The sequence below is a fragment of the Melospiza georgiana genome, chromosome Z, assembly GCF_028018845.1.
Source record: "Melospiza georgiana isolate bMelGeo1 chromosome Z, bMelGeo1.pri, whole genome shotgun sequence".
NCBI lineage: Eukaryota > Metazoa > Chordata > Aves > Passeriformes > Passerellidae > Melospiza > Melospiza georgiana.
The window spans coordinates 19,309,102-19,425,788 of record NC_080465.1 but is presented as its reverse complement, the minus strand read 5'-3'; the positions used below and the strand labels follow the sequence as shown (position 1 = coordinate 19,425,788).

General features: G+C 41.6%; 3 protein-coding genes across 3 annotated transcripts; 1 reads left to right on the top strand and 2 right to left on the bottom strand.

The window, feature by feature from the left end:
• Positions 1–21,159: 21,159 nt before the first annotated feature.
• On the top strand, positions 21,160–53,295 carry MTAP (methylthioadenosine phosphorylase). The gene is made up of 8 exons (XM_058044432.1): positions 21,160–21,212; positions 26,149–26,235; positions 33,650–33,708; positions 35,970–36,137; positions 41,242–41,344; positions 46,011–46,250; positions 46,785–46,907; positions 52,385–53,295. The coding sequence occupies exons 1-8, from the start codon at positions 21,174–21,176 to the stop codon at positions 52,421–52,423; spliced, it is 858 nt and encodes a 285-aa protein (XP_057900415.1). The 5' UTR covers positions 21,160–21,173; the 3' UTR covers positions 52,424–53,295.
• A 9,304-nt stretch (positions 53,296–62,599) lies between these two features.
• On the bottom strand, positions 62,600–65,298 carry LOC131096069 (cyclin-dependent kinase 4 inhibitor B-like). The gene is made up of 2 exons (XM_058044305.1): positions 65,131–65,298; positions 62,600–62,887 (listed from the first exon to the last, which is right to left on the bottom strand). The coding sequence occupies exons 1-2, from the start codon at positions 65,272–65,274 to the stop codon at positions 62,600–62,602; spliced, it is 432 nt and encodes a 143-aa protein (XP_057900288.1). The 5' UTR covers positions 65,275–65,298.
• Positions 65,299–74,927: 9,629 nt separating this feature from the next.
• LOC131096215 (cyclin-dependent kinase 4 inhibitor B-like) lies at positions 74,928–76,899 on the bottom strand. The gene is made up of 2 exons (XM_058044530.1): positions 76,684–76,899; positions 74,928–75,191 (listed from the first exon to the last, which is right to left on the bottom strand). The coding sequence occupies exons 1-2, from the start codon at positions 76,897–76,899 to the stop codon at positions 74,928–74,930; spliced, it is 480 nt and encodes a 159-aa protein (XP_057900513.1).
• Between the last annotated feature and the right edge of the window lie 39,788 nt (positions 76,900–116,687).

The following is a 116,687-nucleotide window of genomic DNA, read 5'->3' as shown; positions in this document are numbered from 1 at the left end:
TGCAATATGAGAACATAATATTTTGCAGCATCAAAGCCAGAATGGAAAAGGCTGGTCTAAACTCCTGCTTACCAGTCACAGATAAAAATGACATGATGAATGTGTGGCATTTTAAGAGTTGAAGAAATCAAATGTGTTGTTTGGAATAGCCACATCTCTGAGAAAGAGAAAACTGACAATGAGATGATCAATTCAAAATTACAGATCAAGTGTCTGTGAGGCATGTAAGCATAAAGAAAGGAAAGTAAGGAAAGTCTGCCAAAACAAAGGCTCAAAACCTCCTGAAGAAATATAAGAGAGATGGGACAAGACTTTTTTTTGAGAATAAAATTGGCCTAGAACAGTCTGTGGTTGCCTTGTTTCTCTCATGTGGCCTTATCTTTTTGTAACTTTGAGTATTAAATAGGAATATCTCAGATAACATTAAAAAAAAATCACAGACCTCTATCAGGTCAAGTGAATTTATATTCCTCTATCAGCTAATCAGACAGAGTCATTTTTTTTACTCATTTGAAGAATGTGTGAAGTAACCCAGTTCAAGAACCCAGTGATCACAAGTGTCAAGTGCTCAGTGATATTTTAACCAGGGGAAAATTAACCTGAATGTTACTGGAAGTAAAACCACTTAACAAAAGACATGGTCAAAATGGTAGTGGGAACGGAGAATTGCATTCTGTCCTGGTCCCAGGAGGCCATGCCTGCACAGCAGTGGAGAGCCTCACAGGGATATGAGGGCTCTCTGACCTCTCCTTGCACAGCCTTTTAGCTACACGGGCACCGCTTCTGTATACGTAGCCTCGTTTCCCTTGGGAAACTGAACTGAAACCATATTGTTTCAACTGTAACAATGGTGTTAGTTCCTCTCTTTTCCCATTCCTTAATAACCCACTATGAAATCTGAGTTAGTAGGGCCAAGTTCAGAGATGTGTTTCATGCAGGCAGAGGAAGGAGGCTGACAGTGATGCTGCAGAGACGGGCACCAGCCATCACTCCCAGTTGTGAACATAATGCTCACGGGACCTCCTGGCCATGCACTGTCCTCTGCCCAAGCTGAGAGCAGTGCTTCCATCAGGGCCAGGGGTTTCCCCTCCTAGAAGAGGATGTGATGTGATGGGAAGGGGCAAAGGGACATAGCACATTGCACCAGGTAAAACTGGCTTTTATCAGTTGTGCTCCTCACACAACAGCAACTGCTCCACAGCTGCAGTTTTGCAGCTCAGGCTGAGGATTTCCAGGGGCTCTGCTTCAGGGCTATAAACAGCTCAGTGTCCGTCTGTGGGGTCTTCAGTTAGCTGTCAGAAAAAATAAATAGCCACGCAGTATCCAGTGCTTCCGGAAGAGGGGGAACCGTTTTCTTACAGTCTTCTCATCTTTCACCCTCTCGCTTTGCACACCTTTATGTTCTGCCAAGTGTTCCCTCTTAAACAGATACACACCTTTGTCCCAGACTTAATTCCTGTCATCAGCTTCGCTTTGTCTGCAATCATCATGATGTTGAAATCACTAGTGAAATGTACAAAAAATGTTTGCAGACACGCATCAGCTTGGCTTACAAACACACGCTTGGAAAGTGGACATTTTCAGCTCTTTAGCGCCTCCCATTTTAGCTCTATGTAGCGGCTGTGCTCATGTCATGGCTGCTTGTGGCTTTGGAAGATGGAGTATTTTTAGATTATTGGCACCAGAAACACAGGAGAGACTGGCTCAAAAGTCTAAGCCAAACTCCATGCTGAGCAAAACCTTTGGTTAAGAAAGTGGTGTTTTCTTCTGGCTCCTTCTCTCCCCTCCACCCTCCATCTGGATAATTCAGGTGTTTTTACCTCAGGCAAAAAGCCATGGGGAACCCGATACTTTTTTTATTTTATTATTTAAACATAACTATTTGACAAACTATCAAATTTCATAGCTTTTAAAGGTCAGCCCTGTGTCCAGTGTCCCTCCTCAAAGCCATGCCCCCTTCACACTCCCTAAACTACATCTTGTACCTGTTTTTTAATGGACACATACCAATACACAGCTGGTGATGAGAAAGGTAAACAAAGAAAGGCAGAAGCAATATGAGCCCATGCAAGAGCTCGTAGTAGTTGTTCTTCAGAACAGAAAATCTAATACTTTTCTTTCTTCTTCAGGAAGGACCTTCTCTCAAGAGAGTCCATAAACACAGGCAAGCAAAAAGGCAGGGAAGGAGTAAGTCACAAGCTGGAGAAGTCAGATGATATCAGTAGAGTTTTTAGTAGACAGTAAAACACAGCACAAGCTGCACACCTGTAGCATGTGCAGCTTTGAGAAGGGTGTCTAGCCCTTTCTCTCTGATAAGATAGCGTTAAGAAGGTCTAGTATTAGAGAACAAGGAAAGGAAAGCAATATACTTCAATTCCTGGCTCATGCCCTAGGCTATGCCATAGGTGAGGCATGGGTTACTGGGGAATATGTCATTTACAGGGAAAAATACCTGAAGATGTGTGTTGTGGTTTAATATTGGTCAAACACCAGGCATCCATGAAAACCATTCCCTCACCCTCTTCTGCTATAGTTGTACAGAGGAGAGGCAAAAAAACAACGAAGGGTTCATGAGTTAAGTACTGTGAGAAAAACACTCGAAGGGCAAATAAAGGTTCAGATTTAAAGGTATAAGGTAAATATATTACTAACAGAGTCAGATGAGAATAATGAGAAGTAAAAGAGGCCTTTAAAACACCTTTTTTTCCCCCCAACTCCTCCCTCCTTCCCACCAAGAGTGCAGGGAGACAGGGCATGGGGGTTTTGGTCAGTTCGTTATTCAAGATCTTTTTGTATTCGCTCAGGAGAGGATCCTTTCCTCTGCTATGCCATGGCGTCCCTTCCACAGGAACAGGACCAAACAGTCATGCACAACTGTTGGGCCATGAGTCACTTGTCCACTGGGTTCAGTCTTTCAAGAATAGGCTGCTCTAGTTTGGAAGCAAGGGCCCTGCCGATATTTCTTGAAGCAGGGGCCCTTCTCTCTCTATTCAGGTCTCCTACTGGATCACAGCTTTCTTGAGCATCAACCTGCTCCAGCGTGAGCACTCTTCCTATGGACTGCGAGTGGATCTTCGCATGAACTGAATTTATTACAGAGGGACAATTTGTTTCGTCATAGTCCTCACTACAGCTTGCAGAGGTATCTTGACTCTGATGCTTGGAGCACCTTCTCCTTCTCTTTTTTTTTCCCTCTGACCGTGGTGTCACCATGTTTTCTCTCACATGTCTTAACTTCCTCCTCTTCTCTGACCAGTCTGCTGCTCATAGGTACCATTGCCAACAAGTTTCACCAATTCAAAGTATTCTGCAGAATCCCGAGCCAAGAGGTCCATCTCATCTAGGCTCCGCCCTGGGGATGTGCCTGCCACCTTTACACTATCAGCCATGTGTCCCTGCTGCCTGCGTGGAGTGGCAGCCAGCATGGCACTGGCGCGATGTAATGCCTCTCTTCATGCGGGGCGTCGGGAAGGAGAAGCCACTGCTGCCACACCTGCCCTTCCAGCTGTGGCACTGCTGGCCAGGAGTGGCTAGGCAGGCCAGGCCTGCCCCAGGCTGTGCTGAGACAGTGGCAGCCACCGTGGCACATCACTGCAGGCTGCGCCACAATGGTGCTGGCAGTGGCGCCTCACCATCCCTGGAAAAAACTGTGCTTGCCGTGTTATAATTTTCTCCTTAAATACATCAAAACAGAGGTGCTACCAACCTCTTTATTTGGCTCAGAAACATGTCCATGTTCAGAGCCATCAGGGATTTATTTGCTCTGTCGGACATGGTGGAAGCTTTCCAGCAGCTTCTCACAGAGAGCCTTCTCACAGGCCCTCCCTGGCAATGGAAAACCAGGCTGTGCCAAGTCAAGACAATGTGACAAGTATGATAATGCAAACCAACAGACCATGACATGATATTTTTGAACCCATGTGTACAAAGATAATCTCCGAGCTACAGATGATCCTTTTGGTCAGTATGCATTGACACAAACACATACGCTGTTGTGTGCTTCCATGTGGCCATCAGGTACTCTTACAAGGGCCGTGGGGAAAACTTCCCAAACTGAGGTGTATATTTTTGGGTTTGCTGCAGTTACCAACTCTACTTATGTGTAGTCATCATGCTATTAACTCACTCCAATACAGCCCAAATGCTTCCTCTGAAATGGAAACACGGTATCTCCAGGGTTAGCAGGATAGAGAATTTTGGTTTATTCCACTAACTACATCTGATCCAGTTGATAATTACAACTAGAGGTGCTTTTTATTTATGATATACAATTGTGTTCAACACAATGTATATCATAAAAATTATATACAAAAATAAAAGATCTACAAAAATAAAGATCACAAAAATTCAGATATAAATTGAACACTTGCCAAATGTGAGGTCGTGTATTGCATTTTATGTGATGTATGTTTTGTGAAGAGTAGACTGTCTAATAGTTTGAACACTGAAGAGATAAACTCAATATCAATGACTTGTGGTGTTCTCTGACACAGTGGAGAGACTACTTAACTGTTGATAGTACACCTTATATATCCAGGAGAATTGCAAATGAACATTGTCTACATCAAGGCTTTTACATGTTTGCCATGAGGTGAACTTTCACAAGCATCCAAAACTGTCAGGAAATTTTGTTCCCCTTTTTTTTATCATTGAAGAGGAGAGAGAATCCCCAAACATCCCCTCTTGTCTATGAAAGGTAGAGAATGTGGGGTTTCTCATATTTTCAGCACCTTACTCCTTCATTATCATGATGTTGCCAAAATTTCATGCCAAGGGTCAGAGATTTGGTTGTGGAACAACTCAAACATTTGTCTTACCCCATGAAACAGTCTGTGGTTAGCTTTCCTCATCCTTTCCATCTGATCTGTGTCAGTACTAGAATAGGAATTTCATCCACAGGTCCTTGGGTTTTGTTGTCTCTCAGTCAACAGAAAACTCAGTGAAGACCACTTTGTTCCTTGACTAAGAACTGTATATTTGTATTAAAAAGTCTCAGTTTGCCACTCAGTGAGCTGTGCTACAAGACCAATGTATTTTCCCCCAGACTGCTATGCCACAAAATAGCTGGGCTAAGAGTCATTTAGTCCATCTGCTGGGGCTGTTGAAACTTCTGCTTGACAAGGAGAAAATTTTCCATGTTATCGCAAATTTTTATTGTCTTTGTGCATCAAGTCCTTCTTTATAGACTAGAGAAAATAACACACTAGTCCAGAGACGAAGCATTTGAATATTGTGTTCATGCCAGTATTTGCAATTCCTCCATCAGAACAGATTTCTTGAGTTACTTATAAATAGTTGCTAAATTTATTATGCCACAAAACAGAGCGGTAGAACCATCACTAGTAATCACAGCACATGTTCTATTACCCTTTTTGCTTCATAATTAAAAAAATTAATTCTATTCATTTACATCTCCATTTTTAGGCCACCTGGAGCATTTTAGAGAGGCAGACCTTGCTATGGACTGTTTGACCATTCTAGCATGTTGAATGTCACTGTGTGTGCTGACACAGTATTAGAGCAATAATTGACGAGTGCCTCTGGGGATGTGTGGAGGGAGCACAGGCAGAAAGTTTTAGAGAACTCATGCAGAGGTAGCAAGATAAGCTCTGGAGGTGGGGAGGCATGAGCATGAAGAGTATTATTGCCCAGAAAAGGAAAAAGGAGCTATTTAATATGCCAGATCTATACAATGATGTTTAAGAACATATGCAATGTGACAGTTTATGCAACTGCAATATATGAATATAATGCAAGCATGACAACAGTGTTTAAAGTTATGGTGTAGCCCTGTTCAATCCTAAGATAACTAAGAGATTACTTTGATGATGGCAGTGGGTGTCTACAACAGCCTTCACGGCATGCAGTCATGGAAGAGTTAGCAGTACCCTGCTATGGTTATGATTGCTGCACCCAAATTCCTGGATTTTTTTTGTGCTGAAAGACCTGCTTTTGTTCCTGAGCATCCCTGTGGATGGCTTAAGGCCTCAGGATGTTGCATGTGGCCAGGGTAATCTGCTAAAAGAACAGCCACCATAGCAGCTGATGCTTACGACCTGGTGGTAACAATGCTGGCCCTCTTCTGCTGACCCCACCCTTGTCATCCTTGATTTTTCCATTAACTGCTTAGACAACATGACCTATGGCTCTCTGGCCTTCATTCACTCCATTTTCTGGACAGATTCATCATTACTGAGTCACTTGCTGAGCTGATCCAAAAGTGACAAATCATAACATCTTCCTATTATCCTGTTTTCATCTTGCAGCTCTTCTCCAGGGGACATCATTCCCTGAAACCACTCAGAGGTCAGATGTGATCTCTGCTTTCATTGGTCTACACACCCTAAACATGCCATTTTTGCACTTTCTGTCCTAAGTTCTTCAAATCATATTAAATAAGCAAGAGAATAAATCTTTTCATGACAATATCAGCAGTTTAATTGTTGTCTTACACATACAGTGATAAGGACAGTAGAACAGTAAAAAATTTTACTCTGACAAGGATTAAACAAAATAGCACAGCTTTGGAGAAACAAAGCATGTAATTTAAGCAAACAGAAGTCGTGCAAAACATAACAGGATGCCAGCTTAGCTTTGCAAGGCCGACAAAGGAGAAGTTATGCAAAGTGACCGTGTTGCTTTGGTTGCTCAAAATGATAGCTGAGGAACAGGCACCTAAAAAGGACACTGGACATTGAAGACAAACCCCAAAGAACCATATAAGGACTTCCAAAAAGAGGGTGAGACTACGTAAAATAAAGTAATTCATGTACATCCCAGTAATCAGAGATAGCCAATGAGTATGCCATCAGTGTGTATGATTAAACTCCCAGTTTTGAGCTTTTACCAACGTTCAGGGCACTCAGTTAAAGGAAGGATTCTGTGAGTGACCAGCACACTACAGTAAAGAATGCAGCTTTCTAATACCCAAACCTGTGTTAGAAAGATTTTTTCTGGCCAATTTCTGTATCAATGTTAAGGCTTTATGGTTAGGCTGGGACAATGATACATTAGTACACTAGTCTTTCACCACAGGCAATTATAAATCTGTTTCTTATGTTAACGTAAGTGAAGTTATATTAAGGTTTTATTGTGTGCCAGTGGTATATATCTTTATATAAAGATTTTTTCTTTCTGATATCATTTGCAATTTACAAAGTATGTCACCTTATGAGCTATGTGACATAGCATGGACCATTTAAAGTGGGAGATGTTTGGTTTTTTTTGACTAAGTACTGATAGCAAATCTGATCCTATATAAGTGGTTGCAGAGTTGGGGCTGAGCACGGCAAAACACCTACAACAGAGTGTATAACTCGTCAGGTTGGTTTTGCTAGGACAGGAGATGGTTATTGTGGAAGGTTCTGAGAAGGAGGACTAGGGATGCAGGACCTGCATCCCTGTCACTCCTACAGGATGCAGCTGACTGAGTGTACTAGTGCTTTTCCTCTCACCCAACCAGAACCCAATGAGGCCAAGAGCACCTTAAGCCTGATTTCACCTACTTTTAGGTTGTGCTTTGTATGCACTTACTGATATTTTCCAACAAAACCCTCACCCTTATTTGAATGGAAAATATCTTCCAGATGATCTTACTAGGAGACAATACTTGAGCAACTGTTTCCCTGTGTATGACCTTTCAGCATTCACATATTCATTTTCTTTTTCTTCCAAATGGCTCTGGGAATGAGTAACATTCCAAGCTGTAATTAGTAATGATCCCTCTGTGAAGCTAAATAGAATTTCTAGAAGAACAGTTGCGTATCTACTGCCTTGTAAAATATATGCCATATATTACAGCTAACACATTTCATTATATAATACAATCTAATGCACTATATTGTACCATATAATATATTGTACTTACTACAATATTTTGTACAATACAATACAATATATTGTACAATATATTGTATTGTACAATATATCGCACTTAATACAATACATGGTATCTTTTTCCAGGTGTGTGTTTATAAAGACATTTGGAATTTTTCTTGCTAGTATGTTTAACAAAACTATAAAATAAAGAATGGTAAATTTTCCCCAAACCTTTTTTTTCCTTCACATTTCTGTAAAAATTGAATGTTTAGTCCAGGCAGAACCTGTAATTTAGCTGTTCCATGGCTCCCATCACCTTTGAGTCACATTCCCAGAGGGTACTACAGCTTGCATGATTGACTCCCACTATTGCCTAGCTGTCTTTTAAGTAATGTTATGTCTCATATCCCATATTACAAAAAATTCTTCTTTCCCTGGGAAGCTCCAAAAATTTTGGCCAAAAAACCATCAAATTAAACTTAAAATTGGTGAAAAGGGTAAGTTATGTTATCATACAGAGTGGAAAGTTAGGCCTATCCTGAAATATATTCTTTTTTAGATTTTAAACTACACATATGCTTCAAACACTTTTTGGCTTAATAAGGTATGTTTGATGGAAGTAGCCATTTTTTCAGTATGAAGATTTTGAACTTACTTTTTTCCACTTTTCAGTTACAGAGTATTGAGGCCTTACTGTGTTTTAATTACACTTGTGTAGAAATATCTCCCTACAACGATAATTTCATCTTGGGAACACTGGCATTTCCATACTGTTGAGTACATTCATTAAGGTATGTATGTGCCCAATTTTCAGAGAAGACACTAGCAGATCATTAATCATTTGCGTACATTGACTGCTAGTTTGGTGATTGAATTTATGCCAACCTTACGAGAATGAGCTGTCACACAGCATTAGTCACTTTTTTGCTTTACATTGGTGACAGAGGAAGTAGAACTTCTGGGAACTATCCAAAGCTCTATTAGTGGTGGTGGCAGGCCTGCACCTCTTTGAAATACCTCAAGAGATGGTGACTCAACCACTTTCCCTGTTCTAGCCTGTTCAAGTGCCTGACCACCCCTAAGCAGAGAGATTTTTCCTAATATCCAATCTAAACATCCCCAGGTAAAACTTGAGGCCATTTCCTCTCATCCTTCACTTGTTACTTGCAAGAATAGACCAACCCTCATCTCCCTACAAAGCTCCTTTCTTGTCATTGTAGAGAGGGATAAGCTGTCCCCTGAGCCTCTTTTTCTCCATGCTAAACAACTTCAGCTCAGTCAGCTGTTCCTTATAACCCTTGTGCTCTAGACCCTTCAATTCACTGGCTCTTAATCTGAATTTACAGTTTTGTTTTGTTTTCTTTTGTTTTTAATTATATCCAATAATTTATCATTTACAGGACTCAGTAACCTCAATAACTAAGCTGTCAATAAACTGGTTAAAATCAGCATTATACCACTACTGATCCTCTTTTACCGGTTTGTAAATAGGTCTCCACAAAGAATTTCAACCCTTAATCATTGAAGTCTTGCTAACAAATCTTGGTAGTAACAACCATATATCCGCATCATGTAGGAAGACTTCCAGATCCTCCACATTTTCTTGAGCTTTATGCATTAATATGGAGGTAACTTATTTTAATTTAACATTTTGCTTGTAATAGTCTTACTATTCAATTATGATTATATTCTTCCTTCACAGTTCTCAAGCTCCATTAATGCAATGAAATATTTTCTGCCTGGAAAAGTCATTCCAGATTTGTATACAAAAGTAATTAGAGTATCAACTGGTAATTATGAGGTGAATGTTTTAAGTAAATTTATAGGGTTGCATGGTCTGGTTTTGGTAGCAGTGGGGCTACAGAGATGTCTTCTATGAGAAACTGTGGGAAGTTCTTTCATGTACCTGGTGTCTCCAAAGATGGACATGCTGCTAGGCTAATTAGAAATGATGGTAACACTTCTCTGATAATGTATTTAAGAAGACTTCAAAACCAAAAGGGGTTGCAGAGTTGTAATTTTGACTAGAGAAGAGCAGAGAGAGAACATGTGAGAAGAACAACTCTGCAGACACCAGGGTCAGTGGAGAAGGAGGGGCAGGAGCTGCTCCAGGCACTGGAGCTGAGATTCCCCTGCAGGCCGTGGTGCAGCCCATGGTGAAGCAGCTGTGCCCCTGCAGCCCATGGGGATTCACAGGGATGCAGAGATCCACACACAGCCCATGGAGGTGCCCATGCTGGAGCAGGTGATGCCTGGAGGGGGCTGTGATCCTGTGGGAGACCCGTGGAGAGAGGAGTCCTGGCCCCAGGCTGGAGCAGCCTGTCCCTGGAGGGCTGCACCCCGTGGGAAGAGAGCCACACTGCAGCAGTTTGAGGGGGACTGGTGCCCATGGGATGGACCCACATTACAGCAGTCCACAGAGAGTTGTTGCTCCTGAGATGGAGCCATGTTGGAGAAGTTGATGGAAAACTGTCTCCTATGGGAAAGTGCCCATTGTGCAGCAGGGGAACAACTCCTCTCCCTGAGCAGTGGGAGAATGATGAACTGACGAAAATCAAAATATTTGAGTAAATTTCCTTTTTTGGAACAGTTTTCCTTAAAAAAGTTTTCCTTAAGAATTGTTTTTCTCCTCATGCACAAAGTGACATTACACACATTTATGAATAATAATAATGTCTTACATTTTAAAATCTTTTGTCAGGAAGTACTAATTAATCAACCAACAGCAACTACTCATTCTGTTTTGCATTATTATGATGTTGTCATGCAGCTGACAGCTAATTGGAGAGATAGAGAGAATATTTAAATATCAAATACATTTCTTCAGCCTAGTCAGAAAAGTTGCTCTGCAATAAGAAGCATTTCCCATGCTGAAGTGATTGCCAGGTAAATTTGCTGAAAACTTGTCAGGCAGCAAGCAGTTTATTTGGAGTCAGTATGATCAAATACCTACACAATATTAACACAGAATAATGAAGTCACAGAAACTATACAAATTAAAATTTATTCCAGTGCATAATTTCTTGGAAAAAGCTTGTTGCACAAATGTATTTGCCACAATACTGGAAATAGAGTAAGGCATTGTGCATCAAATTGTTATCAGGAAATCAGGGGGGTTTCCAGTTTTCTTTGGAGTTTACTTTATTGTTGTTGTTATTTTTGTTGTTGTTTTTCCAGAAACCTCAGAATGAATGTGGAAGAATTGATAAGGCAAACTGGAAAGATAAAATGAGATGAGCAAAACAGAAGACTAAAATAAAGGAAAATGGGAAGTATGGCTTAATGGTGGTAATGTTTGATGGTCATCATAGCATGGTGATGCTATTGTGCATGGTGATGTTGTTGGTTGCACTTGATGATCTCAAAGGTCTTTTTCAATCCTAATGATTATATGATTTTGTAAAATAGAAATATATGATCTGAGATTTACAATGAAAGTGAAGGGGAAAAGTACAAAAAGTAATGAAATGTGCTAATGGAAAATAAAATGTAGTGTGGTAAGTCTATACTCCTACTGCCCAAGGATACATTTTTCCTCCTTTTAGCTTGTAGGTTAAATCAATAAGAAATTTTTTCCTGACTTTGCATTTTATTTTGTCTTGTCCAGTCATTACATCCTGCAGAGATCAAAATTATTATCACTGTTCAGAAAAGGTACCAGTTGCTGCCTTGGTCAGAATATAACTAACTAAAAGAATCCTGAAGACTGGTTTTCAGTACATTTTTTTTTTCTTTAACAATAAAATGACAGTGCTTTATTCTTCTCCTTTGGAAGAAGTTGTTGGAAAGTATTGTTTATTAACTGTCTCTCCCTATTCTACCCAGCCACATATTTTCACAGATCTCAAGGGAACCAGTATCTTTGAGACTTCTGTCCACTTGGATTGGAATGGCATTGGACAGTAAAATAGGCGGAGGTGAGAAAGACAGGTGCAGATAAACAAAGAGGTATAATGGTCCAATATGTCCAGTTGTCTCCAGAAAAATCCCCTAAAATAACTATGTGAAGCAATACTTAAATTTTTTCTATCCCCATATGCCTCCTTGCTCTACTTTGTAGAGAAATGTAGAGACCAAAAACTATTAAATAGCTACATTTGTCTGTAAGGATCACAAGACCCTTTTCTCTCTCTGTACAAAGTGGAAAGATCCTTTCACATGAAATGAGCACATGCTCTGTTTGCATATGTCTTGTCATCTTCCTTTATGGTCCAGGACATCAGAGCACATGCAATGCAGAGCATGAATTCATAGCAAGAATACTTTGCTTCCCTTTCAATTTCTTACTGGCCTAGAGAGATAACTAAACAGAAGTTTCCCCTAACAAGAATATCAGCTGAAAAAATAAATTAGATAATTAGCTCAAAGTAACTCATCGTATTTGCTGTGTATTCTAGTCTGTTGCTTGTTTTTCTTCTCTTCTGTAGCCAATACCTTTTGTCTTATATAACAAGCTATTATTATTAGGCTAACGTCACTCAAAAGTCTGACTCAGCTATTCATAATACTAAAGATAAAGGAGCACTTACTGTTGGCTTTCAGATGGGTTTTAAGTTATTCTGTTCCCACTGAGTCAGGAGCTCTTTGCCAAGAGCTTTTGAAATCTTCCACTTCTGCCATTTGAACTTGTGCCTTTTTCACAATAGTAAGCAGCACATTCAGACCCTCAGTATGTACACCCACACACCATGTCCTGCTCATACATCAATTTACATTTACTTTGTTATTCTGCCAACCTTTCTTAATTCTACCAGTCATCCTTCCTTTCTGCAATTCAAATGAGTCATGGAATGCTTCGACCTGTTGTAGCACAAGAAGTTTTCCTACATTCTCATTGAAAATTGTTTCCTGAGAGCTTCACTACAAGCAGTGACTTTTAAGTACTTTCTAAATAAGGTCTTGAGAATTATTTCTGTAAGTATGTATTCATTTAGCAGCTGAAGTACCCTAGCTCCATAATGCATTCCCCAGCAATATTTTTGGGGAATTTTAGCTCCTACCTTAATCAATAAAATTGATAAAATCCCTGTTTCAGGACTAGGAGAAATGCTCTTCAACTGTGGTCCCTTAGATTGTAAAGCCCTGTATTTGGTCTGGCTGAGATGGAGCTACTTTTCCCACAGCAGTCCTCACACTGCTGTGCTTTGCATTAGTAGCTGGAAAGGTGTTGATAGCACAGCAGTGCCTTGGCTGCTGCTGAGCAGTGCTGGCACAGCACCAGCTTCTCCTTTCACCATTAGGCTGGGAGCAAGATCTTGGGAGGGGACAGAGCCAGGACAGCTGACCCAAAGTAGCTGAAAGAGTATTTCATATCATGTTATGTCTGATCAGCAATACAGCAATACAAGCTACAACACAGCAATACAAGCAAAGGGAAAGGAGGAGGAAGTGGGGGAGGGGGGGAGAATGTTTGTTCTTATGATGTTTATCTTCCAGAGCAATTGCACATACAGAAGCTTTACCTCCCAAGAGGTGGCTGGACATTACCCGCTGATGGGAAGTAGAGAATAAATCTATTGTTTTCCTCTGCTTCCACATGCAGCCATTGTTTTTACTTTATTAAACTGCCTCGTTCTTTACTATGTGTTTTTTCCATCTTTCTCCCCTCCTCCAGTCCTCCTATGGAAGGAAGTAACTAAGTGGCTTGGTAGGCACCTAGCATCCAGCCAGGGTCAACCCACCACAAACTCTTAATTTTGCACAAATTCTAATCACAGGCCTTCTGTGAGCATACCTAAAGGGGTCTGCAACATGTTTCTACTTTGTTTCCTTCTAGAACTCTGCTTTCTCCTCATGACCAGACTAAACACACAAATCTTCTTATCAGCTGCCGAGTTGTACACAGGTAACTGCTATTCAGTTTGCTAAAGCTTGTTAAACTCAAATGGTCATTCATTACAGTAACAAGACACATCAATCACCACAGCACAACTCTGCCCCTTTCTATACCTAAAGATTTCAATTAAGTGCTTAGAAAAGAAAGTTAAATAAATCTACTCCTATTAAATGGGAAAACAGGAAAAAAGACATTTTTAGAAGCATGGTGGTGGTTCCACAGGGCACAGAAACCTGTTAAACAATTCATCATGGGGCTTTTTAGGCTCCTGTTTCATTCAAGCAGATCGATTCTAGAGACAATCAGTCTCCTGCTGCTTCCTTTCTGCTTTCCAGAGTTGAGAATTCTCTGAAGTAATTGAAATGTAAATCTCTCTTATACATTGTCCCAGGGACAGTTAGGGAAGTTTTGGCAAAGTTCTTTAAAGAAGGGAGGGGTGCAGATGGTTGAGCTGATTGGGGGTGGGGGGGGGGTGTAATTAGTGCACAGCAGCATCGGGGTGAATCCTAAATTTAAAATTAGTTCAAAACTAGGATTTGGATGACTACTACTTGTCATTGCTTGAAGAATCTCAGAGTCCATAACTTAGTCTGTCTCAGTGGAAGTGTGCGATTAGGAGAACTGAGACATTGGGTTCTGTTTCCACATTTTCATTGCTCAAGTATCTTCAATTCCTTCTGTCTCTCCTCCCTGCCCATTTGGATCACCATAAACAGTAAGCTCTTTGAAGCAGAGACCATCTCAACACATTCTGTGCAGTTGCAAATCATTATCTTAACACTTTTGCTCATCTACACTAAAGATTTTCCCTTTCAAAGATACACTGGTGGCTACAGCAGAAGAGAAACATCCTGCACATCAATACTCTTGTTAATCATGTTCAACTCATTTAGCAGCTAAAAAAAAAAACAGAAAAGGATGTTGATCCCAAGAACCTTGATTTTTACCTTATAGCTGTCTCTTATATCTTGCTCAAAGACAAATAGTGAAAATTAGATAGATAGACAAAATTTCATCTGCTGAAAACTATTTATGTCACATGAGCATCTGATGGATGTTAAATGTACTCAGTGCAGACAGCTCAGTGTGCAAGCTGTAGTGCAGGCTGCAGACTGAGCTCTGCCAGGACATGAGCCTGAGCCTAAACAAGAAGCAAGAGGCCATGGACTGCTGACCCTTTGCATATCAGAGGGCACGAGGACATGTGGCTGGCCAGGTGATGGGACACCAAGACACAGTAGGAGCCGAGGGTTCTGGATAAAAATGTAGAGTTTGGTGTGCTTAGACTGTGAAGGTATAAAAGCCCAGGGATTCCTTTGTTCAGGGTCCCTCCTCAGAGGCACCAGCTCAAGCTATTATCTTGTTATTTAGTTATCACACCAAGATTAAACTATTTTAAAGATCTTGACATGTGAGACTTTGTTTTAGGAAACTTGGGGTTGAGCCAGTGAGGAATGCTGGTCTGACTGTGAGCGGGGAGATGTAGCTGCAAAGGGATTCCAGCTCAGGTGGTGGAAATGTGACTGCCAGAGTGGCTCCTGGGTTGTTGGACAGGGAAGCTTCCTTAGCATGGAGATTTCCTGTTACAGTCAAAGAGTTTTTCCCTTGTGCCCTGAAACTGAATGAGACTCATGCCTGGGCAGTGATGTCTCAGGATGCGCCTTAGTGATTGATTGAGAAACAGAGAATTCTCCTGAAAAATGATCTTGGGAAATTCTTTCCCTTCTGTTTGGAGATGTGCAGACCATGGCAGAACTACTGGGTGTGATACCACAGCTCTCCTGCTCAGGTCTGCCAAATGACTCATGCTGTAACAGGGACAGCATGAAAGTTACTCCTGATGTCTGTCTTGACATTTGGGGCACTTTGATCTCACTACAAAGTGTGCAGCTTTCTCCATTAACTGATCACCTATTCAGAGATATGAGGCTGAGATCTTCAGTATTTTGACACAGTGACCTATTTTTTTATCAACCCTTTAGCCTATCATTCATAAGTAGTTTTACCATCTCATTTGGGTGTTGTTAGGAGATGATTTTTTATAATATTGCATATTTCTAAACTTCAATAAGATGAATGCCATAGACAATAGATATCAGCAGACATCATCTCATTATTCAAAGCATTACCCCTTTACTCAGCTAGAAAGTATATATTCTCTGATCAGAGGATTTATGTTACTCCTCTTATGACACTAGATCAACTTAGATCAGCTAAATTATTAGGTATAAAATTTTAAATACCTTTTTAGCTTCCCTCCAAATATTTTACAGTAGTTAATGAATTAAATTGTATTTTAAGCTGACACCTTCTCATCCCAAAATTCCTTTATCATTTTGGAGGATGGCAATATAAAGAAGACATTTTAAAAGCCTCTTTTTTCATTTTACATGCACAAAACTAATATTTAATTGCTATTTAAACCTGAATTATGAGCCAGAAGTTGGCATATACCACAGTTTAGCTAACATTGCTAGACAGGCTATATTAGCAAAGAAGCCAACCACACAATAAAAAGGAGCTATTCTGCTGCTAGACATAAATCACGTTGCTGAAGGACATAATCTGTACCTACAATGGATACACGTGTAAGAGTTTTGTGGGTTTTATTTGGCACAGAACCACTACATTGGTTAGAAGCACTGGCAAACCTCAGATCTAAGCATTAAATGCTCAGACTCTATTCACCTCCACAAAGGACCTGCTGGACTGGGGAGCTAACCACAGGGAAATGGTACTGCAAGCCCACTAAATGGAAGCAGGCAGAGCCATCAAAAAGGTGAAGATCTGGTCCCATCCAGAGCACAGCTGTGTGGGATGGGCATGTAATAACTGAAGGATTTATTAGGTCTGCAGTGAGTACCCACACGCCCATGGCCAGGAGGAGGTAGGGAAGCAGCTTCTGAGTCACTGTGCCTCCTGGGCCAGGACCTAACTTTTAATCAAGACCATTCAGAAGTGATGCCTGAGCAGAGCCAAGGAAGGCACCTGAAGTCAAGATGCAGTCAAAGAGGGATATGGGAAAACAAAATCCAGCTGGGGTTTGAATAATCATACCTCAGCATAAACCAATTAAATACTTAGGCCACTCTTTTTCACTCTTCTCCTTTTAATACCTGTGTGGTGGGAGCTAAGCTGATATGTAGATTAGAAAAAATGCTGGAAGTAGAAGCATGTACTAGAGGAACAAGTTCCAGCCAAGACACATGGGAAGGCAGCTTTTACTTCAGCTACCTACATTAGTTTTATGAGCACTTCTATGCACAGGTGATATGGATGCACTCATGTATTTCATGAACAATAACTAATTAACTGGTATGTGGGCCAAATTAGAGAGAATCACTCACATCTTAACACTAGCAGATCAATGCAGCTGTTGATTAAAATAATGCTTATATTCTGTAACCATTTCCTACATGATCTGAGGTTCCATTTTCTCTGTAGCATCACTGAAGATAATGGGGACTTTGAGTCCTCACATTGCAATCAGGAAGAAAAGTATAACCACATAATTGCAGTTTGCATTTTATCTTCTGAACTGGCTTATGTCAGTAATGTCAAAAGTCAAGTTTCTGAACTCCACTATCTTATCTTGCACATTTGACATACCTGAGCTCACAGTGTGTGTTTCTTTGCATGTACACTTTCAGAGTTATTATATCAGTAAATTATCTGTAAGACGAAAAATTCTCTTTTGTAAATGCCAGAGTTGCTCTGTCTGTGGACTCTGCAATCTTCATTAAATTAAGGTTATTTAGTGCACAAGAAGCACATCTCAGCTTTGAAGATGATGAGGTCATCTTCTTCATGGTTCCTCCTTGTGAAAAAGACCATGCTACAGAGGGAAATTTCTGGTGTTTGTTTTGCTAAAATGGTCCCTTCAAGACACTTCCACTTGTTTCAAATTAGGGAAAACCCAGCTGCTCATTTTACAAATGTATGGACCAATGTAAAGTGTTACAATCCCACAGCAGAGTCAGTGTAGAAAGACAGATGTTTTCAGCTCCTGCTAAAGGTCTTTTTCTCTTCCTCAGTTAGCCTTTTGCTGGCATGCTTTTAGGGTTCACAGACCCCCTCTGCTCCACACGACATCTGCAGAATCAATAAACTAGCAGTTTCGGTACTAGATCCCAATAAAGATTTTGAAACTTTAATTTTCAAATATTCCTGAACCTGACTCAGATGCTTATGTACACTAGTCCTTAAACTTATTTATTCTTTAAAAGTTATTTTTCCTAACACCAAACACAGAAATTAATTTTTTCTTTGAAGTCAGTTGAAATCATAAATCATTATTTTGAGGACAGGGGCCAGAAAATTGTTTCCAGTATACAGGAGCAAAGATGAAAGCAACATGGAATGTGAAAGAGAAAGCCAGTCTCCCAGTATGAGCAAATGGCAAATATGGGCTTCCTTTTTGGGTCAAATTTTGTCTGACACAGAATACTCGTCTTTTAATGTGTGCAATATTCCATCGCTATTTAAAACATTCTGTGAACTTTCAGGGCAGAAACAACAAAGTCAACAAGCAATACAGCATAATGGGAACTCTTGACAGCGAAATCGGCAAGAATGAATGGAGAAGGTAAACTGGACTTGACTGAGGCTTTATTTTCCCTTTTTCCATGCAAATACTCTTTCTTTGAAGTAACATTAGCAAAAGCAATTCAAAGCTCAGCTATGTGTACACAGCACTGTTATTTCTTTACAGAAACTTTTGTTGTAATAAAAAAAGTAAGACCTTTTACCTTGATACAGAGCTTTTCATCTTCAAAGCATTCTCACAGATACATTCTAGCTAATCTGAACACAGTTTAACACAGTTGATGTGGATTACTATCACAATTCTGATTCAGAAGGGACAGAGTTTAGATTACGTATATGGACGAAAGTATTTGATGTCTGAAGAGGGATTAAAACTCAAGGGTCACTACATCCTAATTGCCCGCAACAGACCTTTCCTCAGCTTTGGTTTGTACTGTGAAGAATTATCTTCCTATACACAAACCGTTTTCTGTATTTACCTAAATAATATAGTATTTTTGTAATTAAAGTGTTTCTTACACTAACATGTTTCTGTCCATGTGATCAAGGTTTCCAAACTCTGTCAGCCCTGTGACCAAAACTGTTAGAATAGTTGTGGAGGACTTAAATTGTCAGGTCTTCCCAGACTTCTAAGGACTTTCAGAGTTTTCGGGAATTGGCTACATGTAGAGCTCCACAAAAATTCCCTTGAGACATAGAAAAATTACTTTACATTTAAGTTTGAAAGGCATTCATCTGATACATTAACTATCTATTTTCATCTAAAGGTTCTTTTGTATTTTTTGAATGGTGTAATGGTTAAATTATTTTTATGCATTATTTTAACTTCAGCTAAGGAAACACTGCCCATGAGACAGCCAACAAAAACACTGCAAAATCAAAGCAGAGAAATTCCAAATAATTGTGCATTTATTTTATTTTTGAAAAAATGAAACATCATATAACTGTTCCTCTTTATTCAGATAAATGGATTTACAGTTTGTCATTTAGAATATGAAGTACAAAATGCAATCTCTGCGAAAATACAAAGCTATCACTTTATTTTATGGCGCTCTTTTCTGCAATGCCATAAATGGAATTGTGAACTGAAATTGCAACATCTCTAGTAATCCTGTAACAAGCTTTTTATAAGCAATTCAGCAGAGGAGAATTGTAGGATTAAACAGAAAGACTTGCCAAGAATTATTCATTAAAAGATTCTGTACATTAAAAGCAGAATACATGCCTTCAACAGAACAAGAAATACATGGCAAATTTCAGTCTTATTGTGGTATTATGGCTACACACTGAAGCCATAAAAGAAGTTAGCTGTAACTTCAACTGAAGAAGTTAATATGTGGCATCACTCATGTCCTTCTTTCTCTTTGATTTTCCAAAGTATGCTCTACATTTTGACCTGCAGTAAGAAAGTTTCAGCCTTTGTAACAAACATCCCAGCAGCATACCGAGATTGCCAGCACACACCGAAGACAGTGTTTAAAAAAAAAAGTGTTTAAAAAAATAGTGTTAAAAAAAAAAAAAAAGTGTTCAAAAGTGTTGAAAGCTGCACAGAGAGCACATTCCAGCTGAAGTGTGAGTTCAGCACTAGCTCCTACTACCTTATTTGGAATATCCATTTCTTTCAGTATACTTTCAGTATACGATCTATTCAAGATCATAGCAGTTAAAATGTAGGACATATGTCCAGTGACGAATCTGAGCCTGCATTTACTAGCAGACATGTGACAGTTTTTTAACAGGCAGGTTAAGTGGCATGTGAGAATAGCATGCCTGGTGGCCAAGGTGTCTCCAGTCGATAAAGTTCCTTCAAAGAAAATATATCAAACCCTTTTACAAGCAAGTACTCCCAATTAACAAGATAGTGGCTCTTTTTGAAAGCTATACATTTTATTAAAAATATATATAAATTTGTAATGCCTATAGAAATAAAATGCACAAATATATAAAAACTATTGATGTGTCTGAAAATGTAGGATTATGGTACAGTAAAACAAGTGTTCCTCCTAAATGTATGGACTGGTAGCAACAAGAAAAATACCACAGATAGGAAAATCTTAATTATTAATACACAATAAAATGTCTATCTTTTTCTATCACTTGAAGCTCTGTTTAGCTTGGAGAGCTAAATATCCGTGTTTAGAATGTCCATCGTTTAGCTTGTGTTTAGCTTGGAGAGCTAAACATGTGTAAACTTTCTATGTGTCTGTACTTCAAAAAGAACTATTTTTCTTTTTTGCAAAATGTGCTCCAGTTTGTTCTCAGACATCTTTTTGGATACTGAAAAGACAACTCTTAATTCAGAGTACATTAGAACTCTAAATTAATTAGATTTTTTTTATTTAAAACAAACCTCTTTTACTTAGTTAAAAACATTCTAAATTAGGAATTTTCATATAGGTTAGATTTAGAATTTAGATCTCATTTTGCCGTTCTGGTACTCCAAGGCTAATTAGCACTTTTTCGCTTCATGTTGCTGGGGTTTTTTTGCTTCAGGCATGTGTGGCTCAGTTTAGCTCCACCTCTGTTGGCAAATCCAAGGATTTGAATGGGGAGGGGGGCGAAGTCAAATAAACCGCTGTTTCCGGGAATATGGAAAGGTGATCCGACTGAAATCCGACTGAAATATAACCCTCTGACAATTACGATTTCAGAGAGACCGAGCCAGGGCTCGGCAATCTGAGCACACAGTTGCACCTTCCGGTAGACAAACTATTTCCATCACACCTCCCGTAGCACCACTCCGGCTCCACGCAGCAGGGGCTCCCAGAGTCGCCGCGGAGCCTGCAGGTGGGAAGGATTAAGGAGCAAGCGCGACGGGCTTGCGGCGTTGGGCACGGCAGGGCGCCCGCTCCCCTCACGGCCCGGCGCTGCCGGGCCCGCGGCGCGGGCGGGTGCTGCCCCCTAGCGGCGGGCAGCGCCCTTCCCCGGCGGGCTGAGCGCGGCCCCCGCGGCACCGCCCCGCCCTCCCGCCAGCATGGCCGCCGCCGCCGCTGCCGCCTCCGTGCCTGTGAAGGTAAGCGTGCTTCCGCCCAGCGGCGCCTCAGGAGGGAGGGGGTGGCGTCCATCGTCGCCCGCAAACCCTCCCCGCCGCCGTCTCGGGGCGGGTGCGGGAGCCAGATGGCGGGAGCCGTGCCGCTGCCCTTCCGGCGCTGCCGACCGCGTGCCGAGAGGCGCTGCCTTCTCTGCTTGCTTCCTTCCTTCCTCCTTCTCTCCCTCCTGCCCGCTGCATTTTTCCCCCCTTCCTGCCGGCTTCCCGCCCTCCTGCTGCGCCGCCTGTCGGGAGCGGGCCCGGGAGCGCGGTGGCGCCGCTGCTCTGGGGGGCGCCGCTCCCTCGCCAAGGCCCGTGCAGGGGCGCCCGCAGCCGTCCCGGAAGGGACTTTTTTTTTTTCTTTTTCTTTTTTTTCTTTTCTTTTTTTTTTTTTAATTCGGAGAAATCGCCTTTTCCGGTTATCTGACCCACGTGCGGTGTGTTGGGTTTGTCAGTGAGAGGAATCGTGGCGGGTCTGTAGCTCTGGGCTCTGTTTTTATACGTGCACGGAACTCTAAGCTTTGGTAGAAGTAAGCAATGCAAAACTTCCTCTCTTAAGACTAATTTCTTGTGGGCTTGAAGAGCTGCTTAGAGCGATGATGGCACCAGGGGTGAGCAGGCCGGTACTCAGGCTGAAATTTGAGTTTTCACATACTGTGCGTTATTTTTCTGCCATGAAGTAAAAAATCCCAGTCCTTTTGGATGTAGAAAACAGTTAGAACCCGTCTTCAGTGTACAGATTTTTTCTCTAAAGTACAACTTATACTTAGCTTGATGTTTGTCTTCTTTAAGCAAAATTATTTGTAATGCTATCCTCGTCCCTTTCTCAGTATCCCCAAAACGGAAGAGAAGAATACAGAAGGATTTGTGTGTGGTTAGTTGTCAAAAAGACCCATAGATGATCATGATATGTACTAGTTTAAGACCCGCAGGTGAACAAGTGTAGGCAGTCACTACAGAGATACCACCATGCCTTTCACTTAAACCTTTGAGAAGTTCATCAAACACCCCATGAAGAAAGGCATACACACTTTAGTGTGATTGTTTCTTGGACTTTGATGAGAAATGGGTTTGATTTTTGTAGTTACTGTTGTGATAACTTTTTGTTAGGTTTCACTTCTGTTGCTCTTCACCCCACTGTTTGAGATTCGCTCTATTGTAATGCCATTTTGCTTGAGATTTAATTCCAGATTGCCTTTGATACAGGCTCCGTAAAATTTTACAAGTTATATCCTTTGTGTCCCCTTGTAGGATGCAAAGTCTGGAATGGAGAATACAGTCCTACATCTTTCCATTCTTGAAGTCATTTCTAGGTGTGCGGTCAGTTCTCTGGCTTTTGAAGAAAGGTGAAACTCTTCTTCCTTGGTCACATCCTCTCTGCCTTCCCATGTGTTCAGCTCCTGGGCTGCCAGCTGGGAATAGAAGTCAGCACCCCTCACCAGGGTGTTGTGGTTTAGACATGATGCTCCCCAATCCAGTGTTCCCACTGAAGCCACTCCAAACTACACATCATCCCATCCCCTGCAGCAGAACGAGAGGAGGGTTGGAGGCACAAAAGGTGCAGATCATGGGTTGAGATAAGAACAATTTACTAGAAACAACAATAAGATAAGAAAAACAGTAATAACAGCTATATAATTGAGAGAGGTGAGCAGCTAATATGCAACTGCTCACCACTATGCACAGCCCAAAAATACTCAATTGTCATGCTACCCTGACCCCAGGCCCCTTCCCCTGTTTTTGGAAAATGTTACTAGGTCATGTAGAATAACATCCAGGTCCTAGTCACGGCCCTCCCAGACTACTGCAAAAATTAATCCTATCCTGGCCGGAGCCAGGATGTAGGGTATTTCTCCCACTGACCCTAGAGCATTTGCATTTGTTTTGATAATTCACTAGGAGATTTGGAAAGCAGACTTTAGTATGGAATCAGATTTTTCTGTCTAGTTCCCAGATACAAATAGTATTTCTGGAGATCATGTAAACTAGAGGAAAAATAATTGTCAGGTAAAATTAATTTTAGGATTAGAGCTGCTAGCTCCAAGTTGACCTTACATGGCTGGAGAAGCAGCTACTTCAGAAATCTCTGCTGCCTAACTTTCCTTCCACTGAAGTAGCTCTCCAGTGAATTATAAGTGAGCCCAGCATTTCTCTAGCCAGGGTTGCCTCAGGTAGCCTGACTGCCATTGCGACAAGTTTGCAGTGGGTAAGAAAGCGCAACAAGCTCAACATAGTCTGGGTCATCTGTGCTTTGGGCTCTGCACCGTGGGAGCTGTGAATGTTTTGCAAGCTCGTTACAGCCTGCAATTTCTGACAGCAGGGCTATTGGTGTAGAATCCTGGGCAGGAACCGAACAGTGCAGCCAAAGTACATATTGATGCTGCTGCAGCCCCTGAGTTATGGAGCCTGAGAGCAAATGTGAGAGCAACCACACCAGGCCTGTGCTGCCACAGGCCAGGCATGCTGCTTTCTGTACACTCATGGATCTGTGTGTTTATAATAACCTTAAAGCACTGCATTTCCAAAGTAACTTTCATGTTGTGCATCTGTAGCTACTCTCTCCCGCATTGCACATTTTTCCTCAATCCCAACAACTTTCACTTTGCTAGAGGTAAAAGTTCAGTTCCCTTTTGTATCCTAAGTCATAGGCCGCTAGTGTTATACCCGGCTAAAACCAGTAAAGTGACTGAAGGAACCTTTTCCCCTCCCCCCTAGATTGAAAAAAAATGAGAAAGGCGCTATTTTGGTCCTGTCCTCTGGCAATGTAGCAATCATCAGTGTTTACTGAATATATGCATGAACATTGTTAAGGACAGTCTTTTCTGGATTTTGAGTTTTGTGGTTGTTCCTGTTGCAGACCTTTCGCAATTCTTAAGGCAATTTGTTATTCATCCTAAACTGTGCGTAGTTTTCAGGATTTTCATGAGCAATCCACGTCAGAACCTTTGTGTTAGCTAAGCAGCACGAGTAACACGGGAACAGACCCATCAATATTCCTGTGTCTTCCCTTGAGCTCGTGTGTGTATTCCGGGTCGGAGTGTGTGGGTCGGCGCTGCTGTTTCCCTTTGCGCTTCTCCCCGTGCTCCACAGGGGGGTAGCAGAAGGAAGGGGGAGGCCGCTTGAAACCATTTCACGGATCCGCGTTTGCCCCACCGGCTGTGGAAAGCTTTGTTAAAGAGGTGTTCGTAACCAAGACCACAGAGCCTCTCATTGTTGAAAAGAAGTGCTTAATGAGCCAGCTAATACGTTGGTTGAACAGATGGGATCTCTACGAATGTGAAAGTAAGAAAAAACTGGAGTAAGAAACAGCTCTCTGCGTGTTGTGGAAGGAGGGGTTGTATGTTGGAGTCTGGAAGTTTTACTTGGGAAGTTTTCAGTCAGGATAATAAGTTACATCACAAAGGTTCAGATTTTGAAGCAAATCAGTCATGGTTTCAGATTTTGAAGCAAATCAGTCATGATATGTATTCAACTTGAAAGTGATACAAACTTTGCAACAACTGATCACACTGAAGAAAAAAAAGGAGGCACTCTTTTTCTCTATGTGTGATACACGGTGACATAACTTTTAAGTACCATTGCTAAGCTTTCTGTTGCGAAAAGCTTGACAATAACAATTCCGTCTGAAGAGTTACAAGTGTTCTGAATTCCAGAAAAATCTTCACTTGATTGAAAATCTAATTATCCCTTGAGAGACAAAAAACAAGTTACTTTTCAATGATGAACTAGAAACAAGAAAAATCAGGTGCATTTTTCTTAGCTGGAATTTGAAATCACAGGCAAATAAAAACACAAATGGGATTTTAAATGGGAAAACTTAGATTTTGTTGAGTCAGCTCAAAAAACTAATTTTTTTTTCCCCACAAAGTTTTCTTTCTTTTGGAGGTGTAATACCATAGAGAAATGCCTGTGTCCTGGTTATGGCTATAGTAAAAATTTCCCCTCAGTCACTGTTCCAGTGCTCTGTTTTGGATTCTGAATGAGATTGGTGTTGATAACACACTGATATTTTGGGTTTTGCTGAGTCATGTTAATCCTAAATCAAGGACTTCTTTTTTCCCTGTCCTATGCTGTGCCAGGGAGGGAATGGAGGGGGTACGCAAACAAAACTGGGAAGGAGCATAGCTGGGGCAGGTGACCTAAACTGATTGAAGGGATATTCTACACCATGGAATGTCATGCCCACTGTATTAACTGAGGGAGTTATCCAGAGGGTGAGCATTCCGGATTTGGGAATAGGATCTGGCATTAGTCAGTGGGTGCAGAGCAATTGTATTGTGCATCGCTAGTTTTTCCCTTTTTTACTATTGTTACATAATTTACCCTTGTTATAATGTTTTACTTTATTTTCAGTTATTAAGCTTTTCTTATATCAACATACAAGTTTTACTTTGATTCCACTCCCTGTTCCACCAGAGTGCAGGAGGAAAGAAGGGGGGTTTGAGCAAGTGGCTGTGTGGTGCTTAACTTCCAGCTGGGCTTAAAACTATGAGAGCTTGATATTCAGTATGGTGGTTATATGTAAGACTTTTTGTCTATATAAACAAAAACCCTTTGTTTTAATGGGCTTTCTACGTGCATTTCTCACTCATTACAGGCATTCCCAAATAGTCTTAATTTTATATATTGGAAATAAATGTTTAATGGCATATCTTTGTGCATTTTTTTCATAGCTTTTTCTAATTTGGTACTTAAAGAGGAGAATCATGGGGTAAGAAATTGGCAAGCTAAATACAGTTGTTTAAAATCAGGTATTTGAGATTTGCATTCTGGAAAAGTGTGATGAGCATATTATGATTTGTTGATCTGTTGTCTATCCTCCTCCTGCGAAGAAGATACATTTTGTAGCTTCCTGGTTAGTTTTTCAAGCATGTACTTAAATGTGAATTGCAAGAAGACTAATATGTACTTTCTGTGTAAGATTGGAATTATTGGTGGAACTGGCCTGGATGATCCGGATATCTTAGAAGGAAGAACAGAAAAATATGTTGACACTCCTTATGGCAAGGTCTGTATAATCTTTTTATTTATTACTGAAGGTTTTTGCCAATTCTCAAATGTTTGCATGCTTTAAGAATTTTCAGAGTGGTAAATGAATGTATAAAGGAGGTGGCACAACTATTTTTAGTTGCTATGTATTGTGGGATTCTTAGTTTGCAAAAACAATGTATTATTGCAAAGATTATGTGCAAAGGAGACTGTACCTCTTCTCATTGGTAGATTGGATTAATTTAGAAACTCACTGCTGAATTTGCAATCAAGGGATAAACCCTCTCTTTCAATTTTGTACTGGTGCATGACCTGTATTATCTATCAGATTGGTCCAGGAGCCTTTCTGAATTGCAGAAGACTCTCCTTTGAGGTATATGAGATACCATTTTCCCTGTAACTAATGAATTACGTCTTACATGCCAATGTAAGATCATGCTTATACCCACATCATTTGAAAATTAAGCTCTGAAACGGTGTTTGTGAGGCTGGTACACTTAAACAATTCTCCTTTACATTGCTTCTGCCCTTTTCCTCAGCAGAAGGGAGTGGTGGCTGGGGCTGTTGCTCTGTACACAGTGCTGGGTACATTTTGAAGGACAATTCCTGGCACAAGGCATTTATAGTACAAGCAGGCAAGACAAAGGATGAGGGAGTTTTATAGGCAGGAAGTCAAGGGGTAGGGATGTTCTAGTTGTCACATGAAGCTCATGGAAGAATTCAATCTTAGGTAATCATGTCATAGGACATGGAGAGTCTGGGTACTTTATAATTGTCATTGGAATTATATCTTATGCAGTCTATCATTGTATGCTGGTATACATACAAAAAAAATCTGGTATCTGATAGCAAGTGCTATTTTGTGACTGGAAGCTTACCAGAAAACTCAGTGGTATGGTGTGTGATTGAAAACCAAATCCATGCCTCCACTCAAAAATGGTTTAAAATGGAGTATAAAGAGCAAGAGGAGTTTGTATCCACACCATTAGGAAGGGGAGTATATTAAAGGAAGTGAAAACATAATCACAAGAATGCATTTGACTTTTCTATCCTCTTTCAGAATTAGTTAACAAATTGTAGTAGAATGAAGGGAACTTACCTCCTCTGTTTTCTTTACTCTGGCTTCCAAAAATAGCCAGCTTTGGTCTGAAGGAGAATCCACTGGCTAAACCAAACCAGTTGCCATTGCATTTCCTGTTTCTTGAGAATCATGGATGTTCATGACAGCATGGATGTGTTTGGAGACTGCTGACAAAGCAGAAGTAATACTATGCTTGTGGCAGATATAAACTGAACCTCTCCTATCTAGGACAGATGGAACGCTTCTCCCTCACAGGGTTCTGTTCAGATCAGAGTTAAGAGTACAGTGGCAGCACGGAATTTGAAGATCTGTTCTGTCACAGCATTGGGGTGTCACAGGATTTGGGGAATGCAAATTCTGCAGTGCAGTAAGTGGCCTACAGTAGGGTTCAGTGTTCCTGAGAAGAGTAGGAATACTTGCAGGATGGCTCCTGCACAAAGGAGTGAAATAATCTTCATTGGCCGTGCAGCTTTGGTCAGTACAGAGGGCTTTTTTACTATTTTTTTTCTAACTAATAAGTAGCTTATCTAGTGATTTGGGGTTTTTTTTCTGTGTTCTTCACAGAATGTAAGATAAATAGCAAAAAAACAATGTTGATGCCTATTGTGGATTGTGAGAGACCTTGATCAATTGACTGCCTGTGTCTGAGCCTGCATGTTACATATTTAGCATAAATATGTAACTTAAAAAATAAGAGCTCGTGAATATTTTTTGTTTTTGTGAGGGGGATGAGAATAGAACTGAGATACCATAGTATGAATCCAAGCCTGAATTTGAGGTAATGTCCTGAGTTGAACTGGGACTGTTAAACTGACCTAAATGGAGTCAGGACACAGTCGAAGAAGGACAGCACAGCCAAACAGGGAGCTTTTATCTTTTTACCTGTAATGGCCTGTCTTCCTTCTTTCTATAGATCTGAACTTCTGATAATCAGGCCATTGACCTGATAGTTGTTTAATGTAGATTTCCTCCTCTATAGAATCACATTAACTTCAGCGACTAAATGCAGTTTGCAGTTCAGCAGCTGATGGATCAGCCTTCATGTAAGATGTGCAAAGCTTAGTCCACAAGTTACAGTTGCACAAAGTGCAATGGATTTTGATTGAAATCCAATTAGTATTATTAATTATAAGTAGGTGGATCAATATTCACTTACTTTGCTGCTGAGACTATTTAGTATTCAGGAAGGAGGTGTTACACAACCTACCACTCATTTTAGAGCTACATAGTTGAGGGGAATAGCTATTGCTGAATGCTAGAAGGCAGTTTTATTTTTTTCCAAGTGTGCCTGGAAAAGTTTAGAAGTTTGTAGTTTGTTACTATTTTTTTCCTAAAGGTTTGTTTTGTTCTTGATTGTTACTGGAGTAAAACCAAATTGGGGCTTTTCTGCCATCAAGATACTTTTTCATAGAGCTGTGAAATCAGTGGAGACATAATCTACCTGAAATTTTAAGATGTAAAGGGCTTAATTTAAATAAACTTCAGAACTTTGTGGCCTTTGATTTCCTGAGAAATCGACACGAAACATCAACCTATTTAGTTCGAGCAAAGCTAGGAAGAATGAGAATGAATGAATGTCAAGAGGAAATTGCAAGGCATAGTTACTAGAATGTATGTCTGTTTCCTTCTGTCATGTAAAAATGCAAAGTGTATAATTCCACCTCACTTAAATCTTTAATTCTTAAGTTTCTAGGCAAGGAAACTTGTGGCAAAAGATTTTTGACTGAAAAGCTTTCTGGGTAGATGTTCCTTGGCACCTTTGACATTTGACAGCAGCAAAATACATTTTTGTGTAATGAAAAAATGCTATTTTCTTTTCTTTTAAAACATGAATAACAGCTTACTTTTTCTTTATAGAGAGTCCTTGAATTGTCTTCTGCTTTGGCCTTCTTGAATCCTAAGAATCATTTAACTACAAAATTTAGCATTAGGGAATGTGGGAAATATGGAAAGGTTTAAAATAAGCTATTATGGCAATTTTTTGCTGTTCTGTATGTTGACATTGGTCGTCTGTGATCTATCAAGTTACATTAGTAATAATGAAAATGCAGAACAAGAGATTTTTAAAAAAACTAAGTATACTTACAGCTCTTAATATTCCAACTGTCTTTTCTCCTTGGCTTCCACCATTTTCAGTGCATCAAAAATTTAGTATTCTATGGAAAATATCCCAAAACTTTTTGAGATTCTATCTCCAGATATGGAAAATATTATTCTCCTACAGGATAATAGATGCTGTTCCAAGCAATTTTATCTTCGTCATTGAATTTTGAAGCTCCTAAAAGCTTTGTTCAGAATATATTTTCAGTTAGATTCTCTTCCTTTCTGGCTGATGGATCTTTATTCTGAATCACCTTCCCTGGCGGGCAAGAGATCTTCCCACTCTAGAAAATTATTCTAGGGGCTCTGTGGTTTTTTTCTGGTCAGAAATATATCTGGCAAACAAAGCAGGGGGTCATTCCACCTTTCAATTGGGTGATTTTTGCTTGTATCAGGAAAACCTGATGCATCAGGAAAACCTGACCATGTAACATAATACTTAATCTCTTGTTCTACCTCCCCAAAACAATGTACATTGTGTGGTACCTAAACTAGCTCACAGGTTGAATGGAGGCTTGCAGAACCTCTGAAATAATTTTTCATCATGAGTGTTCCGTATTCAGTTTTCTGTTCCAACTAGCCTCTGAGAAGGGAGACCAAGGGAAAAATTAATTCTGTAGACAACACATGAACAGTACTTTATGCATATTTACACTATAGACAAAGGGGATTTATTACGATTATTTGTTATTGTAGTAATTTGAGGTTAATTGCCCAGGGTTTTATTCTTCCTTTTCTGTTTTGGAACAAAGGGTATATCATACTTATATTTTGTGAAAAGAGGGAAGTAGTTAAAGACATTTATGAATTTTTAATGTTTGAGAACTTTTTATTGGACCTTTTATTAAATCATCCTTTAAAAATACAGTATTAGAGCTTTGATTTCAAATTGTACCATTGAAACTTTTTACTATTTTATCATCACTCCTGGCTGTGACCATGATAGTAGAAGAGAGGTACAGCACTTGGAAAGAAGTAGTGGGAGAAAGAAAGCAGAATGGAAGTATACATTAGCTATGTTACATGGTTAACACGTGGTTTGAAATGTCTGTTTCTGTAACTTTATGCGCGTATGGATAGTTGGTCCAGCTATTCAATCTCTTTACAAACAACATGGATGAAGGGATAGAATGAACCCTAAGCCAGTTTGCAGATGTTACAAAATGGGGGGAATGGCTGACACACCCGAAGACTTTTCTGCCACTCAGAGTGACCTTAGTCTGGAGAAGTGGGCATAGAGATACCTAATGGAATTTAACAAGAACAAGTTTAGAATCCTGAATCTGGGGTTGAATTCCCACCTGGGGTGGGAATAACCCCAAGTACCAGCACAGTTGAGGGCTGACCTGCTGGAAAGCAGCTCTTGGGGAAGAACCTGGGGTGGTGGATGACAAGTTCACCCTTGCAGTCAGGAGGGCCAATGCTGTCTTGGGGTTCAGCAGCTAGAGTATGGCCAGCAGGTCAAGGGCTGTGATTCCCCTTCTACCTGGCCCTGGTGAGGCTACATCTGGAGTGCTGGGTTGAGTTCTGGGCTCCTCGGTGCAAGAAATACCAGGAGCTATTGGAAAGGGTCTGGCAGAGCCATAGAAGTGATTCAGGGTCTGGAATGTGTCTCTTACAGGGAGAGACTGCAGAAGCTGGGCCCTCTTAGTCCAGGGAAGAGAAGGCTGAGGGGATCTTGTCAGCACATATAAATATTTTAAAGGTCAGTGCCCAGCAGATGATACCAGACTCTTTTCAGTGGTGCTCAGTGACAGGATAAGCAGTAATGGCCATAAACTAAAACACAATATGAGTAAGAATTTCTTTACATTGAGGGTGGCAGAGCACTGGAACAGGCTGGCCAATGAGGTCATGGAGCCTTCCTTGCTGGAGACACTCAAAGCATCTGGATATATCCCTGTGTAACCTGCTCTAGGCGAGGCTGCCTTGGCAGGAAGGCTGGACTAGCAGACCTCCATGGGTCTTTTCCAACCCTAACAATTCTGTGATTCTGTGATCTTTTTTTAATGTCTTTTAATGAAGCATGATGCAGTATCTGCAGTTCTTTTCTTAAAGTGTTCATCCATCATTTAGCAGTGCTCTCTTTGTTCCAAGTGTTTCTTTTTCTCTTCCATTTTTTTAGAAATGCTGTGCCAGAAAGATACTCAGTAAATCATGTGGAAAATGTGCAGAATGCATTTTGTGGAAATCCATGCAAACATGTCAGTCAGACTGTTACACAACCATCCTGAAGCCTTTTGAAGTGCTAGGATATGAGCAGATAAGGAAGGAAACGCTGGCTACAGCAACTAGATTTTGAAGCCTGTGAATTTCAAAGCTGTTATGTTCTTTTTGCATCATCAATGTATGCCAGAATTCAAGGGAGTTCTGTAATGGGAATGAATATCAAACTACCCTAAGTGTTTTGAAAGTGGGTATAAATTTAAATCTACCTCTTGGAATAAATTTTAATCTGTTACTTATAACAAAGAGCCCAGTGTTTAGTTTGCTGACCTTTTTAATGGGAGGCAAGAACTGTTGCTGGAAATCCTCTTTAGTTTTTAAGAGTATTTTTGTAGTCTTTTGGGGACTTAAGTTCCCAATTTTAATAAATGCTTATTACTTAACACAGCAAATGTGTGTAAATGAAACAAAATCTCAAGTGCTAATTTTTGTGGATCTTCCTTGTTATGGAATGTTGCAATGCAAGTTGCTGTGGCCAGTAGACAGCAAGGCTTTTGCCCTGTGTGAAATTTCGCTCTTAAAGCCATGTTTGTTTGAGAAGACTGTATGTGAGGTAAAGATTAAGCACTTAAATATCAATAGTTTAATATTAAATGGATACGTGGAAAAAAAAAAAAGAAGAAGAAGTCAGAATAACTACTGTTCTAAGCATAAATTTTCTGGAATATTCAGTTTTTTAAAAAAGAAGTAATAAGTGTCTGCCAGAATTTCAACCTTGGTGATTGAGTAAGTTATGGTGCTTTAGAGAGCTTTCAAATTAATAATTACCAAAAAGAGCAGTGCAATAGGAAGTAGAAGATTATGGGTTTTTTAGAAATGGGTATCTTTAACGTGGGACTCCTATATCACTTCACTGTCAACCTCTGCAAATTTTCAAGTGTATAATAAAATCAACAGCTGTAAAATAAATGCTAATTGAAATCTTGCATCTAGCATTATAATTTTATTTCTTTTCTATCAAATACCTGGCAGCAGAACATTTGTAAATGCAAATGTGTGAGTCAAGACACTTGCAAACTTGTGATCAGTAAGTAAACCATGGTATTGTTAGTAGCTGTTTTAACAAAAAGGAAAGCTGTGGCATAGCATATTTCAGATCCCTGAAGGCCAGGAGCAGAATGCAGCCCATAGAGCAGTTAATTGTAATTATTTATTGTAATGGTGATTGATGACTTGGAGGATGCCTCTCGTGGGCACGATGACCCGTCTCTGTTGCAAGGTACACGTTCCAGCTGGACAGCTAAAATCAAAATGTTCAATTGTTCTGGCTGGTTGGTAGTCAGGAAGATTGTATTTTCTTGTTGGGTAGCAGTAAGAGAAATCCCTAGGATGAGAAAATACAACACTGCTTCTGCCACTTATGTACCAGAATTTCTCTGTTGTATCACCTTTCATTTCCCAAAAGCAAGACTCCCAGCAGCAGGGAGGAGCAAGTTTTTCAGGAAGGTGGAGTTGAGTGAGGGATGGGTTGGAGGAATCCAGAACTCTTCACACCCTACTGCAAGCCCAAGTTAGAAAGGAGACAGAGAAGAGAATGGTGAGTGTTATGGAAAAGCACAGATTAAATGGTTTTTATGTTGGAAGAGGGCTTTAGTAGAGAATGGCACCTATTTAGCAAAAAGAAACTGAAGTTTACAGGAAAGAGAGAGTCATGCTAACCAATTTGATGGTAACCTGTGCATGCTACTATTTTTGTGTTTGAAATACTCTTTTGATATGTTAGAAAGTATTACAGTTTCAAGCCCTAAAGAGTTACAATGTTAATTTTTGTCTGAATACAGAAAATTTGTGTAATTTTTGTGTAATTGTGTGACAGTAATCCTTCCTGTTTCAAGTTTGATCTTCTTGTTCCAGGCTGTTTTACTAACCAGTCATATCAAAATACAGGGCTGAGCTCAAGAAAATGTGAGAGTACAATGGTAACCAGTATTTTCTTCTGTAACTATTGTGGTTATTTTTAGGTGGTAGTAAAGGTTTGTAATGTGATTGTCAGACAGTAACTCATTCTTATGTGTTTGTCTTGCAGCCATCAGATGCTCTGATTTTGGGAAAGATCAAAAATGTGGACTGTGTGCTCTTGGCAAGGTAAATGAGCATTTTAAGTGTGTTTGTATTAAACATCTTAAAGTCTTCTCAGAATTTTTTCTTTTCATTAGGTGAACTGAATTTCTATGCTGACATGATCTTAACTCTGTATTGTTGCTGGCAAAGTCCAGCACAAGTTTGGGTTTTTTCATAAGCAAGTTTGATGCTACAAGGACTGAGAGTATTAAAAATGCTGTCTAGGTTAGGTAAAAAAATCTAGTGGGAGGTATTATCCCCGTAAGAATGGCAGCCTCAGGGCCACCTGCTCTGATGGGGGATAGGTGATGCTGATAACCTTACTAATTAGTTCATCTGCTCACTATGTTTGCAGATTTCCTTTGTGAAATAGAGAAAATGTTAGCTTCCAGATTAACTATGTCTCTGGTACCACAGGTTATTGAGTCCTCCTGCTGTTACTATTATTGCTTAGGAGACAGCATCCCCTGCAGTTCTCCCTCCCTATATAATTTTTATTCAGACATTTTTACTATACTTGAAGAGACTCTGGAAGCAGAATCTGCAGATGAGTGAGTAGAAATTTCCCACTGGTTTAACTTTGGATGTCTGGGACCAACATGCTATTGGATTAAATGTAAGAATACTAACACACCTGGTCAGAATGGTCAGAGCAGGTGCTGATGACAGTGTCTCTCAGCAGGCCAAGTCAAGTTTATTAGTCAAGCACAGGATCCATCCAGGGAATCCAGGCAGGAACCTTAGGAGGTAAGAGACAAGGCTGTAGTGTGTGTCTAAAGCCCATCCTGCTCTGGAGACAAAGTACAGATAGGTCTGAAGGCTGTGGGGCAGACTGAGCTGGGGACTGGCACACTGTGACATAGCTGAGGGCAGGGGTGAGGTCTGGGGCCTGAGCTTGGAGGCAGGAGCAGCCAGGCTCACAGGCATCAGCAGTTTCTGTGGAGGCCCAGGCTGAGACTGGCCGGGGCACTTAGGACCCAGTGGTGCACTCAGGGCCTGATTCTTTTCATTCCAGTGTTTTTCCATTAAAGCTGCTGACTGCTAACCATCTCTGTGACACTTCTGTCTGTGGTTTTACTTTTCTTATCTTTCACGGACTTTGCTCATGTATTTGATTACACCTGGACAACATTTTTCTCATTTTCTCAAATAAACTGCAAAGTCAAGTTCTTGTTGCTGTACTGTTGCAAGCTAGACCTTGGATGACAGATGTCTGAACAACTTGGCTGTGGTTACCTTCTCCCTGGGATTTCTGACCATTCATATAGAAAACTCCTGAGTTTACTTTAGGGCTAAGGTACCTGCAACTTTTTTTTTTTTTTTTGTGTTTTGGCTTCTGAACCAGATTGGAAAAGAAAAGGCATGTATATTCCATAAGAAGATTATGACATCAACTGCAATAAAGCAATAGATCTGTGTGCCATTGGCCTCAGGAAGGCTAATGACAACACGGGAATCCTGACTGACAGTGCTTGATCATGTTGTGTGTAGTTCCTGAATGATCAAATTCTTAGGGCTTTTTAGCCTTTGAAAAAAATCAGTTGAGAAATTAAGTTCCTTCTTTTCTCTTACATGGTTGAAAATAATTTTCTAATGTGTTTAATCATGTAAATGATGTGCTTCTGTAGCAAAGACAGTGATAGCACAAAAGCTTGTGCTCATAAGACCAAGTATTTCCTGTCTTGGTGAAAAAGAATACTGCAGCGGTATGAAGTCATACTTTTATTTATGAAAGCTGTCAGATCACTTAAAGATCAAAGAGAAAAATGTGATGATTCTACTGTTTTCTTTGGAAAGATGACAGATTAGAACACAATGTTCTGTGATGTGCTGCTCTTTGTGTAGGAGAATACAAGCAATGCTTACAGGCAGAATATTCGTGAAGGTGCGTATAAATCTTCCCTGTAGTGTTTGGAAAAGGGGTTTCAGAATCTATGGAACTGAAGAGAAAATTCAGAGAAAAGAAGATTCAGAGAATAATGCTCATTTTATTCTTGAGGCTGCTGAAATATATTTGAATTATATTTTTAAGGTTATTTTCATTACAATCTTGAACTTAAAGTTTTGCATATAAAAAGAAAATTATATCACTGCTTCTTAAATTGAATTCCAGGAGAAGCTCAATACATTTAGGAAAGCAAAATATAGCAGAAGTAGCAGAAATGGTCAGTTCCGCTTCCAATATTGTTAGGGGAAATATGTTTCCTGAAATTCTCCTTACTTGGAAGAAGGAAGGCAATTTGAGTCTGATTTATTTTACTGTCTTACTTCATGTATCTTTGCAGACATGGAAGGCATCATACAATTATGCCATCAAACGTCAATTACCGTGCCAATATCTGGGCATTGAAAGAAGAAAATTGTTCCCATGTATTAGTGACTACTGCCTGTGGCTCATTACGAGAGGAAATACTACCTGGTGATCTTGTCATAATTGACCAGTTCATTGACAGGTGAGTAAGAAGGAGGAAAAAGAGGAGAAATGGGGTTACTCCATATAATAACATGTTCATCTTAAATTAGGTTTTTTGAAAAATAAGATGATAGCTCCAGTTGTTCTGTCAAAAAGCAAGATTCATTCAAGAAAATATGATAGGAAATGGGAATGTGATTATAAGAAGTTCTGTTCTAACAGACGCAGAAGTACTAGGCTTTGAAGAATGGCCATAAATGAGCTAAAGTGTAGCTCTGTGGGAAGACTGTTCAAAAGTAAAAGATGTCTTCCGTTGTCAGATGTGGGAGAGAAACATGAATAAAAGCACAGGCCATTCCAAGCTTTATGAAGAATCTGAAAAGAGATGGAGTAGTACAAGAAAGCATAGTAGGAGTCAGCTAGGTAAATATATGTCATAATAGTGAGGTCCTGCAGAAGAGAGATAAATGCAGCACAACAGCGAGAACGAGGAGGTTGTTTTAAAACAAGAATAGATGCTTACATATCTTATTTGTTAAGAAACATAAGGAAGTAAATTTGTTTCCAAAAGTCTCCGTACACCAGCTGGTCTATCCTTCTTGATCACTGACTAGAAAAATTCAAGCAAAGCTAGGGGCAAAATAAAATTACATTTAAAGATCACTAGCAACACCAATAATTCAAAGATCTGGTTGCACATTTTAAAGGTAAATTTACTTTTAATACTTGGAGGAGTATTATATCTTGAAGTCTTATTTTGTAATTCCACATGGTTTGAAGTATTTAAAATGGCTTATGCAGCTTCATTGGGCATTTGTGGTGCTGTATTTAATTGCCAACTGAACATGTAAACCTAGATTGTTCCCCACTGCAGTGGGGATAGCACTGCAGTGCTATTCAAATTTTCACTTACCTACTTTTTTTTTGCATGCGTAACTGAAATGCTTTTTTTCTTGTAAGAGTAGGTTTTAGGTACAGCGTATCTAAATTACTAAGTAGCCTGCAGGGGCAAGCCCCACATAAAATGCTTCCTGTTATACTAGAGTGAATTTTGGGGTGAATATGAGATATATAGCTGACAATACTATTTTTTTTTTTTTTTTAGTATTGGTACTGATTTATGTAGGAAAGATGTTAAACAGACTTGGGGACATGGTTTGAATGATTGTGAGTCAAGCACCAGTTATTTTGCATTATCACCTGGCAGACTCCTGCGTAAGTGACAGGAGCCTCTATTTGCCATTGGTGAACCACACCTAGAGTACTGTATCCAGTTATGAGCTCTACATTGCAATTTGGACATGGACATTGTAGAGAGAGCCCAACAGCGGACTATGAAGATGCTAAAGGACTGGAGCATCTCTCCTAAGAGGAGAGTGAAGTGAGGAAGTGGAACTTCCCACTGAGGAAGTGGGACTGTTCAGCCTGGAGAAGACTAGACTCAAGGTGAATATCATTGATGTGTAGAAATACCTGAAGGGAGGGTGCATAGAAGAAGCCAAGCTCTGTCCAGCAGCACCCAGGATCAGAGGCAGTAGGAACAGACTGAAACACAGGAGATTCCCTCTGAGCCTCAGTGAACACTTTTTACTGAAGGTGACTGAGTACTGGCATAGGTTGCCCAGAGAGGTGGCAGTCTCTGTCCTTGGAGATACTCAAAGCCATCTGGATATGGACCAGGACAACCCATTCTATGTGGACCTCCAGAGGCTACTTATGCCCTCAGCTGTTCTGTTTTCTTTTAGAGTTTATTCAGATAGTCACCAGTCGTAATGGTGTAGCCTATTTACGAGCAGTGTTTTGTCTGGGCAAGTAAGTTCCTGTTTTGATGTGGGCAAGTGGAAACTTGTTCCAACTTGTTTAATGGTATCAGGAAACCAGAAAGCTTCTCAGAAAAGCATGTGAAAATGTTTCTATGTGGAAAATTATATGTAATACAAATATTTCAATCATCCCCAAATGCAGTTTAATTCAGAAAACTGATACATTGTATTAATGTGTCTTTTTTGACAGCTGAATTTCTGTGTCAAGTCTTTTTCTCATAATGTTCTCTGCCAGGGAGTGTTAGACTGCCAGGTCTTTGCAGATCGGGTCTGCATTTAGCCCTTCACAGAAGTCCAAGAGTGATTGCATTATATAAGTCACTATGCCAACAGTCCTACTGATTGGAAGATATTTTCATGGAACAGAATATTTTAGTTGTCCACCAAAGTCTGAAAATACTGAATTTTTCTGAAATACTTTCTAATGGAAGATCAGGGTCATGCAAACAATGTTAAAAGTCTTGGAAAGATGGTACTGGTTAAATTTGCAGAAACAGTTATTTCTCTTAAAAGTTTCTCTGGCTTCTATATAGTGTTTAACCCATGCCAGGCAGTACATAGGAAGTCATGGTCTAGGTGGCAAGGCTTTACTCAGGCCACCATTAAAACAGTGCCTTCTGGTGTCCAGGTACCTTTTAGTGTCTGTCTCTATATATATATTCTCAATAGGGAGAATTCCTATTCTCAATTCTCCTTATAGGTGTGAAGCAAAAAGAAGGAATAGTGAATAGAAATTGAAGAAGAGCTAGAACTCAGCAAAAAACTGTTGGCAGCTACTGTAATTTGCTCTCCTTGGGCATGTGCACCGTGAAATTAATGACAGGATTGCAATATAAGAGGTTGTGTAGAACTTCTGCCTAGCACAGATTTGATTTTCAGTGTGAAACACTGGATAGGTGTAATTAGAACTGTGTAAGATTTCCAAACTTTTGAGAGCCTAATTCTGCAGGCCATTACCTCACCTAGTGTTTGATTCTATATATAGTCTCTGCTTCCTTGATACTTATTATATTTTGTGTATTTAAACAATAAAATATACATTTTATTAAATAAATACAAAAATACATCTTGCTTCCAAATCCAAAAATAACCACTTGCTACTATAGGCTGCAAAAGTTGTTCTCTTCTCTAAAAAGGTACTTTAAAAATATAGGATAATTTTTTTTCCACCTTTGACTCCTGTTAGTTAATTGCAGTGCTGTTAGTCAGCTGATGACATCAGGCTAATTTAGGGCTTTAGAATACTTTCTGTTTGGTTCTGATATTTGCTAGGAAGAGAAGAGCAAGACAGGAACTGCTTACTTGAATGACTGAACTCAGTTGGGGAGATGCAGAAAATAGCTTCCTGTAACAGCTGCCAGTTTTATTGTTTCAGTTCTCTGTGACACAAACACAACTACAATTACTGCAACATTGTCACACCTTTAAATTTTTTTGTAAAATTTTCTTTCAGCGTCCTTGAAGATGCAGAGCATACTGAGATTGCTTTTTATGCGCTTATGCCAGTCCGAATTTACATTTTGTTTTTTAATTACCAGTAGTTTGATAATTCAACCCTACTGGAAGAAGAATGAAGTTGATGATGGAAATGATAGAGGGCTCTTTGTCACAGATGGAAATGACTGGTTTGTTCATTTGTTTGGGTTGTATTTTGCTTCCTAGAATCAGTCACAGTCAGAATTGCCAGAAAATCCTGTGTTACTGTGATAAAACCAAAATGAAGGAGCAGAAGCCACCTTATTGTCAGATTAAAAGTGTAACTGTTGCTGCAGGTACAGGGGCTAAATGGGGTTTAATTTCCAGGTGGGTTTAAACTACAACAGATGGAGAAGAGAAATTATCTAAGTGGAACACATGTGGTCTATTGCTCAAAGCATTTATAGGTCTTATTGTTGTTGCTTAGTCCCGTGCAGCTTGTATGAACGATGCTAAACATAGTTGGATTTCTTTATGAAACCATGTAATGATGTTGCTGTTCTCTTCAAAGAACACAGAGTATCTGAAAGTCAGATATTACTATTTCTGCATATGAAATCTTTCCTTGGGCTTTTCTGATTGAAAGTGCCTGGCTAACAGCATCTGCAATACCATAATGCAGGAAATGGATTGTGGCTTTTACCATTTCCTCCAACTCTGAATAATTAATTAGCAGACAAAATAGAAAAATGGGGAAAATTGCATATATTCTATTTGCAGTGTTTCAGAATCCCATAAAGGAAGAATTAATTTTAGTGTTTCAACTGATTTTAACAGCTGTACGTTTTCCAGATGTTTTTAATTTGTCTGTTTCTTGTTTTATAATCTCATTCTTAAGAACTGGTGATTGGCAGTACTTTGCATTCTTAATGCATCCTATTGATGCATTTTTGATGGATTTTTTTTGTCCAAACCTACTCTTAACATATAAATTGTATTTAAAACCTTCTTTTAAATATTTCCTAGTGAATTTACTGGGGACCTGTTATAAAAAGTATTACCAGCAGATACTTTGTATTTCAACTGCAGATTGAATTTGGCTATTGTCTTTATTTTCTGCTGTAAAGCACAGTAGGGAAGAAGGGAGTGTCTGAGAAAATTATTCCAGATGGTTTGCACCATCCAGTTGGGTGGATTAGCTTGAGGCAGTGCTTTTGAGGTTAAAGTGGTAATGGGTAGCAGTTCCATGTGTTCCAAAATGGCATGCTGAATGGTAATTTTAATTTCTGACCATTTCAATCCATTGAAAGAAGAGAAAAAAAGGATTCTTGTACTTGGAAGCTGGCACTGCAGGTGTGTGTGATCTGAGAATATGAGGTTTTCAGAACATCCTGTTCCAAGGTTTTTTGTAGTTGAATTCATACTTCCTTCATACTAGAAGCTGTTTCTGTAAATTCCTGTCCTTTGGGACGTAGGAATGCAATGATACAAAAAAGTTCTATTTTGACTGGCCTTGTGGTAGTTGAGATTTTATTCCTTCCCTTTCTTAAAGATTACTAATATGTTTTTCCAGAGGTTGCATGCCTGACTAATAAATTAGCTGGTTGTTTTGCAGTAGAATCGCATCACAATAGGGGTGTTTGTGTCATTTAGGAACAAATCAGAGTTTCACTGTCTTGGTTAACAAAAGATTTTCATAATGAATTGACAATGGACTAGTGGAGTAACAGTTTTTTAGTCTCCAGCTCGATTCTCAAAGGTCTGTACAGAGGCAGAGCAGGATTACAGGTGGTCATAATATCATCCTGTTTTTTCCTTCCACTCCCAGGGATGCTGTTTTTTGGTTTGTATCAATTTGTTGCTTTCTTTTTTTGTTTTCTCTAAGCAAGTTTTCTGCTTTTCTAGGACAACTAAAAGACATTGTACTCTATATGATGGGCAGCATTCCACTCTCCCAGGAGTATGTCATATTCCAATGGCTGAGCCTTTCTGCACCAAAACCAGAGAGGTTAGTGAATTCTGTAATAGTGTTAAGAAATGTTATTTTATGGCACTTATTTGTGATATATTAGTCTAATTGTGCATTTTTAGAAGACAGAGGCAATATGCACCTCTTTATCCTGTTTCTCAGATACATCATGGTATTAAGGATGAATGTAACATTTAGAAAGTATGGGAAGTAAAAGATCTTGTGTCTGTCTTCCTAAGTCAGTTGGCAACATATATTCCTACAATCTTAATAACAGGACAAAAGATCTTTATTTTAATCAAGTAACCAGCCAAGAAAGCAATGAAGTGAACAAAGCAGTTAGAATTAGAAATTAGTTCCATTTTTTTCTGAATAAAGATGAACCTATGGTAATGACACTCTACATACTCAGATATTTAAACAAGTAGTGCTTTCACATTCACAAAAATAGCAGTATTAGCATTTGAGCTTTTGTGTATTGTAGAGGTGGGTGGTGGTGGAGAGTCAAGGCTTAGGATGTTAAGCATTGAAACAAGCCAAATTGTATTTGCCATTTATTCTTAGTTGTTGCTCTCAGTTGCGTCACTTTTCAGGCTTCTCAGACTACAGAGTGTGAAACACTTCTCTGTTTTTCAGCACCTTTATAAACTTCTGGGAGGAGTGTGTCTGATTAAATATGTCACCTTAGTGTATTCCTAGAGTTGAGGAAAAAGGAAGGTGAAGATTGAACTGCGTATTTTGTGGTGTTGTGGAATGCTCTGATCAGTAGCTGCAAGGAGGTACATTCTTCAGGGGAACGGGAGTACTTACAGAGTCAGTCATGGTCATCTAAGAGACCTGCTGTCTGCAATCAAGACAAAGTTAATTGTGAAGCAGGTGGCACAAATAACCAGAGCATGTACAAACATTTGGACTACTGAGCTATTCTGCTTTTGTCACCAATTCTCTTCAGTGTCATGTGCTTTTTTTGTTAATTGACCATGCTGGTTTAGACATATCCACTTTGGGAATCAAGGTGTTTTACAATGACCTAAAGATATTCTAAGTCTCATGAAGAAACAAAGCACTGCATATTATACATGTGCATGTTTTTGCCCTTCTTTCAATGAGCAGCAAATTATGCAAAATACTTTGCATTTTTCTTGCAAAAAGAGCCTAGCTACATGCTCTTAGCAAAGATTAGTTGGTATTTAGTTGCTTTCTACTGCAAGCATGATGTCATGTCACAGCAGATGCAAGGAGTTTATTAAGAAATGGATTAAAAAGTGTTATTACTTTGGTGATTGGTAGTACTTCACATTGTCCTTTTTTTAAAAAAGCAAGCACTCATACTTAAGACATTTCCTGAGACTGCAGGAAGCAGTTTTCTTTCAGTTGTTAACTAGCTAGAGATGTTATTTGGGTTTTTCATTTTTTGAAAAGCCAGCAAAGAAATGTGCCTTTTCAAACTGAGAAAAAACATTTAGGTACTTCCCAGTCTCACATGTGATCATTATCTCGTTAGTTTGTACATTCTAATCAGCCTGAGAGGTGCTTTAAAGAACATGTGGGTTTGAGCTCTTTGTGAGACTGAGAAGGAGTATTTTCACTTCATTAGAAAATATCAGATAAAAGTGATGTAAATTTTTTCCTGAAACTATGTCTGCAAATTATTGAGATAATTTCAGCCCAGTTTATCCCAGTTCAAAGGAATTTCATAGGTAAGTGCAGTAATAATAAAAAAGCCAAAATAGTGAATGTAATGTGTTTAAGGAATTTTGCAGCAAAATATCTGAAACCTTCATATGTTGCATTTATGCAAGTACATTAAAATTATCTGGTTTAGTTGGTTTATGCACTGTAAGTTAAATGAGAATCTAAATGGAGTTTTACCTTTTTCTCTCAGAAGTTTTGAATAATATAGGGTATTTTGGGTATTGCTGCTTTTAGAAACTGAGGCTCAGCACAACATCCTATAGGCAGTAAAGTTGGAACTTCGTAAAGAGTTTCAGAAAGATACTGTGGCTCACCTGTGGTTATGTCATGTCAGTTGGTCGGTTGGTTTATTAACAATGTAATTAACTAGCATTCTTGTAATATATTCAGAATTCATATATTCAGAATTAATAGCATCAATAAACCTAAATATTAGGTATGATTATTACTAGATCAACTTACAGCACATAATGATTCACAGACTATTAAGGGGTTGTAAAGGACCTTGAAGATTATGTAGCCCCAGCTGCCACTGTCTTGTGCAGGGGTACCTTCAACTAGAACAAGTTTCTCAAGGCCTTATCCAACCATGCCTTGAACATTCCCAGTGTTGCGGCATCCACAGCCTCCTTGGGCAGCCTGTCCCAGTGTCTCACCACTCTCACATTAAAAAATGTCTTCCTGAAATCTAATCTGAATTTCCCCTCTTTCAACTTGTAGGTGTTATCCTTGTCTTATCACTACAGTTCCTGACAAGGAGTCCCTCTCCACCTCCCTGTAGAACCCTTCAGATACTGGAAGGTTGCTATGAGGTTTCCCCGCAGCCTTCTCTTCTCCAGGCCCAAATTTCTCAGCCTGTCTTCATAGGGGAGGTGTTCCACTGCTCTTAGCAATTTCGAGACCCTCCTCTGAATTTGTTCAAACAGTTCCAAGTCTTTCTTACAGTAAGGACCCCAGAGCTGGATGCAGTGTTCCAGCAGGATCACCTACTGGAGCAGAGCAGAGGAGCAGAATCCTCTCCATCACCCTGCTGCCCACACTGCTCTGGATGCAACCCAGGATTTATTGCCTTTCTGGTCTCTAGAGTGCTCATGGCTGGGTCGTGTTGAGTTTTTCATCAGCCATCACCCTCAAGTCCTTCTCAGCAGAACTGCTCTCAATCACTTCATCCAACTTGCACGTGTGTCAGGTGTTGCCACCCAGGTACAGTGCAGACTTGCCTGTTACACACATCTGCAGTGGCAGATGCAGGTGGTCCAGCTTTATTTTGTTGTGCTGCTCCATAAAATCACTGCTCTACGCAGTCTACTGATCCACTTGCCAGGGACGAGGCACCCCACAGGGTCATGTAACACACTTGAGCTCTTGTTGCTTGTTGCATCTGTTTGTTTTGAATGAAGGTTCTCACAATGTTTTGTGGGGAAGCTGCTCCACAGTCATGATGCTAAGTTGCATCTAGTGGTGTCAGACTAGCTTTTTCACTGCTGCTGTGTTATGAAGGTCTCTCCTGGCCTACCACAATTTTTGGAAGTGCTTTTGCTTTCTTTTCTATCTTTTACTTTTTTTGTTGATGGCAATTTTAAATAGATGGCATCATAGTTCCTCTCACTTTCCTGCTCAGACAGTGATTGGCGTCCTAGTCCCATGTATCTAGGCCAGTATCCTCTTATTCTAACTGTATCAACTGGCATTATCCAGGCTGATTACCAAGAGAGAAAGTCATGATTATTCTGCCATATATGAGGGCCTTGTTAGAACTAAAATAGCTGACGGGAGGTTGTCTTGTTTTGAAAGGCAGATGTCTACTAGGGAAGGCAGGAGCCTCCCTTGGAATGGAGAATGTAAACCCTTTCCCTCTGAATTATTGTAGTTTTGAGAATAAGGGGCTCTCAGACAAAAAGAAATGGGAATAGGAATAACAGTTCATTACTGGTGTGTAATAAAGCGAACAAACAACAATGACTACAGCATTAACACAAACAGGGCCCAGTCCCGGCCTGCTCGGCCGCGGCGCTTTCCCTCTGCTGCAGTTGCGGGCTCGGCCGGCAGGGGCGCTGCTGCTCCCGGGGGCGGGGCGGGGGCGGTGCCTCCCCCCGCCTGCAGGGGGCGCTGTGGCGATGGCGGCTCGGCCCACACGGGCAGGGGTGGGGGAGAGGCCTTGGTCCACAAACCCCGTGGCACCGATCCCGGGGCCCGGCGGGACTCTCTGGAGCATCGAGCCCACAGCAGAAGAAGCAGGACCGAGCTGGGCTCTGGCAGCGAATTGCCTTCCCGAAGCAGCAGTTCGGACCATCCTGCTCTGAAACTACAGAGTAAAGTCGCAGAGCAGGAGAGCTAGCAGCTACCCCAGCCCTGCTTTACCTGCCCCACTCCCCTGAGCCTGTTCTTTTGTTTTTCTTCAGCACCCTGTTTTTTCCTTAAGTACTCAGTCGTTACAGTTTCTTAGCAACTTGTGGGGAAAATTGTGTAAGTAAAAAGGAGGAAAAGGAAGGAAACCTAACCCCCAACAGACTACATGCTATATGTCCAGTATGCAGCTCTGCCACTGGAGGGGGAAAACGTGGTAATAATTTCTGTACAAATTCCCCGGGTACTCTTTGAATTATGTGCTTGTAAAGTCTTACTTTCAACATATAAATTTCTTACTACTGTTTTCACTGTCTCCACCATGTGATAACATAGATCTCAGTGGAATGCTTTTACCTGCGGTTCTGTCTGCAATGTAGGCACAATCTAAATGTGCAAAAAATTCTGTTTCCCAGTCTTCTTGGTCTGCATTGAAAGCAGTAATCCAATTGATACTAATAAAATCAGATGAGTTCAAGTTAATCCCTGTTGGTAGGACTATTAATTTTTCTTGTTGGGTGAGGAAAAAAAACCTCATCTTTGGTTTTGGACAGCTGTGACTCTGTATAAAGTTAACTTATTTTCTGTGCAAGTTTGTGACGGAATGCAAAGGCAGTGCATGAATGGAGTTATTTCCTTTCTTCAACATTGGCATGTTTTGCAGGTTCTTATTGAGACTGCCAAGAAGCTGGGCCTCCAGTGTCACTCCAAGGGGACAATGATCACAATTGAAGGCCCACGTTTCAGCTCTCGAGCAGAAAGCTGTGTTTTTCGCAGTTGGGGAGCTGATGTTATCAACATGACTACAGTGCCTGAAGTGATTCTTGCAAAGGAAGCTGGAATGAGTTATGCTAGTATTGCCATGGCAACAGATTATGACTGCTGGAAGGAGCATGAAGAAGCTGTGAGTGAACTTTTTTCCTCTGGTGTTGATCTGAGGAATTTGAATGAGAATGTGTAGGTTTTGATCAGAGATTATATACTATACTAAATCTGTTCTTAATTATGTTAGAATCCCTGAGTTATTCTTGATGAATTATTGTGAAAGTAAAAATAGAGTCAGTTGTTGCTATTACATTCATTTTCATGAACCTGCCTCACTACTAGCAAACCTTTTGTTTCCTATTGTCTGAATCAGGGGGTCTGTAAGTATGAAGCTCATGAATTCTGTGTGACTTGTCTTCTTTGTGGCTGTGATTGGTCTGGTGATTTTACCTTTGCAGCTCGGTACAAAACAATGTATATGCTTTAGTTTTCCTACTTGTTTACAATACACAAGTATAAACCATAAACATACAGAGGAAAAAACATTTGTACTATCTAAAAATACTGATATTCTAAGGCTTCACTTTTACATTTCTGAGTTAAATTTATTTGTGTATTTATAATGTGTGCCATGAAAATGGAGAGACACCACTCAGTTGTATTGTATTTCTAGGTTTCAGTGGATAAAGTTTTAAAGACACTGAAAGGGAATGCAAATAAGGCTACAAGCATACTCCTTTCTGCCATACCTCAGATAGGCTCCATGGAATGGACCAGCACCCTGCACACTCTGAAAGTAAGTACACGATCAAGGCTGATAAGTACCAGGGACAGTGTATGTGTGTGCACAGATGTATGTTACAGGATGGTTTTGCTTAAATCAAAATGTTTCAGAATAAAAGCTTCAAGAAACCAAATTCATTCAAGAAGGGTGGACAGATTCTACACAATTCTTGCAAGTTTTGTTGTCAAGATCTAGCTTCAGTTTTACAAGAAGTTTTGGAAAAGGTTAAAAAAAACAGATAGCTATATATGGTTGATTAAGTGAGGCATCAACCATAAGATACAAATAAATGAGATACACAGGAAGATACAAATATATGTGAGTATCCAAATGAAACCCTGATCTTGGATCTTAGCACAAGGAAGAATCAACTGGAAGAGACTGAACCAAACCAAAAATATTATGCACACTTTAATATGTCGAACAGGAAGAGTCTTAAAACATATGGGTAATAATGAATTTGGAATTACTAGAATTGCGTTCTCTGTAGGTTTTAAGTCCAAGCTACATGAAAAAAATATGGAAAAGAAAAACATTTCAAAATATATTGACAAGGGGGTTCTTAAGGAGAATTTTTCTTAGACAAGGTTTACTTGTGTTTTTTATCATCGGTATTTCACAGGCATACTCGAGATTCATTTGTGGATATAACAAAGAGGGGGGGAAACAATGTGAAGACAGTTGGGGTGTCTATTCAGCTTCTTGGTGAGCTTTATTTGGCTGGGTTGATATAAGGACCAGGAGGGATCATTCATCAAATACTGTCATGAACAAAACAGGCTCAGCTTAGACATATTAATTGAATTTATTACTAACAAAATCAGAGCAGGATAATTCCACCCCTGGCTTCTATGAATATTTAAGAATTATTATCAAAATTACACTCAACATGTAACACTTAGCTAGAACAACAAAAAACTACTAAACTAAACAGAAGAAAAAAATTGGTACACTTAATCTAAGGTACAGTCATACACAGAACCAAAAAGACAAATTGCACAAAAAATCTACCCCTAGATTTTCACTACAATTACAATACAAATTTCCTACTATAATTCTACTTAATTTTGTGATTTAATACTTGTTTTGTCTGTTATTTCTCCCAATTAGTATCCTTATCTCAAAGTCCTTATGTTTGCCTGCATTCTCCACCAAAAATACTGCAATTTTGACACTGGCCAAATGCCAGTGCACCCATGAAAAATCATTCACTCATGCTTCTCTGCTATAGTTGAACAGAGGAGAGGGAAAGAAAAAGAAGTTAAAAGGCTTGTGGAGTGAGATAAGGATTAGGAATAAACACTAAGGGCGAAACAGAGTCAAAACTTCAAAAGGTATAAAGAAAAAATTATTAACAGAATTAAAAGAGGTTAATGATAACTAAAACCTTTAGAATCCTTTTCCTCCCCTCCCCCAGCCCTTCTTTCATTCCCACCAACAGCAAAGAGAGACCAAACATGGGGTCTTAGTTTTAAAGTTTGTCACCTCTAAAAATCTTCAGTTTGCTTAGGGAGGGGTCTCTTTTGCCATGCCACCCTGTAGACCCTTGCTACCAAAACCAGGCCAATATGTGAAACCCAGTATGACATATCAGTGATTCTCATCTCTAGTTTAGTCAATGTCATGAAGGGAAGGCATATTCAGTAAAATGCACCTCAGCCACTTCTTAAACATATAATAACCAGGTCAGGTTTGTAGAATTCTAACCCAAATTCTTGAAATTACTCTTTTGCCAATTCTTTACTGAAAAACATAGTTTTCTTTAGGAGTCCTCTGAATTATCTTTATGAATCTTCCTCACCTGGTTATCTGAAACAGTTATTTTAATGTTCCCTCTGTACATATGAGAGAGGTAACTGACATTTTCCTTTCCCTTTTGCGTTCATTAGGAAGTTGTATCATTGGATGGATAAGGGAGGCACCAAAATCGCTATTGCTTCTTCCCTCTAATCCACTGAAAACATTTTCAGAGAATAGGACTGCATTTTTTAATACAGATGCCTAGCTATACAACAAACTCAAGAGCTTGAACAAATAATATAAAATGCGCTAGATATTCCTCAGGCACATTTTTTTTCATACTGGCATGAAAGGAAATGGTTTCCAAGTATATTATGCTGCTTAAGTGCTGATGAATCTGCCTTGATTTCTGGCAGGCATACTTCAGTGAGCAGTGTCCTCCTGTGTTCCTTTTCATAATTGTCTTGAATCTTCATTGGGAGTGAAAGAGAGCTGGCACTACCTTTGCAATACCTTTATTGAATGCCAGCTGTTCTTTCAGTTCATTGTCAAGTACTTCTTCCAGCTCAGTCCCCTAAGTACTGGAAGAGGAAAATGTGATGCACCAGAGGAAGGGTCACTTGGGTCCTAGTGTTGCTTCTTAATTTTTTTCTCTTAAATATCAACTGCCTCATATCAATGATGAATAATGAAATAGTTTCACTTACAATTCTTAGGTGTTTATGTTCTTTGCAGACAGGTTTGAGTGATAGTGTACTGAGAAAGAGAGCTGATCTGAAGGCTCTGGAAGAGCTGGAAAAAGGCAGTGGGGATTGAAATTTTATATCAAGAAAGTAGGAGCCACAAGGATTAATGACTTGAAAGAACAAGAACTGTGGAATAGTGAGAAGTTCTGAAGCTCCAAAGGCTTTGGAGGCTTCCTTTAATTTTACATGGGAACATCAGGAAAGGCTACAAACGTTCCTGTTTGGGGAATTCAGCGGTGATAAAGCAGAGGAAGGATTGGTGTTAACAAATGAGAGAGGCAATTTTGCAGGGAAGCAAAGAGAAAGATACATGTATGTGCCTCTGTACAAGTATGTAATTGAACCATAAAGAGTTTTTAAAATCTATTGTCTTGTATTGTACTTCAGTATATTTTTTAGTGTGAGTTTTGAAGGCCAGACTATTTAAACTGTTTTGGAGCTGTTTTCCTAGACCTTGAAGGCAGCTACTCTTGCAGCACTGTGGAAATGTGTTAAAGAACACAGACAAGGAGCCAGCTGAGTAAGACTGCAGCTGGTACACTCCTTTCAGTGACAGAATATAGCCAAGCCATAGCTGTGCGTATGAAATGGGCAAATGTCTGGTTTAGTGTTGGGGCAGCTTGTGAAACAGTAAAGCTCTATATAGACACAGCTTTTCTTCAAGATCTGTAATCTCTGCTTTGACAGGAGGAACTTCACCTGGGAGGAGAAAATGTGCTGTCAGTCTCTGCCTACCTTTATTTCTCTGTCTCCTTGTGTGGAAGCATTAATCCCAGATCAACACACACGCCAGTGGTGTCACCTCTGAATCTCACTGTAATTTCAGGAGAGACTTTGGTGTTGAAACAAAATGTCCAAGGGCTGTTTTTTGAATAAAGGATAGGCTGCTTGCCATCACTTCTCTTTACTGTATCATTTAATCTTTGATATGTCAGTGAGTGTAAGTGTATTTTGAAAGTCTAAGATGAATTTAGGCCAGTGTTTCGTGGCTTTCTTGCTGTAAAGAGATATATTTCCAGTGTCAATTTAAAGCCCTCACTCTTTCAGAACAGGTTATGATCACCTGCTGTTTATGTCAAGTGTCAGGAAACACAGATGATGCTTTTGATGACAGTGGTCCAAGTGATTTCTGGTTGGTGTCAAGAAAATTTCTGTATAGGCTGGTCAGTCATGGGTGATATACAGCTGGATATGCTGTTAACTGAGAAGAGTTGTTTAGTGAGGTGATAATTACTGACAGTTGTTGCTGTAATCTTCATGAAATTGTGGCATTTGACATCTTATGAGGAGCAAGTAACGCAATTAACAGTACAGGTTCAGGTGAGCAGGGCTGGAGTTCAGGTGAGCATACTTGTTTTCTGAAGAGTCAGGGAGCTCCAGAATGTTGGCAGGTCTCCAAGGGCAGCATTCTGATCCACAGAAAGATTTTGACTGAACAGGAAACAGCTCTAGTGCAAAAATGCAGCAATCAAGGATTGGCAGCAGAAACAAGCTGCAAAGAGAGAACCCAGATGGAAGTGCAGGTATGTTAGGGAGGCTTTCAGGACAATGGAAGCTTGTCTGTAGTTGACAATTGGAAGAGATGTCAAAGGCAGCAAGGACTGCAGCCAAAGCATTGATAACAAAAACTTATCATGTAAAACATGGGCTCATTGTCCATAAAGTAAGTGAATTGGTGGCAGCAAACAATTTCATATGTTTCAAGACTTTTTTTTAATCTTTGCTAAGAAAAGTATGAGTTAAAAAAACTGTCCCGTTGAGAAGAATTTTAACTCATCATAACTGGGAATTGAGCTCTATACCTTTATTACATTACAATAATGGTTAACCCCATGAGTATCAGGAGAGAATCTGTACTATAATGGTAAAAGGAATTTCCTGTTAGAACTGATTTTTTTTTTACAGTGTGTCTGTAGGAAGATCAGCTTGTGGTAAGGTGTCAGAGCTTTTGTGAGTGCTCCTTAGGTAAATTTCATTACTCTCTGGGGAAACCTGCTTGTACTACCTGCCTTTTTCGTGAACTTCTGTACTAGCCTGTGAGAAATGTATTTGTCAGATCTCTGATACAAGGAATAATGCTCTATTTTGAGAGTTGTGGTGAGTGAATACTCCAGGATAGTTTAGTCTGGGTAAGCTAACTGCAGATGTATTTCAGTACACTTCATTAGGGAGTCACTTGGGCATTTATGTGATTTGACAGGTAACAAGTTGAAGGGCATAAAGCTTAATATTTTTTTCAGTAATTTTTTCTAATCTATCTCAAACTGAAACTTATATTCCTAAATTCTGTATTTAGAACTCTAATCTTGTAAATATCTTTGAGTAATTCTCTTCCTCAAAAAATATCTCATCTGTGATACTGGTCAGTGAATGTACATGTGTGATCACAGTATATTGGCACAGGTGAGTAAAGTGGAGGAGGAAAATTCATCAAGGCTTCACTTCAACTGTAGTTGCATTGGTCTACATGCAGGGGTACTTGCAGGCCAAGAACTTCTCACAAAAGCTGAGATTAAAATGTTTCTTAGACCCTGCCCTTGAATGTGGCTAATGTCAAAGTTGCCTGTCCCTACATCACTTGAGTATTTCATTCACCCACATTCAATGCCATCTGGCTGGTTTCTGTTCTTGATAGCTGTACTTCAGAATTTATAAAAGTCCTGTAAAAGTCACAGAAAGCATGCTGCACAATTTTTCATTTGCAGTCTGTAAGCCCAAAGTTCATAAATTAGTGGTTTTGCAAAATGGTTGTTCTTCTCCATACCAATAATCCTATTACATAGCTTTGCAAAAGTTGTAATGAAAACCCATTTTGTGTGTATGCCCTCCTTGTAATAATACTGACTTCTGTGGTGTTGGAAAAAGTTGGAGATACTATGCGCATGAAAGGATTTATACATATTTGTACCCAAATGGAAGCTACATAATCTACCTTTACAATGAAAAGTAATTCTCTCTACATTGTAAAAAGAAGTACTTATCTCCTGTGACTTTGTATTTCAGACAATGGTGCAGTGTTCGGTTATCCTGCCAAAGCAGTAACAACCTGGATGAACCTTGAAGTTTCAGTGCTCTCAAGGAAGAGTGGATCACTTTCGAGCTTTCAGAGGTCATAATATCTTCAAAAATTGCTACAAGCTTAAAATAATGGACTAAACATTGACCAATGATCATGTGTAAGGCTGCTGTTAAAATCTTTGTCGGTTTGATCACATATAAGATGGTTAAAATTAGATTTTGAGTACATTTTCAACTATAAGTAGCCCTATTGACAAACTGTATCTGACAGAGAAAAAAAGTTAGTATCCTCTATTCAGTGGTACCTTTTAACTGGTGATAGAAAGCAAAGTCCAAGTTATATTGTTGTTGCAGTTTCATAAAATAAGGTCTATGAAAGCAGATTCACAGGCTATTTGTGTTGCTGTTTCTACCTCCATCTTTTCCTTCAACAAGGCACATGATTACAATTCACTTCAGAAACATAACAGAAAAACTGAACAATTTCAAATTAAAATTATACTATTTTTATACATTATCCTTATTTTTTATTCCAGTGATTTTTTTTAAGCAGCGTATTTGTTTTGTGTGCTAGAAGACCTGGTTTAATAATTATGGTGGTTCTGTCACAGCAGCAGGTGTGTTAGTATTGGAGACCGGAGTAATGCCTAAACCAAATTTGTGCCTGAAGATGTACTTACATGACTTACAGAACTGTACAGAAAAAGTATTTTGCTGACAATATCCCAAACACACCCATTTTCTGCTTTATTGAACAGCTCCAATTTTAGTTCCTGTATTAAGTGATGAATGTGCTCGAGTGGTTTGAATGTATACATTTCAATTTTTTAATACAGTTTTATTTTAATAAAACAACCTGCTACTTCTTGTCTAGTAAATAAAACAAATGAAACATATACTTCTCTAAGATGTGTGGAAATCGGGAGGGGGGTATTTACTTCTAGTCATTATGTATCACAATTATTTTTGCCATTCATTAAACAGGTTGGTGATGATATCTTGTAAACAACACTTTCAGAAAGACACTTTTTAGAAAGTACTCTGCTGCTCAGAACTTTAGGTTCTAAGTCCCTGAACGGGGATTGCTGAGGCAGAAGTGAATCAGAGTGCAAGGAAAAGGTCAGAAACATGAATGGTAAGGATCCTCATAGTACTGTAAAAAAAAATACTAATCCAGAGGAAAATAGAGGAAAGCTGGTACACAAGCATTTTAGCTTCCTTGTCTTTTTCTATTAGACACCCAGTCTCCTGCTGTGAAATCCTTTATATCTGGATGTATTGTTTCTAGCAAAACCAGTAGAGGTGCTTTTCAGGTACTGGGGAAAATAGTTTAACCAATTTTCTATATTCATGGTGTTCTTTTAAAAATTTGGATTGCAGGAGCCGGAGCTGGAACATACATTTCATTACCTTCCATTAAGCCAAATCATATATGTGGTCTAAGAATGGTTTCCATTTTTATCTTCCTTCCATTGGCACTGCTGGTGAAATGGATCAGATCTATGTGTTCTAAAGAGAAAGCTTTTTGCTGGGTGTTAATTTTCAATCCCCTTGGGTTTCTCTTTTTGCACTTGGTAGTGACATATAATGGTAATTGTTATGCTACTTTTTTTTTTTATATATACTGGATACTTAGTGTCACAGGAGAGTGGCGAGAGTAGATCCATAGGTAGTGGCTTCTGTTACACATTTCTGTTACATATTCTTCATATGTGAGGCTAGGTGAGAACATAGATAAGAATAGCTGCGTCCAAAGAGTTACAGTCAAGTAGCTCAGTGTCCAGGTGGAAACCAGGAACAGATGGTTTCCCTTGGAGGTCTGGGACCTGTGTAGTATTTTCATCAATTAAGTAAGAGAGTGAGACTGAGTTTGTGGAAGAAAAAAGCACCAAGCTGGGTAGTGAGTGAAGGTAGGAATGTCATCCAGTGGAACATTGACAGCTCAAGGAGTGGGGCCCAAGTTCAACAAGACCAAGCAGAAGGTGCTGCATTTGAATTGAGGTGAAGGTGGTTGAGATCAGCCTAGTGGAGATGGACTTTGGTGTATGAATGGATGAAAAATTGAACATGGGCCAGCAATGTGCACTCACAGTTCAGAAGTCCAGCTGCATCCTGGGCTGCATCAAAAGCAGGTTGAGGGATGTGATTTTGCCCTTTGCTCTCATGAGACCCTACCTGGAGTATTGCATCCAGTTTTGGGGTACTTTGTAAGAAAGATGTGTTGGAGCAAGTCCAGCAGAGCGCCACAAAGATGACCAGAGGGATGAAGCACCTCTCCAAAGAGGACAGGCTGGGAGAGTTGGGGTTTTTCAGACTGGAGAGGAAAACGCTCTAGGGACATCTTAGAGTGGCCTTTCAGAACATAGTGGGGGCTTATGAGGAAGAGGGAGAGAGATATTTCACTGCAGCCTGTGGTGACAGGACAAAGGGCAGCAATTTTAAGTGGGTATTTTTAGATTGGATGTAAAAATAGTTTTTATGATGAGGCTGCTGAGACAATGAAACAACTTGCTCAAAGAAGTTGTGGATGTCTTTAGAAGTATTCAGAATCAGATAGACAGAGTTCGGGCAAGACTGGTGGAAGGTGTCCCTGCCCATGGTGGGAGGCAACCACATTTGGGCAATATGTGGTTTGGGCTGGAAGAGACCTTTCCATCATATTTACTTCCTCTGTCAACATAGGCTTGGTACCTAACTCCATCATATTTACTTGCTCTGTCAACATAGGCTTGGTACCTAACAGTCTCTCATGCAGAATTTGTATATAAAGTCTATAAAACTCTTGTAGTGTATAGTATGTTTTTTGCAAAGTTCAGTGTACCTTTTACAGTCTGAAATGTGCTGCAAGTAATTTATCCATAGGACTACAGACAGAGATGGTAATTGGCAAGAAAAGCATAGGAAAATGCTTAATTATGTAAAGAAAGGACCAAATATAAGTGATTTTAATGGTCTTTCTAAAGAGTCTTAAGAAATGTATTTATTGTAGGCAGAACTGCAGGTGTAATAGAACAAAGATACAAATTGTATGTATTGCATTACTAAAACCAAGTAAACATTCTAACAAAGAATCATGGCCCTTTCTTGGACTCAGAGTGTGTCTGGTTTCACAAGAATGAGATAGGGATGGGCAGAGGGCTTCACTGATAAAAGTTGCCGCACTTCAGTTTGTGTCTCTCCATTACTTTTTTCTTTTTTTTTTTCTTTTTTTCCCTTTTTTTTTTTTTTTTTTGCCACCATTTTTCAGTCCATTTAATGTGAAGGATTTTGAGTACTAACTTCTGGTGCAGAGTATTAATGTTGATCCTATATCATAATATCAGAATCAGTGTTAGCAAGTATCATTTTGAGGCTTTTAGGAAATTGCATCTTGGCTGGTAAATAGCTTATCAGGATATAGGGTGGTAAACTGGGTAAACTGTGGCTATTGCCTAGTTTTCAAACATTCTAGGTTCCAAAGGGTGGCCTCCAAGCTTGACTGATATTGCTCATCTTACAGAGACTTCATGGTTTTGGGTTGTTAAGTAAGACATTTCTGGTTTTACACTAACATGTCTTACAACAAATGCTGTCTCCTAGAAAAATTAACAAAGCTTTTGGCAGGAAACCTTTCTACTTTCTATGTGTATGTTTCACAGACCACTTTAAAACCTCCTCTAAATATCATTCACTTCAAGACAGGTACATAAATAGTGAGCACTGAAGCAAATGAAGCAGCTTCTCTGTGCATAAATTACATGGATTAGAACCATGGAAAGCCTAATAAAGTATTAGCTAGTGGAATTTTACTGTAAATTTTCCAGGTCTGCTTCTCCTTCTCCAGCAGAATTGTCCTAAACTTACTGATTTGTATGGCCTGAATGCGTCTCGACTTTGAGTGGAAGAGAACACCCCTAGACCTTGCAGGAACTGCCGAAGAGCAGATCAGTCTCACATGCTTCTATGCAGGATATGCTTTGGGGGAATAGAGAAATGCAGCTGGCAAGCAGTGGGTATGTTAGAAATAAATGCTCAAAGCCTAATTTTCTTTCCCACATACATAGAGGGGAGACTGAGTGGACCTGAGTGCTTGCAAATAGCACAGATACACAAAGCAAGAGGAATGCCAATATTAAGCAAGGACCAGGTAACACCATAAATCGCCAACTGATTTCTTACTGGATTTTCAGCTGGCATCCAAAGACAGAGACTGGAACTTTATTAAGCATCCTGACCACAGGCAGAAATGTCAGGGTAAGTTCAACACACAAATGACATGCACGAGAAGACATACACCCACTCACAGGAGCTTTTGTCCAACTGTCTCTTGAGTGGACAAGTGATGTTCTTTGGGAGTTCTGCTTCATCTTGGCACAGGTGTCCCAGGCAGCAGAACTCCTTCTGCTTTGAGTGAAGATACTTCTCTATTTGGACTCAGTAGGATTCAGCTCCCTATCTATATTCCAAGCCCACACTTACTTGTATCATGAGCACTTCCTCTCTGAGTGTGGACTTGCTATTATCTCCTACTCTACTCTTCACTGATTGTTTGGGTGTTGTATTTTGCTTAGCAAAGCTATCCATGGCTTTTGAAGTCCTTTTATCTTGGATAAGATCTCCCTTTGTTTTGTTCAGAGCATCCTCCAGTGTGCATATTAGCAGTATAATGTACTGATGGCAATGCAATACTTTGGATTCAAATATGGCACAAACTAGACAAGGAGACGGGCCATTAGATTTACTCATTTTCTCATTTTTTGTTTTCTCTAAAGCATTCTTTGTGGCCTAACACTGATCTATCTTGCTAACATGAGATTGCCCACTCATATCTCATTTTCACTTACCTAAAACTTAAAACTCTTTCATGCTAATATCCAAAGCATTTGGAGAATTTGCATAGGTGGCATATGACATCAGAATTAAGTTTTTGTATTAGTATTCAAAACAGATCTGAGAGCAGTTGGTGTTCCCAGAATGAACCAGCAAGAGTGTTTTGTCTATTGAAACCAGCTGAGTATCAGTAAGAGGAGAAATTAATTCAGGAGGTGCTCAGTACTGGGTGGGATCAGCCTTCTAAGACGGAAATTCTGGCTTAACTGTTTTAACAACAGCTTCTTCTCCCCACTGTCATTGCAGTGTTGTCTGAAGCAGGACAGTGCAAAAGAATTGAAATTAACACTTGATCGCACTTTTGCAGAAGTTTGCCATTGTTTATTTAGATGATTGTCAATTTCTCCACCACCTTTGCTTTGACTTGGCTCAGACAATTTGTGGGTGCTAAGGCCTGTGTTTAAGCATACTTGAAAGTATGTTTTCAATCTGAACATCAGGATGTCATAGATTAGACCCAGCTGGAACTAAGAATAGTGCTTCTTGTAAGTGAAACATATTTTAGAGGACACATGCTGTCCTGTTGTTTGGTTTCCTACAATGTGATTCCTCCAGCACAAGAAAGAAGACAATTAATCTGAAATCTTTTAATTTGACCTTAGAATCTTAATACTTAGTGCTTTATAGGAAGCAACTTTTGTATGGGCTTTTATCAACTGTATAAGAAGGTTCTGAAATACATTTTTTGTGTTTTCATAACATAGTCAAACATTAAAATCATTCTTCTGCATCTGCCTCAAGGGTAAACCAGTAAGATAAGCTGATAGGAGAATGGTGGTGGTAGGAGTTTCTTTCCCCTTAATTGCATGTGAGGACAGTGAAATAATCTCTGTCCTTGGATCAGTTTAGTACAAGTTCTCCACTCCATGTTGTTACTGGTACCTTGGGTTCACTCTCATTTTCTTCTCTGGCCCTTAGGCTGCTCACCATCTAAAGTGAAAACCGATGTAAAAAAAAACAAAACAAAACAAAACAAACAAACAAACAAAAAACACACAAAAACCCCACAAACAAACAAAAAAACCCAACAAACAAACAACAAAAAACACCAAAAAAATCGCAAAAAAAACCCATAAAGCCAGCAATGTTGTTCAAGCGCTTGTTGTGTATAGGCAAGGAATGCCCTCTCACCCACACCACCAAGCAGGGTCTGCCGTCTGATTTTTAGTGCCGCTGCTCATCAGCCACGTGCACTGGATTTCTGCAAGGATGAGTGTTAATAAGCCAGTCAAAACCATTGGCCTAGGCTGACAGGGAGTGGGATAGGGATATATGTCCCTGGTGCATCCTTTCAGGCACAGGCAGCCATGTTTTCCCTCTGCTTTCCCCAGGCACCTCTTTCTTGAGCTGGACCTGTGTCTCCTCTCCCCTGTTCTGGATCCCCTTCTCCCGGGTCTCAGCATGCCTTTTTTCTTACCTGTCAACAACCAGCCCCATGGAGAGAAAAAGTTGCTGATGCTGACACTTTCCCCACCTCGGAGGTCAAAGTCTCATAGTCTAGATTGCCACGCAACGCCTCGAGTAATAATGTTTCTGTTTAGAAATCGTGAGGGAGGCTGCTTCCTGAAAGGAGTGACTGCTTCTTGTCAGCCACCCAGGCTCGGGGCGGGTTTTTTTTTCCTCCGGCGAGCGGCGGGGTGATAAAAGGAGGGCAGCAGGGGAGCGGCGGCCCGGAGCGGGCGAACGGGCACGGCGCGGTAGCTCGCACGGCAGTTCGCGCAGGCAGGGTAAGCAGGCGGGGTTGCAGGTTTCCTCCTGCTGGAGAGGTTTGTCGTTTGTTGTTTGTGGTGATTGGTTCGTTTATTTTTGTTCTTTTTGTTGTTGTTTTGAGGTTTTTGTTTGTTTGGTTGGTTGATTTGGTTTTTTTGTTACATCAATGGCAGCAAAAGCTACCTCGTTCGGTTGTAGGAAGGAGGGTATATCTAATATCATGACCTCTGCTGATGGTCTCGCTAAACCCTAGGTGTTTTGTCCCCTTGGTCCTTATTTGCCTGAAGCTATAGGTGTAAATAGGGCTTCTCAGAGCCCACTCTCAATCCTGAACTAACACTCAATAACAAGAGTAATGCCAGATGCAGTGGCAGTCATCTGGGAGGCAGCCTGACGCCTTTAGTTACAAGATTTTTAGTTTTCAGCTCCTAAGGACTGCCTCTCCTTTCGCTACACCTTCTTGGACTTTTTCCAGAAAGTCCAGTTTCACATTTTGTTTGCAAGTGTTTCTACCAAAAGCATAAAGATGCTTACAAATACCTAGTAAGAGATAGGAATGTGGAGATATTGGTCCTCTGGGGACATTTCCGCAAAGAAAAAGACTTTTCTGTCCTCTTTTTTAAACTTTTAAACCACTTCTGCCTCTTGTGAGTTTGAGTGAGTTTGTGAGTTTGAGCCTGTGAGTTTGAGGGGAAAAAAAAAAAAAAAAACAAGAAGAAATGTTTAATTGCTTCGGTGAGTGTTGGTTAAGGATTAGTTGAAATCTGATTTAAAAATAATAAAAACTAGGTGTATCATCTCTTCCCTGGGAGTGATTGCCCCATCAGGGCACTTAAAAGACACAAATGTCTTTAGAGGTTCCCTCTCCAGCACTTGGTACTTTGGCTTGCCTTTTCCATCTTCAAATACTCACTTTCTTCTGTCGGGGCTCTGAGCATTTCTATTTTCTTCCTGAGATTTAAAGTACATGAGGCTTAATTTCTGTGTAAGTAGGCAATGAAATTAATGTTATTTCCACACCTTTGTTCCAGGCGAGGTGGAATGATGACTTCCCTTTCTAAAATAGTTTTTATTTTTCCTGTTTTCCCTAAAGCTTTCAAAGACTTTGAACATGGGATTTAAAGCCTGTGAACCCTAAGACACAAAAACATGGGTGAATCTGGAGGGGAAGTTTCCTGCTTTAAAGCTTGGGAGTCATGTTCCAAAAGGGTAAATTTTTGTAGTGTGTAATAGCAAACTCTGTATTTCTAAGTGCCATTACACCTGAAGGTATTTTATTAAAGTTTGACAGATGACAGTACAATTTAAAAATATCTTGTCAAATTATTCAGATGCTGGCATTTGCATGCAATTGAGGTGTGGTTTTTTGAAAGCTCACAGCACTGCTGGCTCCTTGTCCAAAGAATGAACAACATTTTCACCACCTGTGAAATCACCATACATAACTCCATGCCTTGAACTTTCCATCTTCAGGAAGTTTTGGGCTTTAGCAGCTCTGAGGCCAAAGCCTCTGGGCAGGTTACACTCTTTTGACACAGCCTTCCCGAGTGGGGAGAGGCTGGTGAAAACCCCGTGGGCATCGCGGTATGAATGCCACTGCCCCTGCCGTGTTTCGGAGGGCACTGCCCGGAGCTCTGGCCCTCGCTCCCGCGGGATTGGCAGCCTGCAGGCGAGAGGGCCGGCGGCAGGGAGCGGGACAGCGAGCCCAGCGGCTGGGATGGATGGATGGATGGATGGATGGATGGATGGATGGATGGATGGATGGATGGATGGATGGATGGATGCTGTGTGAGTGGGTGCGCTGCCGCCGCGCCAGCCGAGCTCTGCCAAACGCTGTCCTCAGGCTCCAGCTCGAGAGCTGAACTGGGCTCCCGCCCGCCTGGAGGGTCGGGAGAGAAAACGAAAAACTCCTGCTCAGAATTACAGGCTGCTCTGAGTCGGAAAGGGAGGCACCAGCACCATTGGGTCCGACTTGTCCCACCCGCCCTGCCTCAGAAGAGTTTGCTCCCAGACGCCAAACATGCTCTGTGAGGGGGTGTTGCTCTCCGTTTTCCATTTGTCCCCCAAAGGGCTAAGAACTACTTTTTTTTTTTCTTTTTTTCCTTTTTTTTCTTTTTCTTTTTTTTTTTTTTTTTTGAGAGGAAAATTATTCCCCATCCCTGCTAAGCTCCCACTTCTAAAATCAGATAATAAATTATGCAAGAAGGTACAAACTACAGAGGAGCTTTTTTTTTTTTTTTTTTTTTTGTACTTTGAGTGTTGTTATCAAGAATGAAATAAACAATTTGGCTATTTTTAACTCTGTGTATATGTGCTTAAATAACGCATATCTACAAAAAGTCCTGGTATCTGACCTGCATGATTGTGCTGTGTATATCTACATTTATTTATGCAGACACACGCACAAAAATTGAAAGCAACGAATAAAGTTGAAATAAATAGCACCATTCAACTAAGTAGAGCAGCATGCAGAGCCATTAAATACTCTAAGATGAGAAGTAATTATTTTTAAGATTGGCTTATTCATGTTTTATTACTGAATAATAGCAGGTATTTAATCACACATAAGTGGTATGAACATAGGGTAGATGATAGAAATTACACAGGAAAAACAGAAAACAGAAACCAAAAGGAGTGCAAAAATCCAGATTTATTAGCAAAATCGGGCATTTGTTGTTAATTCCAAATATCTGGCTTAGAGAGCCAGAAAGCTGTCTTAAAAATAAGAAGCTCATTGACTATATCTTCTGAGCAAATGGGATCTCTACATGCAAAAAGCTACACAGTAACTAATTGATTGCCAATTGTTTTCTCACACGATTTTCCATAAATACAGCCACACAAAATGTTTGTAGTTCCCAAACTGTAATGCTCATCAGCGTTAAAATTTTTACCATTCAATTACTGTTACACCTTGGTGTTAAAACTGTATGTTGAGTGGGTCGGTGAGGGGAGAAGCTCTGGGGATTAATTAACTTTATAAACGATATGGCTAAAGTGTTCAGTTTTTTGGAATGCAACAACATAAAAGGATCACAAGGAATAACTAAAATACAAAGATTTGCAAGGCATTGAGCAAGCTAGTAAGGGAAACAGCCTTCACTATTTTGGAGTGCATAGGACACTCCAGCATAAAAGGACCTCAAGGAATAACTAAAATACAAAGATTTGCAGGGCAGTGAGCAAACCAGTAAGGGAAACATAGCGTTCTCACTTCTCTAAGCAGTTTTATTGTAAAAAAAAAAAAATAGGAAACGGTGAACATTTACTTTCCCCCCCCCCCCCCCCCCCACTTGAGCACAAAAGGACCGTCTGGTGCTTGTGCTCTGACCGCTGAAGAGTATGAGAGGGAGAAGCAGGAGAGCTAGTCTTGATTGTGTTTTGGATATTTTTCCTCTTTTTCTCAGGAAACAGAGAAAATCTCGGCGCGTGTCTTCTCGCAGAAGCGGGAGCCGGAATGGCACAGGAGGAGCCGTGGAGGTAAGGGGACAAGGGAACACTCTTGCCAGCAGCAGACGGGCATCGGGAGCGCCGCCATCCGCGGCGGGGCTGCTGACGGGCGGCGGGGCTGCTGGCGGGGGAGCGGGGCTGCGGGGCGCGCTGCGGGACGGCCGGGCGGGCTCAGCGCGCGGCCTTCTCGGGGGCCCCGGGCAGGGCCGGAGGGTCGCGCAGGTACCGCCCCACGGCTCCGTGCGGGCCCCCCGCCGCCACGTCGAGGGGCAGGCGGCCGCCGCCGTCGGGGAGGTCGAGGCGCGCCCCGGCCCGGTGCAGCGCCGCCAGCGTGCCCAGAAAGCCGGCGCGGGCCGCGTCGTGCACCGGGAGGCAGCCGGAGCGCGGGTCGGGGCGGTTGGGGTCGGCTCCGTGCCGCAGCAGCAGCTCGGCCATCCGCGGGCTGCCCAGCATCATCACCTGCGGGGAGAGACAGCGTCAGCGCCCGCCACAGAGCCCCCAGCACCGCCGCGACCGGCTTCTCTCTTGGGCAGTGATTCTGCTGGGTCGGCTCCTTGTATTCGCATACAGTGACAGCCGTTTGTGACTATCCGTGCGGATCCCTTCCAACTCGAGATAGTCTATGATTGGATGATAAATTAAAAATATTAGCTAGTGGTTTCAATACTAGGTATAACACATGTGCGTGTCCTGCTTCACATTTATATAATTTATATAATTTATATAATTTATATAATTTATATAATTTATATACATAATGGTACAAATGGTCCTTGTGGTGTGTGTATAAGCACATATATGTACGCACATGTTATACGCAGATACAGACCAGCTCTGTGTGCGTATAGATATATGCACACAATACAGACCCCGTTTATGTAATTGTATAATAAATAGTGCATGTATCTGTATTATAAATATATTTAGACATACACATATATAAAAATATATTAAATTTATTTATACACATGAAGAGTTTGTAAATATTTGTATGCTATATACACACACCGTGTATTTTAGGGCAGTAAAGGACCTGAGGGGTCTTGCATTAAGGCTGCCGTCACTTAGAATGCATTATTAATTAATCAACAGTTAACACAGCAATGGAAAATTCAGCTGGGTGTGGCTCCTTTCGGCATTCGGTGTGGATGTAAAACTTTCCCTTCCTGAGTTTCGGACGAAGAAGTTTTTTCTTTCTTATTTTTTTCTCTCTCATGTCTGTCTTCTTCTCAGAGTTGTGAGAGCAGCTGCTGAGCACTCACAAGCAGTGCACAAAACTTAACTGATGGAAAATTCCGAATGATAATGTCTAAATGGCAAATTCCTAATGACAGTCTGCTTTTCTGCCAGTAGCAGAAAATAACTTCTGGCAATATTTGATCATACACAACTGAACAAAACCCACAAAAAAACCCCAATCAACCAAAAACCAAAATAAATTTGTACATGGGGTTTTACTTCCCTTACTGTCCTGGTGATTTTCAGTGGAATTTTACCCACCATAAATTGTGACTTAATGCTATGAAAAATATCTTAAGACAATAGGGTTTTCTCTCAATTTCTATCTCCAGACTTTGGTTTGTCCACTTCAAATAATTTGGTTTATTTATAGTACAAGTGTGAAATACTTATGAATGTCATAATATATAAATTCCCGATATTAATCTTTCCCAGAAAGAAGAAGAGAGTCCACATAGTCGAGTGTCAGCCATTTTGCAAGTTGCTGACAAGAGAAAGAGAACTTAGTCTGAAATGGAGAAAGGAAAGGGATCATTTATAAGAGTTTGGAGATTCTTTTAATCTGCAATTTGAACGTAAAATGGAAGTAACATGGATAACTTTCTGAGAGCTTTTCTCGGTAATACAGTTCAGAAAAATATTTCAGAATATTTAATGTAAAGTGCAAGGACCAAAATAGCTGTTCAGCTTAGCTGAGCATTAGATTAATCATCAAAGATATCTCTTTAAATAACAACTCGAAAAATCTTCCTGAGATACACAGCTCTTATTTAAATCACAGAATATTAATCGTTCAATGAACATTTTAAAAGTGTCTACTTAAGTAGGTCGATAAATGTAACACATTTTAAACTCTCAAACTGCCTGGAAAGCAGCTCTACATACTGGTACTTCTAGCACCTACTGCCACTATCGATTGATAGAGAATGTTAAAATCGCTACGACTAAAAGAAAGAAAAGAGGTGACTGCTAATATATACCCAGTTTCAAGTAACAATTTTTATCAGCATAGTTTCTAGGTTCTTTGCTCATGAATATGCTAGAAAAGGACCCCACTTCGATTTCCTTGGGGAAAAAAAAGACCTGTTCGGTCTTTTTTTTAAAGAACTCGGTTCGGGTTACATTTAAAAAATCAAGAAATTTGCTCGAAGTGCAGATCATTCCCCCAGCCTATCTGGATAGGTTATCTGGAAGCGGATTTTTCAGTCCAACTTCTCCTTTAGACTACCCCCTGGAAAAATTCGTTTGCTGCCAGCGGTTCCCCACTTATCTCCATCTTGCGCTTATAGGACGGCTGGACTTAGTAAAAAATAAAGGTCACGTTTGAATTCAGACAGCTGCGGCTGGAGTACGGTTCCGATCATAGCAACAAGAGTTCATTCTAAACACGAAATGCCCACCCTTCCCCGCCGACGTGGCAGAGCACGGCTTCCCCCCTGCCCCCCAGCCAGGGTACGCCGTACCTGGAGCGGGGTTCTCCCAAAGCGGTTGGTCCCGTTGGGATCCACGCCTGCTTGCAGCAGCCTCCTCACCTCCTCGTGGTCCCCGCGGGCGGCGGCGCTGCACAGGCGGTCGCCGTCGCTCCGGGGAGAGCGGGACCCCTCCATCGCCCCCCGCAGACCCGAGCCGCCGCTGGCTTTCCCTCTCCCCGGGCCGCGATCTCGCCCGTCTCTGCCACCCAGCTCCTGACTGCCGCCCAGCTCCTCCTTTCCGGGGGGCAGCGGGCCCCCCTCGCACCCGCTCCCCCTCCTGCCCGTCCCGTCCCCTCCCACCTCCGGGCGCTCCTCCAGCCGAGCGGGGCTGCGGTGCCCGCTCCCGCTCTGCCCCGGCTCCCAGCGGCCCAGGGAAATGCGCGCACCCGCCCGGGGCGAGGGGCACCGGCAGGGAGGCCAAGGAGGGCGGGACGGCGGCAGCCTGGTCCCCGGGCACGGCCCCTCGGAGGGCAGCCCGGCCTCATCCCCGCCTCAAGCACGGGCGGCTCTCGCGGCGTTTTTCTCCCACCGGGGAGAGGGGGTGGGACGGCGGCCTTGCGCCCCCAGCCTCTCCCCACATCGGGGCGGGCCGCTAATGCAGGGCAGCGGGGCGCAGACCCACGGGCAAACAGCTTCCACGGCAGCTGCCTCGGGCGGGGCAGGTGACATGACGACATGTCGGCGACATGACGAAGGGACGGCGGACCCGAACTTTCCCGGCACAGAGAAGGGACTCTTTGCGCGAGTGATTGCTCTAGTTTCTATCTCTGAATGGGGTCCTGCCCTGCCCGAACCCATCCGAGCGGTGGGTCGGGGGTCCATCCCTCCGTGCTGTGCCTGCCGAGAGCTGGCAGACCGGATGAGGAAGGGAGCCGTGCCCGCAGCAAGTCTGCCACCAGCCTAATGGCAGCGCATAGAAGAAGAGGATCGCTTCAGCCGGGCCCTGCCAGAGCCTCCCGGGAGCAGGAAACCCGCGGCCAGAGCCCAGCAGGGTAAGGTGCACCTCCAGCCGCGCAGCCGGAGGCTAGGCAGAAGAATCTCGCCTTGCAGCCGTGAAAGATCCTCAAAATCCAAGCATCTGCTCCTGCCCTTGGCTTTCCGCCAGGCGTCTCCCCACGGCAGGCCCAGGCCTGCACGACCCCCGCCCCCGGAGACCCCCGCGGCCGCCGAGGGGGAGCGGGTGGCCGGCGCCCACGACCCGCGCCGCCAAGTTCTTGCTCTGCTACCTCGAAGTTCCTGCCTCTTACAAAGGAGGCAGGGGGAATAAGGGTGTTTTACAGGGTTTTGTTTTCCCTTTTTTTTTGTTTGTCCTTTCCTTCCCCGCCCCCCCCCCCCCCCCCCCAATGTCAGTTCCCTAATTGCCTTTCTTATTTCATTTGCAGGAGACCGGGGCGAGGCCGCAGAAGTATCTGCTGTGAAGATACAACCCCCGAAAAGCTCTGCATAGCTAAAAGAGAAACAATGATTATGTCTATATTTACTATTAGCCAAAAGCAGAGACATCCTCGGATGAGGAGGAATAAACACAGATTTATCCCTGAGTAGACAAGTTCACTAAAATGTCTTAGTTTAGTGGCTTTTGGAGCCTCCCTTGCGAAGTTTCTGGGGCAAGTGGCATTGCAGGATCAGGGTCCAAAATTTGAGGGGACACCCTCGCTTGTCAGGGACCGGTGGTGAACTCCCACCACATCGTGTTTTTTCTACAATGCGTGGTGCAAAGCAGCCCTTGGGACAGATAGGCAGTTTAAAACAAACAAATAAACAAATTTTAAAAAATTTAAAAATAATAAATAGGGTTTAAAGAGGGGATTTTTAGAAGTCTGTAAAGTCTAAGAAAGTAAGATGATCTCCCACCCAAAAGGCAAAGTATCTTCCAGTTCTTCTTGCGCTGTCTGACATTAATGATAGCCACACAGAGATAAATCCAAGGAGAAAACCTCCTTGGTTATGTTCGTCAGGTGTCTTAAAATTTCAAATCAGTAGTGATGCATGGCAAGGTTGCAGGTATCACTGCCTAGCCTTGTTTTCTGTGAAATAGTATTGATCATGGATTTTATGCATCTGTATGTATAAGTACAGGAATACATATTTTTTTCTGAGTATATAAGCATAAAAATATGTGGGAGTCAATGACCTTAATTAAAGGTCTTTTCCAACCCAGTTAATTCTGTGAAGAAAAAAAAAAGCACACTGACATGTCAATGTGTTTGCAAATAAAGATGTCACTTCAAGTCAGAGGGCCTGTCTGTATCTCCATCTCCATCTCCACTATATTATGTCAAAAGCTAATAGTATAAAACAACGAATACTGTCCCATTAGTACGTCCCAACATTATTGACCCCCCCAAATCACTTATCAAACTACTAGAACGTTTTTAACTCACAACATTTTAAATTACATGATTGAAATAATGGGATTTCTTCCCCCTCTAAAAGCAGATCTTATATTATACAATTCTAGTACCAACAAAAGACCTCAAATTAATCAAAACATAACACTACAGAGTCATATCTGAAGTTAGGGTGATAATAATACAGCCTATGCTAGTGTGTTTTGAGAAAGAACCTTGTATTGCACTTGTATCTCGGGGGGAGGGAAAAGATTCCACCTTTACCCCCCAGCAAACCTTACTGCAAAGATATTTTCATTAAAAATATCTTTTTCGCGGTATAAAAATAAAAAAAAAATCATGTTAAGAATAAAAAAGCAAAGATTTAAGAGAAGGAGTTAAAAAAAATATAAAGAATCATGTTAAGCAGTGATTCTGTCCTACATTTCTGCTCTTATTTAATTTTAGAATTATTATTCAACCATACAGATTTTTGACACTGAAAATAGATCCATTTTAATACTGCAAATTGTTCTGAGATGTTTTGATAAAAGCATAAAGGACGGAAGAGGTAACTTTCAGTTTAAAAAGCAGCCATCTTATGCCCCATTTAAGGCTTAGCAAGTATTACACTTTCAATAACAACAACAACTAAAAATCAAAATATTTACATTTTGTCTAACAAGTATTTGGATAATAGGTTCAGGAGTTAAATAAATACTATAAGGAGACAAATTAAAAAGAACATAATATTGGGATTTCCTAGCTTGTAAATAGGTAAAAAGCCCACAAGAGAAGCAGGGGTAGGAGGTGCAACGGAGAGGTTGCATGGAAGAAACCTGTTTTTTATGTAAAGGGAGTGGGGGAAACAGTTCTGAGTAGTTCCGAGTTACACTAAAAAAGAAGTAATACCTCTTTACAGAAATAATTTAACAGTATCATTATTTTCTTCCGTTTAAAGTGTCAGAATATTTGCAAAGATATATATTCTGATTACACATATTGGTTAAAACCAGGAAAATCTATCACCTTAATTTTAGTCGTTCAGAAGTTGTGCCATGGGGGTTGCCATTGAACTTAAAAATTATTGAAAAATTATACTGAGCAAACAAAGCCAAAACCAAACTGCACACAAAAGCTCAAACATATCTCAGAGAAACTGTGGTAATAATGAATAAAAACTTCACAGAGTATATCTTACAATCAAAGATTGTTTAGGGTTGGAAAAGACTTCAGAGATAATACCTCCAATCCCGCCCTCCCACCCTGCCTCATCCAGCCTGGTCTCAGACACTTCTAGAGATGGAGCAGCCACAACTCCATCATGTGTTACCCTTACAGTTACAAAACTATCCCTAGATACTGCATTTTCTGTAGGGGTTTTTGGTTTCGTTTTGTGGTTTTAGTTTTTTAAATTAAATTTAACACACACATATGTCTCACTCCATCCCAAGACCTTCAAAATGCAATTTGCAGTCTAGAGCTAACTGGCATTTTAGAAAAGCTTATTCTCTCTGATTAAAAGCTCAGGGGAGCGGAATTTAAAAAAAGAATTATATATGGCAAGTGTGGAAATAGAGGGAGAAAATAATAGCCATGCTTTCGGATCCATGAGGGCTTTTGACCTTGCTATAGAGAGTTTACTTCGTGGTGATTAGCACCCTCATACTCATGTTTGCATTTGAGATTCATGCCTTTCAGGTCGGACAGAGTTTATAGTTTCTTTTTCCCCCATTTAGTGTAGAATGAAGAAATGAGGCCTACTAAAAATGCAAAAAAAAAAAAAAGTGGCAATTTGAAGGCAACAATGAAAACTGTCTATATTTTCTGATTTACATATATATTATATAATATATATATATAGATATATATAGATATATGCATAAGTCATTGTGCGTGTATCTGTGTGTATGGCCCCACACTTTTTATTCAAATAGCATTGGAAGCAATCTAAACAGAGAGTGGAGGTAGAAAACTCTGAATTACTTTATCTCCGCACCCTGAGTCTTATAGCTTGAAAGGTTAAAAATTTAATACATATATTTTTACATGTATAAAATAAATGGTGTTTATTTTCGAAGTAATTTTGAGGCATTTCTACTTCTCTTCCACCTCTGCTCTTTCCAGGCTGTGCTGTGTATTAAAGGAGGTTGTGGAATGCTCTAATAACTTTCTTTGAGGATTTTGCAGAACAATCCTCACATTCTCAGCAAAATGAATATTCATTTTAGCTTCAGTGTATGCCTAATTATTATTGTTGTTTTTTATGTGTGATAATCAATGCCACAACAATCTGATTTTGCACTCTGCAATAAGGAAAAAGTCTAAAACTGCCCGATCCTCGGATGTCTTTCAAGGTCCTTCATACGAGTGTATTTTAATTACTCTTTCTGACGCTGCTCGGCTGCTCTGACACTTATTTCCCATATTTTTGTAACAGCAAGGGAAGGAAAAGTAGGCCACTGTATTTCACTGTCGTTTACAAGAGTGAAAAGTAACACACGGTCGGAAAACAGTGGCCATTTTCTCTCTTCAGAGCAATAGCTATGTTCCTTGTTTGCAAGAAACTGTCTGTAAAGGATGGGAAGGGGTGGTGGATTTATATTTTCGCAATAAGCTATACAGAAAACGTCTCAAAAAGTGGGAGGCAAGGCAGAAATAAGTTACAGTGACTTTTGAAGAACTGGACATTTCCTACTGCGAAAAAAAAAAAAAAAAAAAAAAAAAAAAAAAAAAGCCAAAAAACCAAACAGCACAGAAACTCCCCGCCTGTAGAAACCTAGCGTGTTTGCCGGTGCCATCTGAGCATGTGGCGCGGAGGGGTGAGCAGTGCCCCGGCCCTGGGCCGCCGCCTCCCGCTCCCGCTGCCCCGTCGGGCGGCCCCCGCGGCCCCGCTCCCGCTCTCCTACCTGGGCCGGGCGCTCCCGCGGCGCCTCCGCCGCAGGACCAGCTGCAGGGCAAGGCGCCGCGGCCAGCGCCGCCCCAGCGCCCCGAGAAGGCGGCGGAGGATGCGCCAGCCCAGCGCCCTGGCCCGGGGCCGGCTGCGGGCGCGCCGAAAGTGGACGGTGCACCTTATCCGCGGAGTCATGGGTGCGGGGAAGCCGCGGGCCCGTCACGCTACAAATACCTCCCCAGCGGGGCCGCACCGGTGAATCGGCCCTCTCAGCCTCCATTCATTGGAGAAGATTTTATTTATCTCTTTTTTATTCGTTCATTTTTTTTTTCTTTTCCGTTTAACTAATTTCGACTCCCCATTTCGCTTCACACCCCCTCCGTTCCCCCCCTCCCCTACACCCCGCTCTAAACTCCTCCCACGATGATGGCTCCCGCCTCGAAAAGCGGGCAAAGGAAGATTGGGGGGGAGGGGGGGGGGAGGGAGGGAGTATATCGCCGGGGAAGAGCACCGCCACCAGACGGGCGTGGGGACCGGCCAATCGCAGGGCGCTCCGAGGCTTTCAAATAAAGCCTTGACGACATCTCCTCGCCCTCCCCCCGCTCTGTCCCTCCAAACACACCGCCTCCCGCTCCGGTTGGGTTTTTTTCTTGCTGTTCCGTTGCTCCCGGACCGCGCTCCCCCCGGGAAAACCCCGACGGGAAGAGGGGCCTGCGGCGGCCCGGAGCGCCGCGCTGGCACTCGCGAGAGCCGGCTAGCGGATCGCTGCCGCTCTGAGGGCGCGGGCCACCGCTGGCCCGGGCCAGCAGCTATTTCCTTGTCACATGGCCATTTGAACGCGACGCGGGAGCGCTGCGCAGCACAGCGGGGCGGGGGGGGCGCCGGGAGGGGGGAGAGGAAAGGAAAGAGGATCTCTATTTCCCCGCGCCGGTCACCGAAACGGGTAATGAACGGCTCCCGCGCAGCCCCGGGCCTTCTCCGCTGCCGTGCTCCGCGGTGTCGGGCCTCTTCGCTTTCCTTTTGAAGGGTGAGGTTTTGGAGCGGGGTGGGGGGAGCAGCGGAGGGTCGCTGAGAAGCCCCAAGCACCTGCTGGCGCTCCGCTGCCCCTCCGGCTCCAGGAGGCACCGGTGAGCTGCCGACACCCGCGACAGCGGGCGCTGAGCCAGCTCTGCCGCCCTGGGCGGTGCAGGGCTTACTGCTACCTCCCCGTCCCACTCCCCGTCCCAAGAATCCTTCTGCTGCGCTGTCCCCCTCCCTGGTGCGGGGTACCTCCGTGAGAAGAGCGATGGGCAGGGAAAGCGTCACTTCTGCTGGCGGGGCCCGGCTCGGATGGTCACGGCTAGAGGCGGCGGGGAGAGGGATCGGGGCAGCTCCGGGACTGCGCGGAGCCGCGGGAAAGGCGCCAGGTGGGGACGCAGAGCGGCAGCGCCTGGGAGGGGAGGGATGGTGAACATAAGCGTGTGCAACACCCTCTCACAACAAACATCTCCTTCTCTCGGGTGGGCAAAAAGTCGAAATGTCAACCGAAGGTTTCTCCTACCTCGGCTCGGAGTAACCCCTAACAACAATGCTGATAAGGAAAAGCTTGTAATCGTTTCTTTTCAAATCCGATTTCAAGCCTGGGAAACTGGATGAGCAAAATCGGAATCGGCCATTTCGAAATGAAAGCACCTTTCGAGAGAAGCTTTTTGTTTTCCCCTCCCCCCGTTTTTTTTCCCTCCTCTTCTCCCCTGCGATGATTTCTGCTTCCTGGCCGGCAAGGCAAAATTCAGAGAAATGAATGCCTACCTGGCTGTGGGATGCAGGTGCCGGAGCAGTGGTGAGAGGACGGACCGACAGCTTTGGCAATAGAAACCGAATACCCACCAACGCTGAATGCATGGCCGATCCGGGGCTCGTCGTGCACGGGGTGCAAACCCTGCTGCAGAAGGGTGTAGGTGTGCTCGCACATGTACTCGGTCACAGCGACAATATTAAAAATAAAAATTGCCAATACACTGCCATCCTAAAAATAATGCTTTTAGGGCTTTCTTGATAAAGTGTACTGCTGATGCTGTTTGTTGTTAATTGTTACTACTCTTCTTTTCAAGGAGGACTCCAAGCCCTGGAGCCGCTGCTGCTGCCAGAAGAGAAGGTGTCCGTGGAAGCTCCTGCAGCCAAGTGGGACCTCGCCGGTGATCCCCATCCTTCCATGGAGTGAGTATTCCCCATCACGTGTCTGTCTTGGGAAGGGGCTCTGGACCTACTCCGTGAGGCAGATTTATAACAATTAGCTATTTAACCTTGCTGAGTTTTGAGGGCATACTCTGCTTATTTGGTGTGGTCAATCTAGCAAATTGTGCTGTTCCCCTGCCAGCTTTATAGACAGTAACAGCAGTTATATAATATTACTATTTTAGTTGTTGTAGTTTTGTAAGCCTTAATGGAAATGCTAAAAAATTGAAATAAAATCTGGTTCTTGGAGAAAATGATGGTTTAAAACAGGAATACGGTCCAATTGAGGATGGAAGTACAGTTTAACAGAACCTTACTGTTCTGTAAGGAATGTGGTCAGGCTCTAGCTTTCCCCCATCTCCACATCTGGTCGCAGCTCCATTCTGGTTCCCACAGGCATGGTATGCAGGCACATAACTACTACATCCCCAGTGTTGTCCTTGGTTCAGCTATGCCATGATGTAGGGCAGAGTGCAGCGCAAATTAATAAGGTGTTATAATAACATATGTTGTTATTATAAGGTTACAGGTTTTCTATTTATAGATATTTATAAAATACATGTTTTAGGCATTCTTATAATGAAAAAGTGTGAATATAGACTAAAGATAACATAAATGTTTTGTACATGTTTTATAGATGTAAAATTTCGTTATAATTAAACCAAGAAGCATAATTAAACAACTAAGCATATTACATATAAAAATAATTAATAATCAAATATCTCACGTTGATGCATAATCATAATGTTTTTATATATGTGTGTTCTATATGTGTATGGTGTATATTTTATATAGATATTACATAGATGCATTATATACGTGAATGACATAACTAAATATTTTATAGCATGACAACACATACGAAGTAATTATAAACCAGGCATTGTATGAAATTACATTATAATAAACAACATGTTACAAAAAAGGTATATACATTATTTTTCATGTTTCTACATGAGATACCTAGGGGTTGGATACTCAGTAGGAATGCAAAACCAAGATAAATCTTTTTCACCTTTTCTACAGGCAGCTCTGCAAAGTGCCCAGTAATAGCGCTGGGGTACAACAGCTGAACTCTGTCACTACCTTGCCTGGCTTCCCTTTCTCAGCCGCTAAGGCGCAGGACGTGTGAGCACAGCCCCACCTGTGTTCCTTGGGGGGAGGCAGGGTCTATCGCTTGTCTCGCCCCGGCTGGGAGCGGCGTGCCTGCCTCCCCGCAAGCACAGCTCTCTGGGGGCTTGGGGACTCGCTGCCGTGACATCGGCTCTGCCCGCCTCCTCCCTGCACCTCGGCCGAGCCTGGGCCGCCGCTCTATCTTTTTCCTGGGGTGCTCGTATCCAACTCCCCCGCGCCGAAGCAGCCCGTGAAACATGTATTGGCTGTCGTAGAAATAACAGATAGCCCCTCCTCGTTCCCCTGCCAGCAGCAGAGCTGTTTCAAAGGTTTCCCTGTTTCCTCACTGAATGTGTCACCTCCGGGCATCTTGGGAAGCCCTGGAGTTGAGCTCAGATGTATGATTTTTGTATTTTCGTTTATGGCTGCCTTGGTTTCACAATCACGTGATTTTTTAGAAGTACTTTAACTCAGAAGAGGTCACTTGCAAATTGTTAAAACAACGAGGATACTTCAGCTGAGGATACACATCGTATCAGCCTTGCAGAGACACAAATTTCTTTTTATTTTCTCTTTCCAGCTCCTATAGTTGCAGCCTACACAAGGAAAGCTAGAAATGTGTAGCTGTGAGTACGTGTACAGACATGCATAGCATCCTACGTGCTTTTAATAAGGTATTTACCAAAGCTGCAATCACACCAGGAAGTGTTTGCCAGAGAAAGGCATATTGGCTTCAGCACCCCTTCAGATTGCTTTAACCAAAATCAAACAGGAAGCTGTCAGGTCAGGGAGACCCTGAAACCTCCCCCATCATCTTCAGATGGAGGGCTAGCAAGCGTGAGCGGGGAGCCACCGGGGAGCAGAAAGTTCAGATGCAGCCCCATCAAAACAGAGGAAGGGTTTATAGTACCGTATCTCTGTGCAGGGATTTTCCTTCATATTTAATATTCAATATCTGCTGTTTAATATTTTCACATTTAGTATTTTCTCACTTCATATTTCATACTTCCTACTTAATATTTCACATTTCTCTTCAGTGTTTGGACTCTTGTGTGAAAAAAGGGGCCTGGGGACGGCCATAGCATTTCCAGTGCAGGATAATATATGGTCATGAGCAAAGAATATTGTCCTTCCTGCATCCAGCAGGGAAACGCGACCCGGGGTTAGTCACAACATCGCATGAGTGCTGTTTCACTTGGTGTCCCCCGAGTTTGGGGAGGGGATGGCCCGGGGAGAGGTTAGGCACAGGCCGGAGGGTCGCGCAGGTACCGCCCCACGGCTCCGTGCGGGCCCCCCGCCGCCACGTCGAGGGGCAGGTGGCCGCGGCCGTCGGGGAGGTCGAGGCGCGCCCCGGCCCGGTGCAGCGCCGCCAGCGTGCCCAGAAAGCCGGCGCGGGCCGCGTCGTGCACCGGGAGGCAGCCGGAGCGCGGGTCGGGGCGGTTGGGGTCGGCTCCGTGCCGCAGCAGCAGCTCGGCCACCCGCGGGCTGCCCAGCATCATCACCTGCGGGGAGAGACAGCGTCAGCGCCCGCCACAGAGCTCAGGCTTTCTCGCTCGGCTCGGAAGGAATGGAGATCCGCAATGGAAAGGAGAAGAAAATCCGCCGGCGAGGCGTAAAGATCGGCTCTGGACGTGCCACGAACGGTCGGGGAAGTTGTGCCGCATTGGAAAACACTCCTTTACCCACGCTAGGGGACAGGAGAGAACAGGTGGGGCAGAGAGGTGCGGGACTCCTGTCGGACGCGGGACTCGTGTGGATGCACACTGGGGTTGCTCCGCGATAGGAGCGGGAAGTCGGTAGGCTCGGAGCAGACGAACCGGGGGAAGGGCTCGCCCAGAGAGTGCTGCCAGAGAAACCCAGGTCAAGTCCTGAGTCGCCTTGCACCGGTCCCCGTGGAACCGTGCCGGTGCAGCGGCGCGCGGGGGCCGCCGTCGTTCCGCTGGCATCGTGACACTTCCCTAGAGTGTCCTTGGCAAGGGGAGCGCGCAATGCAGGGAACCCACCACGTCTTCCCTCACCGCCAGGACGGAACGAACCTTTAGCCTCACCCGCGTGTCCAGGGCAGTACGAACGTGCCCGGCAGCCCTCCCCATCGGCCTCGCCGTTTTCTTAGTTGGGCTTCCCTAGCGCACCCAGCAGTGCGTTCAGCACAAGGGATAAGTCCCTGCCGCGAAGACTGGGGGAAAAAATCCCCAGAACAAAGAAAAGAAAAAGCACTGCAGGACGGCAACAAATACCTGTTTCGAGTGAAATGCTCCACCGACATTTTGAGTCGGAGAGTGTTTTGCAAGCACTGGCAGCAAAACTTAAATATAGCCTCTCAGATTATTCCAGTTTCGTTTTACTTTGAAATTTTAAGAAAAAAGCTGTCTAGAACTACCTCGGAAACGAACTCAGCCTTTATAAAAGTAACCTCTACCACACCTCCGGGCACTACGTCTACCCACACGTTCAGGGGAGTGTAAAACGTGGGCAGACTGAGCCCCACAGGGATTGCTCGTTGTCTACCTGCAGCGTCACCTGGGCAAGGTTATCGCGACCGGGTATTTCTGTTCGTGAGAGCCGCCGAATATATTTTTTTCTTTTTTCCACAGGAGGGGAGACAAAACATACAGTCATATAAAGCAGAAGACGAGATATAACGAAAGAAAGATTATTTCTACAAACGTGACTTGTTACATTTTATTGCACGTTTATTGCGATATAAGCATTAAAGTTCTCGGATTTGAGTCATCCTATCTCAGTTGGTTCAAATAAAGTAAAGGGTTGCTAAGAGTAAAACCTCCCTGTCGCGGCCGTCACCGCAAAGACGACTTTCTCGTTCCCAGAGAGGCGAGAAAAACCCCTCTGCCGCACCACCTCGACAGCGGCCGAGCACAGTGACGGGGGGCGGCCGCTTCCGGGGCACCGGAGGGCCCGGGGCTGCCGCCGCCCCTCAGGCAGGGCACGGAGGGCCGCTGCCCTCGCCCAGCTGCAAACATTCCGCCTCCCTACCTGCATGGGGGTCCTGCCGCAGGAGTTGGCGGCGCTGGGGTCGACCGCTCCGTCCAGCCGCTCCCGGAGGCGCTGCGGGTCCCCGCGAGCGGCGGCGCTGGCCCGCTCATCCGCCGCCGCGTCCCGGCCCGCCGCACCCCGCACGGCGCCGCAGCCGCCACTCGGCCGCCCCGCGCTGCCCGGGGCTGGCTGCGATCCCATGGGAATCGAGCACATGGGAACGCCCATGGGAACGCCCGGCCCCGCCCCTGGTGGCCGTCCCGCTCCGGAGGTTCCCGCGCGGTGCTGTCACCGAGGCCGCCTCCACCTGCCAGGATGCGGCGGCAGCTCCCGGCTCCCGTTTTGTTCCCCCAGCTGGTGCCGCCCGGCCTATCTCGGTGTCTTCGCTGGCCTCACCCTGACGGGGCGGAGCGACTGCGCAGCTCTTCGGCGACAGGGAGGGCCGGGCTCTCGCTCCTCTTTTATGTTCGTCTATTATTTTATTCTCCTGAGGGCAGCAGAGTCTACACCAGTGCCTGACCGCCACGAGGGAAGCAGGGATAGGGGAAGGGGAGGAGCAAAAGTGGCAAAAAACTTTAACGAGAGCGGGACATAAGGAGAGTGGCCCCGGGACCGCGGCCTACTGTCCGCAGGGCCCCGGCCCCCCGGCGCTGCCCCCTCGCCATCTCGGGACACCCATCGGCACCCGGGGCGCAGAAGGCGGAGGTGACCTCCCCTCTTTCCCTTCCCCTGGGTGAGCTGCGAGCTCCTGTCTCTGCTTTTTTAGTTGGCAGGGAGTTCAGCGGTGCCCACAGACTTCACTGAGACACGAATCGCGGCTGTGACGTCTTCACCCCACCGCCTAAATCGCCCTTTTCTTATTCTCTCTCTTTTTTATTTTTTTTTTCCTTTCTTCTACTTTTTTTTTTTTTTTTCCCCCTTAAAGAACTAACAAGCCAAACAAAGGCCTCTGGGAACCAGCGCGCTGCGCGCCGCCGGGGCAGGGTTCAGCTCCCGCCCCCCGGCGGCTCGGGCGGGCCGGGCCGGGGCGGAGCGCTCGGGCGGGCGGTGCCGGCAGCACCAGGGACAGCTCCCGCCGCCGCCGGCCCGCCGCGCTGCCCCTCCTCGCTCCGCGGCACCCGCCCCCGGGCCTGCCCCTCAGCGCGGCCTTCCTGAGCGCCCCGCAGGTGCGCGCCAGTCCGGTGCGATGCCGGGCCGCGTCCGGCACCTTCCTAAAACTGTAGTGGCCTAGTGCCAAATTCTTCTTCATCGTTACACTTTTGTCAGAAGTGAGGGAAGTTTCAGTCGCAATAAAGAGTTTCTTGATATAAATTGTTGCTTCTGGTTAAATAACTGAGCATTTAAACATAGTCTGGCGATTTCCTTGTGTTTAAGTTTGGCTTTTTGGTTGGTTGGTTGGTTTGGCTTCGTTTTTTTTTTTTTTTTTTTTTTTGCTCTTTACTAATGAGTTTTCCATTCAAGTACTGGATGCCATACAAATGTGAAAATAATGGTATTTCAGAACTCCATATTATATAAAAGGAAACAAATGGAATAGTTTAATCTATACACCCTAGTATGTAGATCACTGCATGATGGAAACACCCAAGCTGTGAGCAGTATAATTAAGCCTTGGAAACACTGCAAGATGATCTTTGCAGCAGCAGCAGTAAAGAGCAATATTATAGAATCAGTTTCACAGAGATAGTGTATTGATCCTGATTCTCAGCTACAGGACAAACAATAAAGGAAAAGGATTCTGGCAAGGCTTTGATGCCAGTGATATATCCCTAAGGTAAAAAAAATCGGTTCATGTGTACTGGAATTGTGTGAAAGATTTAGGTGGGGCACTTTATTTTAACAAAAAAAAGTATGAAAATTATATCTAAAGAAAGATAAGCATTCTACTTATTTGTTTAACTTGTTTTTCCACTGGTCTGTTTAACTATGTGGTAAATAAGATAACCAAAATATTCCTTTGCACTGCTTTCTGAAAAGGGCAGCATTTCCTACCAACCTCATTAAGTACCACTGTCAAATATATATAATGACAAATTAAGGACTCCTCCATAATTTTTCCTGCAGATCAGAAAAACCCACACTGTGTCATTAAGGAAGACTTCCCTCCAGCAAATTCGTAAATGTTCATTTTCCTGACCAAGAAAGGAAACCCTGTCCATTAGCAAAAAATTAGATATTTTAGCTGGAAACTGCTTGCCTTGGAGCTGGAATCTCAGACAGAGTTTTCCTTTTGTTCTGAATATGCATTTACTGTCTGAAGGACAATTTCACTGTCCTGTAGATGGTAGCTTTAAAGAAGCTGCTACACAGTTGGAAGTGATATCTTTCTGTTTCAAAGTTAATATTGGAAAGGTAAATTGTACAATCATGACCTCAAAAAAATCCTTTAGGGAGGTATCACACCTTTCTGTGCTGCAGGGTTATTAATTATGTATATGGAGAGTGACAAAATGCCAAATAAATACAAATCTCTTGGCAACTAGAAAGATCTTGCAAGCACTGCAACAATACAAATTTGTACAATCAAAAAGAGGAAAGAGACACCTTAAGAGATTCAAGAAGATGCTCAATAGTATGAATAATGTGTTATCAACTTAGTATTGCTCAAAAACACCAGACTAATTTTTCCTGCTGAGGAAAAAAATTATTGGCAGTTTGTCCCACATATGTTTTCTTCTAACTGACACCTTTTAAGTAGTTACATTTGGAATAGAAGGCTCTGTTTTTCCCTTAGCTGGGTCTCTTTCTCTAGGAAGTGGGAAAATAGACAACACTAACTTTCCTTTTCTGGATCAAAAGAAATATGCAAATAAGCCAGAAAAGAAAAACATCCTGTTTTACACTTCTTTCAAGTAGAAGTATAAAATCACTAACTCTAATTTAGTTTGTCTCTTTGTTATGGTATTGACAGTATTTTGGAAGTTTATTTTCTCTTTCTTACACAGTTGTTCCTTATGTTCTTTATGTTGTTCTATATTATTTCAAAGGAAGTGGACATCAGCACTACAAAACACTGCATAGAGACCCTTTTGGAAATTTTATGGCTATTTGACCAACTGTATTTGCAATGAGACTTCTGTGTGCACTATTACTGAAATTTTAAGTTTCACGGATGAAAGTTTTTTTTCAAATTTACCTGGAAGCTTGCTCCCACATTTGCTTATCATGTTGGATATGTCATTTGCTTTCTTGGGACTCTTTGATAAAATATTCTCCCAGGATAGCCTAATCAGTGATAGAAAAAGGAATCTGTTAGAAAACCAACAGCAACAAAACCAATGGCACCTTCCCACCCCCCAAAAAAAACAAACAGAAAACCCCTAAAAACACCCAACAAAAACATCAACACAAACAAACAAATGCAGCCAAAAACTCCAACTAAACCAAACCAAACCAAACCAAACCAAAAACCTGAATCACTTTCTTATGTTGAAGAACTGTAAGCTACCAAAACTAGCCAGTTACCTTGTCTGTAAACTATCACTTGTTTTTGAGACTAAGGTTTTTTCTCTACCAGGGAGAATTCCCTGATGCACGCATGTCACACTGGTTTTTCCCATGATTTGTACTATGGATATCCTGATAGACCACGACACCAAAAACTGTGCTATCTAGATTTAGGTTTTTAATTTATTTTTTCCTTTTTTAACTTTCATTTTATATGCCTTCACATTCAGAGATTCAGCTGGCTGCAGAGAAAGACATGAATGCAGAATCTAGGGCACATTATTAAGTTCCCCAAGTCTTGCACAACCCCAGCTTCGCATTTGTGGCAATTACAGCAAAAGTTCCTAGAATCTAAGTGATAATTCTCATGTCCCCGTCATTTTAACTGTACAATGCTGTACAGTTCAGTATACAATCCCTCTGTCTCTTTGGCTCACATATACACGTAAGGATTGTGGTCATAGACCTGAAGGACAGTGGGAGAAAAACTACTGAATTTTATATGTTTTCGTTATGAAAAGTAAAACTAAAACCTTCCATACACACTATCTATGGGCTTTGTGATTCTGCAGTTCCAAGGAACAGTCATCCACTGTCTGAAGAAGAGTGTGAGTCAGGCAGCGTGCTGAGGGGTAAGCCAAGCTTCAGGCAGGTATCAGGCAGCTTCCATAATCAACAACTATGTTTCAAAGTTACATAAAATTCACATTTAGCATGAATTAAGCATTTAATCAGTTCCCCAAGTGTATGTACTCGTATAACCATTGTTAAGACTTCTGCCAAAGCTGCAACACACCAATCAGCTTGCATTGGAGAATCAGCCCCGTTGCACAAACTTTTTCCATTTTGATCAAGAGTATGGTGGCCAAAATCAGCAAAAAGCTATTGATTTCTCACTACAGTTGGGCTGCATACAAGCACACTGAGATTCTGTAGGTTCAATTTAATCTGGTAGTAAACTACCCTTAATGATTGTTGCATCTTTATTGCTATGTTCTTATATCCCCACAGAGAACAAAGGAGAAAGGGTTCCCAGTTACAGTCAACTCGTATTCAGCTCATGTTGAATTATTCCAAATGGGGCTGGGAGGTCAGAGGCAGAGCAATTTAGTACATTATTATTACACTATACAGAAATTTTATTTACCTGAGCCAAGAGACATCAAGGATTACTTACTTTTTTCAATCTTTATCCAGACCATATGTCAGCTGGTTGCAAAGTGAGCTTTGCTGGCTGAGTGTTTAGTGAATGTTTCTGAACTTTTTGGCAGCTGTGCTTGTTCTACGCTTAAGTAAGGAACACAGGGAGAAGATTAGGATATCTTTTAGAAGCTGACCTGCAAAGAATTTGTATTAAATTAGTTTCATCCCACTTTTGTAAAGCTCATAAAGTTTGAAGAAAAAGAGAAGCATTAGGAGTTTTCTTTCCCTCTAGCCCAATTTTCTTTGTAGGTAAGTCTGAACATTAATTGTTAGGAATTCCAAACTTGATCTTCTCAACTTGTTTGGCAGACTGCTGAGGAGAGGAGGAGTCTCTATTTAGCACAGCTATTGAAAACCCAAGGTATGAGTCACTATATAACATGCTTTAGATTATCACATTATAACTCCCAGCAATTTAGATGACCTTTAGCTTGTCTCTTCATTTTATCATCTCCTGTGGTCATATTTTCAAACCTGTTTCATAAATCTCAGATCTTTCTTTTACCTAATCACATAGACCTATAAACTGACTATCAAAAAAGCAGAAAACAGGATAATGTCACTGCCCAGACTTGTCAGCATCTGAGGCATGATCTCAGACTGGCAGGGCATCTGAATCACTCATTGATAGACAGGAGCTGGTTTTATACATTATTTCAAGGCACATTATTTCCTTTCATGGTAATTCTCACTATGTGATCTATCCCATGTTGCCACATCAGCTTTCTAAATGTCCTTCTATCGGGTGATCATGCCCTCTTCACCCATCTGTCACCTTTGGACAGGCTCCTCTCCCATGGGATCTGCCCAGTGGCACTCCCCCAAGGCCAGGTGCAGACAGAACCTCTCTGTGCTGCCAGGCGCCTCTCTGTGCCACTGTGTGCTCCTTTGTGCTGCCAGGTGCTTCTGCAGAGGCGTCCCACAGCCCACAGCACAGCTCCTACCTCTTCCCACACAGACTGGTCACACCAAAGCGTGTGTGTAAAAATTCACCAGAATGGTGAAGCATGGGCTTTACTCTAACCATGGCATTCATTCTTCAGAACATTAAGTGCTGGAAGTAAGTGTTTACCTGAAAACTAGAGTATTTTCAAATCCAGAAGCAGTTTTATTTCAAATATTGAATTTTTTTGCTTCTTGTCATGTCATAATTTCCGCTATTCATCAGGCGTCATACAGTCTTCCAAAATAAAGGAGGTGTTTACTCTGATAAGTCAACTTTACCTGATGCCTCTCAGATATCAAAACCAAGTCTTCCCACTAGCTTGGTCTTTTGTTATTTGCCATTCAAAGCCCTTTTGCAGTAGCTAGAAAATGGAAACATGGATATGCAGATGATGCCTGAGGCTTTAATCAAACCTCACTCTTAGGCAGGCAAAATATGAGTTTCTGTGCTGCAAAAGGGATGGTACTGTTGAAGTTACTTTAAAACATTTGTGTCAAGACACTCTGATCTCACTGAACTTACCTTAAACTATTTGATACTTAAAACACACTTACTTTTCCACCTTTTCCACTAACTGACTCTTTGATAAATTACAAGGCAAGTCTCTTTTGCCTTGGAAAAGGAAGCATAGGCTGGAATTTTAGATTCTATCTAGCTTGCATTCCACTTTTGAATATGGACAGTTTTTCCTTACTTTCTTATAAGTTTTTTTTAATATGTATTATAGCTTCAGGATATGCTGCCAAAAGTAACATCAGACAGCTCCAAAGTGTCAAGGCATGAATTTTGGGTCTGAACCTGGACCAAGGCCAAACCTAGGGATATGGTAGATCTGATTGAAGACGTTCAGTATTTAGTAGGACTGATGATGGAATGGTATTTGAGGTTTGGATTTCTTTATTATTCTGCAGTTTTTATGTACAGCACCACCCAGGAGGACTCATTATCCAGATAACTTGTTGGCAAAGTGTTTACACAAGTAAAGTAATCTTCAGTAAAATGCTGAGTGCATCTTATGTGTGCAGTATTGATCCATTTAACATGTGCTTTGTAGAGTGCGTATTTACTGCAGAAATGTTGATGATGGATGAATTAGGTAGTGGAAAGATATCTTCCCTACATTTCTAAAACACGATTTAGTCTTTGTCTGTAATCCACTTTAATGAGTTCACTGGTGTTTCTGATTCATGTGTTATGACCTGAAGTATATCCTTTCTGTGATTCCTTTCTAGAACCTTTCGATGGTTCTACAGTTTCAACTGTTAAACACTGTTTTATTGGTAAGGTTCTCTTCTCTTTAAACAATTCCAGGGGATGCTTGTGCTATGTTTGTGTCTGTGGCACAACTGGTGGTGAAAGTTAATAGCTTCCATAGAAAAACAGGACTAATGAGGCAATGAAATCTGGTGTTACATGTGTACAGTTATTTTAGTATTTACTGATGGTGTTTTCTATACAAGAATCTAAAAATACAGAATTCATCTATAAAAGATTTTATTATTTGTAGTTTATTGCTTATCCATAATAAGCTACAAGGAGACACCATGTGATCAGGAAAGACTTACCTTGATATTCTGCTGGTTTCTAAAAGGCCACAACCTTAGACTGAAGATAAAGTAGGTTTATTTTTAACATGAGGACACAGATGCTTTCTCTAAATAGAATAATGAAAGAGATCCCCCCTTGCCTTGGAATTGATCAAAGGGTCAGTGAGTAAATGGGATAATAAATGTTTTTTAAGTATCAAGTATTTTAAGGCAACCTCAGTAAAATCTGAGTATTTTAACATAAATGTTCTAAAGTAACCTCAAATTTATGGCAGTGCTGGAATTCTTGTGCACATATGATCTCTTCAAATAGAATGGCATATTTTGTAAGACATACATGGACTACATGTTTTTAAACAAAAAAAGAGTATGATATTATTTCAAACTAAACTGTGTCTACCTGAGGCGATCTCTGTTGTCTGTTTTTTATCTTTTTCTTATTAGACTAGTTAAGCTGTAAGATTTCTGTCATTAAAACTCCTTTTTGGCTATTTAATTATTTTTTTAATTGTAGTGGTAAAGCCTGTGAAAGCCTTGTGTCACACTGCATTTTACATTTTTTATGTAAGCAACATTTTCTAGAAAAACTTTGGTAAGACTACCTGTCAAAGAACAATCCCGTGGAAATGTAGGTTGAGACATTTTTGTTTATGAACAAGTACATTTAGTACAGTTTTCTCATGGTCAAGGAGGCACTGTGATTCTGGAGATTTTATGTGCAGAGTGATAGCAGACTCCTCACTACTTGCAGCCTTAAGGTGCTTTCTTAAAAGATGAGTCACCTGACTAGCCCTGTTTCTCATGATGCTGTATTTCATTATTTCTCTTAATATTTCTGTTTAGCTTGGTTACACATAGTCACTGTTGCACCACAGACTTTGGTGAAATTAATCCAGTGAAAGCACAACCATCTGTTTGTGAGCCACAGAGGGTGCTCAGAGTGAGGAAAAGACAATAGATTTACCAGTCTGTAGATTTACCAATCTGTGTTGGTGTTTTTTTGTGAGGGGGAAAAAAAAAAACCCGAAAAAAGAAAGGAAAAAAAAGTTCAGGGTGATTTTGATGCCAAGCAACCATTGGAATCCCATTTCAGGGACAGAATAGCTTCTGATTGCTTCATTGCTTTCCTGCAGAGGCCGAGTAGTTAACCATGGAGCAGCTGCTGAGCATAGCAGGAGGATGTACCTCATCTGCTGCTTTTGCTGCTCTGTGGATGCTGCAGTGCAAGCTGCTGTGTGTGGTACAATGAATTACCACATGCTGTTTTGCTGGGGACTGGGGACAGCCTATGGTGGCTGCTGTCAAACACATTTGGACATGTGTTTGTTTTCAAGTTATATATTCACAAAAGGCCTCTGCTTAGGAAACACAGGTGTTTTGCTTTCTCTTGCCTCTGGAATGGCACTGTGCCCTCCTGTCATAGGATACTTGCACATAAGTTACCATTCCTAAAGTCTCAGATACTCTTAACCACTGTGCGGTCCTCTATAAAGATGTATTTATTAACTCCCAGTTTAATTTAAGTACAAAATTTGATTGAAAGTTTCTTCTGAAAAGGAAAGAAGGTTTTATTTACAATAAGGGAAAGCTGAGGGTTTGTTTTTGTTTTCCTTCCCTTTCAGTTACTGATTTCTCTTGTGTTTAATGCATCTTCCACGCGCTGTGTAATCTTGCAGTGACCTGTAATGTACTAATGCAGTACATCTGCTTGATTGTGCTAGCTGCTCCCTTCAAGTCTAACATTTTACAGCTCAGGATCCCTTCTATTACTCACACAGCAAAATTTCATTTTCTCAAGTGCAGCTTCCTGTCTGATTCCTCAGAGTAATGACAGGGTTTCTGCAGCTGGCAGGACAGCCTCCCTTGCAGAGGAAAGCCATTAAATCCCGGCCCACATCAGGCTTGCATCAGCCCTTCTGCTCCAAAGCAGTGACTGTGCCGAGCTGAGAGGCAGAAACCTTGGGTGCAGGAGTGTACCACCTGCAGGTGCAGTGCTGGCCTCCCAAGAACGGGTTCGTTTTGGTTGGTGTCATTTTCAGGTCTCTACAGTGTGTATAAAGCATGTGATTTCCTCCATGTGTGCTGAATATAGATTTTCCATCCACCCAGTTGAATGTGAGGGCTTCTGACTAAAGCAAAGCTTTATGCGGATTTTGAAAAAGCAAATTTTAAAAGACAGAAGAGTCGCTTAACAGTCAGCACTGAGAAAATGGAGAATTTTAGAAGACTTTGAGAATTGTACCTTACAATCTTAAGTTCATCCTTTGCATTTTCTGATTATATGCATACCTATATGGCCCATGATGGTGATGGCCTGTGGCCACCCTAGATTTATGTGCGATTAAATCTCTGGTGTTCCTTCAAGGTGACAGCAAAGCAGAGCACCATTACTGTGAGTGTTGTATGAATAAAGTTGCATGAGTAAAATAAATATAATATGGCTGTTTGCTTATTTATTTCTCCCTTCTCCCTCCAAACCCCCATGTTTTTAACAGCATATATTCAAACATCAGTAGTAAGCACCAGGACTTCCAAACATAGAGGAAAGAATACAGTGAGGAAGTGATTAACAAGATTACTGCAAGAGAGGAACTCCCAGTGGTGGAGAATGGGGCATGTGGTCAATGTGGTGTTCATCCATGGGTAATGCCTGCAAGCAATGGGATACTGTTTTTAATGGATGTGTGGTGTATATACCTGTGTCAGATGCAACCATGGGCCATGGGGGTTGTAAAAATAGACCAGGCAGGAGCAGCACATGTAAAGGGGCTTGGCACACTCCAGTTCCAGCAGACATGACTCTGCTTTTGGGGCTGATGGTAAGCAGATCTCTCCATGTCTGTGGGAGATGGAAGGTTTCTCTGAGACAGCTCTAGGGCAGAACTAGGCTTTTCCATAATCTTCACGTGGTTATATTTTAATACCCATTAAAGACTGACTTTAGTTTAACCGTCCAACCATTTCCATGCCCTACCTCCAGATTTCAAAGCCAACTGCAATTTTTCAAGCATATGCTTTTTGAGGAAGGCCTTTACTCTTTGCAGTCATTGCTTTTCCCGGTGGATATCCAGCACGGTGCCTCATACCACACCTGCTGGCCTGCCTCTCCCTGCGGAGTCTGCAGCCTCACTCCCTGCCGGGGCAGCCGATCCGCTGCTTTCTATTTGTTTGAAAATTCGCAAGCTGGAAAAGCGGCGAGATGCCCCGCGGGAGGCGAGCGGAGTTTTAGGAGAGGTGCGTGTGCCATCTAGAGGCAGCGCGGCCGCCGGAGGGGAGGCGGAGGAGACGGGACGCGCAGCGCTGCGGATTTGGAGCAAACCAAATAAACACGGGAACCTGCAAAAACACCCCCCCATCACTCATCGCTCATCGGCGATTGAATCCCCTTGGGAAACCTCAGTAAATGGCGTGCTATACCTCTGTGTGGGCAAAGCTTTTGCATATCCCTATGAAAAAACACTAAGAATGAGGCATTCTTTTCTATTCCAGGAAAAGAGGGAATGCCTGTTTGCATATTTTAGTACCCCTGGCATTTATTAATGCTGTTCAGTTCCTAAGATGCAGCAAGAAACAGTTCTGACCTGGCAAAACTAGATTTCATCCTGCCTTCTTGGCATGTCTTTGTTTTTTGAATGTTGCACAATCGGAGGCTTCTGGCATGTATCCGCTTTCATCAGTAGACAGAAAGTTCAGAAATGGTTGTTTGTGAGGGTGTGAACGCCTTGAGAGCAGGAGACAGAACCTCATAACCTCATTCCCTGTACCCCAGATCTTGTAAGGTAGCAAAAAAAAAAAAAAAAAAAAAAAAAAAAAACCCAACAAAAAAAACCCCAGCTATTTCAACCATGCCAGCAAGATGAATCTGTGTGATGTGCACAACATTTCCTGTGGGTAAGAAACCCTCAGATACTGCAGGTGTGAATATTCAGGCACTGCCACAACTGCAGAGCGAGGTTTCAGTGTGACAGTCATTGCCTGACAAGGCCAGCTGGATATTTTCCAATCACATATTTTAATGAATTTACCTTGTTAAATTTCCTTGTTAAAGGAACTTCCCATCGCAGGGCCTTATATTAAAGTTGAAGGAGGAGAGAGGAAGTTAGGTCTTGTTAATTCAAAGTCTTCTAAGCGCTGGCTCCTTGGAGACGTGTAAAAGCTAAGGCACAGTGAAATTGATTTGTGATTTTTGCTGCAAAACAGCAATGAACAGACACCCAACAGGCAACAGACAAAAAACAGACAACCAGCTTGTTGTATTAGATAACTTTTTCCTGAATTTGTTGTCACATTAGATTTCTAAATTGAAACTATTGTGACTCAATGACTTTAAAGAACTGAAAATTTTCCCCAAAGCCCATTGACACATTGCTTGCAAAAAACAAAAAAAAAAAATCTTGAATAATAGTTACTATGCAGTACAGTCTATTCACATTTTGAAACCTATCATGACTTCTCTGATAATTAACTAATACTAGGGGATGACTAACAAGGATCAGTGTACATTTGACTTGGTTTTCTCAGTGATTTCATTTGAATGACATCAACCTCACAACAAGGGTTCTGTTCGAAAGGACACTTTATAACGTCTCAGTGACTGTTTGATACCATGAATTTTCCAAGCCTTTACTGCAAATTGTAAACCAATTAACAACAGGGAATGTGAAGTACTTTGTCCTGTAGGTACTTCCCTTGCTCACTGTCTGAAGCTGAGGAAGGTGCAAAAACAGAAGGACAAGCTCAGGTGACGACTCGTGACTTGTCTTCCAGCGCATGATACTTTCTAACTGGTGCAAATGTGATGAAGCTTCTCCATCTGCATAAGAGGAACAAACAGCCTCCCCCCAACCCCACCAATTTACTCTGCCCTATTTAATGAGGTCACTGTCCACTGGGGCAGGCCAGATCTGCAGCTGCTCAGTATCACCCTGTGGAGCAGCAAAAGTACCTGCATCTGGGACACTGCACAGCAGCAAGAAGTAATACTGGGCAGCTGCTCTTGCAAAAGCAGATACCTTGTGAGAGCATCCTGGCATTCTAGGACATCTCTGCGCAGCATCAGGTGGCACACACAGACCACAGACTTACTTGCACTAACTTGGAGCAGTATTTAATTATTCTTCTGCTGTATTCATTGCTTCTCATACCCATATGAGGCAAAAACCATGTAAAGCAAGTCTGAGAGCATGGACACACAAGCGGTTCCTCCCTGTATGCAGCATAGAGTCTGTTTTCTGTTGTGTGTAGGGCAGATGTGAAGTTCAGCTTCCTGCTGCAGAGAAGAAAAATGCAGCCTCCCCAGCATGACAAGGTGACAGACTCACTTCTTAGAAGAGAATGTAGGATAAATTTACTTCTTAGAGTTAAGTGGTCAAGTCACGAATAAAGGAGTTGTCAGAAGAAGAAGAGGTGGCTACAACTCCTTATTTCTTCCCAGAATCTGTTTGTCAGATGGCATTGCAGATGGAGTCACCTCTGGGTCAGGTTCAATATTAGAAATTAGATTGGGAGGCGGGGGAAGGGACATGGGGGATTGGGATATCCCTTTCTCTTTTTAACAGACAGAAGGCTTTCCACACAGGGAAATGGGGTTCTTCTATTAATCCATCCTGGATCCTACATCAGCAGGCAGAGTTTTCAACTCAATCACTTTGATCCTATATCTTCCTGGAGAAAAGATAGTTTTGACACTGGTCAGTTCACTTCATTATTTCCAAGCACACCTCCTGGGCCAATATGGAATTTAGAGGAGGTGCTCACTAGGAACTGAGGTTGGAGTTTGGTTTTATTTTGATTTGCTGAAATAAAAGAGACAAAGCTCAGCAGAGAAGTAAATTAAAATTACATTAATTTTGAAGTCTAAGTAATGCTTTCTGTTTGTACCATGTTTGGTTTCAACAAGCCAGACTTGCTTCTGCAAGCAAGATGTGTGGGGGCTTGTAGGACTGTAAGAAAAAAAAAATTTGCAGGAAATGTTTTTTGCAAGATCAGTGGCATAATTATCTCTAGGTCTGTGTGCATCTCAAAGGTAGATTCTTAGTTGAATATTAATTAAGTAAAAAGGGCATGCCACAGCTCCCATTTAGAATACACAATGGTTGATCTTAAAAAAAACCCCCAAAATTCACAGGGAAATGCCATAAAGAAACCAATGCTTTAAAGCATCTTTACACATACAGACATAATTTCTTTACTTTCTACTCTGAAAAAGAACTGATCGCATACTAAGTAAATAGGATTAAATATGAAAATCTGCTGTGGACAAAAATATTTACTTATCCCTGACTAGTAATGTTTAGCAACATGGGGTGGTTTAAAAATGATTAAGCATTTAAGGAAAAATAAAAGGTTGTGCATCTAATACCAAACTTAATATTATACACAGTGTATCTGCAAAGTGTGACTAAAGGTGAAACATTTTTAAAATACCTCTGATAATGAAAAGATTTGTTGCAAAATATGTCTTAAATGGCTTGAACAAAATACTCATTGTGTGGGCACAAAACTGCTATATCCAGCAGTAATTCTTGGATTTAGCCCTTGATGGGGTTGAGGTGCAGGAAGAGTGAAGGATTTGACAGCAGGGGAGCTGGAATCCGTAACAAACACCTTTTTAACATAGGGCCATAACCACAATGTGATTTGGAATGGGAGAGCTGAATTTGATTATTTTTTTCTGGGTGCCTGGAGTTACCACTGCATGAGCTAATATTCTCATAAAAATGTCTTTAATGTGCAAGATGCTGAGGACAGATACTACACCACAAAACTGCATGGCAGGTTCCACCTCGAGATTTGAGAGTTCCCTTTGGTTAAGTGATCACACAGCGCAGGGTGTTGTCTTCTCTCTTTCTGTTAGCAATTATATCCTACAGTGTTTCCTCATTCTTTGCTGATTTGTACATGCTCAGGGCTCCTGGAAAGTCAGCCTTGCAAGCACTCTGAAGAATGATCAAATACCCTTACCAGATGCTTTTGGAAAAGCTGCACACACCAATTTTGCTCATGATTCCCCAGCTTAAGAGTCTGTCTCACTTTTGCTCATTCATACTCTGAAAACCATCTGAAAACAAAGAACTCAGAATTTGTCACAGTGAGTAGCAAACAAGAAAGAAGTTGCTTTTTGCATGCTTTCTTTGAAAGTCATCAGTTAATTTTAAAAAATTTGTGTTTCAGAGCCATGTATTAAAGCCCTTTTCCTTTTTTAAGACTTTCTTCTCACACAATCTTGTTCTGAAATGGCGTGCTTTTATCTCTCTGATAATTTATTATCTTCTTTTTGCTGTTTTCTTTTTGTGGGACACAGAGTGGTTCAGCTGGAAGGAGAGAAACTTCAAAAATTAGAAACTAGATTATAGATCAAAAGAGTCCTAAATATGATTTGGAATAGCAAGTTTTGGCCCTTCTTTCCAGAGAAACAACCTTACCAGTTGCTTTAAAAATCTCCCAGTCCAACTTAAACCCCATTTTTTCACCCATTTTAGATACACCTCTAGTCCAGCCAGGATTGTTAAAAGCTGCATCATTCAGTGGGCAGATTAAAACATGACTTAACCAAACCTACCTTCTTTTTCATTTGGGTGGCTTCAGTGGAAATGAGTGGTACTTTTTGTGCTCCTTTGTGTTGCTTACTGGCTGATGGTCCCCAATCAGAGAGATGGGAACTCGTACGTTTCCTTGTTTCTGTTGGCACCTGGGATTGCAATGATAGCTGAGTAAATACTGTGACAATCTTGCTCTGGATAGCTAGTTTTGATGTATGTGTGTGCCAAGCAGAATCAGTTACTGTGGTGAGTAAAATGTGTCAAGGCTGTGCTCGAGGGTACAGTGGAAGTGGCAGTGTCACCACAGAGTGCCATGCAGACCATCAGGTGGTGTAAACTGTGGTGGAAGCTAACACAGGCCTAGGCTAATGCAGACTAGCTAGGGACCCAGCCCAATGTTTCCCACTTCCAGATTTTATATATTGCCTCTAAAGCATAAAGTTTGGGAAGATAGAGCCTACAATCCCAATTCTCTGCTTTTTCTGTTTTTAAAGTGTCATAGACATATTTCTGTGTGTCAGGAAGGGCATCTTAAATAGAAAAAAAGACACTTTCAATACCAACATATAATGTAGGGGCTTAGATCATTATTACTTGTGGCTCATGCTACTTAATTTTGTCATGAAGAGATAACAATTACATAATAATGAAACAAAGCCCACCGGTTGCTGGATGAAATTCAAGTCTTGCAGGCTACTCTTTAGCTTTCTGCAACCTGGTGAAAACTGTGCTCCTGTGAACTTGGAAATGCTGTCAGACTTCCTTAAGCAGTAACACACATTCTGGAGGAAGATGTACATCATCTTGACACAGCCCACTGTGTACCTGTTTCTGTCCTTCCCAGAAAGACAGCTGGCTTTTATTTCCCAGGTTTTCCGGCTGGCTGTCATTTGAAAACGAGCACAGTAAGGTGTCATGGTTACTTCAGTGCCAAATTTATGTTTTTGTGATGCTTGCTTACAAATTTTTTAGACTTGGAGGTTAAGGTTAAAGACCTTGGAGATCCTTAGCTGTTCCTATCTCCCAGTCCCTAGGTTCAATGACAGTGCCTCTGGTACTGAAAGGAAAGCCTCCATCAGAAAATGAGACAGGTTCTTATTTTCATAAGGCAGAGCAGCACCCCTGGATTGAAATGTTTCAGGCTATTTAACTTCTAACTATGTCTCTGATTTGTGGGGAAAATAATGGATTTTTAAACATGTTTAAGGATCTTTATGTGGCTATGATTTGTAAGCTGAAACAACGTGTTCCACAAGAAGACACTGATGCCCTGTAGGAGGGGTATGAACAAGATGAGGATCAGCAGGAGCCAGCTTGAGTTGAAATAGCTTCTCAGATATCCCTACCGACTAAAGAATTCTTTTCCAGAAAAGAAAATTTAATGCAATTTAGGACAATAGAAAGGAACATAAGATCAACGAAGTATAAACTGAAATTAGGATTCATAGAAATTCTGAAGTCTAAATGCTTATAATTACAAGAACTGATAATGAGATTTTCTAGTACAGCAGAAACAGAGAGACTAAAACCCAGAGAGTTTTTTTAGCTTATTAGAAGATAGAGAAACCCTGATGCTATTCATTCATCATTCATCCTTTCATTTTGCTATGTTTTTTCCTGAGTAAGTTTGTAGACATATACTCCATGCTTACTATCTTCAATCAATAGAGATATTGTGAAAGACAATTCCTATGAAATTACTAAACACTCTGTTTAACTGTACATGTCAGGTAAGAAGACAAAAAAGATAGATAGGAGTTGGCATTGAGTTTCAACTTGAGTCCATTCTTTATTCTGTAGCATTAAACAAACTCCTTGTTTAATGCTTCTGTAGCATTAAACAAATTTGAATTAATTTTGTTAGTTGCATATACTTATTCTCTTTTCAGAGGAGTTGTTAAATGGATTAGCAAGGAATTTATAAGTATCTTTTCTATTTCTTCCTCTATGTTAAAAGACATGATTCAGGGAAGAGATGGAGTCTTATCTCAATAATTTTTTTCCATACATTTCCATGAAGAAATCACAACCGTCCCTAATTTTCTCATCTGTTGGGAAGTCTCTGAACACCATTGGAGAAGTAACAAACAATTTTGCAATTTCTGACCAGATTTATTCCTGAGCTTCACTAATTTATTTGTACTCTGATTTGTTTTGTACCATAACTGGGTTATAATTCTTCATGCAATTCTTTATGAAAGAATTACAAAATTCTTACTACAAAATAGGAAATAGTCTCTCAGGTTACAGAACTCCAGATGTTTCTCTCAGAAGATTTGGGCATGAGACCAGATGTTCATATGATGGGCTGTCAACTATCAATCACCACACTTCCTGCAAACTGCTGCACCTGGGCAGTTTTACTGCAGCGCTCATAGGTGCACTGGTTTGCCTTGGCAGTGGTGGCACGCTAAACGGAATTGAGAGGAATTAATTTAATTGTTACAGCCACATCAAACACAGGATTAAGGGTGTGTGTTCTTAATCACTTTCCCGGCAAATTTTTGAAAATGATAGTCATAAAAGGACTTGAAAGTTTGGGTATTACAAGATCTTGCTACCCATGGGTTCATCATAGAGAGAGTTTTTATTCTGCTCTTCTGTCAGAGAAGAGGCTGTGCAGATGAGCCAGGCTGCAGTGTTGATTAACAGGTAAATGTGAAAAAAATGTGTTGTCAGGGCTTCATGTATGTCATGAGGCAAACATGAAAGAAAGGGAGGGAGGTACCTGTCAGGTGATGCTACTGGAGAGGTTCAGCAACCAAATATATTTCAGCAGAAGTTACCATGGATTATTATGTACCAGTGTGAAGAGCAAATCTTGCTTTTCCTCTTCAGCTGCCATATAGATGTTACCCTTTTTTATCTCTACAGAATTTTACAGCACCATGAATTCCTTCTCCTTCGTACCTGGTATCCCAGCTTCATTGCCATCTGTCATCCTACCTGAAACAACTAGCATGTCACCTGCTGAGCTTCTCCCATTCATACTGGCTAGAAGACAGGGCTGAGATCCAAAAATTTTGAGGCATATGTTGAGGCATAGCCGTATAAACCTGAGACAAATCAGGGTTTCATGGAATCACAAAACCGTAGAATGGTTTGGGTTGGAAGAGACTTTTAGACTTTGTTGTTTCTTCTCCAGTCAGAGGAACAGACACCTTCCACTAGATCAGGTTGCTCAAAACTGCATCCAAACTGACCTTGAACACCTTCAGGGAGGAGGGATCTACAATTTTTCTGTATATATCTGTGTCAGTATCTCACCACTCTCACAGTAAAGAATTTCTTCCCAATAGCTAATGTAACCATACTCTCTTTTAGTTTAAAGCCATTCCTCCTTGTCCTGTCACTACATGCCCTTGTAAAATAGTCCCTCTTCAGATTTTCCTATAGCCCCCTTTAGTTACTGGAAGGTGTTTTAAGGTCTCCCTGGAACCTTCTCCTCTCCAGGCTGAGCAACCCCAGTTTTTTCAACCTTTCCTAGTAGGAGAGGTGCTCCATTCCTCTGGTCAACTTGGTGGTGTCCCCTGGACTTGCTCCATTAGGGTGATGACCTTCCTTAGGACTTGGGACTTAGGGGGTCCTAGAGCTGTAAGCTCTGTCTGGTTCTCATGTCTAGTCTCATGTCTAATTCCCTTACTAACACCCATTTAAAACTTTGATGAAGTATTGAGTTGGAGTAACAGGATGCAGAACTTGAAACAGTGCTACAAATTACCTGGGAATAGACCCAAGTCCAAACATTTTCTTTTACACTTTAGGAGCAAAATGGTGACAGTTGCATTTTACATGTATTTGAGGCAGAAGGTCTTTCCTCTATCAGAGTTTTATTTGCATTTATTTAATGTTATCTAACTTGAGTTTTTAGTTGCACGCATGTTAATGCAGTCATAATTTGCCTCAGGGGCGAAACTACTAAGATGTGCACATGAAAAAAAACGAAGCTGATACAAGACTGATACTAAAATTAAAGAAACAGATATATAAGCAGGTCAAACATGTAAAAGATATCTGACTTGCCAAACCCAGCATTACTGCTTTTACAACTGTGTAGGGGAAATTTCTGTAAATTTTTCCTGTTGTGAACCTGATGGGTTGTTGAATAGTGTCAATTTATTATTTTTCACTTTCAGCTGCTATGCTGACCTCATTTATAAGAACTGTGTTGGGTGAACACCTCTGGAAAGGAAAGAAGAATATTCCTCGCTTCAAAAGCAACTGAATGTGCTCAAGGAAATATGGGCCTAGACAGTAAGGGGTGCCCTGATACCTGTCTAGACCCAGAGGAATGAGCAGGGAACCTTGCAACAGAGGTCCTGAAGGGAGCAAGATATATCCATAAAGTTCTAAAGGGTAGTCTAATGGTGAGTTAGTTGGAAGAAAAATGTCTCAGCAAGTTTACCTCAAAGCTTGAAATACCATCAGAGTAAGGGCAGCTGAGACTGGGAAGACTGAATCCTTTAAGATCTTCCTCCTGTGTTTACAAAAGAAAAATCAATTGTTTTACAGAAAAATCAATTGTTTTACAGAAGAAAACCTAGTCATCATCAGTCATTGCTGGGCCAGTGGTGTCAAGTAATGCTCTGTCATTACTGAATCCCAGTGCTGCCTAAACCCCTGATGAAGACTTCACATGGTCAGGTGCCAGATAGGCAATTCACCAAAGCCAGTGACCTGGTGAGGCACCTCTAGGAAATACCTGCAGAGCAGGAAGTTTCAGGAGGTAGAAGACTCTAGAAGCTGCCAAACAACTGGAAAAGTGCATCTCTTCACAGTTCACAGCCACAGATTTCTCCTGAAGTTAGACCAAGAAGCTGGGTTAGGTGATACCTTTTAGGTTCCGCCTCTCTTCATTCTCTGTCCAAGTACTGACCAGAAGTGTGAAAAGAACACTGTTAAACTCTTCTTACTTCACCTGATTTTAACTGAATCTTGAAATAGATATTTGTCTTCCTTAAATATCTCCTTTTGAATGTTCTCTGCTTTGTTCAAGATATGGAGAATCTTGATGCTGTCCCAACCTGTGCTCTTATTCTCACTCCTGATACTGTGCCATATTTTGCTTCTTTAGGAAAAGGTTGAAAAACTGGAAAACTTCGTTTTCCATCTCTGTTTTCCTGCTCTCCTTGCTGCTGTGAAATTAACATTTCAGTATTAAATACTGACCAACATTTTTATTTAAGCTGTGGGGTTTTTTTCCTGATGCAAACACCCACATCTGCATGCCTCCTTATAAAGATACAACTTCATCACTTCTCCAGTGCCACGCAAATCTGTAGTAAGACTGTGTGAGGGAACTCTTGTAATGTTCCTGAATATGTGTGATTAAATATGTCTACCACTAAAGAGTTAACTTTCTCTTTCTCCATGCATATGCTGCTTCTGAGTTTTATGAGGAGTTCCTGAAGTCTGAGTTTATTTTAGATAAACTAATTTTTGTTTGCACTCTTTTAGAAATTTGGATCCAAAAGTTTTGCTGACTATAGAGTATCAGAAAGGAGGAAATGCACTTGTTCATTTTTTCCCTAAAATATTCTTCCCTAAATGACTTGAATAAAGCTGCAGAGTTTAATGGCAACAGAAGTGAGGACTCATGGGTACTGTAAACATTCAGTGCTGGCTTGTGTTACCTGGTGAGAAGACACTTCTGAGAATAAACCATGAGATAGTTTTTCCATTTGTCTTTGTTCTGGGAGAAAACCAGATGAAACATTTCTCATTTGTTTGCTTTCTGGGTATGTCTACCACTGAATCAGTTTACATATTTGTTTCGATTTAAAGAGTTAAGAAGCTTCTAGTGATCTTTGCAAAATTAAAACCTTTTCCTGCTAAAAGATACCTTTAAAACGCATAAAAGAGGTATGTATATTTCATATATCCCGCTGTGTATATTTGCACAGCAAAGTGGGAAACAGGAAGTTGCAGAGGTGGATAGATTTAAAGGGATTTGCTCTTTAAAACATTGAATGGGAGAGCTCATGGCCTGTTATAGTCATCCATGTCTCAGTGAAGCTATCACTCACTGCAAAGACCACAACCAGATGACCAGACATTCTCTTTTACAATGCAGTTATTCCTCTCTTTTTCTGACCCATGCTCCACATGCAGCACTATCAATGTGGGACAAACCTGCATTACCCCTTCCTCAAGAAGTTCTTTATGTAGACGCTCTTTCTAAGCACAGGACAGTACAATATCCACACTGCTCTTGGTAGACAACTCAAAAAACAAAATCATTGCTTCTCAGCTGAACCACTTCATCATCCATCAGGCTGTTACTCCTGGTGATGTGTTTGTCATACAAGTGTTGGTGTGCCCAGCCTCCCTGGCAGATAAGTTGTGGGTTTACATCACCTTATTTGGGGAGCTGTGCAAACACAGACATCGTTTCGGGCAGAAGAGGAGAGATATGGGTGGGAAGGGAGGACATGAGAACTGCGAGCAGGAATCTGTGGTGGGAGCGTACACAATGAGGGCAGGAAAGCTATTCCTTCTGTTTAACACATACTCCATTTATACAAGCATGCCAATAACATCCACATCTCTGCCAATTTCAAAAAACTGTCAAAGCTCCCACTTGCTGCCTCTTCCTTGGGACTGTAAAATAAAAAGCTGCCCCAACCTCCTGTCTCCAGAAACCATATCGCCTGGGCTATGGGCTGCTACCTGTGTTTTTGGATTTCCCCAGTACACAAAATTTTACCCCAGAGTAGTAGAACTGGAGCATTTCTGGTTCTGGTTCCTCCTTTGCACTACTTCTCACTGCTTTATCTTGTTTCTTCTGCCTTTGTTGAGAGGGTACTAGCATGCTTGCCTTTGTCCCAGCAGACTTGACTTGTAAAACCTCCTTGAAAGGCTGTAGGGTGCTGACTCAGGGCTGGTGGCCACAGCACTTTGTGTCAATGTTGACTTTACCCATGTAGATGAGTGGAAAATTACATCAGAGTGCTGGTCTGGTATAAAGATATGAGTTTTAACAGCATAAAAAACAAATTAGTCCTTTAAAACAGAGGTCTTCAAGGAAGAATACATCACCTAACTTGTCTCCCTCCAAGGAAACATGCTAAGACTAGTGCACGTAATTTCCCAGAAGTACCAGATCTGTCTGGGTTTGAGACATTGGGCTATTTCTGTAACCAGACAAGCCTGAGTGGCAGCACATGAAGCAGGGAGGTTTGTTGGTGTTAGGTGTTTCCCTCTGGGAAAGAAAAAAATTGATACAGGGCAATACATACTCTGCTCACTGTTTTGTTGTAAATGTGTAAAGGCTGCTGCCTTGTTTTCTCCTTTTGGTCAGTACGCTTGGCTTTTGTTCTCTAAAAAAACTTTTCATCTGGGACTTCACAGACTCTCAGTTTGGACTAAACTGAGGATTTGCAGATAGTTCCCTGGATAAGGATACCAATGGCATTTGCTTTCTTGACAAGATTGCCTTCCTTTGCAAAAATTACTATTTCTCCCAGTCTTGGAATAGTCAGGAATATTAGGCTTGTTGGAGAAGACAGAAGCAGAGATAGGCACTGTGAATAACAGTAACAACTATTTTCCTGTTACACCAAACATACTGGAAGCTGTTTCTGAAAATGTTTGAGGAACCCACTAAGAGATCCTGTGTCACAGAGTTTGGGTCTGCAGTAGACTGCATTAGAAACCGCACAAGGGAACTAATCACACACAGTCTGCTCTTTTGATTCAGGTCACTGTGCACCTTGTCTTATAACATAAGCTTCAGAGTTCATTCTCTGCCCACCAGGCTACAATCATCCAGTGTATGAATGATTTACTTTTCAGTACTTCTCTACCATGTGGTCTGAAATTATCTGTAATAAACTGTGGCAGTTAGAAAGAACTTTGGAGGTCTCTGGTCCAACTAAAAAGTCCAAGGTGCTATTCTGGCTTGAGCTACACCATATGCACTCAGCTCTGTCCCCTGTGATTTGCAAGCAGATTCCCCTCAAGAACCCCAGAACTGGAGCTGTTACTGTCTCTGACTGGTCCCTGTCAACAGCCTGACACCACTGTGGGCATTGCCAGTGTTGGGGCACACTCTTTATGTGCGTCATGGAGCAGCCCCATCCTTACTGTGCCTTTCTGACAATACCAGTGAGGAAGCTGCTCCTCAGAGCAACAAAGAGCAGGAGAGGGAAAGGCAATGGCCAGAGACTGCAATAGGAGATGCTCAGTCTGATGAGAAGGGAAAGGCTTTTCCCCATGAAGGCAGCCCAACAATGTAGGAGGGGCCAAGAGAGGCAGTGCCATCGCTGTCCTTGGAGTTTTGTCAGCACAATAGTATTAAAAAGCCCTGAGATACCTGGTCTGACCCCACGGCTGAGTCTGCTCAGGGCAGGGGTTAGGCTGGAGTCTTCCCAAACCCCTGGTGGACTGCATGAGTCTGTGGTCCTCAGGCATGTAGGCAGGGTGTCTTCAGACACTCTGCTGTGCTTCCATCAGGAACAAGAGTGCTTGTGTGCTCCTGCTGAGGAAGTCAGCACATTCCCTCTTCACCTGAAAGCCATACTGTGGTTTCAGCCGAAGGTCTCAGAGTTAGGGGGGACGTGAAGAAACGCATCTTGTGGGGTTGAGGAGCTGTCTCTCCAAGATGAACTAGCAGCTGCAAGTTGAAATGAACATGAAATGCTATGCTTGAGTTATTGGGCAATAGCAATAGAATTATTTGTCTGATATCATGGAAGAATGATGCCTATTGCATTTTAACTCTGTGTTATCCTTGTTTTTGCTCTCATGGTTGGTTCTTACGAGATTTTTGGTTGCCAAGTGAATTAAGGAAAGCCCTCCAATCTTCCTGAATACCAGGTCAGTTCTTTTTTGCAAAACGATCAGGTAGAAACAGGCTTTTGCAAGCATATGAAACTGAAAATAATTTTTTTAAGATTCGGCAAGCTGAACTAGTGACAGGAAACCTCAAGCACTGTATTACTAAGCAATTATACCAAGTATTACTTTCAGTAATTCCTGGAACTCATTCACAGTATTACTCCATTTCTTGGTAATTTTGTGAAGGTATTTCCATCTGCCTCTCTTAAATTCTTTGTACTGGGTCCATTTGAAAAACAAAGTACTAGAAGAATTTTTGAACATAAACAAAGGAAACAGAATAGAAGAAGCTTGAACATCAAAAAGGAGATCATTTAAATGCAAAAGCTGTTGGGTTTTCTCAGAAAACCCTTGGTATGATCCAATCTAAGCAAAACAGCTTTCAACATAATGATAGAATGGGATACTGACGGACTAGTAATGCTCTTTCAGAGCAGGAATACAGAAGTCTGAAATGGAAAGATAGCTGTGACATTGCACTGTGAAGACTCCCATGTGAAGTGCCTGCAAACTTCAACACAAGATATCGAGCTCAGTGGCTCAGATGAGCCTTATATCACTTACAGGTTGCAGATATTATTTCTAGTTGGCAGCATGAAAAACTGGAATATGTTTGCCTGACTGTGGCCACAGACAGATGCATGTACATATCCAGGCTTATGAGAGCTCCTGGCTCTTTCCCAGTTGGTGACCAGCGACAGCATCTCCTGAAGCTTGCTCTGAGATTAAATGTCAAGGAACAGGAAGGAAGATAGTGTGTTAATCTAAGAGACTAAAACATCAACCATGTAAAATTGATTCTTGGAGAGGTTTCTATGAACCAGTAAGGGTATGGATTAAAGGCAGATCTTCCTCTTCTGTTATAAGGAATCCACTCATGTCTCATTTGTTGGAGAAATTTCTTCTCCTTCTGAAGTGGATTTCTCTGTCTCTTCTGATTACCTGTCTCTTCCTGGTATGAGGACTGGCCTTTTTTGTTATATATATATGAGGTGGTTGGAAATGCAAACCACCAGAAATTTCTATTCTAATTTCTAAGTCCAAAGAAAGGTGAATTGCACAGACACACAGACACACACTCACACAGAGGTTGGTCTCATCTGCCACAACAGGGAAAAAGCAGTTTCAGGCTTTGGAGAAGTCTCGATTTTTATGAGTCAAACCTAGATTTTCTGAAAGAGACAGTCTGCCGTGGGGGAGCACAGTGTCAGCCTAGGTGAATCGTGGGACTCCTGGTAAGGCAAGAGCTGTAACTTGCAGTATTTTAAATTAATTGCTTCAAGCTTCAAGGAATTGCTCTTTACTGATGGAGAGGTGCTTTCTTTTAATTTTTATTATTTGTACTGAGCTGGTGATTTCAAGGTGTATTACATTGTAAATTTCTTTATTTAAAATTTAATACTGAAGAATATGTGTTCAATACTAAAACCAGCAGAGGGGATTTCAGAGAATCTCTACAGTTTTTGCAAGTGAGTATGGGAAAAATGCTTCCATCTGGAGCAAAAATGGACCTGCATACATGTATGAATTATGTGAGGAATAGCAAAAAGCTATTTTATACCTTTTGCACTTGCAGTCTAAAGACATATGGAAGTAAATATGTCTCCAGCAGCATAAAGGAATGTTGGGACACTGCTGGGAATAGTACTTAGATGCAAAGTCTCAGAGTAGTACTGCCAGATTACAGCCTTACCAGCTTCTGTGGACAGGGCTTATTAAACTATCTGCTTGGTTTTGTATTGGTTTCTTGGTTTAATCTGGTCTTCCTGTGAAAAAGCTAGTGTTCTGTTTGGAAGATTTTGGATTTGAGTTTTTAAAAACTCTTAAGCTTTTTCATAATGTCATACCATTGAATGAATGTGTTTAGCCCTGTCACTGCCGGGTGCCTTAAACACAACACTTGCAAAAGAATAATGGAATTTTAATTTTTTCTCATTTCCTTTTCCAGGCAAAAAAAATTATTGTTTTGAGATAATATTCGAGGCAATAATAGAAAGATATTTCCATGGGGAAACAATGTAATTTTTTCCCTTTCTCATATCTATGTTTCAAGTACTCCTTTCATTTAAAATGCTTTGATTTTTGATATTTCTGTAGTTTCTCCCTGTGATTGGGAATATTTTCTTCTTTTTTTTTCCCACATAAATTCTTCCTGCTTCACTCTATGATGGTGTCCGTTCTTGGCTTCAGGTGTAAATCTTGGCAAGGAAATTCCCAATTATTTAGTATTTTTAAAAGCAAACACAGGTTTTGCTTTTCTCAGATGAGGAGAGCAAAATGCAGGCTGTATTCCAAGACAACCTGTAGTGCCTTCACTTTAAGACTTAAGAGTGAGGTGCTAAAATATGAAAGTATTCCAAACCTGGCAGCATTGATAAAATAATTTTTATTGTGATGTGCTCCAGGCTGGCTTTGGAGAAATGTATACATGTACAACATGTAATCTGTGTATCATTTGTATGTGGTCTCTAACATAATATATTCTGCCAAGCAGCCAAGAGTAGACTTGCCCATTTTGTCAGTTATAATCTAGGGCTGTGTAAGTTGCAAAATTTCAAAGCTTACTTGCTGCAACAGAAGCAAAAACAAAATAGGAGCATTACTGCACCCAGGAACCCTGACTTTCCGTTTTTTTTTGATAGCAAGTGAGCAGTCAAAAGACTTCTGAAAAAGAGAGCTTCTTCAAGAAATTTTCTTTTGGCTTTGTTGCCTCTGTGCAGAGGAACAAAGTAAAGTGTACTCAGGGATGGAAACCAATTGAAAAAATACACCTGGGAGGAAGGGGGGCGGTGGGAGGAAAGAGGAGTAAGGGGTATAAGCTGCTGCTGGAACATTCTGTGATGAAGAGTATGAGTGTGGGAAAAAACAGGATTGAGGGGAAGATGGTGGTGGATTACCTGAAAGAAGTCTAGGGCTGTTACTGCATGGAGCTCAAACATGTTGATGAGGTGGATCAGGTGAGGGTTGACTCATGGCCAGCCTTCTATAGAGAAGGCAGTTTCAACCCTTCTGCACTTCAGCTCTCAGGCTCTTTTAAAGAATCACAGAATCACTAGGTTGGAAGAGACCTTCAAGATCATCAAGTCCAACCTATGCTCAAACACCTCAATGAAGCGAGGCACTGAGTGCCACATCCAATCTTCTTTTAAACACATCCAGGTATGGTGAATCCACCATGTGCCTGGGCAGACCATTCCAGTACTTTATCACCATTCCAGTACTTTATCACTCTTTCCATAAAATACTTTTTCTAATATCCAACCTAAACTTCCCTTGACACAGCTTGAGACTGTGTCCTGTCATTCTGTCAGTTGCTGCCTGGAGAAAGAGACCAGCCCCCACCTGGCTACAGCCACCCTTCAGGGAGTTGCAGAGTGACAAGGTCACCTCTGAGTCTCCTTTTCTCCAGACTAAACACCCCCAGCTCCCTCAGCCATTCCTCACAGGGCTTGTGTTCCCAGCCCCTCACCAGCCTCGTTGCCTCCTCTGGACACGCTCAAGTGTCTCAAGGTCCTTCCCAAACTGAGGGCCCAGACCTGGACACAGCACTCAGGGTGTGCCCTCACCAGTGCCAGTACAGGGGCAGAATGACCTCCCTGCTCCTGCTGGCCACACTGTTCCTGACACAGGCCAGGATGCCCTTGGCCTTCTTGGCCCCCAGGGCACACTGCTGGCTCATGTCCAGCTGGCTGTGGACCAGCACCCCCAGGTCCCTTTCTGCCTGGGCCCTGTCCAGCCACACCATCCCCAGCCTGTGTGCTGCAGGGGGTTATTGTGGCCAAAATGCAGAACTCGGCACCTGGACTTGTTAAACTCCATCTTATTGGACTCTGCCCATCTATCCAACCGTTCCAGGTCCCTTTGCAGAGCCCTCCCACCTTCCAGTGGATCCACACACACTCCCAGCTTAGTGTCATCTGCAAATTTACTAATGAAAGACTTAATACCCTCATCCATGTTGTCAATAAAAGTGTTGAAAAGGACTGGCCCCAGCACAGACCCCTGAGGGACACCCCTGGTGAGCAGCCACCAGCTGGATGCAGCACCATTCACCAGCACCCTCTGGGCCCAGCCATGCAGCCAGTTCTGAACCCAGCAAGGAGTGCCCCTGTCCAAGCCATGGGCTGCCAGCTTTTCCAGGAGTGGGCTGAGGGAGACAGTGTCAAAGGCCTTGCTGAAGTCCAAATAGACAACATTCACAGCCTTTCCCACATCCACCTGATGAGTCACCTGGTTATAAAAGGAGATTAAGTTGGTCAGGTGGGACCTGTCCCTCCTAAACCCCTGCTAGCTGGGTCTGATGACCATCCTGTAAGTGCTGTGTGATGACACTCAGTATAAACTGTTCCATTACCTTTCTGGGTACTGAGGTCAGGCTAACTGGCCTGTAATTACCAGGGTCCTCCTTCCCACACCTTTTGTGTTTGGACATCACCATGGCCAGGTTCCAGTCATCTGGAACCTTGCCAGTGAGCCAAGACTGTTGGTAAATGATGGAGAGCAGCTTTGCAAGCTCATCTGCCAGCTCCCTCATCACCTAGTTCATGGGGTATAATCTTTTAAGGATGAGCTGTTATAGTTTGGAAACAAGGGTCCTCTTCTTCTGCCTCTGGAAGTAAGGGTTCTCTCTGTCTCTGTTGAAGCCTCTCCCCAGATCACAGCTTTTCAACATCCACACGCTCCAGCACAAGCACCTTTTTCTCACAGGCTGCGGGTGAATGGTGCATCCCCCCCATGAACTTCATGAATTACAGGGAAGGAGTTTGTTGTATTACAGTCCTCACCATGGCTTGCAGAACAATCTCAGCTCTGACATCTGGAGCACCTCCTCCCCCCCTTCCCTCCTTTTTACCGACCATAGAGTTTCTGTATTGTTCTCCTCACGTCTTCATTTTTTCCCTTTTCTCTGACTCAAGAGAGAATGCTGTTTATAGGTGTTTTTCCAAGTTCTATCAATTGAAAAGTTAAAGAGTTCTGCAGCACTGAAAGATTGATTTTGTCTGGACTCTGCATCAGGGAATTGCTTGCCATGACTCTTACTGCTGATGATGTGGTCCCCACTGATACCATGCAGTGGGGGGATGTTTTAATGATTTAATTTTAAGTTGAAACGTCTTTATGAAGAACAGCTCAGTAGGCACCAAGTCTCCCAAAGAAGGGGTCTGTAAAACCCAGAAGTGATCTAGCCAGCCACCATGGTGCTGGCTTCACTTAGTGCCTCTCTTTGTGCAAGGTGCCCAAACGGAGAAGCTGCTGCTGCTGCTTCGGCCTTTCTGTTTGCAGTGCGGCAGGCTAGAAGTGGCCAGGCAGGCAAAATCCATACGAGGATGGCAGCGGCCACATGGCTGCTTCTGGCCTGCCACACTGCAAACAAAAGGGCAGAAGGGTGGCAACATCTTCTCCTTTTTGTCATCTTGTAGGAGGAGAGGTGCTAAATGGAGCCTGCGCCATTGTGGCCAGCCAGCAAGGCCCACGTGGTTGCTCGCTCTGCCAAGATGGCCTCCCCACAGCATGATCTGGGCTGCCACAGCAGAAAGGGCCCTGGCCCTGCCAGAAAGGAGCCTGTCTGCCCTGCTGGAAAGGGGCCCTGGTGCCACTGGGAATGGGCCCTGCTGCCCTACCGGAAAGGGGCCCTGGCCCTGCCGAGAAGTGGCTCAACAGTCCCCTCCCCACTCCTCAGAGGCAAGGAAAAAGAGAGTTTGCCACAATTTTTCCACTTCTTAAATATGTTATGACAGAGGGATTACAAGCTTTTCTAATTGACTTAGCAGTGTGCCTGTTCTCAGAACCAGCCAGTGATTGGTTTTGCTAGGCACAGAGAAAGCTTTTAGCAGCTCCTCCAAGAAAATCACTTCTGTGGCTGGCTTCTTCCCTCCTGACCAAAAATCAAGCCATACCAGCAACGGTTCAAGTACATGGTCCCCAAAACACGGTCTTCACAGGGACAAAACAGCTTGTCTTGGCAGTCCTCGGCATAGCACCTTCTTTCATTTGCCCCAATCCCACCTACTTCTGATTTTGGGAAAGAGAGGCCATTCACACCATGTACCAACAGCATAACATGCCACGAAAATTTTGGTGGCTGTGGAGACCTCTGTCTAGCCAAGAAAGAATCCAGACAGAAGGGCACAGATGAAGTAAAATAGTTTTAGCTGAAGAATTTGGGGCCAAAGTTTGCTCTTGGAGATTCAGGGTCTTCTTCCATTCTTGCCACATCTGCTTTCATTAGAGTGCAAACATTAAAAATGTCCTGTTTTAATGATTTGAGTTGAAAAGTCTTTATGAAGAACAAGTCATTAGGGACTGAGTCTCCCAAAGAAGGGGTCTATAAAACCCAGAAGAGATCTAGGATCTGTTAATGCCAGGAAAGAAATCATTTTTACACTTACTGGAGTCCCTGATTTTTAAAAATAAATAACTATAAACTCATAGCTATTCTACTCTAGGTTTCTAAATGGTTAGTTCTATTTTTTTGTAATATTAGTTCAGGTGCGTGAGTTAAAGCCAGTTAAGTTCCCCCTACCTGTGTGTATTTGAGGTAAACCTCCCCAGGAAAGCATTTGTTCTTTCATAAACTGCAGAACCTGCCTGCATTAGAGACCCAGCTTTTTATTAGAAAAAATGTACCTTTCCATTAGTCTTCTCCCTACAATTTTTAAGTGAGGGGGAGGAAAACAAAACACGCAGAAGCACTACAGTCTTACATATTACATGATTTATGTCCCACTGCAGCAGAAATGGTATGAGTATTCTGGAATAAATATGAAGTCTAAACTACTCAGAAATCTCTTCCAGAAGGAATACAACTCCACCGACTTACACCCACTCTCAGTTGGCTCCATGACCAGGGTGGAGCTTGCATTTGTTTATCTGTTAAAATAAACAAAGCATATTTTGGTGGACCACAGAGTCTTAAAGCTTGTGGGGTCTGAATCAATGTAATTAAAAATACTTGTTTGTTCAAGGAAAAAGGCAGTTAAAACTCACAATTTCTGGAGTAAGCCATACTAAAGAAAATTACAGCATCTTTTCACTGGTTTCACAGGTACACAATACTGTTCTCTTAACACACTAGTTTTCGTAGAACTACATCAGTTCTTATTAGATTGATTCAGAGCTCTGTAACTAAAAGATAAGATCCTGAAAACTACTATTTGTCACATCCTTTTCCATTTTGGCAGTTACCCACTACAGTTACGAACATTCAAGAAAATTTTAAATAAATAAAGTTGCTGTGCCTTGTTAAAGCTTTCAAAAATTCCTCAAGTTTACTTGCACTAGATTTGATATGGAAATGAAAATAAAATTTTGGTCCAGGAAAACAATTTGTCATCATGGAATTCATGCCACACTATCTTAAAATATATTTCTGAGGATAGAGAGGGAAGAATAATGTTGAAATAAAAAAAATACACTCCCAAACATAGAAGAGTAGAGAAGATATGGTAACATCAATCTATGTGAAATAAAATAATCAAAGATTCTTTTTAATAGGTATTACTTCAGGCTATTTGTGTCATCAATACTATTGTTTCTAAATGCATGCTTAGACCAAATTTTAATATAAGCAAGACTTATTTTTTTAACAAGGGAATTTGTTGGATTGTCTTAGTGCGACACTGCCAAATCTATAGAGATCAAAAATAGCACCTTGTGGGATATGTTCATCTTAAAAAGTAGCTGCTTCTCATCCACAAGCTAAAAAAGCAGACAAAAGTGCATTTTCAAGATGCTCTTCCTCAGCTGTTACTTGCAGGGATTCTTACATTATTTTGGGTGAAATGCTTACTCCGATGAGGTAACTGTAATAAAAAAACCTCATTAAAAAAATTAGGTTTGTGATGAGTCATTTACATTTAGGTATATAAACATTTTGGAAGTTGAAATCCTTGAACTCAAGTGTCATAGTTTCTTGGTTGCTCGCAGAAAACTCAATTTTGAGGGTATGAGTGATTATAACTTTGAAAATAAATACTGCATTTTGTATTTGAATTTTTGATATATTTTTATTAAATATGTCTCGAACACATGTGTTTATGTGGACCAGTGGGTTATTTTTTTTACATTTTCACATAAGAAAAAGCCTTGTGACTCCTGACAACAAACTTCCTTCCTACACAATTTTTTTCCAGAACAGTCAGTGGTCCAATCTGCAGGTGCTGTGCTGTCAGCAGAGGTGACCAGAGCTCCAATGTCCCCCTCTGCCCTGGTATATTTCATAGCCCTGGTAACCAGTCTAACACCCTTGGATGAGTCATTACCTGGTGTGAATTGTCAGGGTGCCATGTAAGCCATTAGCACTGGCACTGGCTCCATGTGCCTTGGTTTACTTTCTTGATTAAATGAGCAGAACTGGCCGTGCTTGCCACATTATTTACCTTGTGTGTTGCACTGAGTGAATATTGAACAGATGTAAAAAGGCTCTGGCCTTCACCAGTGGGGAAAAACCCAATCACCTACCAATAAAAAGAAGGTGCAGGAATGGATAGGGGTGGTGTTATCTTCAGAAATCTTCATAGAGATGGCAATGTATTATTAGGAAAATGAGCTGTGGTAAACACCATTTACGCTTATTTCCTCATTAAAATATTTTATTACTGTTCTAAATTTGAGCCATTCTTTTGGAGTCATGGTACATTTGACTCATGTAATTTTTAACTTGCAGTATTTTATTTGCTCTAGATTTCAAAAGCATTACAAGCTCAAATGTTGTAGGAGAGAAAAAGTCAAACAGTATCTGAGTTTCAGTTGGGCTCCAAGAAGACAAAAGGTTCTTGCTTAAAAGTAAACACTTGCAGCTATATTTTGTTCATTACCAGCAGCTGCTAACTACTCTTATGCTACATGGCTTTTTTTCTCCCTAGGAAGATATCAGGTCTCTAAAATACAGAATTAGTCATACAAACCTAACTCTACATAATGAAAGTTACTTCTGCAAAAGGACTGCTTGAAGCTTGGATTTTCTTGTTGTATAATTTTTATTTATTATTACCTATTAATAATAATTTTTTATAACAAGATTTTTTATAAGATGCAAAATATATTTCTTTCCAAGCTTTAATAAAGTGCTGCCGTGCAAATGATAGCAAAGAATTGGCAAAGTAAGTTCCTTCTGATGGTTTTCATGGCTGCATACATTCTTTATCAGTCCTATGTCAGGAAACTGGAAAGTGGAGGGGCCAGTGCTGTGACATACCTGACATGAGAAGGGTGCAAGTGGCAACAAAGCCAGTGGGGAGCCATAGCTGTTCTCACCTTGCAGAGATGTGAGATGCTGCTGCAGTGGGAGGTGGGGGGTGAGCAAGAGGGGGGGACCTGGAGGGGTCCTGGGAGGTGGAGGATGGTCTCTGAGGAAACCTGGGGGTCACCACTGGGCCTGGTGACCAGGGACCTGCAGTTTTAAGCCTGGTAACAAAAGCACATCTGCAGGCTTGCAAGTGCTCAGTTTTAGTAATTGCTGATAAGACTATAATCTCTTAAAGGAGCTGCGGTTGTAGGGTCATGGGAGTTTCAAAATTCATCCTATTTCTCAGAAGGCCAGACATGTTCAGCGAGGACACGCCTTCCTCAAAGTCACCCAGCAGCCACAGCAGGAAGCAAAGAAATCATCATTGGGGTGAGCTTGTGGAGTGGGGCTGTTTGATGCTCTACAAAGTGAAAGGCTCCAGTGCTGTTACCCCGCCACAGAGAGGAATCACATTCCAGAATAAGAGCTGGGTAAAGTAAGGAGCTCCAAACGGGTGGTAGCAGCTTGCAGCAACTGTTCTTTGATTCCATGTTCTACCTTTAACCTGCCCCCTCCTCTGGCTGTGGTCCTGCTCGTGCTGCAGGGTGCCCCCTGGTTGCTGTAAGCCCAGCAGGAGCAACTTTCTCCTGCGCTAAGAATTAATTTGCAGGGCTGCAGCTTGTATGAGTAACTCAGATGCCTCCTTCCTGTTTGCTCCCTCTCAGCCTTGTTATATCTAAATTTTGTTAAATCATCCATGCCAGCCTTTCTGAGAGTGAGCAGAATGGTAATGCTTGACAGAGACTGTTGGGAGAATGAACTTTGTTACAGCTGCCAGAAAATCTAAACAGTTTAGGGTTGTTAAATTGTTGTTTTACTTCATGACTATTAATGTCTTGTCAGTGATCTTGGGGAAAAAAATCAACACTTTAGGCAAAAATGTGTTTCCATGCAATCTGATATATGTTAGATTTGTACTCTTCTCATAAATCCAAAGAAATAATCTTTGCTATCCTTATTATCCCCACGTCCCAAAACTTAAAAAACCTCTGCTTTCACATAAACTTAGAAAAACAGAGCGAGGAAATTATTCTACTGAGATATTTTAGAAAAACTTGAAACAAGTGAGATCTCAGTTGAAGAGAACGACAAAAGCCTGAGAGGTGATTTGATATAGCAACTAAAGAAACATGTATCTGCCCCGATGAACTGTGCAAGGCCCATGCATGGTTCACTGCATACCCGTATTTCTATAACATAAGTAGGACTCTAGCCCTTGCTCTTGAATGCTTAATTTCCACCTGTGAACCAGATGGAGAGGGCTCATGGGTAAGGAGGAACCCTTTTCCCTCTGGTGTGGTACCAGACATGCTGGAGGAGCTCTGTCCCTTGCCCACCAGTGTTTCTCTCTGTACCATCACCTTTCATGTTGTTCCAGAATAAACCTCCACAGTTCTGGGCATTGAATCTGTCGGGAGGGAAAAGCTGGTAAGCACCAACAACGAAAATAATGGCAGAGATACAAGATGGACCTGGGGATGCTGTAACCTGCTTTGTATCTGCTGCAGTAGAAACTTGCTAAGCATTTTCACCTCTACCTGCTCCTCCTTTCCTATCCTTCCTCCAGCCTATTTAGAAAATGTATTACTTAGGGCATGGCCTGTCTTTACAGTGTGCATGTGTACAGTGCCTACTTATGATCTTATCTGGGATTCCTGCTCCAGCTCCAGTGGCACCCAAAATACATGTTTAAGAGCCAAGTAATTGAACTCGAATCAGTTAGTGAATGGTGGAAGTCCCCTCTGTTATACAGCAATCACAATTTCTGTTCTGAGTCAGTGCCTCCACACCAAACAATTAGGGATCTTTGAGAAGTTAAGTCTCAAGTGCAAAGGGTACATGGAGAGCATTTTATGCTTTGAACATGTCAATATGAAACTATTTTGCTCCTGTGTATGTATGGCATGCTTCCCTGGTACTCAACAAATTCTCAAAGTCTCTTGTCAGGGATTTTTTGATTACAGTTTGCATTCCCATAATGTTTGTTCAATTCCTCTCACTTTTCCAGCAGTACTGGACTAGATAGAGGTTTTTAAAATAACTACCACTGTGTTTTATTTTTCTCTAACTATATTGCATCTCACATTTCTCAAACATTTTGATGGACACCCTGGGGATGTACATCCTGTGCACTCCCTCAGTGAAGTCCCCTTGAGACAGATGTTAAAAACATTTTCTCTGCATTGCTAGTGGAAAGTTGTAGACCCTGGTGTGGTGCCATTCCCACTGAGCTGAGATGGAAATGTACTCTTCAATGCTGGCAGTTAACTTATCTCCAGCTTATTAATAATTACAGTACTAAGCCTGTGCTGGAAGTTCCGAGCCATTGGAATTACAGCAGGCCACCCAGAAGTCAGACAGCAACAACAGAAATACAAATGCTGCAAGGTTTCCCTGCTTCTTGTGCTTTGTGCTGCCTTATGGCACATGTAACACAGTGCCTCCCAGAAACTCTTCCAACCTCCCCACTGGGACAGAAACAGGATTTTGACTGGAGAAATTAAGGTATTGCAAGCAGAGTGAAGCTGGTAATGAGGAGTAGCTGCAGACACAATTGTCACTGGAGATACTCAGAGCTCAGACTTTCTCCTTGCCAGAAGATGCTCCTGGAAGATAAAAGTTTTTGCCTGTTTTAATAGGGGATAAATGAAATTTTCTCCATTCTTTAGTTTGGAGTAGCAAACTCTGGAGATGAACTAGTGTCCTGCTGGCAATATATCTAACTGCTAAAGTAGAAATTCTCTTAAAAAATTTTCCATTTGCCATGGAGTAACCTTAAAGTCTGTCTGTATGAGGCAGCAGATCGTTGTAGTGTGAATTAACTGCATGAGATTGTTTTCAAACCACTATTTGCAAAACTGCAGATTACCCAGGCATCAGGTATATGACCCGACCTGCCATTACCCCAAAACGATGTGATGTTTAGCTTTCCAGTGAAGCATGCAAAAATGGGTTTGTTGACATCAGAGTACAGTACAAAGAGGGGTGGTCTGACTAGGACAGCAAGAGGAACGTTTTGCATTTTTATGACCTAATGTCACATCTGGAAAGCTTCTGCCCTCTGGTGAGTCAGCACACAAGAGATCATGCGAGCCTGATCCTCCAATCACTTGGGCGGACGAAATATGTGCTGTTCCTGCCAGCAGACTCATTATAACTAAGCCTCTCCCTTTATCAGGGAATTTTGAAAACCCTGCAAAGTGACCAGTAATAAACTTCCACCTGCTTTTCTTGGCTGTAACCTTGGTTACTGCCACTGACTGTAACCTCCATTACTGCCGCTGGCAGATTTTCTAATCCAAATAAATGTGTGTTGCTTGATGAGCCTTTACCAGCTGTGCTCCCACTGGATTGGGACAGGAATATTTGTTTTTGACTGATGATGCATGTGTTTGTATCTGCCCCGATACAAACAGTATCGGGCAGTCTGGATCTAGTTCACAACTCCTTTGCCGATAGGAAAATCATAAGTTCAGAGAAAATGGGTAAAAAGTAAATTTTTGTATCTTCCCTGTGGTTTGAAGTCTAGAAAGGTTTCTTGCTTATCTTTTAGTGCTGTCTGCCATGGCTCTTGAGATGCCAACTAAATTTTTGTTGTTGCTTCTAAGCATCTGTTCTCTTATTCAATGCACATTTTACTAGTAGGGAAAAAATTAGATACTGTCATATCATAATGATTGCAAATATCAGACAGGGTCACATCAAACAGGTGAGGCATCTCTTTGTTTTGGTTTTCTTCAAGAACCCTGTTGTTTTCTGCTGCAAACCAATTCGAGAATTACTCATTCTTTGTTACTTATCAGTGTCTCACATATTCTGTAATACTTCTGTATTAATTCTGTAATAATTCTGTAATTCTCCTCCATGTTTCTTTCTCTTACTTTCCATCTTCTGAAATACAAGAACCCCTGCAGAGAGAGATTAAGATGAAGACAAAAAGACTATTGTTCATCTGGGGAGAAAAGTGGGTACTTACCACCATCTCCAAACAGCATGGACTATCAAACTTGCTTAGTAATTTCTGTATGAACCCCACAGTTGTGCTTCAGTATGTCTGTGGAAAAATCAGTTTTATTTATCAGAAAACTTTCACTGGCAGACAACCAATCCTCATCTTAGTACCTAGTTGCCCTTATTTTAAAAAACGATACATAATTTTTGTAGGCTTGATTCTGTTCAGTTTTAACTTCCAGCCATTAAATGGCATGTCTCTTTACTTGTTTGATTGAAAGAAGCAGATAGTATTGGAAATGTGCCCTAAATGTAGGTACCGACAGACTGTGACCAAATCACTCTTTAAGCTTTTGTTGTGGTAGTTGGTTAGGTTTCTTGTTTATCTCTTACTGAAAGGAAAATCTTTGTGATTAGGGATTGTCATTGTGGCTTCTTTTTTGCCAGAATGTTCTCTGAAGCACAGATGTCAGGACTGCACAGAGACTTCCACAGTCAGTCTACAACTGTTGTAATAGTTGCAGAAGCAACATAGAGCTCCAGTCTTTGCTAACAGGTCTGACAAACCTCTTGTGAGATCTAGGGCCTACAGCCTAAAGGTTCATATTCTGAAATAAAAATATATTTCATACTTATTTTTATTAGTAGCAAGAATTGACACTATCATTTTTGTCTGATTATGTGTCTAGTTCTTAGCAAGTCCTTACAAAGCTGTTTTAAATTGAGTAGGACTTACACATGGGAATTGACAGTTACTGAGAAGTACATTATTCTAGTCTTAATAAAAAATTAGAATCACCTTCAAATGAGTGTTCAAGACAAATAGGAAGAGTTACTTCCTGAAAGTGACTGTCTCTCAATGCCAAGGAACCCAAAACAGCTATTGTAGCCTTATTTCCTGATTTTCAGACACCTAAAGGTGAAAAACTTCCCAAATAATTTTACTGGTCTGTGTTCTGGATTTGATTAGGATTATATCTTTACAGGTAATGGGGTAATGGTGCTGTTTCTCTGGTGGATTGCTGTCAGGGACTGGTGTTCAAGCATGGGAAACTGAGACTCTTTCAGGGCCTGGCAAAGCTTGCAGGCTGTAAGCATGGAGTGCCTGCACTTTAGATGGTGAGGCAACTGCTTTTTCCTGAGGTGGCAAGGGGATTTCTCAGAAAAATCCTTCTCCTACTATTCCATTATTCCCCTCCCCTTTTCCTGAAAAAACCAAAATGAAACAAAACCCACAAAGCAAACAAACAAAAAAACCTAAAAAGGCAACCCTGCCCACCTGAAGACCATCCACAGAATTCCAGGGAACAGGCTACTTTTATTTCACTTGCATCCTAATAGCGTGCTGGGAGGACCACTTTAGCTGAACAAGAAGGAAAAGAGGTTAAAGCGTGGCATTATCCCAAAAAAACCTTGCTGGCCCGTGCTGTTATCTCCTTGATCGCTGCTTAAAAAAAATCTCCTTTTCCATTCTGCATACAACTTCCTGGCTCACTCAGCTCTCTCAGACTTTCACACAGCCTTGAACTTTCACAAGGTCTGAGTGATTCTGCCCAGTCATTTCCCAGGTAAGTCTGAACAGGCTCTTGGCAGAGGTGCATCCCTATAGCTCTCCAGGACGGTTACTGCTCCAGGGCAAAGCCATGCACAGGTGTGTGCCAGGCAGCTAAGTGGGTATCAGAAAAGGATTAGGGATGTGGAAATCTCTGGAAATTGGCCTCTGTACCTTGCTTTCTTCACAGCACCACATACAGGCTGCTTGAGACGTTTTTGTCCCTAAAGGAGCTTGAGATGAGTTATAATGAAAGCTGTGTGGTGTTCATACCCACTGAATGTTATAAAACTGTTCTGCACTAAAAAAACCCCACCAGAATTTGAAAGATAGGGAAAGAGGTGTTTGAAGACCACAGTAAAGATTTTATTTTTTGGGACTTTTCTCTACAAGGCTGTTGAACCTCAACATGAGAGAAGCAGTTATGAGCATACAACGCGTGAAAAATGCGTGTTTGCTTTTCAGATTTAGCAATGGTATTAAAAGCTTCTTTTACAAGGAAGGTGGCATAGGCAAAAAAACCCTCCAAACAAACCCAAAACAGGGTATTTTCAAAAAGAGATATGAATTTAGTGAAAGCAAACTCTACCCTTACTGCTGTTGGCAGCTTCCTGTGCTGTCAGGCAATAGCTGGGAGGGTCACTTCTTGAGTGGGCAGAATGTATGGAACACAGACACAGCCACTCCTTCCTACCACTGCAGCATGAAGCACCTGAAAACTCACCTGCAAAGGCAGGAGCACTTCCAGCCAGTGTTGCCTGCAGCATCAGAAAGTTGGGATGCTCACAGTGCCATCTGCATGACCATAGGAATCCTTCTCCTGCATACAACATATTAATTTAGTCACAGGCACAAAACCAGAGGTACCATTGCAGACTAGACTTAGAAGGTATTATTAGATTTTGGGATACCCATGTGGTCCCACTTCACAGAGTGGCAGATATCTTTGTTTACTCTTCAGAGAGATTGTGTTAATGGCATGAAGAATGCCTATTATTTCATCCCAGTGAATAAATACTTTATTTGATGCCACATCAAAGATATTCCAGAGTGGATTTATTTTCATATTGTTAGAGAAATTGTGGTTATAGACCACCAACGTTTGTTGGACATCTATCAGACTGAGTCCTATGCACATTCAACAGAAATGCTGGGAAAAACATGTAAAGTTTGCTATTACTGGCAAATTCTACTCCATCCTATTAAGTGTGGGTAGCGCAAAAAGTAGATAGTAATAAATACAATATGTGGGTTTATGAAGTAGGCAAGTGTTTGGAAAAACAAAGACTAAACAAAGACCTATTTGAGAATTTTACGGCTTTAAAAAATTTGGGCATGGCAAAGAAGGGTAAGCTGCTAATTTCCAGGAGTTGGTGGAAACAAAAACTAGAAACTTACTTAAAGAAAAAAAGAACCACCCCCCCCACCCCCCCCCAAAAAAAACCCCAAAACCAACACCATAGAAAAAGGTTCATATTCTGTAATTTTCTGAGTGTAGTATCATAAGTTGCCATTCAGTCTAACCATTCTGCCTGCACATAAATCACATGCTTACTTCTGTGGCCTGAAAATGGTGTATGGGAAAGTCCTGCCATTCCTAAATATAAATGCTCACCTCTGTTTCTGGAAATACATTATCCCCCTTGTTAAATACAGAGTCTCTATTGAGGATGGGAAGAACTTCCTCCAAGTG

Excerpts from the sequence above, each read along its gene's own strand:
- LOC131096215 (XM_058044530.1), bottom strand. The coding sequence starts at position 76,899 with ATGTGCTCGATTCCCATGGGATCGCAGCCAGCCCCGGGCAGCGCGGGG. Across the intron at positions 75,192-76,683 it reads GCGGCAGGACCCCCATGCAG|GTGATGATGCTGGGCAGCCC; the intron begins GTAGGGAGGCGG and ends CTCTCCCCGCAG.
- LOC131096069 (XM_058044305.1), bottom strand. The coding sequence starts at position 65,274 with ATGGAGGGGTCCCGCTCTCCCCGGAGCGACGGCGACCGCCTGTGCAGC. Across the intron at positions 62,888-65,130 it reads TTGGGAGAACCCCGCTCCAG|GTGATGATGCTGGGCAGCCC; the intron begins GTACGGCGTACC and ends CTCTCCCCGCAG.
- MTAP (XM_058044432.1), top strand. The coding sequence starts at position 21,174 with ATGGCCGCCGCCGCCGCTGCCGCCTCCGTGCCTGTGAAG. Across the intron at positions 21,213-26,148 it reads CCGCCTCCGTGCCTGTGAAG|ATTGGAATTATTGGTGGAAC; the intron begins GTAAGCGTGCTT and ends TTTCTGTGTAAG. Across the intron at positions 46,251-46,784 it reads GGAAGGAGCATGAAGAAGCT|GTTTCAGTGGATAAAGTTTT; the intron begins GTGAGTGAACTT and ends TTGTATTTCTAG.